Below are 121896 nucleotides of genomic sequence, written 5' to 3' on the forward strand. Positions count from 1 at the left end.
CCATATAGTATATAGTCACCAACATCATTTATGTCAAAAAAGTAGTTCATCAGGTTGTAATTGTATTTTTAAAATACTAAACATTTCATTCTCTCTACTCAAGAAAAAAAACACTCAAGATTTCGCACATTTTTTAATGTACAGAAATACAAACCCAATTCCAATGAAGTTGAGATGTTGTCCATCTATCCATTTTCAACACCGCTTATCCTGGTTAGGGTCGCGGAGCGCTGGAGCCTATCCCAGCTGACTTTGGGCAAAAGGCGGACTACACCCGGAACTGGTCGCCACTCAGTTGCAGGGCACGTTGAGATGTTGTCTTTAAATTTAAATAAAAACAGAATACAATGATTTGCAAATCATGTTCAACCTATATTTAATTGAATACAATACAAAGACAAGATATGTAATGTTCAAACTGATAAACATCATTCTTTTTAGCAAATAATCATTCACTTAGAATTTTATGGCTGCAACACGTTCCAAAAAAGCTGAGACAGGGTCATGTTTACCACTGTGTTACATCACCTTTTCTTTTAACAACATTCAATAAACGTTTGGGAACTGACGACACTAATTGTTGAAGCTTTGTAGGTGGAATTCTTTCCCATTCTTGCTTGATGTACAGCTTCAGCTGTTCAACAGTCCGGGGTCTCCGTTGTTGTATTTTACGCTTCATAATGCGCCACACATTTTCAATGGGAGACAGGTCTGGACTGCAGGCAGGCCAATCTCGTACCCTCACTCTTTTACTACGAAGCCACGCTGTTGTAACACGTGCAGAATGCATTCATGGAAAAGACGTTGCTTGGATGGCAGCATATGTTTCTCCCAAACCTGTATGTACCTTTCAGCATTAATGGTGCCTTCACAGATGTGCAAGTTACCCATGCCATTGGCACTAACACAGCCCCATACCATCACAGATGATGGCTTTTTAACTTTGCAGACCACAGAACACTTTGCATCAGTCCATCTTAGATGAGCTCGGGCCCAGAGAAGCCGGCGGCGTTTCTGGGTGTTGTTGGTAAATGGCTTTGCATAGTAGAGTTTCAAGTTGCACTTGCGGATGTGGCGCCGAACTGTATTTACTGACATTGGTTTCCTGACGTGTTCCTGAGCCCATGTGGTGATATCCTTTACACATTGATGTCGGTTTTTGATGCAGTGCCGCCTGAGGGATCGAAGGTCACGGGCATTCAATGTTGGTTTTCGGCCTTGCCGCTGACATGCAGTAATTTCTCCAGATTCTCTGAACCTTTTGATGATATTATGGACCGTAGATGATGAAATCCCTAAATTCCTTGCAATTGTACGTTGACGAACATTGTCCTTAAACTGTTCGACTATTTTCCCACGCAGTTGTTCACAAAGAGGTGAACCTCGCCCCATCTTTGCTTGCGAATGACTGAGCAATTCAGGGAAGCTCCTTTTCTACCCAATCATGGCACCCACCTGTTCCCAATTAGCCTGTACACCTGTGGGATGTTCTAAACAGATGTTTGATTAGCATTCCTAAACTTTCTCCGTCTTTTTGCCACCTGTCCCAGCTTTTTTGGAACATGTTGCAGCCATATAATTCTAAATTAATGATTATTTGCTTAAAGTAATAAACTTTATCAGTTTGAACATTAAATATATTGTCTTTGTAGTGTATTCAATTAAATATAGGTTGAACATGATTTGCAAATCATGGCATTCTGTTTGTATTTATGTTCAACACAACGTCCCAGCTTCATTGGAATTGGGGTTGTAATATAATAATTTATAACCACTACTGATGGATCTTGGTCTTGCATTTCTAATAATCACTCTATTAGCTATGTCTATATTTTTGGTATATTAAAGAGCTTTACGTTTTGGACATTGTCAAAGATATGTTGATTATTGTGATTGTAGTTGGCATTGCAAAGTAGAATTACTCAAAATATAATACCACATTATAAATACCTACAGTATGTGATGGTTAAACAACAAAATGCAAACTCCAACCACAATCAAGCATACTGGTATATTCCACCGGACCCCCACAAATCTGCGAATAATTGACGGCCATTATAATTGCATTGAATTTAAAAAAAAAAAATTTCAGCCCCCCAAAAATTTAATAAGCGAGGAGATACAGCCATAACAATTTCCCACGAAAAATAGGGCTTTGTTAAACAAATTTAAATAAAATAAAATAATACAACTAATCTGCAAATAGGAGAAGCCGAAATAAAAAAATATATATTCAAATAGGTGAATCCACAGGTTCCATACCGTGGGTATGTGTGGGTCCAGTGTAATATCTCCTTGCCACATTGTTGTCTTTGTATAGGCAAGACTATAAGGTGTTGAATTGGTCTCGGGTGTACCTAATGATTCTACATGATGTCAATACAACAATTTTTCTGCATAAAGAAGCAGACGCTCTGTTAATATGTCAAAACAAAATTGGAGGCTTACAACTTAAATCATGTTTTGCCAATGACACAATCATTTATTGTCTAAGTGTACTATGTGCATTTTAAAACATACGTTTACATTTATAAACATGATTAAGCATGACTAGTATCTGTGTAACATTTAGCTTATTTTATGACAAATAAGCCAATCATAGTGAAAAGAACAACTCTCCTTGGTACTTCCAGGTGTACTGTACAAAAAGAGTGTTTACGAGATGATTCACGATTAACACGTTGCCCAGCAGTCTTTTCACTTCAAATGTTATGTTTACACATGGCGGTCAAGTAAGTGAACACCAGATATGTAGCAGTGATATTTCATGTTAAAATAGCACAAAGCAAACAGGCCGAACTGGTACATATTTGCAAGCTTGTTTTTTTTTTGTTTTTTTGTTTTTTTTTTCACACAAAAAAATTCTGTGAACATTTCAATATTTTTAACAATGCGTACAACAGCGCTAGCCACAAGAAAATACAAAAATAGTTTTTTTTTTTCCCCCTCAATTTAAAATTCCAACAGGTAAGTGCAACTTTGTCCGAAGTACAATAATGGTTACAAACCTGACAAAAAGCCACAATTGAACAAGATTTTGCAGCGAAAGATGTTAGGTGCCAGTAGGAGATATAAATTGCGCTTGAGTGCAGGGGTGCCGCATGAATGTTTGAAAATGATGATTTATTGATTAATTGCGGCATGGTGGATAACTGGTTAGAGCGTCAGCCTCACAGTTCTGAGGACCCGGGTTCAATCCCCGGCCACGCCTGTGTGGAGTTTGCATGTTCTCCCTGTGCCTGCGTGGGTTTTCTCCGGGCACTCCGGTTTCCTCCCACATCCCAAAAACATGCATGAATTGGAGACTCTAAATTGCCCGTAGGTGTGAATGTGAGTGCGAATGGTTGTTTGTTTGTATGTGCCCTACGATTGGCTGGCAACCAGTTCAGGGTGTACCCCGCCTCCTGCCCGATGATAGCTGGGATAGGCTCCAGCACGCCCGCGACCCTAGTGAGGAGAAGCGGCTCATAAAATGGATGGATGGATTTATTAATTAGACTTTTTTTTAATCTATCTATCTATCTATGCCAGCTACATATAGTGACAGGCAGAACAATTGAATGTTCTTCCATTAGATGGCAGAAGGTACAATAAACCTGTTTCCATTCATACAACAGAATATGTCATTGCTTCATGCGAGTATATCACCTTTAAATTTGTCTGTCATTATTTCATACTTTTTGTGCCATTTTTGTTTCGTGGTGTGCCATGGGATTTTTCAAATGTAAACTGTGCCTTGGCTCAATAAAAGTTTGGAAATACTGCTGTGGTGATCTCACTGAAATAATGTTGACACACAATTTCTCCCTGCTCAGTGAAAAGCATGCACGTCCAAATTGTGTCCCCCCCCCCCCCCCTTTTTTTTAAATCCAAAACAGGTTATAGAATTTATTTTTGCACCATGTGCTTTTTCATTGAACACCAAGAAATTGGGGAAAGTATTGTCAAGGTAAAGGTTTTGATGGAAAATACTTTGAAATACTTCCTTGTGGTTTTGTTTTCCTTTGGTCATCTAATAAAAGCTGGAAAGTAGTGGTCGAAGGGCTGAGCTTTCTGCTCCCATAAACAACTGGGCATGTGATTGGAGACACTGAATGGTGGACTCCTGCTTGGCATCTTTGCGACTGACTGTAAAAATACAGTATGGCTCACTTTGTTATATTTTTTGGTTTATTCAAAATCATTCCACGATTAATAAGATCGGTGTTTTAACCAGGAAAATGTCTACTAACATAATCGAATGAGTAGTAATTTGTACCCATAAATTCCTACTTCAATTAATGAGGTCGCCCTCTGCTGGCCAATCCTACAGGTTTAAGGCACTTTTTCGTCTACTTCCTAAACTTGTCTAAAGTATTAGTTAAGGCTAATGCTAGGTTTATTCATTGTCCTTTTATTCCATTTATCTAAATAACAAGATTAAGGCACTATCTCCAGTTGACGTTTTCAATATAAAGGGGTTCTTTTAGTGTGTTCTTCAACAGTGAACACAAGAGAGCACAGCAACAGGAAAGCTCAATAACCAGGCTAACGACATGCTCAGAATAAAAGAATCTCCAAGATGGCACCAGCATGGATCAATTTGGGACACAAATGTTGGTTTAAGTAAACAGTATGTTGTTTTTGTCACAATGTTTGTCTAGCATGGTGTGTCTGCGTGTCATTACTGAAATTAGATTATCTTTTCAAAATAGAACTAGTGGCCATCAAGTAAGAACGAGTGGTACTTATGGGCCTTGATGTGGTAAGGCAAGAAATACAGTACTGCATGAGTTATGTTTAGGATGATGTGAAACATTTGTGCAAAGAAAATCATGAGCGTCTACATTCAAAAGACTGAATTAAAAAACACCTCATCACAGTCTTTTTTTTTTTTTTAGGCAAAGTGATACAAATCCTTACAAGTGAATGCGTTCGAAAGCCAAGAGGTGACTGGATGGCTACTGGGCATCACCTCAGTTGTCGGTAGTGCAGCTGTTAGAGGAGGTGCTACTGGAACCCTCCTGCTTGGCAGGAACCTCCTTCTGCTCCGAGGCCTCCTGTTGCAGACCCTTAGAGGGCAGCCGGGTGCTGTGCATGATGTGGGCATCCAACATCTCCAGCAGCAGGTCATACAAAGGCACCATGTTCTTCATTTTCATGCAGTGGAGATGGTCCATGCCCTTGTTGCTGCACATTGAAGAGGTAAGACACAAAATATTGTTGTTATGTACATGGTCTTCCTGCTATGCCATGGCTCATTGTTTGCACCACAGCTATATCGCTGATTAATAAGCCATCGTTTTTTTAATCTATTTTTTAACCAGGGATTATTCCGTCACCAGGCGAGCAGATTCATTTTGCGGAATATAATTTGCAGTCGGCTTCAATGTTGTCATCTGTGTTTCGCTTGAAGTCTAATCTCCACACGGCTGATAGTGCTCCCCCTATACCTGTCTGGAACGTATGTCCTATGTCGGGCTGGTGAAGTGGTATCTGTGCCGTAGTATCAGAACATTTTTACGATAACAAGTATGAGTACAGACAAGTGATGTTTCTACGATTGTCTCCCATTTCTTGACAGCAAGAGAATTAGAAAAGACACTAGGAAATACTTTTAAAAGGGTGGGGGGGTTTTTTTATCACAAATTTAAGTGTGTTTTAATAAGTTTAAAAGTGTATAAAGCGTGTGGGAGGTTTAAAAGTATTTAAAAAAAGTTTTAGATGGTCTATATCGCACATTTTCATCCATTCTAGGTGGGTTTATAGTTTAGTGACTATATCTCAGGTGTCTAATCGCTCACCTGACATGGCGGATATGTGAGAGCAGCATGAGTAGGTGTGCCAGGCGGGTGTACTGCTGGCGGAACGTGAGGCCGGTTTTGGCGATGGCCCACACGAGGGCGTCGGTCACTGTGTCGAGAAGACTCAGCAGCTTGGAGCGACTCTGCAGATCATCGCTGCCCTCAGGTGAGGCGAGGCACATGTCTGGAACAAAAAACTGCATGTGAGGGGAAAGATCTTTTTCAATGGATGCTTTCTCCATTTGCAAGATCATTCCTAAAGGTATGACACAGCTGCTGGCTACATCTCATGTTGGACCACAACAGGTGACTATGTAGACTCCCACTACAACATCACTGATAAGATGGGAGGAATGCTTGTTAAATATAGAGAACTGAAAACGGATATGGACAATTTGACCTTGATGACTTAAGCGCTGATAAGTAACAAGTACTGATAGGAAATTTAACAGCAACACCCACAGCCATCTTGTGGTGGTTGTGTAAAAAAAGCACAAAAAAGGTTGTTCCAAACAAATAAAGATCAGATGACAAATGTAACAAACAGAAGACTGAAAAGAAACCCATAACCTTGTTTTTGTCTTTTTTTTCCATTCACATGTTATTGCTTCAAAAGAGCGAGAAGGTAAGCTACAGAAGCCCTGAAAAAGAGCGTGTCCTAATTTGACCTTTAACCTAATGTCAATCAAATCTAACATGATTATTGGTGGGGAAAAAACCAGGCAAAAGCATCCAAAGCGAATATGCTGAAAATGACGACTGGGAGCGCTCTGAAAAACAACGTGTCCTGATAACGTTTAGCTCAGACAGATTGGTCATCTTGATGATGTTATGATTAACAAATAAATAATATTCTCACTCTTAAAAGGTCCCGGACTTTGAAAAGATAAAAATCCTAAGGTGTCTACAATGAGTTTGATAACGCTGTTTTAGATGCGAAATGACGAGTGTTATTGTTAAAAAGACAAAAATGTCTTTTTTATGTTTGGACTGGAGAAAAATAGAAAGAAAATAGAAATAGAAAATATTTGCACCTGATTTGAACCTGAAAAATGAAGGTTAAATGTTGTCTCTCGGCAGGTTCAAATCACAGTTTGTTTTTATGTGCACATGGAGATATTTTTTTTTTTTTTTTTGGAACATGTCCAGTCCAGCATCTGTTATTGGTCTCCATCAAGTCCCGAGGGAACACCCTCTGTTCTTTCAGCAGCTAAAAACATCACAGGGTCTTCCAGCCAGTGATTAGCTTTTTACACTGTCCACTGCTCCAAATATTAAAATCAAGTTGAAGAGACAGTGCAAAATTTCTAACACTTTTTATCAAAGAGTGTTCATGTCAAATAATCTTTATGATCATTCACAACCTGAGGGGAACTGGAGTTACAACCCCAATTCCAATGAAGTTGGGACGTTGTGTTAAAGATAAATAAAATATAAATAAAGTTTATCAGTTTGAACATTAAATATCTTGTCTTTTGGAGTGTATTCAATTAAATATAGGTTGAACGTGATTTGCAAATCATTGTTTTTATTTATGTTTAACACAACGTCCCGACTTCATTGGAATTGGGCTTGTACTTTTTTTTTTTCAAATACTGCAAACTAGCAGCACTGAAACACATTAAACAGTAACTGCAAAGTGAAAATGGCCCGTTTAATGACTTCTCTGGGCCTGTAAAATAAGATGTTGAAACCTCGACTCTAATAAAATGTGACATTTGATATATTGTTGTCCATAAAAAGTCTTCACTGAAAACTCCTTTTCATTCAGAAGTCCTATAAATGTCTGCCCTTCAAGAGCTGGATTTCAAATGATAGAAAATTGACTTTTTATTGTTTGTATACAAATAGTTGGGTCTCTGGTGTGCCTCCCAACCCATCAAGTAAAATTAAACAACCACATAAATCTTTTATGTGCCTATTTCTGAAGATTTGTCTCTGCGCGAGCTGTTCTGTACCTCTGTCCCACTGTGACAAAACGGGCTAATTCACAAAATTAATCCCCCCCCAGTTTCTTCGCCCCTGACATGATCAGCTAGGCTGGGCAAAGATCCAGGGCCACTTTCAAGCAACTGTCTGAAACATTATCGCACAAAGGGCGTTATTATGCAGAAACACTCACATACCCTAAGGGTGCGACACCCTTCCTATCATGTCAAAGCCAAGAGCTAAGCAGCCCTGCAGTGAGTTTTGTAGGATGCACAGATTGGTGTTAGCTAACAGCGTTAGCTTCGGATAAGCAGTAGTTAGGCCGGCTGGACGCACACTCGCAAGATGCGCGATGACGAGAGCCAGCCCGGTTATCAACGCGGAATAGGAGATGAGTGAAGGCTGGCTGGCACACACGCCAGCGAGATGGCGGAGATGCAGCTTGACGAGCCTCGAGTTGCGAAACCTCAGGCTCCGCCCACGGTCACCATGATCACAAAAGCTGGACTCGCCGGTGACCCAGCAGTATAGTGTATCGGGCGGAATAAGGACTCACTCGCATAAGACAAGCCCTCCCCCTAAAAACGGGCTGATTTAAGCAAGACGTGTAAAAATGCTATGTAAGTGTGTTATAATTGTCGATGTATTATATTAAACAATTTACATTATTTAGGTATTTTGACAAAAGCATGTCACAGCTATGTTATCAAGACACTTGGGGACTTTTTTAAATTGTGGGGGGAAATGCATAATATGTCCCCTTTAAAGTTTTCATTTAATGCATATTATTATTATCCTTCGATCCATTTCCGACACTGCCTATCCTTATTAAAGATGCAGGTGAGCTGGAGTCGATCCAGCTGACTCTGGGCGGAAACTGGGGTACTTAGACTCGCCATGCAGTCAATCGCAGGGCACACAGACCAAGAACTAATCAGATTCACACCTATGGGTGATATAGAGTTTTCACGGACGTGCTAACCAATCATCCAACATGCTTCCCTATTATTATTATTATAAGAAGCGGTAGTAGTGCAATGTTACTTTGAGATACGAGTGACTCGACTTTTTCAAGATATGAGCTGTCGTTTGGCCCATTTGTTGCCTTGACTTACAAGCGCAGACTTCAGATATGAGGGCTGCATGACGGCATTGAACTCAACTCAGCTCACTTCATAATAAGCAACACTTTGGCAAAGAGTGAACAATTCATCATCAAAAAAACAAACAAAAAAGAGGCTTCAAAAGCTGTTTATTGCCACTTCCAGTTGAAGTTTACTCTCAAACTAAACATAAAACAAAGAATTCAACCTTGTATAATTAAAACAACCATATAGCTTAGCCTTTCAGTCCGCTAGCTTAATGTTAATGCTGAATAGCATCTATGTTGCGACGCTATAACCCTTTAAGCAACGGAGTTAACATAATCAGCACCACATGCCAACAGACAATAGAACAATACTCAGTCATATATTCTTTATCCTCTACGAAGAACGACTAATATTAGTGCCATACTGATGAGCTGAGAGAGGAGTTATACATCTCAATTTAACAGTACGTTGTCCCCCCCCCCTATATCCAATTCACCTATTGCGGATTGGGTAAAATCATATTAATATTGCTGATAATACACCATATCACGTGGTTTCTTTCCATGTTTTTTTTAATTGTGGTGGTAAACTAAGAATATTCTAGCTAAATCATGTAAAAAAAACAATTGACAATTTATTGAAACACAGATTACAACAGATAAAATACCTGTATAGTACAGTACAAAAGCTCAGTTGTGCTAAGCGCTGCTATTTCCGAGTGTCTCTGAACGCATCCCTTCTCTGTGTCTGTGGGCAAGCCGAGAGAGCGTTTGTTGACGGTGTACGTTTCACAGTAACCGTGGTTCGTTACGTTATCAATAAATGTGAGATAAATAGAGTCACGTCTCGGTGTCTATCACTGGAGGACGTTACAATACTTTATGTCAAGCCCTACGATGCCGCCCAAACAAGGTACCTGTCGGCTGGCAGTTAGCGGCGGAGGAAGATGATAGCAGTAGCAGCTATGTCGCAGTAAAGATGGAACTTCTCGACCTGTTGAAGGAAGGCAGACCGCCACAAGGTTTGTGCCTATCTGTAGCCATTATTGCATAAATGAATCTTCGGTCCACTTCATAAAGAAGGATGAAAATAATATCAGGGAGACAGCTGACAGAATGCTCTTGCCTGCGGTACAATCGGCATCAACATTAATGGTGAGTACCCATCCATCCATTTTCCAAACCGCTTCTCCTCACTCGTACTTTCATTTTAAATGTTGTTAATATTATGTATGTTTAAGAGTATAAAAAGTGTTTAAGGGCAAAAGAAATGTTTATGAGTACAGTAGAGATTAATAATAGTATGGGAAATATTGATAAGTGTGGGACTGGGGAGATTCATACAGATTAAAAATCTGTAAAAGAAAAAAAACTACATCGCGAAATTCACTTATTACAATCTTGGTCCGGAACCTAACGCCCGCGATAAACGAGGGAGCACTGTATATCCATATGTATGTCTTATACTGCACCCAGGTGGCCAAGGTGGGCACACCAGAAAGAGCAGCACAATAGCTAACAACTGATGCAGTGTTTTTTAAAATTCTATTTAATTAGATCATATTTGCATGTTTTTATCAATTATAATAATACGGAGTGCTATTTTTCATCATTATTATTAGTAGTGGTATTTTTTTGTATAAAATGAAAAATTTGAGGGAAGGCCGGCATTTCCATTCATTTCAATAGGAAAATATGATTTTAGATGCAAGTGTTTTGATACGAGCATGGTAACGAAACGAATTAAACTCAAATCTCAAGGCATCGCTTTATTACCCCATCAACAACCACCATAAGCATGAACACTCCCAATGCAAGAAGCTCCCGGTGGGCCCTGCAATGGTCTTCAGGCCTTTCTTCTTTCTAACAGGGTTTCTTTTTTATCTCACTAGCTTATCTGTCCTCAGTGTGAACATTTTAAAAGCAATCTCTAAACTTTTCTTTTTTTTTTTTTTTTGTATCTGGTCCAAGAAGACCTACATTGTCTGCTAGGCTGATTTTCCAAGAGCTCTGTCAAAGGGCCACTGCAAAGAGCCATTAAAATTGGCCCAGGTATATTTATTAAATCCTGTTTTTTGGGGCATAGTGCTACATGTGCTCTGCAGAGCTCCGGTAACACGAATTCATTTTATTTTCTGACTCACAGCTATTATACAAATGATGAGACATGATGAAAGCTGTGCCGGAGAAGACAGCGCAAAAACACGAGCGTGGTGGGGCCAGCTCAAAGGTAGACAGCTCAGCAGCAATGCTCGAACCGTTTCCCCCCCTATAGCAGGTATCGCCTGATTGCCACAGACATGAGCATACACACTTGTGTGTTCTGTTGGAGCTGGACAACATCACACACAAAAACATTCACCAAGGGCATGGCTGGACACACATGGAGCAGCAGTGTGCATGTGTGTGTGTGTGTGTGTGTGTGTGTTTGTCTGTCTGTGTGTCGACTCACTGGAGTTAAGGAGGATCATGGCCTTGAGGCAGACATACTCCTCCCTCTGCAGCTTGAGTTCTCTCACCCGGGATGTGGCGGCTATGAGCATGTCAAAGATCTCCACAAAGCCCTGGACGCAGCTGCCCTCTTCTCTGCCGCACAAACACAACCATTATTATTTCCTCTCAATATGGATACAAAAGTAACACGGAAAGGAAAATAGTTGAGTGAATGCAAAGCAAGTCGTGCATTCATGTTATTCTGCAACTAAATGGTTAGCTCTGTTTTCAATAAGGCTCCAAAATATTGGTTAGTGATTTTTATGACTGAGCAATTACTGTATATACTAAAAGAAAGAGATGTAATAGGACAAATCCACACACGTGTACAGTGGAGTCCCGTATACTCGCGGCACCAATTCATCTATTCACAGATTTTTAAAAAAGTTTCCTTTTTTTCTTTTTTTTCTTCTTCTTTTTTTACTTTTTTTCCCCATTTTTTCCATTTTTTTCCCACTTTTTTTTCTTTTTGTTTTTTCTTTTTTGGGTGGGAACCAACTCCAAAAAACACATTGGTATTTTCACTACTGTACTTTCCCACATATGAGGCCAATACGGTAAGTATACTGCAAAAACGCTGAAAAAAAGATCGCTACAAACCACACTTTATATTTTCGTGCTAAATAGATTCGTTCCACAAAACAATGTGCGCTGTTTCAGGGCCACGGTTGGTGAAAACAACATATAGCGAGAGAACACTGTACTGAGTGCGATTTGGGCATCTGTGCATAAGGATTGTTTGTGTGAACAAAGCCATATTGGGTATGTGCTACTTAAATTGTAAATGGCAAAAAATAGATATAGGCATTAAATGGAATTTGGATTTCTGAGTGGAAATCCAGCCTAGAGGCATTATGCTGGTGTCATGTGCTCCTGTGGAAGTGTGAAATCCAGAGACAGGAGATGATGTAGTAATATGCTGAAAAAATCATGACAGTACACGTTATGCTGCTTACTGCAAGGAATTAGGAATCACGCTTGATTGTCTTGATTCATTTTGACCTAAAATGTACAAACATCTGCAGAGGAAAATTAAACCCATGCTCTATAATGGGCGAAAATATCTCTATATGGTGTTTTCAAATAGGAACTTTCCTGTTTTTACCTGTAAACAGCAATCTTACCTTATTTATATCATCTCTAATCTATAATCCGTGTTAACCAGCGTCATCAGCCTGCATCCCATACTTTCTTTGCCACTTGACTTGCTCCATTTCTAACAGAATTGCTATTTTTCTAATCTAGATTTCAACTCTTAAGACATCTTGAGACTGTGGAGGTTGCACAGTAAACTATCTTTCGAGCTACAAAATGACGTCAAAATCTGTGATGCCAAAAAGGATGTTATTGCTTCTGGAATGAGTTGAATCACAATCACAGCATCTCATATCAGTCCCCAGATAAACAACAACCCCTAGTGAACAGGGGACAGCATCAGAGCAATGTGTCAAGACATACTATATCTTCAACATTATTGGTATCCTATCCAAAAACCTTTCATTGATGAAGGTTGGAACCTGAACCAACTATTTTGTTCTTTTAATGAATCCCTTGAGAAATGACAATGTATAACATGATGTGTTCAAATCATGATAAGAAAAAAAATACCTGCTCAGACTGAGGTCAGGTGAGAAGATGAGTTTCCCTGGGTGGTTGACCGACCTCCACATCAGTCCTATCATTAGCACCTCCAGCCAGCAGCACTCCAACAGGTGCACCTGGTCCAGAAGACTGAGCTCCACAAAACCTGAAGAGGTCACAGTGTAGCATGTGTGTAATGCTGAGCACTGACAATGTCAAACATCTTATGCAGGCAACTTTTTTTTTCTTTTTCTTTTTCTTTTTAATTTTTTTAACCTGTCCTGTTTGCCTGCTTGGTCATGCAGTATGGTGGATCTGTCTGCCATTGTATTCCAGAACAGTTTTGGTGTCCAACAGGAGAGTTTGACATTCAGTACTTCCTCTGTGGTTATTTGTATTGTGCCGGACATTTATTGGAAATGCAGTTGGACAGACACGGTTTATAACATATATAGAGAAAAGCAAGAATAGAGCAAAAAAAAAACAACAGAACAATAACAGTATAACAGTATATGACATACTGTATGAGTGCGCCAATCGAAAGTTAATCATCGACGTGGAGGGGTGCGGGGTGCCCTGTCTCCCACGCTTTTTTTGTTTTTTTTCAAGCTTTCTGCGCGGCCTGGTACCAAATGGTGGTCCACGGCCTGGTGGTTAGGGACCACTGGTATAAGAGACTGATGTGGGTGCTTGAACTCGACCATTTAAAATACAGTGGAACCGCGACAGAACGGACAAATAGAGGCGAGGGGTCGTCCCATATTGCCGATTGTCCGTTACATTGAAGCACTTTTTTTTGAGCACCCATATTACTGTACCGTACAAAATTATTGTTTTGTAGTTTTTTTCGTGGCCTAAAACGCCAAGGACAATAAAGTTATTGTTAATAAATATTTTAAAAAGCTTGGAAATTTTTTAATGTTTTATATTTTATCTAAACTTACCACGATGGTGTTCTTGGTCAGTTTGACATTGTATATGTAAAGTACTTATCATTGGCGAGTCACTTTCATGAGTCGCGAGGAATTAGTGTGCTTCCTAGTTTAAAATCTGTTGCCAAAGGCTAACGGCTTGACAAAAAATATTTTACTGTAACGAAAATAGAATGTTCCAGACTCCAAAGACTTGTGTTTTGTATTCGTCAGCGTTAACACGCCACCACACTGCTCTCTCTCACCGCTGCACTCTACGGCACAAGAAACAATAGATATAACCATCATGATATGGCCGCCACGTCAATGGCCCATGGCCACTACGTAGGCACGTGAGGCACGTCTTTTGGAATTGGATCTAGTCATATCGTATATCTGTGATCTGTAAATACATCAGTCCCATTCTCTGCCTGCATTGTGCCACAGCACCAGTAAACAAAAGCGCCCAATTCTGGAACTAACAGACTTTGTCAACGGCAGTTTAAGTGACAAATGGAAACAATTTTTAGACATATTGTTCAGCCCCAACGGTCCGTTCATCTGATACCCGTTATATCGGGGTCCGTTTAATCAAGGTTCCACTGTACTTTTTTATTTACTGACAGATCCAAACACACCCACCTGGGATCTTTTTAGCCCAGCTGATCATGTGAACTAGCTCTTTATCAGCGAGGTTGGTCAGAGACATCATGACGTTCGCTTCGGTGAAGGGTCTCCTCATATCCTTCATCAGGTAGATCTCAGGCGGCTCCGCCTCCATTATTCGCTTTATCAGCTGCTCCGGGGTCAGCACAGGCGGGTGGAGCTCGGCAAACGCCACCGGTTCAGTTAACGCCTTCGCTCCGTGAGCCTTGCTATGTGAGGACAAACCGCTCACTCGCCTCCTCTGCTGGTTCCTGTAGCTTCCACGCTCCTTACGCATGCCTGCATCAGCGAACAAAAAATGAAAAAATAAATGAAAAAAACACGACATTGCACAATACAGGGAGTGAGTCCACGATTTTAGACGGAGTTACGTTACTAAGGAAGGGACATAATTTAAATCTGTACATAAGTCGGAACGCGCCATTGTCAATCACTAAGCTATGCTAAAGCAGTAGCAAACTCATAATTACACCATAGTGAACCCCCGCTATATTGCGGTTTGACGTTTTCTAGTTTATTGTGTGCCGTTTGAAATCTTGGAACTATAAAACATGGCTCACCACATTTGGTCATGCCAGCTTCATAGCACTTGCGAAGGCGGCACGCCTGACAACTCTTACGGCGGTTCTTGTCTATGGTGCACTGATTGGTTGCTGGGCAGATGTAGTCATTGTGGCCTGAATTAAAGATGACAGGACAGATGAAAGTCAGGATAAAGATAAGCAAGGGCAAAGTCAAACCAACACAATCCAATCAGAATCTGCATATATTTGCACTGCGAAAGATTAAAATCCCAGGGCAAATTCACAAAACTCCTTAGGTGACATTTACTGACAAATGTTTGTTTGCCTCACCTTGAATGCTCCTCTTGAAGAAAGCCTTACACCCTTCACAAGACCAGACACCATAATGGTAGCCAGAGGCGTAGTCCTGGCAAACAGCACAGAAGTGGAGGTCTGCTTTCCCACCCGATGACACCACAACTTCCTCGCTTTCCTGGGAACGCCTATGCTTGCTAACAAACACGTGTGTCAATAAAGGTTTATACCGGGCTACACTAGACATGCATGTGTTTGATCATTTGGTTGAAGTTGGAAACTAGTAATGTGCTGACAAAAAAAACATGTACTGATTTGAGTTTTGACCATACTGTAGCTCACTGGCGCTGTGGAGCATCTTGGATGGAACAACATTGAAAATCAATAAGGTCCTTGCTCAGATGCGATTTGAATTTGGACCCCAGCATCTTAGATCAGATCACTGTTTAAAATCAATATTCTTCATGGTCTGATATGGTGCAATAAACTTGAAGCGCACCGGATGAAACTGTGACCAATAAAGAGCTGATCATGAACATGTATTCATGGGTGCTTGTTTTGACATGGTGCAATTCACTTAAAGATTGGTAAGAAATTGTGAGAAGTAGCGAGATGAAGAGAAATCTGTTGACTTATAACCCCATCAAAAGGTTGAAAAACATAACCGGAAGTAGTGATAATGAACAATGATTTTTAGTTCAACATCAATAGGGATCCTACTCGGAAATGAAATAATCTTAATGATTGGGTGAGAATTATGACTTGTAGACAGGGAACTGGTACTGATTCGAACTATGACGTCAGGCATATAGGTAAGTGTGCTGTGAGAGATCATCAGGTGTGCCACAGAAAATGATCTCATTTCACTTCATTGTTGTGAAATCTTATTTATTTAAAACAAATGCATCTGTTCATCTACTGTATCTATGCCAGTAACATACAGTGAAAGGCACAATTCCACTAGAAGCTCCTCATTTAATTCCTCTTGCTGAACTATACTGGACTCTTTAGATCAATTAAAAACTGTAGTCCAAACTAAAACCTGAGTCCTGGTTCAGTGAGAGAACTCGCACAGCTAGACAGGAGTGCTGCAAAGCCGAATGCTGGTGGAGCTGCAGGTTTCCTACCAAATTCTAAAAGACTGTTAATGCAACTACCAATCCACTTTTAAAGAGGGTAAAAGAGAACACCTGTCAAACCTTATCCAGTCTAATTGTCACAATTTATGTGTGTTATTTTAAACCATTGACTGTTCTTAGTCCCCCTTAGCCTGTTTGCACAGTCAACCTCTGAAAGATGCAATAGATTCCTGTACTTTTTCATTGGTAAGGTTGCTACTGCTAGAGATGTCATTTCAAACACTACATTTGACCCAACTGACCCATTTTAATATTTTTAGACGATGTGGTTGGCCAGATTAAGCCATCAGGTTCCCCTTATGAATCTGTCACTCCTCATGTTTTTGAAGACTTTTTACCTGGATATAGGGCAGTCGGTTCTGGCCATTATTAACAGCAGTCTGGCTTCTGGTGTTAAACATGCTGTTGTGCAACCACTCCTGAAGACACCTTGCCAAGATCGTAGTGTGCTAGCCAATTTTAGACCCATTCATTCCAAAAATCCTGGACAACCTTAACCATGATTTCTTCTAATCTGGGTTTTAAAATGCTGCATAGCACAGAGTCATCTTTATTAAGTCCTCCTGGTAAAGGACTCTGAGGACTGTGTGTGTCTTGTCCTGCTGGACATAACTTGATGCTGTGGACCAAAATGTCTTCATGGTTCGGTTGCAGCACTTTGCAGGCATTAATGGTAGTGCTCTGGCTTGTATTAGATCCTATTTGTGCCTTGGTAGTTCTGAGTCACGCTCTGTTTTCTGGGGTTCCACAGGGTTCAATTGTAGGGCCCCTTGCCACACTATGCAAAGCCAACAGTCTCAAACATAGATTTTAAGTTGCACAGTGATTTTAAATGAGTAAGGAATGCCATCTCCAAATTGGTTGTGTTAACCCCAGCTTTATTTATTTCTTTATTTTAACCCTAGGCAGTTGGCAAAGGTTAAGCCCTTTCTTGCACAACAGCATTTTGAAACAGTAATCCATACCTTCATCACATCTCACCTGGACTAATGTAATGCACTTCACTTTGGAGTCAGCCAGTCCTCCCTCAAACATCTTCAGTTACTTCAAAATTCTGCTGCCTCTGAACTGGAACTCTCACATTGCTCCTATTCTGGCCTCCCTCCACTGGCTGCCTATGCACTTACAGTTCGTGTTAAGAATTTTTTATTTGTTTTTAAATCTCTACATGGTATCACCCCGCCTTACCTCTGTGAGCTGCTCAATCCCTACGCTCCTGCCCGTTGCCTCGGGTCAGCTGACCAGTGGCCTCTGGAGGTACCAAGGTCTAAGAGGAAACTCAGAGGGGATAGAGCTTTTTTCTGTTGCTGATCCCACACTTTGGAATGACCTCCCTGTGCATATCAGAAAGCCCCCTCACGATCCATTTTTAAGACCTGTCTTAAAACCCATTTTTATTGTTTGGCTTTCAACTCAGCATGAAACTGCTCTTGTTTTAGTGTTTTATTGTTTTAACTGTGTTACTGTTTTATTCTTTGTAATCAATATTCTATTGTTATATTTTTATGTACGGCACTTTGCTTCAACTTTGGCTGTTTTTTTAATGTGCTCAAAAAAGTTGAGTAGAAGGCAGGATATATATATATATATATATATATATATATATATATATATATATATATATACGTTGTGAGATTTTTCTTATATAAACAACGGCAGACAACAAGTGATGTAGTGTCCTACCCGGCAGTCAACTCACTGTCCCCAGGTGACAGCTCCACCCATGGACTCTGGACTGGCTGGCTCTGCTGTGGGCGTACCTGGGATGGGTGCAGTGGTCCGGGCGGGCCCATGTGGCCGTGGTTGGGCCAGAATAAGGAAGGTCTAAGGGACTGGTGCACAGGCGAGCAGTCTGAAAGTCCTGGCCCGGCGTAGAAAATGGTTGGACTGTAGAAAGGGATGGTGGTAAAGTCATGGCTGAGGTCGGTGTAAGGGGAGGGGATACAGATGGGCTGGCTGGTATCGATGGACAGACCCGGGGAGGAAGCGTTGAGGGTGGGGGAGAGGACACGACAGCCCACTCGACTGGAGTCTACCTCCTGGAGCTGAAGGAGGGGCTGACCCTGGTCTGTGGCCATCACAGCTACAAGGATGTCTCTCTATGGCTGGAATTCCTACATTATCCATGTAGGATAACACCGTCTGAGATATAATACCGATTCTTCACTCCACAAGTGCAAATACCCTTAATTGGTTACCAATGAATCTACTGACAGCTTCCAGTATATTACAACTGAGCTCGGATTGTCCTGTGACTTGGTTTGGCTTAACTACACTCACTGTGAATTTCCAGTGTTAGGATGCATTCTGTATCTCCATCAATGGAGAGGTAGAGAAGCTTGGGTTGATATTCCAAAATATCCCAAAATTAAGAGAAGATTGAGCCGGTCTAAACCAAGGACAGGACAATGTTCAGTCCTTCGGCCAGCCATGAGCATTAGGGGTCAACTGAGGCAGACAGGAGATCCCTGCAAAGCAAACAATTGGGCTTGTTAAAAAAGCCATGACAGTGTTGTGGCAGAACATGATGATGTCACACCAATGTTGACCTTTTAGATATGTCCCAAGAGACAACCTAACACATTTTAACCATGTGAATCATTGTTCTCTAAGCACCCTCATGGACTAAAAACAATATATGCACAATTTTCTCATTGCTTTATTGTAAACAATATTTACACATGCTGTCAAATATAAACTGCACATTTCTCAATGTCTTACCACTGCAAGCGTACATACAAAACTGCACCTTATTTGTTTAACTCCACTCCAACTTTTCTTTTATACATTGACTTTCTCCTTTTAAATCCTACAATTAGCTCTATGTGAGTGGAAACTGGAAAGTAAGAAAATTGATTCCTTGGTGTAACCACTTTGTTTCTTTACAGTGCATGATACAATAAACCACCATTCCAATGTCCATTAAATACACCCAACACATTGACCTTTCTCATTGAAAAAGGATATGCTCTCCAGACCAAATTTAATGGGATCCTCCTTAGCCTCCTTTACAACATTTTATGGAAATCAGTTGTTTTTCCAAACAGACTGTACATACAACCCAACGCCCAAAACTTCTTCTGCTGTACTTTGTGCAGAGAGAATACAGTCTTCAAAAGAAAAGCTTTTTAGTATTTTCTCCCATCCATTAATTTTCTATAGCACCTGTCGTCATTAGAGTCACGGGTGAGCTGGAGCCTATCCCAGCTGACTGTGGGCAGGAGTCTTTAGGCGGGCGACTTTAAAGTCTTCCATCCGTCCACTACACAATCAGTGACCTCAATTTAGAGTCATCAATGAGGCTATCATGTATGTTTTTGGAATGGGGGAGGAAGTCAGAATACCCAAAGAAAACCCACACAGAGCCAAGATTCAAACCCCAAACCTCAGAACTCTGAGGCAGAGATGCTAACTCCTAGTTTGCCGTGCTGCCCTAGTTTCTTCCATTACAATGTCAGACAAAAACAAAAAGAGGCAGCATGTGACCCATTCCGATTTGTAAAATTCACTTGTCAGACTTTTATATTTAAAACCCTTTTTCAATAGAACTCTTCTATGTGTATTCTAATCAGACAAATCAATTTCTTAACTACAGGCAAGCTTGGCAAAGTTACTGTTGTTAAAGGTCAAACATCAGTGAAGCCACCCTGCGTGGCATTACGTCACTGCAAAGCTTCAATTTGCCTGCTCTATTTTGGATATTTTACTAGCAGCATGTACAAGTTAGTGGGATCAGGCAATATGATTAATAATGTACTTTAAACAGGCACCTGTTAGATCAATACGCAACACACACACACACACACACACACCAGATCCCAGGAAAGTAAAGTTTGCTTTTACAACATCTGATACAGTACACCTAGCAGAGTTAATCATTCCTGGGTGGCAGCGGTCTCGTCTTCAATCCCAGTTGGAGAACCTTCTTTGCTCCTTTTTGGCATTGCGTTCATTTATTGTCAGCTTATTTCTACACGAGTGAAAATTAACCATGTACCAGGGAGTGATCTATCTGTTCGAACTTCACACTTAGTTGGGATCATAATTTGGTGAAATGTTCATATCTATTATACATTGACGATGGAATTAAACTAGAGAACGTTCCCAGATCACAATGACCGTGTGAGGCGATCACAGATTAGTAGTAAGGAACACTCATTCAAAGTTGCAATAACTAAAGAGAACAATGGGAAAAACATTTGACCTCACTCAGGTTTTCAAATTGTTGTTTTTGTTTAAATTTTGAACAAAAATCCCCAAGGTTTGGACAGAACAGCGCTTGAGAAGGACCTTATGTACCCGTTCTTTTCTACCTTTGACCTTTCTCTACAAAACTGATCTTCATCACCTTCGATAGCAATGTTCCTGCACAAATCCTGAAGGGTTTGGGGAAAAAAAATCAATCAATTAAGAAATAGGGGCTGGCAGTACCAAGCAGTGTAAACCCCGTCGCAAACCATGCAACACGGCAACTGAAGTGGACTATCATGAAAAAATTTCAGTTGGCAAGTGGCACCTTCGCCACACACAAAGCGATTGAGCACCACACGTGTACAGACTGCAACAGAAAAACTGCCACCAATACATATCACAATTAAAGCGCTATGATCTTTTATTAATTCAATAAAACAAAAATGTGTTTTGTTATTTTTGTTCATTTTTTTTGTCCGGGCACGTGTTGGTTGGGAAATCCCTGTTATATATTATTGATATCATTATCATAAGCACTGGTCAGGGGTTGATTGGTCTGGTAAGTGTATGCCAATGTTGGCATATTGCATCAGACAGCAGTCCAACTAAAAGAAAGAAAAGAAAAAGAAAAAAAACTTCATGGCAGGGGCAGTTTAAATACATTTGATAGCTTTCTCCAAGACTCTTTTACAATATTATTAGTACATGGGTCATATATTGTAATTGTATTAAAAATTTCAAGTCCAATAGGATGTTTCACCTCCCAGGCGTGCTTGACTTACTAAATAAAGCACCTGACTCACATAGGAGGAAAAGTGCCTAAGTCGATGGGAGAATACACGCAATACAAGGGAACGCCCACATTTTAGGGTTGCGCCACCCACAGCGCGTATCTGCCACCAAGGTGCGTAAATGACACACTTGATGAGAGAATCCGCCCAGCCACAAACGTGCACAACTGTGCGCCTTTACCCTCAACGCACTTGGGAAAATATGGCCCGAGATAAGTTTGGAAAAAATTGCAGACACTTCTTTTTTTTTATAACATACTAATATTTATTCATAACAGTCACACAACATTTTCTATTTTGGATTTTGATGTGTGATAGAATGTGCAGTATTCACAATACATTAATAGTGCGGATTATTTTCTTATGCAACACAATTGTTTGACTGTAACCTCAATAATTTTTCACCATCCTAAACTTCACTGTTGCATCAATATTTATTGAATATTATCAGTCTTTTCAGATATGAAATAAATAACTGAGAAAGCAAAGGAGAGCGTTTCGCAAACAACCATCAAGCTTCCATTGTATTTTGTATTGTATTAAAGTTATTTAGGTTTTTATTTTTCATGATTCTACGTCTAATGTATCTGTGTTGTCACTTCCATTTCTGAAATGGTGTGAAGTTGTTTCCCTGGGTTTTAGATGTGTGTACTGTATATACATGTCAACAGTGATATCTGATAAGGGTCACGTGAAAGTAAAAGTACAATGTAATATCATTATACAGTCCAATAAATGAGAGCCAACTAAGGTTACACGCAGTCACACAGCAGAGTCCTCCACAGGCCTGACAGTCCACACTACTGCATGTAACCTTATAACCATTGATTTTCCATTTCCTATTGAATCATTCGCTCGAAACGACAGTGAGCACAAAATCCCTCCAAATGCCTCCAAAAAAAGAAGGACAATGGTACAAACTAGTAGATTGTGAATGACTGTCTCTGAGATCCTACCCCCTTAGCATATATTATATTCAAAAATACAGTTAGAACAACTTTTTGGGGATGTTTCTCAAATGGTCTCACAATGAGTTGACCAGTGTTTGAAAGGGGACTCAACACTTTCCAAGATGTATTCCCCCAGCATTATTATTATTATTATTATTACTTTGCCTTTTGTCTTCTAAATTTGTGTCTCTAAGTTTTCCTCTGCAACGCGAGTAGAGAAGGCAGTTTGAGGTTGAGACAATAATGTTTGTCCTAGTGGAGTTGCCGTACAACTTCTTGTCCATCTTTAGCAGCACATTGGGTAACCACAAAGTCAATAAAATAGTAATGCTTAGACAGCCGTACGTTTTGGGCATATGGTTTACCAAATATAATTTGGGGAGAAAAACTGTCCAACATTGGATGCATATTAATTATTTTTAAATCTATTTTTGACTTTCTATTTGCGATCCATCAGTTGTGATTCACTGGTTAACATGAGACATTTTTTTCTAAAATAAAACAAATATAAAATGTGGCATTTCTTCACATCTCAATGTAATTTTGGAGTCTGAAAATGGAAACATTTGAAAACAACATTGGTTATTTATGTATAGTTTACGCTGTAGTCTGACATTTGTATGTGGAAACGGCGAACATGGGCCTGCATGTCAGCATGCACAAATCACAGCCAATACACCAACTATGGAACGCTATTGTATATCCATCCATCCATCCATTTTCTGAGCCGCTTCTCCTCACCAGGATCGCGGGCGTGCTGGAGCCTATCCCAGCTGTCATCGGGCAGGAGGCGGGGTACACCCTGAGCTGGTTGCCAGCCAATCGCAGGGCACATACAAACAAACAACCATTTGCACTCACATTCACACCTACGGGCAATTTAGAGTCTCCAATTCATGCATGTTTTTGGGATGTGGGAGGAAACCGGAGTACCCGGAGAAAACCCACGCAGGCACGGGGAGAACATGCAAACTCCACACAGGCGGGGCCGGGGATTGAACGCTGGTCCTCAGAACTGTGAGGCTGACGCTCTAACCAGTCGCCACCGTGCCGCCCGCTATTGTACAGTTTGTGATATTATAACACTTCTCCAGTAAAGTACTTTTGTTTTTTGTTTGTTTTTGTTTTTAACTTCACTACCACTGTGACCAGAAGGGTCGTATTACTGACTAACGTCAAATTCTGAAATGATAGCCCCACTGATAAATGGTGTTCACAAGATGATTTTGGGGGAGACGTGAGCAGCTGGTGCGCATAGGCAAAGTCTTTCTTGACAAATTGACTGTTGTTTTGACTATATCGTCGATACGTGAAATGTTTCAAAAGTGCAAAGAAAAAGCTTTTTCACTTGATCATTCAAATGCACCCTTCAAATGATCATTTGACATGACAGTGATTGACTGGTAGCGTTAGCCAGACATCTAAAGTCAAGAAACACCAGCAAGTTAAAGACTTTTAGAGATCTACGCGAGGTTTGAAGTTTAATGACGCCGACTGATAGCTCACTAGTTGAACCGGTGCGGGTATACTTCAACAGGGACTCCATCTCTGAAGCAATTCAAGTAATTCAAGACCAAGGCTTTTCACTTTGATTGACTACAGTATACTATGCACAAACAATACAATACAAAAACGACACTGTCTTCATCCGTTAAGCTTCCAATAAACTTGCGACTGTATCCAACCAAGTGACTACTAAATCAGATGAGTCACACTAGGGGAACAACAACTCCCCCCCCCCAAAAAAAAAACATGGCGAGAGTGTGCCTCTGAAATTGCCATTTGGGGGTAAACGCAGATGCAGAGGATTTGGAAGCGTTGACCTTGACTTTAAAGCTGCCTCCCCTCTTGTAATACATGTATCGTGTGTGTGTGTGTGTGTGTGTGTGTGTGAGGGAGGGGGGTACAGGCACTCCCCACTAATCATCCCGCTTCCAATAAACAATGTGAAAATCATAAAAAATTGTGCAGAGTTGAGCAGCATGACATTTGATGTACATCTAATGCATTGCTCTGTGGTACTACAGTAGTTAATACACGGGGAATGGGAAATATTGAAAAGCTAAAGTGGCTAAAATGGCAAGTTCAGTCCTCTATTGTTAACCATGCAAAGCGCTAACTACGCACTCGTATCAAAATGAGGTTCATACAAAAGTTTTGTTTTCATTAATATATAATTAATCAAGCTTGAACACTTGTTATGATACATTAGTTACATTTGCAAATATTTTACATACGCACACACTCCCACCACGCGCACAAAAGGTCAGAGCCAAATAAAGCCAAACTATAAATGACACAACTCTTTCCCAGCCATTAAAGACAAGTCCATGCTTTGAACACAAAAGCTCAAGGCCGACGCCGTTTCCCATCCATCCATTCCTCCCAAATAAAACCTCCCCGCCGCCTCCTTAATATCACGGATATGAAACGGCTGCGCACCAAGAAGCTGCAACCTTCCTCAGTTAAGGAGTGTGTGGTGGGCCGTGGCAGCCAGTGGGAGTCAATAGTGGGAATTTTAATGAAGAAAATAACTGCCCTGTTGATAACCGACGCAGAAAGTAAAGTAGAGCATGACTTTGATTCACCCAAAAGGCTACTAAAAAGGGGGGCAAATTTCATTTTTTTTAAATCCAAATTGTTTGATGTTTTTGAAATGTTTTCAAAAGTAAAAAAAAAAAGGGAGATGTGGGATTTCAACATTTTCATTTTACTGTACATTCTATCACGATGGTCCGCCTCCAATTCAGTTCTTGAGAAAAATGCACTTTAAATCTGTTGTGTTAAATCCGCAGCAGTAAATATGCATTTATGAACAACAAAAACCCATTTGAAAGTTACAAAGCTAAGATAATGAATACACTGTGTGTACTAACCAAACAAAAAAACTTGTTTTTATAAAGTGGGCCTACTGTATCTCTGCACATTAATGTTCACAAGATGTGTCCCGGCTGGTCCACCAATAACATAGAAGCAGTTAATCTGGGAGCCATGGCAATGGCAAAGATGCTTCTTTATTACCAGCGATCGACGTAATATTAGTTTGAGCTCTGATTATTAGAGATGGTTGCTCTCAAAATAAATTCATGACATTAATGATTTGTTGTACTCAGGTACACTAGTAATGCTAGAAAGGTTGATAATCATTTATAAAACTGCAGCGCACTCAAAGTTTAGAAGGTGCTTCGCAAATAATTGTAATCTTGCTAAACTTGTTAGAATTTATGATCAAACATTTGCATTTGCAAGGCATCACATTGCGCAGTGCGTGAGTGTGAGAGCCAAATCGGAATCAAATGAACCTTGCAATCAATCAGGAGGGAGCAGCGAGTTCACTCTCGCATAACATTCACTGATCAATACATTTTGCCAAAGCCAAAAGACAAAGGACCAATGAAGCAGCATACAGTTCCGAGCTGGGGGGGGGGAGAATAATTATCTCCTCCGGGCGCTTGAGTGATAGCAGACTGTTGTTTACACAGTGATAAGAGCTTGTTGAAATGTTCTCATAAGGCTTGTTTCAATTCATAGCGGTGGCCCCGTGCACACTCCTCCTCAATTGTCCTCACACTCAGATTCTGCTCACAGTACTCGTGATCTCTTGCAGGAATATTCTGTCACCTGTTTAACCGACCAGTGAATTCAGTGGCGTTCAAGTGTAATCGGATTAAGCACGCACACACAGAGCCGCGGGTCTTCCACTTGTTGCTTGAGCAGAAAATGATTTGACATCCAGCGGCTGTAGATCCCAACTTGAAGCGAACAATGCTGTTTATTAAAATAACAAAACAACAACGCTCACCTCCGCTGCCAGATGTGGCCGCACAAAGTTGTCACAGCTCTGCGCGGCCACGACAAATCACTCCGCGATGTCTCGACACACTCAAGTGTGGGATGAAGTCACCACTGGACGGAGTTCGCCCAAATGTTGCGTTCAAAACGCGCAACTGCCGAATCCGGCTCCGGACCAGGGGGACCAACTGGAACCTGGTCAAGTGCGCGATCGTGAATTGCGCAAGATCCGGTTCGTCCCTTCAAAATAAAGCGATCCCAGTGCTTTTGTTTTGTCGAGAGTCTGCACCGAAGTAGTCAGCTAGAAAACCCGTGTTAGAATTGCGTTCATTATGCACACACACCCCAAAAATAACGCACCAAATGACAGTGTGATTTGTTTTCTTAAATGTAAGTTTTCTCTATTGATTGCGCTTTCTATTACCAGAAAAACTGTCTTAGCAGCTGACCAGTGCAAGACAACGATTCTTTTTCATATCCACAAATTGAAATACAATTAAAAAGTCATTCGCTGGGGGGGGGGGGGGGGGGGGGGGAGGAAATATAATGATCCTGATGTACTTTGGTATACTTTTTGAATTGAATTTGTTAAAATACTGGTTAGAATAATTAACATTAAAAAAAAAACCCACAAAAAAACATGCATGTTAAGTAATTGAAGACTTGAAATAAGTGTGAATGTGTGTTAATGCTTATTTGTCAATATGTGCCCTGTGATTGGCCTCTTGCACAATGTCAGCTGCGATGGATATTTACATAATAATAAAATAGCATTTACTTGCCAGGTGCTGTGTGTTGCTGTAAACATATAAACTGGTGCAAAAGGTCAGCCTCGCTGCTGCGTATGATGACTGATGTGTAGAGAGTGCATGAAGACGGACTGTGAAATTGTTATTGCACAATGGAAGAAAAACATGCGGACTGAGGTAATGAGATACAGAAAAGTCGGGCACGGTGGCCCGGTGGCCCGGTGGCGAGCACATCTCCCTGACAGTTCTCAGGCTCAGAGTTCCTTTGTTGAGTTTGCATGTTCTCCCCGCCTTTGTGGTGCCCCTTTGCCCCTTTTATCGTGTGGGTTTTGGCAAACCCTTATTTATTGCGCTGGGTGGTGCCTACGCTGCCTATCAGTTGCATCATTTCATGTAGCAACCCCATCAAAGCGCATCATGAACAACAGTATGCATTTGAGCATGGCCGACCACATTGTTGGAGCTGCTGTGATTTATTAACCAGCGTTATAATCCTCCATTTCTTTCGAAGACATTTCAGACATGACATCATCTCTCCATTCACGTGTAATTTTGCAAGGAATTGCATCTTCTTATTAGTCGACTGAATGAACAAACCAACTGAGTGGAAGTGTGACTGCAAGAAAACAATATGTTATATCAAGAAGGAAGTTTGATGAGCAATAAGCATAAGCAGGCTAATAGTGGAACTTTATGTTGTCATATATGCATAACTTGTACAATCAAAAACAAACGCGCATCGAGTGCGCGTAATGTGATATTTCACATTTTCTCTGTTGCGGAAATAAACACCGACTGTTGTGCTGCAATTCATTGCAGCAATTTAGTTTTTCTGATTAGCCGCTGTTCTAATTATGCGGCTTCTCCTGTTGAAGTGGCAAGCTTTGATTCAGCCATTTCGTCAATCAGCAAGCTCATGTTTTTTTTTGGTTTTTTTTTTACAGAAGAAGAATAAAAAGCCCTAAGGAAAATGATAAGTTCAGAGGTCACACAGACAAAATGGATCATTTATAAGCCCTAGTAATACTTTCTTTCTCGCTTCAGTTCCCCTCTCCAGACTTGCTCACTTCCACAAGTCATGATGTGTGTCTAAATGAGCATTTTCATCCTTGTAATTTTCCCCCCCGAACATGGACCACCACCTCACCTGCGAAGATAATCTTTCCAAATTACGATGCACTCATTTCTCACCACTCCAAAGCCAATTTTGGTGATTACGTTTTGTGGTTGCACAATCTGCCGCTGCTTCAGAAGCTCATCTGACGTGGCAGGGTAATGGACTCCCGGCTTTACGTTTGGAGCCACTAACACAGCACGCAGCGAGGTGCAAATTGTGCTATAAGTCACTTCGGCGACGACTTTTTCATCCGTCATCTGGCTCACAGCGCTCTGATGGGTAATTTTCTACTAAAGTTGGGATTTTGACATTTGGCTTTGCGTTATGATACAAAATTAATTAACAGTTTGAGATTTTGTCCAATTTTTTCACATACTCTTTCGTTGTTTTATTCACAAATTCCATGACTCAGTCTTTCTTTAATTTGCTGACTGTGGTACAGCGGATGCAACATTTCATGGCAGTCATAAAACAGATTGTGTGTTATCTTCCTTTTCCATCATTATAAGGTAATTGCTATAGAATAATTGTAGGCCATAATTCTGCGTGTAGACTAATTGACACCTGCTGTCCACGATGGCCATAGTGGCTTTACGGGCTTTGAATTGTTAATATATATGATATGTTTTAAACCGGGAAACTTTATTTTTTTGATTTTTTTTTTAATTCTTAAGAGGCCTTCAATTGGTAAACAATAAGATTAGACTGCATATTCTTTGTTGTCTTTTCATCAGTTAATTCTTGCTGAAGACGTGATAGTGTGGGTTCAGTTCCCACTCAGTCAGTGATGGTGTAAAAGTCATTGTGAATTGTTTTTTGTTTGGCTGTGCCCTGTGATTGGCTCACAAAGTATGTCATAAAAGTTCCCGGACTGGTCTCACAAACGACATATGTTACTGTATTTCAATTCAAACTACAAAGTTGTCCTCTTCAAAGCAACCCCATAGACGCGAATACACTTTCCCAGGCTTTTCTGCTATACCGTCTTGCACTCCGAGAAGAATTCTTCCAGGATCCTCTGCAACGCCGTCTTCACGGCCGTCTTGATGTCGTCCATGTCTTCCAAACGGATCCCTTCATGAGCCCTTTGAGCTTGGGAAAGATGAAAACAAAAAAAAAATCACACACAGCCAGGTCAGGTGCGTAGAGTGTTTGCTGCAGCATTGCGATGTTCTTCTCGGCCAGGAAGTGTCGGATGCACAGGGCATTGTGAGCAGATGCGTTGTCATGGTGTTGCCTCATCTTGCGCACTGAACGAAGAAAATGCCGCAGGACGTCTTTGTAGAAATTGAAATGGAAAAAAACTCGCAGTTTAGGTCTGAAATATGTTTTTCGTGACACCGGTTCTGGGACTTTTCTGACACACCTTGGATTACAAAAATGAACAACTCTCATTGGCTCAGTTATTTACAATTTGTATATTTAAAAACACCATTGTCATCCTAGATAAATTTAAGTTTTAAAACAGACACTTAGGCCCCAAAAAAAGTTTATCTTTCATCGTTAAATATGTAAAAATGTGTTATTTTATTCATAAAATAATTACTTTTTAAAAGATTATTTTAATTACTATAAAGTAACCAAATTTTAATCAAGTACAAAATGCTTTGATGTAAAATTCAAAATTCTATGCATATTTTTGTGTTCATTTATTTAGACTGAATAAATTGACAAATTAATTAAACACAAATAAATAATGAATAAATTTAGTTTATTTTAACAATAAAATCATTTCGTTTTTTATGTTATTTATATTAACTTTATTATAATTATTCAAATAAATGTGTCGTAAAATAAAGCAGTTTATTTCACCTTTCAGTACCTTTTAATTTTATGATTTGCAAATCAATTAAGCACTTATTTCTGAGATCAATCACTGAAAAGGAATCTGTAAATGCTACCAGTTATCGGGACAAAAACATCCAAATGAATGCAAACCGAATGACACAACTGTCGATGCTCAGTGGGCCAAAATAACGAATTTGTCCGCCCTAAAAGATGGATGACGAAGGCAATATGACGGATACTTCCATCATAACTGAATCAATCTCAATAGTTTGTCCGATAAATGGTGGGACCTTATCAATTTTGTTACTCAGAGTAAAAAGATTGGTGGTATTTATAAAATAGAATATGATATTGGCTTTATTTAATAGATAGACATAATATACTGTATAGAGCGTTTCACATTCTGTCTTACTTTCTTTCTTTGGAGGCAAAATAAAATTTCTTCTATTGTAAGTCTGGACTCTCCCATGATTGCTATTATTATAATGCAATCATATCAACAGTGTTGTTGTGTGTGGTTGTTTATCACCATTTTTTTGTGTTTTTCTTTTCGAGCGGAAACAGCTGGCAGAGAGAAAGGAGAAGTCCTGTGTGCCCAGAGCGAGAGATGGAGCCATCAGTAAGAGGAAGACAGATGATTTCAAATTCATTATCCCAAAGAATTGTCCTCTGCTGCTCCTATCTTTGCAGCTCTGCGCTGTTTACAGCAAGATCTTACATAAACTTGCCTCGTAAACACTTTTGTTGAGCTGACTCACTGTTACGCTTCCAGTTCCACGATCCGCATTGTGAAGCTCGCATGTTCTAAAAGGATCATCGGAGTTGTCTCTTTCTAATAAAACGCAACTTTCCATGGACACGGGAGCGTTAAGATGTTTTCAAAAACTGTACGTTTCAAAAGTAGGAATCAAAACTGCTTGACCTCAAGGCTGGCAAGGTCAGGCTAAGGTCAGAGGTTCATGTTGACCTTTGAGGCTTGGGACAGGGCAGCATCACATGCTGCCAGCTTTGTAGAAGTGAGAGTGGGAAGTTATTGCTCATATTGCGGTGATGTGGCACACGAGGTGACGCCGAGGGCACAGCTTTGCTTTTTTGGGTAGCTGGCCTCACACACTGAGCGCTGGTGGGAAAACATTCATTTGCCACGCGCTAATCGAATGCAGTGATTCCCAACCAGGGTGGCCTGAGAGATCATCAGGTGTGCCGTAGGAAATGATCCAATTTCACTTCATTGGTCCAAAATATATTGATTTACAACAAATAAGATATCTTTGTTCACCTATCAAGATATATATATATATATAGTGACAGGAAGAGCAAATAAACCCTCTTCCTCTAGATTCCAGGAGGGTGACATTTTTGTTTTATGGTTTTTTTTGAAATTTGAAATATGTGCCTTGGCTCAATAAAAGTTGGCAAAGCCGGCTCTAAAGAATAACATTGATTTGGAATTGTATTTTTGTTGATGGAATGTTCCCAGGCGGATAGGAATGAAATGTGATATTTATACACGCGTGTTTGTATCGAACAACAAGTCTTCGGGAGCAAAAATATGAAGCTCTCAAATCACCTTTCGAAAATGAATGTTTTGGGGATCAGCTTATATGAGTTTTGATTGGCAGCCAGATGATGAAGTGCTCCACCTCAGAAAGTGTCATTATTATCTTTTGATCTCTTATAACCAAGCATGGGGACGAGAGGTATTGCTTTGAGAGCCCCTTTGTTGCTTTGTTTAATTGTTCGTTAGCAGAATGATCTAAAAAATATGCAACTGATTTTTATGACATTTTGCGGCAAGAACCCATTCAATGTTGCCGAAGAAGAGCATTAAGGTGTGGCCTCATCTTTTATTTATTTATTTATTTATTTATTTTTACAGTTCACTTGCATCGGGTCCAAGTGTTGTAGTGACCAACCAGATGCAGTAGATGAGTGGCACCTCGAGGTTTCCAACAGTATTGCGTTACATCACATGATTTTGCAAACAAACAAATCAGACGGACATGTTTAGAATCTCAGCAACAGGATTCTTAAAATTGTATTAGAGGGCCGTTGGTGGCAAGTATCAACATACAGATACTTTATTACTGCACTGAAGTAGATTTTTTTTTTTTTTTAGGTATCTGCTTTTTACTTGAATAATATTTTTCTGACGTTTTACTTTTACTCCGTGCATTTGGAAAATTAGATCTATACTTTCCACTCCTTACTTTGGCAAAATAGGCTTGTCGCTTTTTCAAGCTCCACAAATGACAACACCACGTGAAATAGAAATATAGACTAGAGAGAAGGAAAGTCAGCCGATTTTGATTGATTGAGATCTCGGGCTCTTATAATACTGAAAAATAGCCTTGACATGGAGAAACGTAAACCAGGGTGCATTAACGAGGATGGCAACAGACATGTTAGTCCCCATCAGTGACTTTATTGAAGTTTTTTTTTTTCATGTTGTCTGCTGCAAAAAGAACTACATTTCAGAGTTGGTACTTTTTACATTTACTTAAATAAAGTAGATGAACCAATAGGCTACTTATTCTTTTACCAGTCTTTTTTCTTTTGCAACTTCTGATGGAAGGTTTGGCACATGGACCAAGATATATCCAATAATTGTGGGGAAACTTGAATTGCTTTGCAGTTTGTTTTGCCTTAACAGCCCATTTGCATTGGATTCATAATTACTTTTCACAAAAGCTTTTTGTGACTGTAGGGCCAAGAACACAATGCCCTTAGGTGCAAAATTGTGTAAAAGTGCGTTTTCTTAATTTCTCAGTGAATAATGCTCATTGACACAATTAAGGCATACGGAGAAGTTGGGCTTCTTCTCGGGTTTTCTAAATTTAAATGTTTTCTTTTTTTGGCCCATTTGGGGTTTTATTGCCTTGCCACCTACTATGAGTCTCATCCTCTTCCTGTTATCCTCTTATCTTATCCTCCTGTTACTAATGTTCCGCCTGATAGATGCTGAGTGCTTCTTTGTGTGCACCAGCTCGATGCTCACTTTGCCTGCCGTGCGCAAGCATGAGTTTAAATGTCAGATGTGCCCAGTGAGTAATGGAAGACCAAGTTCTTGAGAGAAATCTGAAGCTTCACGAGAGCTGAGGACAAATGCAATTTATTATGTTACGGTCTACATTTCACTTTGCGTGCAGTTACAGGACTATCACAGGCAATAAAAATATGTAATTTATGCCCCACAGATTTGGCACTAAAAGGTTTTCTCAAGATTCAAGTCTCACTTTATTGGCATTGTGAAAGCTGAACAAAATTTCAATGTGGATCATTAAAACAAGAAGGAAAAAAAAAGAATGATTTGTTTTTTTCTTTTTAAATAAAGAAAATATTTTGAGTTGTAAGTAAAACAAACAATCTCCATAATGGAGTCCCTCCGTATTAGGTCCTTACTGAAAAGAGCAAAAAGTAACAATGTGAGAATGAGAGAGTCAAAATACTACAGATAGCATTTCCCACTACTTCAGGACACAGAGTAAAATATTGCTAAAGAATAAAGGTGGTAAAATAATTACACATGCCAAAGGTATCGCACCCAGACGAAACAAATGAAAAGTGCTGTTGTTCAGTGCAGTCGGTTTCAGTAAGTAGGCTACTGTGTTGCACTTGGCACGACCAACGTAGGTCGTCATACTGAAGAGCAGGGGAATGAGCACACATGCCCTGTGCGGTATCAGTCGCTAGAGTAGAGATGGGTTTTTTTCTTCTTCTTTTTCTGATAAGTCAGCAATAATTGGCACTGGGATATGGTTGATTGAGCAGTCTATTAAAAATGAAAATCGCATCATGCAGGTTTCTGAGGTTCAAAGGACATGCTTGAATGAGTCCAGTTACCGTTCTACTTATTAGTAGGTCAAATCTCAGAGCGCATCAGTCTGCTGAAGCTAAACTAAAAGAAACACCAAAGGGGGGAAGAATTCTTTTGATCACACGAGTCAAGGCCAGACCAGACTGCGATCTTGAGATTTATGTCTCGGCGCTTATAAGGCTGGCCCATGATTCATGGTCATCTTTTTTCTTTTTCTCGAAACCCGCCGTTTTGCACATCAGAAGAAACAAAGGATGTATTCATAAAATGTTGACGGTTTCAAATTCTATTTCTTCACAAAAGTCAAAACTCAATATTGACCGTGATATTTTATATTGTTTGGATTCAAATTGTGGAATTGATTTACATGACGGCTATCAATGACGGTTTTTACATTGAGGACTGAAAATATGATTGTGTCTCATTAATAAAGGACAAGATCTATCAATTTTACTTTATTAGTAAAACTGGGCAATGAAATTACACATTTGGTATTATTGGCATGTGAGTCTGCTTTGGAATATGTAATTTGCAGTTCTCATGATCCAGATGGCAGATAAGACCTGCAAGTGTTTCGTATAAACTCGTGAGGTTGAGTCGTACAGAAAATGGAAAAATCCATGGTTCAAAACCCCGGCCTCGACTGTGTGTTTGTGTTTGCATGTTCTCCCCGTTCCTGCGTGGATTTCCTCCGGGTACTCCGGTTTCCACCCACATCCCAAAAACATGCGTGGTAGGTTCATTGAAGACTCTAAATTGCCCGTAGGTGTGAATGTGAGTGCGAATGGTTGTTTGTTTGTTCCTATGCGCCCTGCGATTGGCTGGCAACCAGTTCAGGGTGTACCCCGCCTCCTGCCCACAGTTAATTGGGATCGGCTCCAGCATACCCGCGACCCTTGTGAGGATTAGCGGTGTAGAAAATGGATGGAATCAATATTCCAAATAACCAAATATTCTGCCAGCAAACTAATTCTTCTAACACTGATGTATGAAGATAAAGAAATGCATAAGTCTACTTTTTTCAAAATAATCACCAAACATTAAAATAACCCCAAAGTTGAATTGATTGATTGATTTGAACGCCGATTTTAACAGTTCACCTTTAACCCCAACTGACACTCTCTGTGAGGATTTTGCAGACCACTTCAGAGGAAAGATTGAGACTTTTTTTATTTTATCTAGCCACACATCTGAGTGTGTCTGTCTTTAACTGATTCAACTCGAGACAGTTTTGTCCTGGTTGATGCCGAGATGCTTGATAAAGGCATTCTATTGATTATTAAGAAACGTGCTCCTAAACATGATAAATTGTTCTCTCCAGAGGGACACTTTCCATTTCTGAAGAAGAGCCATTTCTATTTTTGTGATTTGAACAATTACTGACCAGTATCTAATTTACTATTTTAAAGCACCATTTCAGAATTGTTTGGGTTTTTTTCTTCAACTTAATGACTTTTTTAGCAAATTGCAATAGTCGTGAATTCTTAAAATCTTATATCAGTCTTCGTATCAGTCTGGTTTGCCCTCCTCAAGATTGACCTTGATAGTCATAAATTTACAGTGTTGGTTCTGCTGGACCGCACCATCCTATTCTTTGAAATAGACTAAAACACCTGGTCGGCCTCTCTGGTGCTGCGCACACGTGTTTTTTTATCCTTCCTCACTGACAGAACTTTTATGGTCAAGATGTGTCAGAAAACGTAGCACATGGATAAGTGGCTTGTGGCGGCCGAGCAGTCATAGCGACGTCGCTTTTTGATCCTTCGATGTCAGTTCTTGCTATCATTGTGAAGCAGAATTCCCCCAATGTTGTTCTCCCACTAATAGGCAACTTGGGTGAGGTTTTGTACCATCGATGAGATAAGTTAGTTTGACCCTACTTCGCTGTATATGCTCCTTGAAGTCTATGGAATAACATGTGGTGTGTCAGAGGGATATAGTACATTTTGGGCCCTGTACTGTTTCATTTGTATTTGCTCCCTCTTGGTCGTGTCTTTGGGAGGCATGGAATGGACCGCCACAGTTTTGCTGACGATACGCAGCTATATATCTCCATGTCTCCTGATGACACCAGTCCAATAGCTACTCTTTTAAACTGCATTTTAGATCTTCCTTGAGCTTAACCAGCTTAGGTTTTAGGAATTGTTCGGCCCAGAGAGAGAAACATTTCAGCAAAAGTCGCTTCTGAATTCTCTCAACTACCTGATGTCCCTTTGCTTTTCTGCTTCTGATTGGTAGTCTTTCCCAACTGTTAGCAAACATGGGATCGGCATTTTTTATTTTTTATTTTAGGTGGATATTCCAAAGTAGTTTCAGCAAAGCTCCTGAAGCTCAAGCTAACAAGCGAGCGCATGGCAAACGATTGACACCTCGTCGGCCACGCCTTCTCTCCGGTTGTGGTTTCAACAACCTACGAACTCTCCCTTTAAAGTAGCAGGAAAAAAATGACATTTCGTGAGGTTCTGCATAATCACCGCTGGTTCTTCTTTTTCTTTTTCTTTTTTTTTTTTTTGCTTCAACAACTGAAACCGAAAATGATTTTCATCATTCAAACCAAATTCAATATCTATGTAGTCCCTGATGTCACAAGTCCAGTTTGTGAAATTTGGGTTTAAGATGTCAGTGTCCAATTTTAATGTCCAAATCCATTAATAATTGGCCAGCAAAGAAGGATCTCAAAGAAGGAAAAGTTCACAGAGTGTGTGGGAGAGGTCCAATGTGTGTGTGTGTGTGTGTGTTTTGTGAGCGAGAGAGAGAGAGAGAGAGAGAGTGCAGAGAGATTTGCATGTCATTTTTGGGGATTTTTGCTGCTGGTTTCCTGCAATAAACTGAAGACATTATTTATTGCCGCAGAGCGGCGTGCCTCGCATTCTCGTTTGGTACACGTTGTGATGTGGGAGTCATGCAGCTCCACTGAAAAGCAATTAAAACCATGCAGACTATTTAAAAAAAAAAAAAAAAAAGTATATAACCGCTCAGCCCACACAATTATTCCACGTTTAATTTCTGAGAAATGATATTCAGCTTTTTGTATTTCACAGGTTGAAGGCTGTTATTTTAGTGGGTTACGAGTTTTTTGGCGCTTTCTTTAAATCAAGCCAATGAAAATAAATCAAAATCATCTATTCCACAGAAAACACAAGTTCCTCCGCATCTGTCATTCCTTCCAGATCTCCTCTTGGGAAATCATTTTCATTGGTCCTTTCAGGAGGTAGCTACCCTCTACATTTGAAAACATTCCATTTATATTACATTGCGTTTATATTTAAGCTTTGTTAAGAATTGTCTTGGACAAATCTCAAGCTTGCTTCAATAGGCCGAGACCTCGACCGTCGTTAACTCCAACTCAATGCCTTCACATACGAAAAGGATCAAACTTTAGTGCATCTTCTAAAGTCCAGTACCTCTGAAGCAGGGTATGCACATACGGATATTTTAACATCATGAGCATTTTTTTTAAATTTAAGAGACCCCACATATGACAAGGAAAAAATAGTAGTAGAAGACGAAGAAGAAGAAGAAGTGGCTAAGCTAACCGTTCGCTTTTCAGGTATCGACTGTACATTGCGTTTGTAAACTCTTCTCCTTGTCGTTTTTAATGTGGCGAATCAAAAACACTCAACGTGACCAGTTGCTCATCTACGTATTGGTGTCCGGCAACAGCACGAGCTTCAAGGCGCTTCCTAATTGGCTCTCGTTCGGTGTCACATCACAAAGGAGTCCGCCGCTCGTTAACCACACGCATAAAGATTTGTGATCAGAAACATTGAACGGGTTCAACAGCCGCAATTGTCAGCCCCGATCGTTTTCCGGTCTCTGTGGAACCAATATCAAAGGAATTACAAGTGCAGAGACCTCAGTACATCACTGACAAGCTCAGTAAAGCAAACTGCACATCATGGTTGTGTGAGTTTAGCATCCAAACCAAACCAGATACTATAGTAACACAACGTAAAGTAAAATTACAGCTGGGTTACATCAGCATGCATGTCGCTTGTCATCAAAGTTAAGGAAGAGTGTTATTTCTTTGTTTGCATAGTTGTTAACTGTTTTTTTTTGGGGGGGGGGGGGGGGGGGTTGTCATTTGCTTACTTGCTGATAGCAGTCCATCAATGTTGATGACAACGTTGTCTCTTTTGTTTTTTTTTGTTGGGCTGAGAGATTACGAGTCACCCCAGCGCATGAGAGAAACACGTTGGGACATAGATGGGAAGTTCCCCGGGTCGGTGCATGAAAAGTGCCGCCTGCCACGCTTCTCATCTAGGTACTCCGTTGCGTAAAACACAACACAACTTGCGGTCTTGAGCAAGATCCTCAAGATGTTGAGGAGGAATGTTACAGAAGATAAGGGCTTTCTTCAGGCGGTCACAGAGCCGCTTCTTAGATCCGCCTCGAGGGTGGACTCCAGTATCCAGTTCTCCAAAGAGAACAATCTTGGGCATGTGGTACCCCGGCAGGCCGGCATACAAATGACACGGCCTATCCAGCCCAGCAGTCGCCTAAAGATGATGGACTCCGCACGAGTGGTTCCCACTTGCTGTAGGGTTTTCGCACTGGGAATTTTGTCCTTCCAGCAGCGGCCGAGGATCAGTTGAAGGCAATGAATGTGAAAGGCCTCCAGCTTCTTGATATGACGCCGATACAGTGTCCAGCATCCACAGCGGTATAGAAGAGTGGAGATGACGATCACTCAGTATACCGCCATCTTGGTTCGCAAGTAAATGTTGGAGCTTCTTAAGCATCCAAAGTACGAAGCAGCAGCATCAATGCGGTTGCTGCCGTCATCTTCGATTTGCCCATCTGAACAAATGATGCTACCCAGGTAGGAGAAGGTGTCAGAATTCTTCAAAGGTTCATTGCCTGGGTGGAGTTGGGCGGATGGAGCATTGGTTAGGAATAATGTCTTCAGTACCTCTTTCTTCTTCAGATTGACAAGAAGACCTAAACAGTTACAGTATAGTTGTCGTTCATTATGTCAATCGTTGACTGGACTTGATGTTCAGCAGTCCATGGTAAAACACATTGTCCGGATCACAGGCGAGCTGGACCTTATCCAGAGGACTTTGGACAAAAGGTAGTTTACTCCTCGGACTGATCGCCAGTCAATTACAGCATTCATGCTGTCCCTGAAAGACAACAGAACTCACATTGATTCTACGGAAGTCAACCCTTTCATTGACTCTATGGAAAATATTCATGTATGTTTCTTTGACTCAGAGAGGAGAGGCACTAATGGTTTGAAGAAATGTTGAAAATGACAAAACTATGCACCCATAGGACCTTTGGCCACAGTTAACTCCAACAGCTTGATTGGAAATCACATGAAGTCCTAAAAGCTGGTAGAAGTTTACAACTCGGCCCTGAAGAGAGCGGACAAGAACATTGTGCAGATGCAGCAATTTGAAGCCAGATCGTACTTTTGCATTTCATCCCTTCTCAGAGATAGCAATGACTCTGTTGATGGATCAAGGCGGACTGCCACACAATGTCAGTTTTATGTAGTTTGCTCCAAAGAAGTTCTCCTCACCATTGCTGACCAAGGTAGGATTGTTTGTGGCAAGATGGACAGAGAAGAGCTCTAGATGGAAACTTCTGGAACAGTATACTGAAAAGAAGATTGAAATACAGTAGAATCAAAAAGCAAAACAACATATAATGTTCCTCAACTCCAAAATTCTCTGGATTTTCTCCATGAGGAATTCATAAAATCTAGTGATCGTGTTTCTTCCCGACCGAACTTAAAAGCCATTTAATGACTTGGCCGAGTGTCTTTTTGCAAATGAATCACGCCGTCGGCGAGGAGACGCAAGACGGGTTTACGGGGTTTTGTTTTGGACGCGATCTGACAGATTTAAAGTATACTGGTCACAGTTGAGTTTCAGACGCAGATTAACACGAGACTGTGAGTCACTAATAAACACACAACATTATGTGTGTCATGATGAATTACAATGATCCAGGAAAACACAGCCAGACATGCTTCCAGGCTGTGCACTTTCTATTGTTTTATTGCTCTCAACCTTGTGCGAATCATTTTGTGCCTAGAATGCTTTTATCAACTTTATTTGCAAATGTGTCTTCAATCAGAACTGGTGGGAACTTTTGAAGATTAAAGAAAGCCATTTCTTTATTTACCATACTTGGCAAATCAAGATGATTCTGATTCTGATTCTGATTACAATTCATTTTGAAATTATGATGCACGCCTGCCTCACAGTTTGGTGAGGTCCGGGGTTTGAAGACTATCAAATCCTGATGCCCCATCATGGTGCGTTACAATAAAAGTTCCACTTGGTGCTTATAATAATCAAGTGAAGCATTAAAACAGTTGCTTGTCAAAAAAAAAAAAAAAAAACTTGAATGATTTGGAAAAAGAAAGCACAATCAGTGTTAGATCGCCCTCCAGTGGTACATCTGTGGTACGTCACCTACAGGACGACACAGTAATGGTGACGTCAGGGGTCTGCTCGAGGCAGACTGGACTACTCGATCAATATGTTGTGTATGTATGTGGAAGTATGGACACATCCCGTTTTAAGTATTGGTGGCTGCTATCGGGAGCCTTCACAAGTACCCGATACCTTGAAATAAGGCTGGGATTGGCCTGACACTGGTACTCACCCATCCCTACTTACTGGATGGTACAACCGCAAGAAAATAATAACACCTAAATGTTGCCCACAAACCTACACCCACACATATGCCCTGAGTAGATGTTGATACAAAGGGAGGAGTTCAGTGAACTGTAAGACACTAATGGGATCTCTGACAATATAATTAACTAATGAGGCCGATGGAAACGACAGCACTCCATCGCCAGACAACCACCACACTCCCCTTCCCCAAATTGAGCCCCCCTCCCCACGAGTAGATGCACTGCTCTCCCATCTGCTGCTGTTTTCCTCTATTTGAGTCCTTATGTGCACCTTCATTATTTGATGGATCACTTACAGCCTCTGTGTTTTGTTTCCACACTCATTAGCTCCAATAAGTGGAAGTCAGACGCTTTCATTTGGAAGTTAAAGGGTTGCCATACTAGCTCATTGATTATTTTGATTATTTCTTTTGTGTATTTCCTACATTTACAGACTTAATTGTAATATTTGTTCCATGAAATTGTATTAGTTCTTCTCCTTACTGTCTATTCTCTTCATTTCGTCACATTTCTCTTGGCTGCACTGCTCCCAGTTCGCAATATGGGACTGTTTCTTCAACCAGTCAAATTTTTTATTCTACCCTCTGATTGGATGGTCAGAGCAAAACTTGCTCCAGTCACCTTTGACAAGGAAGCGACGTCTACAGCGATCTGGACAAATGAATACGCAACATTTCATTATTAGCATCCCTGTAGTTTATTAACATTTCTTATATTTTTTGTCACATTAGAGAAATTCTGAGCAGCTTCAGATGACAAAAACTTATGATATTTATAAAAGCTTTTTGACAGCTCATATTGGATATTATTACATTTTGCATCTGACCATCATGATGCTCTGTAAACCTTTTTGCTCAAGGGCCCTATTCGATTTATTTATTTAGATTATTTGTATTTTTATTTTTTTCCCCCCAAACAAACAGATGGTCGAGGGCAATTGTAGATGAGGTTTAAAACAAAATTACAATATGCATGTAAAACAGTTTGTTTTAATAATAACAAACTAATCCATTCTCATTTCAAAATGATAATGTTCACAATGGACTTCATTATAATTATTTAACCAATTATTTAATCAAATAAAACATTTTTCATGTGTCTATAATATTTGTAGTTTTACCAATACCTTTTATTTGATTATTTACAATCAACCATTTATTTAATGAGATAATATTGTATGAGTTACATGAATTTAAAAAAATAATAATAATAAAAATAAATGTATTTTAACCAACACATTTTAGGGTGAAAAGAAACAGCTAAATTAATTCAACAAATATTAGAGGACACTTGATAATGTAAATGCTCGGTGGGCTGGATGAAAGAACATGGGCCACACTTTGCCCACCCCTGTTGTAGCGAGTCGCTGCATTATTAATTAAAATAATTGAAAAGGATCTATTATTCAATGCATTTCTTTCATGAATTCTAACTTTGGCATGAGCCCCAATCTCTCGCAATCTGACGTTTGCGTCAGGAGGTTTTATCCAATATGATTTGCCTTTATTGAGTAAGCTGTGTGTGTTGCCTCCCAGTGTGAGCCTGACACCAGCTGGGCCCTAAATCCTCCTGTGTGATGTGTGTGAGTAGCTGCTTTTACCACCTGCCCGTTGTGATTACAACTTGCGCTCAGTGGGATGACACATTTGGCCCAAAGACAAGCCCGCTGTGAGCGCGTGCATGTGTGAGTTGATCACCTTCGGAGTCTTAACGGCAGGCGCGAGTTAATTGCATTCTGATTACATTTCACTTCTGTTCAGTTCAACTTGGAATCATTTAGGATGGCCTCACACGCTTGCAGCTGTGACATGAGTTATATCAATCAAGAATGCAAAAAGAAGCCTGCATGAGTGCTAGTTAACGGTTAACCTCTGTTCATGCTTAATTTGACAGTTAACGCAGTAGGGTAACCTAGAAGATTCGGCACTCGGGAGGTCACCGATGTGCGATGCTGAAGTCGCCGGCGCGGCTGTGGCTCGCAACACGATCGTCACTTACGTTAATTGTACTCCACTGTCACCGGCTTGACGGTGGTCGCTGATTTATAGCCGAGCCGCGAAAAAAAGGTTCCCTTTGTGTGCCGGAATAAAAGCCTGGAATGTTGAACACTCCATTGATCGGGTAGTGTGTTGTGCTTTAACATAGGAGCATGCTAATCATTAAGCCATCCTGCTGCTCCCATTACATGCAATCATTTTAATGAGTGTGTTTAAAGTTTGTGTTGAGGGTATATTACAGCACGCGCACACAGGCAGATTTCGAATTCAGAGCTCATTTAATTGTCCTCCACTTTGATGTTTCCATTTTTTGCTTCCTCCCCTAAAAAGCCAGTCCAAATGTTTTGACCTCTGACCCCGCCTCGGAACACGTTAGGGCTATATTCAAACAGTAGGGGGCAGTATTGTCTAGTGTAGCACAAAGCCACGCATGTGCTCTCAATCTGGTGCTAAAGAGGAGCCTACATACTCAAAATGCACTCATGGCAAACAATCTATTGTACATGCATTCGTGTATGATAAAGAGGAGGGAGCCTAGCAGGACGGACCACCGCCATTTTGTCAGTGTCTATTGAGTGAGTTCCAGGGCAGCAAGGTTACCTAGTGGTGAGCAGGTCTGCCTCACAGTTGTGAGGGTCCGTTTGAATCTTGGCTCTGACAGTCTTGTGTGCAGCGTTTGCATGTTCTCTCTGTGCTTGTGTGGACTTTGTCTGTGTACTCTGGCTTCCTCCCGCATCCAAACACACCTGCATGTTAGGTCCACGTGCTGTGGGGTTCGTCAATGGGGCAATTTGCAGTTTAAAAAAAAATTATAATAAAAAAAAAAAAAAAAGCTTTTTTGTCATATATATTTTAACTGTTTCTATGACCTGACAGTAGAATATTATTAAAATGTTCTTTTGAAAAATAACCCCTCTCTGGCCCCATCTAATGCCTCTAATTTAATTTGAAATATTACAACTGGGCACGGTGGGACAAGAATAGCCAACCAGAGAGTGTAGTGACAGAAGGCGTGACCGAATAGTCAGTCTTTTGCTCACGAGCCTCGCGGAGGGACACAGCAGCCTTGTGCAAAAGGAGACTATTGCAGTGTCTTGGCCTGATTATTTAAATCTAGTTAGCAACAAAAGTTATAAGAAGGAATTGGACAGCTCTACTTCAAATCAAGGGTCAAAATATGTAACGCTGGTGTGTGTCCGATATGCAGACGGCTGCATGGCTGTGAATGGAAAACCACCGCGTACGTCACGTCGCCGTTCTCACCGAGTCGTCGGGTAAATTGATCACCTCTCATGTTTTTAAGTGACTATACATTAAAAAAAAAAAAAAACAACAACATTAAACCGGTAACATTTTGTGTAACGTTGCGCGCTTGGGCAGCAGCAGGGGCGGGGACTGAAATTAGGCTACATGCAAATGTTGAAAATCTGCACATTTAACCCTTAAGAGTGATTATTTTTATTTATTTATTTTTTTCCCCCCCTCCCTGATCTGCTCAGAAACCAGTCATAGCCAACAATCATGTATGTTTTACTTGTTCAATATTTAGGATCGTAAAATGTGTGTGTGGTCAATACTCAGATTGGCCAAGCAATGGAGTCCTTGATTATGATGTGAAACGCACAGATCGTGACTTGAAGCTCGCACGACACAAATAGACGAACAACTACAGTAGTTGTGTTGGGTGTTTGTGTAACACGTTTCACGAGTATTTTACCAAAATAAAAACGACAAGAAGAGTTGGAAACGGAAATTAAGTTGCTAGAAAAGCTAACCATTTGCCTAGTTTCTTCTATTAGTACTACTCTTTCTATTTCTTTATATTTTTCAACCGTCTGGATGCGCTGTGGCACCGTGCTGACTCTCACAGGTGAGTCTTGGTACTACAGGAGACTTCTGCTTTGGGATGTAGACTCAAGATTGTTGCCAATGTCTCAGAAGCCTATAAAATGAGTCCCGAATGCACAAATGAGCAAAACCTGCCACAATGACCCATTGTATGCTTATATTAATATGGGGCAAATAAATGTTTGTCATTTTATTGTGTTGACATTAGCACAGTATGCAGTCATAGAGGTTACAAATGTCAACTCACTAATAATATAATGTTATAACGAAGATGCCTGTTCAGTCATAGTTGATACATGTGACAGGCACATGTGAAATCCAATTCATCTCAACACCAAAACTCCAAAACGCATGTCTATGAACATATTTGAAATGTCATCTGCTCTTTCTTCATGTCCCCTTGTCTCATGTCTGTAGTCGAAACCCTGCCCTCATTTGTCTGTAAACCTACTGACCCTCTTTGCTGCAGCACTCAAGCACATTGTTGTATTGACGCCTTCTGAGGAAAAAACAGGATATGTAAAACCACAAAACCTTTACAGAGAATGTATTACCTTAGCCAAGGGTGTTTGTTTGTTTGTTTGTTTGTTTGTGTGGCAGAGCAGGATGATGCTGAAAATATTTCCACATTTTCGCACAAAATTTTGTGAAGGGTGGGGCATGGGATGAAGAACACCCACTAAAATTTTGCTGCAGGACTGCATTAACACATGACAAAACAAGCATTTGCACGAGGTGGGACTTAATGGCGTACCATTTGGGTGCTGGTCCAAATTACGCTTGTTAGGCCATGGCGGAGGCCTGCATTCTACTGAGTCCTCTTCTAGTCAACCTCGCCAAGCGCAAAAAGGTGTTGTTTTGATCACAGTTTCTTAGTTGGATTAGTTGTGTGTTGATTTGGTAGTTTGCCATACTGGCCACAAACAACCCAGCTAATTTCTGATGTGTTGACAAAAAGGCAGTTGGGGGAAATCTCGATCGATCGATCGTTCTTTTTGCCACTGGCGTAATGAGGAAATGATTCAAATTGTAGGGTTTTGTCCTTCTATTCCAAAGGTGAAACATCATTCCTCATGTACTAGGAAGTACCCAGGTATTGCAGAACAACTCATGATCAGCACAATCCCCTGCCCCATAATAATAATAATAATAATAAGAAGAAGAATAAAAATACAAAATATTACAGTCTCGATCGTCATCCTTCGTCAGCCTACATAAAGTGAGCTGCTCAGCATACGGCTGGACAAAGTGCAGTTTGAGTCTCAGAAGCTCAGTGGACAACTGATTTGTACGTCCGCCTCACCGTTACGAGGTCAGGGGTTCGCATCGCTGGAGTTTGCATGTTCTCCTTCTTGCTTGCGTGGGTTTTCTTCAGGGACTCCGGCTTCCTCCCACATTCCAAACAAATGCATCTTAGGTTAGCTGGGATAGCCTAGCTGCAGCTTACAGCACCCACTGCCCTAATGAGGATAAATGCTACAGAAAATGCATAAATGGACAGTTTGAGAGTACAGTGGAACCTTAGCAAGGCCAACACTAATGCAAATGGTTGAGTCCCGTCTGTCTAGCTGTAACATCTTGGGTCTATCTCCATGAACCACAAAGTATAGTCTGGTAGCCACAATGGCGTCTCTTCAGTTAGAGGAATTTATTTTGTCTTCTTTGAGTCCCGATGGAACTGTTCCCCCCCATCACAGAATGAAAATGCCAATTCATCTTGTAGTAACATCTCATCTCATTCGCTCAGAAATAGCCTGCCAGTGATTATACACACCACATGACCAAAAGAGAGGAAAAATAAGAAAAGTGTTCCACAATTTGTTATTTTTTTTAGGAATTTATTTCATCTTTTTATCAGTCATAATTGAACCCCCAAAATCGAAATAGTACAGTGCCATCTTCTTCCCTTTTATAAGTGTTCTGCTAACAAACAGACGAACCACCTTGTCGTCAAATATCAGAATTGTATATAAACAAAAAAAGAACGCTTAGTCTATATATAGCCTAATTAACAGGTTTCCAGTTCGTTACTGTATGCATCCTGGAGAGCCAGGAAGTTGAGGGACACAGGACGTCTCTGATAGGCCTTGTTGGAAGATTCGAGTCGTTCTCCTTTCTACACATGCTTCCCACCTCTCAGCACGCTCAGCCCTCGCTGTGAATGTGCCGCCGTGGATTTATCTTTGGCTCCACGCCTGCTGGTGTCCGTGCTGCGCTCAAGCTCTTTATCAGGTGTCAGCTGCGGGTTCGGCGTCACCGAAGGCGTGTTTGCTTCCGTTCACACCTTGCTTTTGAAAGTGAGGCAGTAGGCAAATGGAAGCGTCCACAACACTTTCGAGTAAGCTCTGAAGAAGTGTGAAGAATAGTTTGTATACAATACACCACGTCTAACCAAATAAGAATTCGTTTTTGCCCAATTTCTATCCTTCAATTTGATTTCTATTTAGTCTATATAGCGACAGATTATTGCAGTATTTTTGATGCACATCAGTATTTCCAATAGCACTGTGTTACAACAATATTATTAGAAATATTAAATGTTCGGCACGGTGCACGACTGGTTAGCGCGTCTGCCTCACAGTTCTGAGGACCGGGGTTCAATCCCCGGCCCCGCCTGTGTGGAGTTTGCATGTTCTCCCCGTGCCTGCGTGGGTTTTCTCCGGCCACTCCGGTTTCCTCCCACATCCCAAAAACATGCGTGGTAGGTTAATTGACAACTCTAAATTGCCCGTAGGTGTGAATGTGAGTGCGGATGGTTGTTTCTATGTGCCCTGCGATTGGTTGGCGACCAGTTCAGGGTGTACCCCGCCTCTCGCCCCGAAAATAGCTGGGATAGGATCCGGCGCCCCCGCAACCCGCATGAGGAGAAGCGGAACGGAAGAGGAATGAATGAATATGAAATGTTTACAAGGCAGCACTTTGTTATCTGGGATAAGTTGCAGCCCACCCGCAACCCTATTGAGGACATTAATTATCGTCCCTTCTTTGATTTCGAATGTGTTATTATACTGCACGTTCGTTCTCTGTTGGTAGCGGAGGATAAGTGGTATAAGTAGAAGGATGTTCTGAAAAAAAATGCTACCTTCACAATGTTTTTTTTTTTTTCGTTTGTTTTTTTTAAGTCAAACATGACAAATGCTGGCTCCTGTACAACAGAGTTTCCGGTCATTGGTCTGCAGCGTAAATTCTCATTCTAAGGCTAAATGCTAGTGTATTTTAGTTAACAATGCACAAATCTGAACTGTCTCCAGGGTTAGGAAAGTCCCACGGCAGGCCGTGGGAATAAAGGAACATAAAAGGATAAGTGAATGGACGGTTGAAATGCAATGTCGTCTCATCCACGTTATTGCATTTAGCGGCTGATCAGGCAGCAGAGGGTGTGGGAATGTCACAACGGAGCTCAGACACCACAGTCGTCTCACAGCTTCCTAATATGCTGCGAGAGAAGCGGTAAAGTCATCCCAAACCAGTCAATCTGTGAAAGAGTCTTTGAAGATGCTTGTTGGCCTGATTAGTGGCTACAAAGGAAGCTACAGTTCTGAAGCGGAATTTACTTTAACCCACAGTACTTAATACGTGTCAATGTCAGTCACCTTGCATCTTTCAACAAATAGACAAAGATTGACCTAAGTACTGTATACCGGTATATTGACTATAGGACACAGATATTCCAGCCTACTGTATATAACTCAAATAAATGGCCTGTGACTTATTGGCTCTTACTGCCCAACAAGGGCACAGCCATTTCTATTTTCTATTACAGTGCTGTGGAAAAAGTATTGGTCCCCTTCTCCAATTCTTATTTTTTTTGCATAGTTTCCCTACTTTAATGTTTGAAATCATCAAACACGTTAAAATCAGACAAAGTAAACACAAATGTCAGTTTTTAAAGGGTGATTTTAATTCATTAAGGGAAAAAAACCCTATTCAAAACCACCACTCTGTGTGGTTGCCCCTTAAACCTAACAACTGGTTGGGCCAACCTCAGCAGCAACACCTGAAATCAAGCATTTTCTAGAACTGGCAGTGAGTCTTTCACATATCTGTGGAGATATTTTGGCCAACTCTTCCTTGCAGAATTGTTTGAATTCATCAACAATGGAGGGTTTTAGAGAAGAGAGATAGACAATGTTTTTAAGGTCATGCAACCGCATTTCAATCGGATTGTCCAGGCTTTGACTAGGCCACTCAAAAACCTTCATTCATCTTCCGTTCCGCTTATCCTCACTAGGGGCGCAGGCGTGCTGGAGTCTATCCCAGCTATCTCCGGGCGAGAGGCGGAGTAAACCCTGAACTGGTCGCCAGCCAATCGTAGGGCACATTCGCGCACACATTCACACCTTCGGACAGTTTAGAGTCTTCAATTAACCTCCCCTGCATGTTTTTGGGATGTGGGAGGAAACCGGAGTGCCCGTAAAAAACCCACGCAGGCACGGGGAGAACATGCAAACTCCACACAGGCGGGCCTGGGATTTGAACCCTGGTCCTCAGAACTGTGAGGTAGATGTGCAGAACCCAAGGACACTTCAGTTCTCTGTAATGAACTGATGGCCGAGCATTGTCCTTCAGGATTTTCTGGTAAAGAGCAGAATTTATTCAAATTGGGTTGTTGTTTGTTTGTTTTTTGCAAAGGTAATATGACCCTTTATGTTCTTTTTGTCAGCAGTGGTTTTTGCCTTGGAACTCTGTCATGGATGCCGTTTTTGCCGAGTCTCGTTCTTATTGTTGAGTCATGAACACTGACCTTAACTGGAGCAATGGAGGCCTGCAGTTCTTTAGATGTTGTCCTGTGTTCCTTTGTGACCTCCTGGATGAGTCGTTGCTGTGCTCTGTGGGTAATTTTTATAGGCCGGCCGCCCCTGGGAAGGTTCACCACTCTTCCACGTTTTCTCCATTTGAGGTTAATGGCTCTTACTGTGTTTCGCTGGAATCCTAAAGCTTTTGAGAAATGGCTTTCTAACCCTTTCGGGCTGATAGATGTCAATTACTTTATTTCTTGTTTGTTCTAGAATTTCTTTGGATCGTTGCATTTTGTTGCAGTTTTTTTTTAGACCTCTTGGTCAACTTCATTTTGTCAAACAGGTTCTATTTATTGATTTCTTGATTGAACAGGAGGTAATCAGGCTTGGGTGTGGTCAGTGAAAATGAACCAAAACATATTAGCCATTGTTAATGAATGATTTTGTGGGCCATGACTTTTTCACATATGACCAGCTTTGAATATTTTTTTCGCCCTGATAAATAAAAACACAATTTAAAAAAAAAATGTATTTGGGTTGTCTTTGTCTGATATTTACATTTGTTTGATGATCGTAAACATTAAAGTGGGGAACCTATTCCAAAATATAAGAATTTGAGAAGGGGCTCAGTACTTTTTCACCGGACTGTACATTGCTTCGTAGTTCACTTAAAAATTAACATTAGTTGAACATCCACTACAATATCTACAAAGCATCTCTGAACAATAAGATGATGCTAAAGTTAGAGTAGGTGGTCCATGGTCACCATTGAGTCAATAATGGAAATTGTTCTGAGGCCTGTTCTTTTAAGTTCACTATATTATGTACTGGGAAGTCACTGTTCAATAAAGCATAATCGATAATACTGTACTCAGTATTGTACAGTACAGTATAGAGCATATTACAGTTTGTTGGAGAGAAATATGTTGAACATAAATTGCATTTTGAACAACATGTTTGAAGTAAACAGTGCACATACATCAGCTTAATTCGGACTGGGAATTGGGCTGGAATTTTGTCCCTCCCTTTGATGTTTCTCCAAGGGTAACTATTTTTACAGTACAGTCACCACTTGTTGTCTGGAAAGTGCGAGCCTGTGTTGCTCTGTAGGCCCTCACTATACACTCGCCTATAAACACAGTCAGGCTCAGAATGCTGCCCTCTTATCAACAGGAACCCAAAGTTCCTCCAGTGGAAATGTCTTTGTTCCCCCTCGACTGCCACACAATGAGCGCGACTCTCTGGAGTCGTCTACAGGCCGAGCACCACAAGACTTCGCTCATTCCACACATAGCACAGTCAAGGCGCTGACCTTGGCGAGAAGCTATTAAGATTGTTTTCAACGGAACACAAACTTCTCGGTACACATAATAAGATTATTTGGAGTGATGAATCCATGATAATCTGTTATCAGAATGATGGCAAGAAAAAACTTATGAAGAGGGAAAGCAACAGCCCATCATCCAAAGCATATCACATCACGTGTCAAACAGAACAGAGGTAGTGTCATGGTGTGAGCATGTATGGCTACTATTAGAACGTGTTCACTTGTGTTTATTGAGCTCACTGCTGACATACGTAAGTAACCAGATGAGTAGTGAGGTGTATATCGTAGGACTGCTCACATTCAGCCGAATGCTACGATGACTGACCCTAAACATACAGTGATTAGACAATTTGAAGGCAAATAAATTGAATATTCTTCACTGGTCAAGTCAGTGGTCTGATCTCGACCCAATAGAGCAGGTTTTCTACTTATTGAAGACAACAGTAAAGGAAGCAAGACCCACAAACAAGCAGCTAATGAAGGTGACTCCAGTGACTGCATTGAAGCTCAGAATTTGGACAATTTGAATCCGTGGGCACCAAGTCATTTTGAGTCATCCAAGTATTTTGAACCCCTGAACATGGAACCCGTTAAAAATTCAAGCTGAAAGTCTACGTTCAAGTCCATTGTATTGGTGTAAAGGCAAAATCCTGGAAACTGAATACCTATGGACCTAACTACATTATCAGCAATGAGACATACAAATGTTGACACACATGAGACCCACATGCAAACATACAAGCATGGATTTCCCCATAATGACTGGCATCACGGAAGCAGTCAGTCGAAGCTCCATGGAGGACAAAATGCTGTTACAGCTGCTTTTATCATGATGTCTTTAACCGCATTACATTCCCCCTCTCAAGTCCAGATCCAATTTCCGCTATCCGACAAGTCTGCTCTGTGACGAGGCCGTGTTTTCTACTCTCTGAATCTTCAGCCACTGCACTCTCTTGGGTAGATGGGAACAGGAACTCAGTCAGACAGTTGAGTTTAGGAGGGGGTTGCCCTGGATCTAATCTTATCAACCTTTGTTTATTTAGTAGTTTTATGGGAAACGGTTTGGCAAGGTGAAACTGAACTATGACAAACAATGGTGAAAATAATAGGGGGGGGGGGGGGGGGGGAAATGACATTATACCAGAGGTAGGGTCATTTGAATAATTAATAAAACATGACTGATTGTGATGATCAGGACCAAAAACACCAAAGTCAACTATACTTTGTTTTATATTGTCACCCATAAGCTAAAATGTGATCAAGGATCTTAATGGCATTAATAATGCAAATTAGTAGTGCGATGTGCCTTAGTGGAAGCGTGTATAGATTGAATGGCAGAAGCTTTAGAATGGTGCCTTGGGGACTCCCACATGTGATAGGTGCTGCTTGAAAACAGAGTACAGTGCTGATGGAATTAGCAAGGTTAAAACACCAATGGGTGCAATTGACTTAACATTGCTCTTATAATGAATACCGATGTGAACTGACTGAACACATTATTACAACATCCCAATGAAACAGTTAAAGCAAAGATGCAATTCACAAACTTGTCATAAATTAACATATGTATCCAGCCAATGACATTGACTGCTTTTTATAACACCTCCTTGCCATAATAAAGACCTGATAAGATCATATTGGCATTAGTTATACATTATATTCCAGATCCACTTCTGTATTCAAGTTTAACTGGCATGGCAATAAAATACGGTGGGTCCAATCAAGTCTTTGCAACATTCCCTTTTTAATCCATGAAGCAGGTAGACGCTCCGCCAGGGCTGAAGGAAATTCACGACTGCAGGATGAAAAGCCGGCGGCACGGTGGACGACTGGTTAGAGCATCTGCCTCTCAGTTCTGAGGACTGGGGTTCAATCCCGGGCCCCGCCTGTGTGGAGTTTGCATGTTCTCCCACGTCCCAAAAACATGCATGGTAGGTTAATTGACAACACGAACGCCGCACTGCTAATGCTCGCTGAACAAGTCAACGAAATTGAAAAATAACACCCGGACTCAGCCGTCATTATTCTCGGGGACTTTAACAAAGCTAAACTCAACCACAAACTCTCTAAATACAAGCAGCACATCGACTGTCCTACCAGGGAAAATAACATTTTAGACCACTGCTATACTACGCTAAAAAACGCATACCGTGCCAAACTTCGTGCACCATTGGGCTCGTCTGATCACTGCTTAATTCACTTAATACCGACTGGAGTGTCTTTGAAAATTCAGCTGGCAGCCTGGATGAATATACGGACACTGTCACATGCTATATCAGTTTCAGAATCAGAATCATCTTTATTTGCCAAGTATGTCCAAAACACACAAGGAATTTGTCTCCGGTAGTTGGAGCCGCTCTAGTACAACAGACAGTCAATTTACAGAACACTTTGGAGACATAAAGACATTGACAAAAAACAACAACAAACAACAATTGTGCAAAAAGATGCAGAGTCCTCAGTTCGAATGGCTAATATCGCAATAGTCCGGTGCAATGACCATTGTGCAAAGGGCACTGAGACTTCAAGGAGTGTATGCGGTTTAAAGTGACGAGTAGTGCGATAATCTGGGACAATGGTTGTGCAAATGTTACAGATACTCCTCAATCAGTGTGCAAATGGAGCAGATGCTACTCTGGCATGGGTGGCCAGTATATGCAAATAGTGCAGCACGGCGAGACAACTACAGTGAGTGCACGAGTAATACATAATACAGAAATGTGACAACGAACTCAAGTCAAAAAATTGCCAGCTTGTTGTAATGGAATTGTAAGTTAGCTGTTTAAGAAGTTGATTGCAAGAGGGAAGAAGCTGTTGGAATGTCTACTAGTTCTAGTTTGCATTGATCGGTAGCGCCTACCTGAGTGAAGGAGCTGGAAGAGCTGGTGACCGGGGTGGGGAGGGTCCGAGAGGATTTTGCACGCCCTTGTCTTAGTTCTGGCAGCGTGCAAGTCCTCAAGGGTGGGTAGGGGGGTACCGACAATCCTTTCAGCAGTTTTGATTGTCTGTGAAGATGTGTGTGTACCAACAGTCATTTCGCACATTCAACACCAACAATCCGTGGTTCACCGCCGAACTTAAGCAGCTTCGCCAAGCTAAAGAGACGCATATCAAAGCGGGCACAGGGCCCTGTATAATTTAGCTAGAAACCTGCTTACTAAAGAAATTAACATTGCAAAGAGGAACTATGCAGCAAAGTTGGAAAAACAGTTTAGCGCTAACGACTCTAAATCAGTCTGACATGCATTCCAATCGCTGACAAATTACAAGCGACGATCCCCCCAAGATGAGAACAATAGCACACTAGCCAACGACTTGAATACCTTCTACTGCAGATTTGAAAAGGACACTTTCACACCCCACACCCACCGAGCCGCACCACCGACCACAATCACACCACCGACTTCTGCGTTAACCATCCACGAACAGGATGTGAGACCCATCTTCAAACAACAAAAGATTAACAAAGCGGCAGGCCCAGACCATGTGTCCCTATGTGTCTGCGGATGATGCAGTCAACATGGGACTGCACTTGGCAAATAAAGATGATTCTGATTCTGATTCTGATGTGATTGTGAATGGGTGTTTGTTTGTATGTGCCCTGCGATTGGCTGGCAACCAGTTCAGGGTGTACCCCGCCTCCTGCCCGATGACAGCTGGGATAGGCTCCAGCACGCCCGCGACCCTAGTGAGGAGAAGCGGCTCAGAAAATGGATGGAGGATGAAAAGCCATTTTAAAATATGTCAGCTGTCACATTTGGCTCTTTGCTAGGCAGAACAGCTCATCACAGTGTCATTAGCCTTCAGAACTAATGCTTTGTCCTATTATGACATCACACAGCATCTAGCGAGAACACTTGCATCACCCACAGGTAGGCCTTTTGTCAAAATCATGAATTAAATTAATGAATTAAAATAAATATGTTTACCACATGGCACAGGTAGCATTCAAGTACATGAGAGCCAGATTGAACTTTACTGGCCAACATCTAAAAAAAAAACCCTCCCATCTTCTGGAATGAGACTCTTTGGACAGATTAAACCACCGTCATGTGTATCACACAACTCTCATTTAAAGCTTCTACAATAAATAATCAAAATATGAATTTGATATATGACAGTGTGAAGACAAATAGTTGAGAATCTGCCTTTCGAGGTTATACATTTGCCCCAAAAAATGGTCAACATTGACAAATGGTATCACCTTAATGTTGCTCTATCTTGGTGTCTTTCCATTATCCTCTCATTTCATTTGTTGTAATTTGAATGGAGAGAGCACAGATGGTGCCCAATCACTTTTGGAAGGTCATTCCTGTCAAGTGTCAAATTGGGCCAATTGATTAAAGGATCAAATGGGATTCTGATTTATTGACGTATTCACTCCTCCCCCACTCTGTGTCACCACAGATAGGAGACATCTACAAAGTGTTGTACTCACTACTTGATGTGCAAAGTCATATTTGCTGCATTGTATTTTTGTCTCTTATTAATTTGGTAGAATGTTGAATTCAGTATGACAACCAGGTGATTGTCGTTTAATTAGTAGATCCACGCAAAATACAGTGGGTACGGAAAGTATTCAAACCGCCTGAAAATGTTCACTCTTTGTTATATTGCAGCCATTTGCTAAAATCATTTAAGTTCATGTTTTTCGTCATTAATGTACACACAGCACCCCGTATTGACAGAAAAAAAGAGAATTTTTGAAATTTTTGTCGATTTATTTAAAAAGAAAAACTGAAATAACACGGCCGGCACGGTGGACGACTGGTTAGTGCATCTGCCTCACAGTTCCCCGCCTGTGTGGAGTTTGCATCAGAATCAGAATCAGAATCATCGTTATTTGCATGTCCAGTATGTCCAAAAAACACACTGCGCAATAAAGGGTTGCTAGTTATCTGGTAATGCCGGTACATTTATTTATTTTTTTGACAATTCTTCAAAAAGATGCAGAGTCCTCTAGCACTTAGAGCAGTTCGAAAGATTAATATTGCAATAGTCCGGTGTAATGACCATTGTGCAAAGGGCGCCGAGACGTCAAGGAGTAGGTTAATTGAAGACTCTAAATTCCCCGTAGGTGTGTATGTGAGCGCGAATGGTTGTTTGTTTCTATGTGCCCTGCGATTGGCTGGCGACCAGTTCAGGGTGTACCCCCACCGTGCCACCTGCAATATAACAAAGAGTGACAACTTTAATGGGGTCTGAATAGTTTCCGTACTGCATATACTTTGTTATTAGTAGATTATATACCATGTTTTTGATAAGCTTGATAATTACGCTTTCCCATTATTGTACATTTTTATTTTGGACTGCAGCTGCGAATGTTACTTACAGTATATTATATCTCTAAGAGTATTTTAAGTACCTTGGGTTAAAATATCCAGTGTGTTTGAAATTAGTAGGCCAAGAGACAAATGATTTTACGTTGAGGTTTACTGGCTTTTTTTTTTTAAATTATTATTATTATGTGGCACAATGCTAAGCTATGAAATACAAATAAGTGCTGTAATTAAAATACCAAACTGAGTAATCCCTAATTCTTAAACTCTTGTGACAAAATTAATCTTTAAATTGAGGGTTGCCGTAGGACATGACTTTTTTTCGCCACACCCTTTTGTGCAAAAACAGTCTCAGTAAATCGGTGCTAAGCAATAGTGTGACTTATTTGGTGATTATGAGTTAAACATATTGTAATCCCTCACATAGCGCAATGTGACATGTCCCCACAAGCACAGGAATGTGTGATGTTGCAAAATCATTCCTCTACTATTTCATAATTCACAATGAATGCAGTGAGTCAAAGCTTTCTTTAACGCAGAGGTGTGGTGAGTGTGGTTGAGTGTTTTCTTATGACAGATGTTTATGGAAACGCATTTATTTATGAGCAGAAAAAAAGATATAGATGCATTCAGGGAAAGACTACTGCTGAGATGAAATTAACATTAAAGAAAAGCAAAGCAAATGTATTTATATAGCGCATTTCATACACAAGGTAACTCAATGTGCTTTACATGATTAAAAGCATTTAAAAACAAAGAAAACAAAAAGAGAAAAAGAAAACAAAGAGAAAAAAAGTAAAAAAATAGTTTTTAATCTGGATTTTAAAACATGCACACTTGGGGCTGATGTGACTTCTGTTGGCAACTTATTCCATTCGTCTGCAGCATAACAGCTAAATGCTGCTTCACCACGTTTGCTTTGGACTCTGTGCTCCACTATTTGACCTGATTCTGTCGATCTCAGTGCCCGACTGGGTTTATATTCCATAGGCATTTCTTTCATGTATTCAGGACCTAAACTGTTTAGTGATTTATAGACCAGTAGCAGAACGTTAAAATCTATTCTAAAGCTGACTGCAAGCCAGTGTAAAGACTTTAGAATTGGAGTAATATGGTCTGACCTCTTTGTTCTGGTCAGAACCCGAGCTGCAGCATTTTGAATGAGCTGCAGCTGGTTTAATGCTCTTTTTGGGGAGTCCAGTCCGAAGACCATTACAATAGTCAAGTCTAACTGAGATAAAAGCATGGATGAGCTTCTCCTGGTCTGCTTGACACATGCAAGCCTTCACTCTGGATATGTTCTTCAGATAGTAGAAGGCAGTTTTCGTAATTGATTTGATATGACTGTCGAAAGTCAGGTCGGCATCTATAAGAACACCAAGGTTTCGTACTTGGTCTTTGGTTTTTAAAGAGAGTGACTCCAGGTATTTATTAACAGCAATCCTCTTTTCTTTATTGCCAAAAACAATTGTCTCAGAAAATTTTGGCTCATCCAGTTATTTTTCTGTTTTAGACAGTGACACAACACCTCAATTGAAATGTAGTCTTCTGGGGTCACTGCTAGATATAACTGGGTGTCATCTGCATAGCTATGATAGTCAAAATTAACGTTCTGAAGAATTTCACCCAAGGGTAACTCATTATTTTAATGAAACTAATGAGAATAACGTGTCCACCACCAATGTTTTCACTTTCAAAACAATTTCGTGAAACTGACGAGTGGTTAATTAGTGGTCTGCCTCACAGGAACAGGAAAAAAAAAGGAACTCTGAAGACACTCAGATACATTTGTGTTAGTTTTCTTGGAAAAGGCATATTAAACAATAGGAGAAAAATCCTACATATCCAAAAATCTTGGGAAAACATTTTGGACATCTAACGGTAAAGACATTTAATGTAATTTAATTGCATTTTTTTTTTAAATTTCCACTCCTGATATATTAGTTTTTTATTCATGTCTTCTTTTATTCAGTTATTTATTTTAGGTCATGTCAAGAGGGAAATCGATTTTAATTGATTTGTATTTGAGTACCCTTGTGCTGCACTATCTAGCAATGCAGAAATTAGTCCCTTCGAATGTTGAGTCACGAATAAGCCGCGAACAGAATGAACAATACGCTGTAGCTGTCTTGCCTACGTTCAGTCGTCTTAAATGAATGCTCGTCTTGTAGAAGAGGCAACTTATCTCTTTTAAACTCCTGAGCGCATTTTATACTCTGTAATGTCAGTCAAGCTCAGGAGGTGCAAATTGACCTTGCATATCACTGTACAGGGGATTGAGTTGCACTGCACACTGACATTTGAGCAAGCACAAACAGACATGCAGAGTACATAGCAACAAACACTGTAAAGAGAAATGAGTGTGTGTGTGTGTGCATGCGTGCGTGCGTGCGTGTTTGTATTTATGACAAAAATAGATGATATGATCTGTAGCTCTGCTTTTTTTCCCCCAGACTAAATCCTCCCCAGTCATTATTCAACTGAACAACACAAGGACGCACGTGTGTGTGTGTGCGTGCACGTGCGTGCGTGCGGACATAGACTACAAGCAGAAGATAGAAAGTGGATGCAAATTCACAATTTCTTTATCCTCCTTTGCCCTTTGCCCTTTTGGCTGTCAGTGCAACAAAATCTGACATGTGAGTATGAAATGAATCCCATGGCTAACATGTACTGTAAAGTAGCCGTGTCACAGCAAACAGCAACAAGACCAAGTTATTAAATGTTCACACACTGGACACTTTATTAGGTACACTTGCACAATCTACATTTAAGGAGATCCGACACAAGAGCGGTATCGACATGTCGGCGTATTCGATCAACAGAATGGTAATTATTGTAGTTGACGTTTGCAGTGGTGTAGAACTTCACTGACTCATACTGAACGGTATTGCTACTTACCAGTCACGTGTATACATAGACCCCAAGTGGTGCTCGAGCACCTGCCCTTTTGCCTGGATGAAAAATTAGCCCATTTTTTCTGCAGGCCATTTTTTCCCCCTTGATTTATCAATATTTAAAAAATAAAAATTATCCTCTGTGTCATCAATTCACCCCAAAGTGTTTCGATATCTAAAGGAGTTTGTATGAGTCCTTGGGAGAATTATACATATGAATACATATGATATATGACATTAACGCTTTAGGGTTTTGTTATCTCAGTTGTTTATTTTTACTTCCCCTCTCTAAAATAGTGTATATTTTCAATTTAGTTGCAGAGGATATAGGTTAACTAATAGTGGAAAACGGGTTTCAAAATGATTCATCTTGGCCTCATTTTTTGTGTATCACAAAAACCTGCCATTTGCACAGGGGTGTGTCGACTTTTTATATCAACTGTAGCTTCCGTTCACTTCCTTTGTTAATAATTATATTATTGACTGTGTTGATTGTGTTAACAGAAATAAAAACATAATACATATACTCCTGTTTTTTTTCCTAATTGTATAAATAATTTTGGCAATGGGTGCACTTTATTTGGCTTGAGCACCTGCCTCCAAAACTGCCTGTACACGTGCCTGCTACTTAGCTAATTTCTTACATATACATGATGATGATGATGATGTGTGCGTCTGTGTTTTCTGCGTTGAAAAACCAAATGTTTGGTTGTTGTAGCTCTCCATGTGCATGCTCAGTGTACGACTACAGGTTTACTAGCGAGCGTACAGCATACAGTGAGTCCTTGGCTACCTCTCAAGTGTGGTGTCAGTTTACTGATGCAGTCTGGGATCAGTGCGGTGTATTGATGCACACAGGATGTACAGGAGTTAGAACTACTTTGTACCAGGAAATCACAGTAAATAAACATGATGTTATGTTTTTTTTTTTAAGATGTCAAGGGGCTAAGGTTATTACTGTGACAGTAATACTCCATCCACAGTAACAAACAATGTGAACAGTGTCAATAAAACCTGAAAGGATGCTTAAATAATTTTTTGTCATCTGCATACATACAGTATATTTCCATAAACATTATCCTCGTCTGTGTAAGTCGATCCGATCTTACCGACCAGGGAAGGTCTCATTAGCGTGGGCACCCATGGGAGTCGAGGAGGAAAAGTCTCCCAGCCCGCCCTGCTCGCCATCATAATATTACTCATGAAACATTCACATCTTCATGTGACCGGGAACATCACGCCAGCCTTCCCATTGGTGGAGACGGGATGAGCCCAGAACAGGAGATGAAGTTCTATTGGTTTACTAAAGAGCGCTGGAGAGGCTGCTGAGCAATTTCGGATCGATTGATTCAGCCCAGTCAGCCCACACGGACGTGGGCAAGGATAAATACAGAGAAGGGCAGCTCAACTTCTCTTCTTTTCATGGATGCCGTATCAAATAAAATGATAAAAAGCAGCACATTTGACTTGATATACGGTGAGAGAGATGAGAACAATGCATTAGAAGTGAGGGTTTAAAGCACAGGTGTCAAACTCAACGCCCAGGAGTTAGAGCCTGTCCACAGCATGTACTAATTTAGTTGCTTTTGAAAATATAGTTAAAGATTGCTGATGAAAATTAGGTCAAATGTGAAAGAGGCAAAAGGTTAGTTCCTATTAGTTTTCAATGTGTGAGCTGCTGCTACATGCTGCAGTTTTGACACTGAACTCATCGCTGTGGCTGAATAATCGCCTTTGCTCATTTTTAGTTGGTGCAGAAAAGCAAATATTACAAGTGTGATCAAAATGTGTCAAAACAGCTTGAATAACTGCCCATGAAACAGTCACTAAAAGAAAACCTTTTTAACAAAATGTGGGGGGAAAAACAAAATGTATGAAATAGGCATACAGTATTGAGTTTTTACACCAGCACGTGATGCCACTTTAATTCTTTATTTTTACTGTGTCCCATAACAGAAAGCATGATGGTCTTACATATGAAAAATGAGTTAAACTTTGATATGAGCCATTTTTGGACTGAGTTGGTAACTGAAACAAATACACTTGCAAGGTAGCATCTGCAAACATTGTTCCCTTCATTAAAGCCTTGAAACCAAACATGAAGATAATGAGTTTTGTCCATATTTGACCTACTGCTATCCACATTAATGACACTTAAACAATGTGGATAGTTTTTTTTTTCTTTGTTTCTCCTTCTTCCTTTTCAATTCTGTCATTATATTAGCCAGAAATCTCAATGAAAGCAAAGTGAGACAAGGAAAAGCACTTTATGAAGGCGAATAAAACACGCCACAATACAACACACGTTTCAAAGAGTTAACTTGTGAAAACAAAACAAAAACATAAAATGATGACAACTGATTGATTACACAAATAATGCATCACTCAATACATTAAGGCACCTGAAACAAAAAAGGTTTATGATGGGCTTAGAAATGGTTCGTGTTGCACTGGTAAAACACTTTAAGGCTGCTATGTTGGGCCAAATCCTGAGAGAACAAAAAAAAAATACATTTAAATGGTGATTTGACCAAGACAAATATAGCACAGAATTGGTCATACCGAGTGACAAACTGCAGTGAGTTGGCCTTATTCAACATTATTCTCTGTTCAATTTAGTAGCAAAGTATCACCGATTTGGTAAGTGAAGTAAAAATCAGGAAAAATTATTTAAAAAAGTAAACAGTCGCAGGTTCCCTGCAACAAACCATTTTTAAACCCTTCAAAAAGACCTTCATGGGTGGTACCTCATTGTAAAGGTTCTTTACTGTGTGACTCTGGATATTGGACATTTTATAAAACTTGCCGATTTTGACTGGCATAAATAAAAGGAATGGCATTGTAAAAAAAACAACAAAAAAAATTTAAAAATAATATTAATCATAACAATAATAATAATAATAAAAATGTGTGACTTGTCTTAAGTTACTTATTTCAAATATACACAGCGACTCCATTGTTTTGTATTTACACATATGTACAGAGTAATCACTTCTGTTTGGATCAAATACCTTGAATGGCGTTGCTGTGAAATGGAACTCTTTAAATGCACACGTTGACATTTGAGATTTGGAAACAAGGAGGTCAAACAGGGCAGCGCGACTCGGAGCCTCGAACGGGCTCGTAGAAAGGCACTTGCTACCAACTCAAATACTGCAAAAGAAATCCTCAAACAGAGCTTTCAGCCAAGGAAATTGAGAGACAGGACAAAAATCATTGAAGGCCACATAGTAGGCACTGGGGTTTCTCTCCCCCTTTTTCCCCCCAAGCAGAGTATTTTGGTAAGGCTGGCGTGTGAGGCCTCAGGCGGACTTGAGGGTAAAGCCGAGGGAGGGTTTTCAACAACCAAATAAAACCCTTCTTGGACCTTTAAATTTGGATGTGTCCCTGCCCCATCATAGACGCCTGCTGACTTCTCAAAGTCATAACAGTCTATAAAACAAACAAAAATTATACAGCCTTTTTGTTCTCCTTTCAAATGATTCATTGTTTCTTAAATGTTTTTTTTGGTTTTGTTTTTTGTTAAACGAACAAAAATTGCAGCGGGCTTCTTTTACTCCTGAAAATTGTTACATTTTGGTTTAATAGATCATTAAAGAAAAATACAAACGGAAGCAAAAAAATAATAAAAAAATGTTCACTGTGCTGCCTGAAATCAAAAGAAAATGTCAGGTGACAGTGAGAAATATGACGATCACAAAGCAAATAATGGCTTATTGAAACACAAAGCCTCTTTTTTCCAAAAGGTAGTCAGTCCAAAACAAAGAAAGGCTGCCTCGCAGCTTCGCTTCCACTTTGCGAGTCTATACTTCAAATGTCTTATACACAATGGTCTCTGACGTCTTTCTGGCCAGTCATGACGGCGCTGACATTTTTCCAGCGGTTGTCTTTGGGGCTGTAGCCTGGGGTCCGGTGGGGCGAACTAGAACTGCGCGTAGTGCAGATCAGCCCCCCGCTCGACGGCACCGCAGTCTTTGAGTACTTATAAACTGGCTGCTTTCCCGCCTCCGCTCCGCACATCTCTTCCTCCAGCTCTAGCTCCCCTTCCGTCTCCTCCTCCTCCTCCTCCTCCTCCTCATCATCATCACACGTCCGATAGGAGGGCTCCATGAGCTTTTTGCGCTCTTGCTCGGCCTCCCTGTTGCTCTCTTTCAGCAGCTGCTGTTGCTGCTGCTGACGTCCCACCACTAGCGGAACTGGCTCCCAGTGGTTGTTGACGCTGTCGTCGGCCGGTAAGCGCACGTTCCTTTCGCGCTCTTTTCTCCGTTTGCGAGTCCACCAAACGCAAACGACGATGCAGAAGAGGCAAAGCAAACCGAAGATGACGCACAGCAGAGGCACCAGGTAGTCTGTGGACATATGACAGAGGGGTCAGTCAAGTTACATAGCAGAGTCACTATGAGTTTAATGAAGGCCCACTTGTCCACCAAGCAGTTCAGTTTTCACTTTGGTGAGCAGTGTTGTTGTAACGATGTACACGGCACCAAAACGATAAATGGATGGTCGTAGTTGACCACAATGGAACACACTGGGGAACTGTTTATGACACTGTTCACATTCAATTACAGCCTGTAAATGGCATATACAGTAAATAAAAACATCATTTAACCTGATAATGTAGAGGTAAGACATCCCAAGACCTGGTATAAACTCACTAAATTTGAACTTGATTCATGCCAAACCACTGTGGCTCAGCACACTGAGAGGAAGTGACCAATTTCACTTAAATGTTCAGAATATTATTTATTTACTACTACTTATTAGGGCTTCAGCTATTAAATATTTATAGAATCGATTAGTCTATCGATTAGTTGAATAATCAGATATAAATTTATTTTGCACTACAGTTTATTGCAAAATATTTTTCCCGATTACTGTTTATAAACCGATGAATGATTCATGAAAACCAAATAACTATGAAACGAGCGGGAGAGATGCTGTACGTACTCACCAACCTTTTTAAAACCGAGCTACTAGTTTGATATAGACTTTTGAGACTGTCAATTACAGATTATTCCTACTACAGCTGCCAATAATTATTTCCGTAATAGATTCAACTGACCGATTATGATTCATTTACTGGTTTGGTCCATGACATGTCAGAAAAATAGAGGAAGATGTGGATTATTGTTTGCCAAAGTAAAAGCGGAAGTTGCCAAATGTCTCATTTTAATCAGATGCAAAGATAATCGGTCTCCTTGCTTGGGAAATACTGGAAATTACTAATTAGTGTAGTCATGGATTTATCATGGAGATCATGTGCTTCCATTCCAGACTGTATCATTGCAAACCCAACTAACCTGAACCCTTCTGTGGAAAAGTGTCTGAATGCACTGATGTGGTTCAAAAGCTCATTAACACCGACCGGCGCTGTTCAGTACTGACCCACTGAACGGGATGTGACCTGCGTTTCCACTTTGACCTCAATGACCGCCAACATGATGCTGCTGTTGTGCCTCTTTGACAAGGTCCCCACTATGGTGTTGGCTGTCTCCTGTATCAGGCTGTGGTCTGCGAGATCTTCGGGCTGGAAAGACTGGCAACCAAGTCAGAGAAGATGCAGCAGCTGTGAGTCCAAAAATCGGCACTAGTAACAACTAACCCTTTGTCGCCATCGTTACTTCAATGAAATACTTAATACAACTAAACAGAGTTACATTACAGCGTTATATAAATGTAATCATTTGGCAATACACCTTTTTGTTATCCTTTAAGCTAGGGAATTTGCTATGGAATATAATCAAGGAAAGGAAAGGAAACGGTCGAGGAAGCATGCTGAAAATTAGATTTTTATGATATAGCAGAGTGAGATAAAGATGATGAAAAGTAGATATATTTATATATATTTTTTAAAAACACGCATGGTAAGCAGTATTTCGGGTTCATGGACTTACTATGGCCACTTCGACAGTGTCCTGACTGGAATGAGAAAGGTCACACAGCAGGAGGAGAGTGTGGTCTTTTGCCAAAGTTCTGGTGTCAGGGAGATATCTCAGCTCAAAGCAGATGTTCTCCACTGTTGTACCCTGAGAGAAAACAATAAATCATAGTAATTAGCAATAACATGAAGAGCCTCCCCGGACATTTTATATCAACAAATCACAGAGCATGAGAAGATGGGCCTCACCAGTGGGACTTTGTCTTTGTTGAAAACCAGTGTGATGCGGCCACAGTTGTTGTCCAGGTGCCCACTGTTTGGCTGACACTTGGTGGTCGTTTGCGTGAGCGCTTGAGAGCAAACCCCCCACTGATGACAAGGCGGCGAAAAACATGTGAGGTATCTGTGTGGTTCACACTCGCGTCCAGCAGGGCACGACTGAACGGTCTGCTCCGGGTCCGAGGACTGGAGGCGGCAGGGTCGGCGACCGCACTGGACCTGCGGTCGAATGGGCCAATCAACGTTTTGGTAAAGTAATTCTGCATGTTGTCATCACGTACTCCATCCATTTTCTACCACTTATCAGAGGTCGGGTCATGGGGGCAGTAGCTTTAGCAGCGATGCCCAGACTTCCCTCTCCCCAGCCACTTCATCCAGCTCTTCCGGGGAGATCCCGAGGTGTTCCCAGGCCAGCCGAAAGACGTAGTCTCTCCAGCGTGTCCTGGGTCGTCCCCGGGGTCTCCTCCCGGTGGGACATGCCCGGAACACCTCACCAGGGAGGAGTCCGAATCAGATGCTCCAGCCACCTCATCTGGCTCCTCTCGATGTGGAGGAGCAGCGGCTCTACTCTGAGATGCTCCCGGATGACCGAGCTTCTCACCCTATCTCTAAGGGAGAGCCCGGACACCCTGTGGAGGAAACTCATTTCGGCCGCTTGTATCCGGGATCTTGTTCTTTCGGACCCACAGCTCGTGACCATAGGTGAGGGTAGGAACGTAGATCGACCGGTAAATTAAGAGCTTCACCTTTCGGCTTAGCTCCTTCTTCACCACAACGTACCGATACAAAGTCCGCATCACTGCAGACGCTGCACCGATCTGCCTGGGCAGGAACTCATCCCAACCTGGAGAGGGCACGCCACCCTTTTCCAACTGAGGACCATGGTCTCAGATTTGGAGGTGCTGATTCTCATCCCAGCCGCTTCACACTCGGTTGCGAACTGCTCCAGTGAGAGTTGGAGATCACGGCTTGATGAAGCCAACAGAACCACATCATCTGCAAAAAGCAGAGATGCAATACTGAGGCCACCAAACCGGACCCCCTCTACGCTTCGGCTGCACCTTGAAATTGGTGACAAAGGGCAGCCTTAGCAGAGTCCTCACCAGAAACGAGTCCGACTTACTGCCGGATATGCGGACCAAACTCTGACTCCGGTCGTACACGGACTGAACAGCCCATATCAGAGGATTCGGTACCCCATACTCCCGAAGCACCCCCCACAGGGACACAGTCAGACGCCTTCTCCAAGTCCACAAAACACATGAAGACTGGTTGGGCGAACTCCCATGCACCCTCGAGGACCCTGCCAAGGGTGTAGAGCTGGTCCACTGTTCCACGGCCAGGACGAAAACCACGCTGCTCCACCTGGATCTGAGATCCCGACGGACCCTCCTCTCCAGCACCCCTGAAAAGACCTTACCAGGGAGGCTGAGGAGTGTGATCCCCTGTAGTTGGAACACACCTTCCGGTCCCCCTTCTTAAAAAGGGGGACCACCACCCCAGTCTGCCAATCCAGAGGCACTGTCTACGATGTCCACGCGATGTTTAGGAGTGTCAACAGGACAGCCCCACAACATCCAGAGCCTTTAGGAACTCCGGGCAAATCTCATCCACCCATGGGGCCTTGCCACCGAGGAGCTTTTTAACCACATCAGTGACCTCAACCCCAGAGATAGAAGAGCCCGCCTCAGAGAATCCAGACTCTGCTTCCTCATGGGAAGGTGTGTCGGTGGAATTGAGGAGGTCTTCGAAATATTCTCCCGACCGACTCACAACGTCCCGAGTCGAGGTCAGCAGCGACAAGATATTTAATGTTCAAACTGTTGACACCGCCGGCTTCTCTGGGCCAGAGCTCATCTAAGATGGACTGATGCAAACTGGAAAAGTGTTCTGTGGTCCGACGAGTCCACATTTCTAATTGTTTTTGGAAATTTTGCACGTCGTGTCCTCCGGGCCAAAGAGGAAAAGAACCACGCAGACTGTTATGGATGCAAAGTTCAAAAGCCAGCATCTGTGATGGTGTGGGGCTGTGTTAGTGCCAATGGTATGGGTAACTTCCATATATGTGAAGGCACCAATTAATGCTGAAAGGTACATACAGGTTTTGGAGAAACATATGCTGCCATCCAAGCAACGTCTTTCTCATGGACACCCCAGCTTATTTCAGCAAGACAATGCCAAACCACATTCTGCACGTGTTACAACAGCGTGGCTTCGTAGCAAAAGAGTGTGGGTACAAGACTGGCCTGCCTGCAGTCACGACCTGTCTCCCATTGAAAATGTGTGGCGCATTATGAAGCGTAAAATACGACACCGGAGACCCCGGACCGTTGAACAGCTGAAGCTGTACATAAAGCAAGAATGGGAAAGAATTCCACCTACAAAGCTTCAACAATTAGTGTCTTCAGTTCCCAAACGTTTATTGAATGTTGTTAAAAGAAAAGGTGATGTAACACAGTGGTAAGCATGACCCTGTCCCAGCTTTTTTGGAACGTGTTGCAGCCATAAAATTCTAAGTTAATGATTATTTGCTAAAACAATAAAGTTTATCAGTTTGAACATTAAATATCTTGTCTTTGTATTCAATTAAATATAGGTTGAACATGATTTTGCAAATCACTGTATTATACATATATATATATATATATACTGTTTCATATATATATATATATATATATATATATATATATATATATGAAACAGTTACATCAGAATAAAGGCTACCTTTGTGCAGTCCACTTTTCCGTTGCCACAGTAGCAGCTGTTGCACTCCTCCTCCCAGCGGCTGCCGTGAGGAAACTGCAGTCCGGCGTAGTGACATGACTTCCCAATACCTATGACTTTACACACATAAGACATGTTGAACATCCTGTCTGTATGAATGAGGAATAACATGTCACCATAGATGCCATTATGTCCCAAATAATAGAAAAAGTGTTTACATTCTTGACATCGGACTCCTGTTCTACCGAGCGGACAAATGCAGCGGAAACCATTGATCTCGTCCACGCAGGTGGCGCCGTAGGCACAGGGTGAAGACTGGCACTCATTGATGTCTGAGGAACAAAGAGGGGCACCAATTAGGCAAAATGATCTGGGCACAACAGGGGTTTTGCCTATGACACAAAGCAAGATGACCTGTGGACACTTCTTGTTCAAAAACAACATATTGCAAATACTAGCATCTATAGTCTAGACTAGTCATTCTCAAAGTGTGGTACAAGTACCACTAGTGCTACACGAAAGAATCAATGCCCAAATACAGTACGGTAGCATTTACCTTTTTAGTACAATACATTTGCATTTCATCAGTTCTTATTTGTTGTTGTATTTTCTTACATTTAAAGGCAGTGTTAATGTTCAAACTGTGCGCAATGTTACAGTGGCTTACAATGATAAATGTACGCCTATGGAATAAACCCTTTCTTCATTTTTGATGTACACTTAAGCTTACTACGCTATTGTATGCTAATGTAGGTCATGATGGTGGAGGGAGGGCTAAGATTTTTTTTAAGTGGTCCTTGGTGTCAGAAGTTTTAGAACCACAGGTCTAGAAATATTAATAGCTAAACAGAGGTAAAAGGCTCATCAAGATCCAAAATGTCTTCTGAACAAGAGAACCAAAATTTACATCCTACAAACAGTCTACACAAACAGATTTTGCACACTCTTATAAATGAGGAATGTGGCTGTGTTCAGAATTAACCAATCAAATTCAAACTAATGTTAACTCATGGCAACACACCTGGCACAAAGGGGTTATTTTTACCGTTTCTAAAAGTTTTTTTTTTTTTTTTTTTTGTATTTAGGTCACATTAATGGTGGAAAAAGGTTAAACGATTAATGTTCATCTCATTTTGTTTATATCACAAATACCTGGCATTTGAACAGGGGTGTATCGACTTTTTATATCCACTGTAGGCACAACAAATTAAAACCTAGTTTGATGAAATAAGTGTCTGAACATGTTAAATGGGATTTTTCCAGTTCAATTCCTTTCTGCCAAATGCGCAATCTGGATCAGACCCAGATGAAAATGATCTGACACTTGACACTGCAAATGAGATACGATTGGGCAGAAATGTGAGTCATGCGCATTTTTGTCCATTATATAAAAGATAGTATGGATTAATGGACAAAATGTAATGGGAAAATCTTTCTTGGCAGGGGTAGAATAAAGCCGCAATATAAGTGTGTGAAATAACATCTTATTCGCTGTTTTCCCGCAGTGACTCCCATGATCACTAAGAACTTCGGCCATTGTCATTTGCGATTCACACAAACAGTCGGAATAAGAAAGCTTAAATTCAGGCTGGACAGAAAAGGTGGACACTTTCTGGCCATAACAAAGGAGAAAAGAAGAAGAATTTCAGGGTCACTGGTTAATTTCTCTTATGTGGGCAATTGTGTGACTGCGAGTAAAGAGGAGGGGTGACCTCTGACCCCTGGAGGGACAAAGAAAAAGCCGAGAGGGCGCCGTCCGGGGCTTGGATTTTGCTGTTGATGTGACCCACAATAGACGAAGGATTTTTTTTTTTTTTTTTTAAACTGCACCTCATAATTAGATAAACCTCATGTTGGTACTCACTGATTCTGCAGTCAGGACCGGCAAACCCAGGGGCGCACTCGCATCTAAACCAGTTGACTCCGTCCACACAGATACCACCATTGTAACTGAGAGAGGGCAGACATAAATGATTCTTAGATGAGGGTGTGTGTACAAGATCTACATCCTTTCCACTTGCAACAAAGCACATCGTGTGTGTGTGTGTGTGGTGTTGGGGGGGGGGTTACAAAGCTCAATTCAACTCATCAATACAAGCTTCCACCTTTCAGATGCTAATAGGCGTGTCCAGTCCCTCCCCTCCTCTCCTCTCATCATGCCACTCTTCCATTCCTCCTCAAAGCCCAGCCCAGCATCCCCTCCTCCAGGTCGCACAGAAAGAAAAGGGACATGTGCACTACCTCCTCCTCTGCCTCTCCACCCCCCACCTGCATTCACCATGGGGTGGTTGGTATTACTCCACCTCTCCCTGTCCTATTCATTTCCCAAAGCTCTATGCTCGGTGAGACGGCCCTTTGAGGCTTGATTTAAGGACAACTTCCACTGATTTTAGGGAGTCCCTGCACCCCTTACTGCCTTGCGAGGCCTGTGTGAAGTGCAGAGAAGAGGGAGGCTGGGATAAATGGAGGGGAGGATGGGTGGAGTAGCTTTGACGACAGCACTGGAGTGTGTGAGGCAGGAAACGATACATACCATGGATGAGGGTTGCAGTCGTTTATATCTGTTGAAGGAGCACAAAAGACATTTAGTGGCAAGCTTGTGAGCGGTCTAAGGCAGCAAATTGGATTTTATTACGATTTTTTTATAACAATGGCAAAGGCAGTGAGACTTCACACATTTTTTTAAAGGCACAAATAGAAGAAGAAGAAAAAGCCTACTTTGGCTGCAGGTGGGTCCTTCCCAGCCCTCTTTGCAGATGCAAGTAAAGGTGTCTACTCCTCCCACGCAGGTTCCACCATTCAAGCAAGGACTGGAGGCGCATGTGCTGTTCTTGGCTGTCAAAATATTCAAAGACCAAAGATTGTTAATGAAAAAAGGAAAGCGTGGATGCATTTGTTAAACCACATTTGAGCTGAGTTCAGTAATTGTTGTTTCATTAATAACCATTAGCCCTAAAACTATTTGGGACCATGTCTTCAGTGCACATTTATAATACACAAAGTTGCAACTTGGTTTAGAGGAAACATTCAAAAAGAAGTTGGGTCTTTACTTAAAGAGGAAGTTAAAGTATATTAGCTACCAGTGTTAAAAGTTATTTTTCTGTCACCAGACCACAGAACTAGAGCTAAAGGTACTTTAAATTTGGGTAAGCAGCATTAATTAAAAAAAAAACAAATGTAGACCCATGTTGACAAAAACTTCTTCAGTGTTTACTGCTAAAAGCCTTTCACCAACAGGCAATGTGTGCCCAACTTAAACAGAAGCTCAGTCTACTTATTAGGCAGGGTTAATTAGCAAGAGATGTCAAACTGAAATATACGCAGTCAACACTGGTGGCGTTTAGTTAAAACATACACTACCAGTCAAAAGGTTGGACACGCTTTTTCATTCAATAGCTCTAGAAAATGGGTCCAAACTTTAGAATGTATGTTTTAACAAAAAGTTAATTTGTTCCCAAGGGGAAGCCTTTATTTTCTTATTATCGCAAGAGGAAAAACAATTTGTTATTATTTCTGTGAAAGCTCATGCAAGTTAATGCTAGAGGGGAAAAATTGCTGGGGAAAAAAAATAAAAATAATTCAAAGACTGTTTAGTATCAGGAGTAATAAAGAAAACCCCAAGAGGGGAAAAAACAAACAGGAAATCTTATTGTTATTTGCTTTTTCTGTAAATGAAGGATAAAAATCTATTACAATTGTAAATCTCATTTATGTGGAGAAAAAGTCATTAAAAATTGGAAATCTGATTTTGGTGAAAAAAATCTATTTAAGTCCATATTGCCCACCCAGCCTGACTGGAAAATTTAAGCATTGCAAGGGAAGTCGGATCATTCCAAAGGCCTCACCTGTGTTGCATGTGTTTCCTCCCCAACCAGGTGGGCAGGCACAGCGGAAGGTGTCCCCGTGATCATAGCAGGTGCCTCCATTACTGCACGTGGTCGCGTCACACTGACTCTCACCTGTCCCAGATCACAAACACACACTTACTGTATGTCACACATCCACACCAACAAACGGATATAAACTATCAAGATGTACAACATGGTGGACTTGAGGCCACTGCAAAGTGCGAAAGACTCATTACTCACGCGAATGGCAGGTCTTTCCCTTCCAGTTGTCGGCACACTCGCAGTAGAAGTCGTTGACGAGGTCGACGCAGCGGCCGCCGTTCTTACACGGGTTGTGTCTGCACTCGTTGACATCTGAGGAAGGCAGCGAAAAGGACTTTTACACCGTTTGGACTTAAATAAACCACTGAAGGCCTGATTTACTTAAGGTTTGCGGGTGCAAAAACGGGCGCAAACTTGATTGCTCAAGCAAACAGATGTGGAAAGCGAGCACATGCATTCTGGGATGATTATATACAAATAGATTAATTTAGCATGCGCAATGTGATTGATCAAACCCGAGACGAATTGCGATAGCTGATTTAGCATCTTTAAATACAGCATTCGAAAGGCAGGTGCCAATAGCACTACTGTGCATAACCGCGACAAGGTAGGCGCAGGTCAAATGAGGCAACGAGGAAAAGAGACCTTTCCAGCTCGTGTAAACATTTTTGAAATGCCAGAAACAAAACTCATCACGGCATATCACAGAGGTGCCAAACTCATTGTGGTTATGGCTTCCCTCGGAGGGCCGTTATGACTGTGAACCCATATAAAATATTGTCTCATATAATGACATACACAACAAATTGATGGATAACTAGTTTTAAAATCAGAAGCCAATAAAAAATGTTCAACTATTATTACATTTATCTAAAAAAGGTGATTGGTAACAAAATGCTTGCAATATCTCAACATTATACAAGACACCAATTTTCGTATTTTCACAAGAAACATGAAGTGGACACACATGATTTGCTTTCGCGGGCCACATAAAATGATGTTGTAGGCCGGACCTGGCCCCCGGGGCCACCAGTTTGACACCTGTGGCATATCCAGAAATGCAATTTTGGAGCTTCTGAATGATCTAGCCTAAGGGCTGACTTGGAGGCAGTCACAAGAAGGAGTCATGCCGTCCCGCCTACGACAAAATTGAATCAACTCAGCATTTCCTCACATCTGCAACATTTCATACCTTCATGCATCCATTTTCTGAGCCGCTTGTCGCGGGAGTGCTGGAGCCTATCCCAGCTATCTTCGGGCAGGAGGCGGGGCACACCCTGAACTGGTTGCCAGCCAATCGCAGGGCACATATAAACAAACGGCCATTCGCACTCACATTCACACCTACGGGCCATTTAGAGTCTTCAATAAACCTACCATGCATGTTTTTGGGATGTGGGAGGAAACCGGAGTGCCCGTAGAAAACCCACGCAGGTACATCCAATTTCCACACACTCGGGGGCAAGCAAAATAAAAAAAAACATGGCTTTTGTGGAGTTGCTGGCGTCCCCAAAATTATCGGTGCGATACATTTCTTTTCTGTAACTCAGTATCATTCACTATTTTTTTGCCTCTTCTAATTCCATTATTTAAAACTTAAATGTTGTACTTGTGGTGCTCTCCTAAACATTCCATGGCGAATACTATCAGAGCTAAGGGGCAAAACCCTCTTTTAAATATGTCAATCTCCACTACTTTTACACACGTTGCCAACAGCGCATGCAATGTTAGCGTGAGTAAACCAACAATTTAGTAAAAGATCGCAATCACAGTAAAAGACCCATCAACAGTGTGCGCAATCTGTTAGAGTGAACACTGAATTCACCACCTGCTATTTGGGATCCTAGAAAATGAGCCCCCAAGTGTTTGAGTGACAGTGGATTTGTTAGAAGTAGGAAATATGGGTGCATGTCGGGAACTCACTGAGGTCGCAGAGTTCACTTTCCCAACCGTCAGGACAGAAGCACTGAAACGAATTGATGCCATCAATGCAGGTTCCCCCATTTCTACATGGACTATTGAGGCAGTCATTAACGTCTGAAACATGAAGAAGAGTCTGAGGTTAGATTTTCGTAGCTAGTCTCTCTGTTTGTGATCAGGATGAAACAAAAACTACAGTATATAAAACCGCTATCCTTCAAATGTTGTGGGAGGTTGGGCCATGGGCCCAGTAAGAACTTTTCATTTTGGTGTTGATCAAGGATTTTATTTTTTTAACATTCACATTTACTAACATTCCACAGCTTTTTCCAAAATTGTCCTTAATTTTGAGGTGACTGTAACTCACATTTGACAAAATTCAGACATACAAGAGACTAGAATTGTTTTTTTGTACATTTTGTGGTTGATCCATCTTGCTGGTGGTAGTCTGATCTGGACGGCGCTATTTTATAGCTCATTCCTTAATTAAAAGCTACAAAAGTTGATTTCAATTAAACAGAATAACCCTTAAATGTTTGCGCTAATCTGCATCACGATATATTTTTCCCCACTTATGACAATCTTGTGAAACATCCAATCAATTTGGTGCGCATACAAATCAGCATTGTGGGTCTGTCTGCACTGTACCGAGTGCTCTTCTAGTGTATGGCTATAATTCCCCTCTACGTACTCTCATGACAATAGATGCCGCTGAACCCTGGATCACAGATGCAGGTGAAGTTGCCAGTCAGCCCGCTCACACAGCGCCCTCGAGGTCCGCAGACGTTGGAGGAGATGTGCCGCACTTCTGTGGAGTCGTTAGTCGCTATGGCAACAGTGCAGCTGTCGATAACTGCAAGCAAATAAAGAAATAAACGGCACGGTTACTTCCTCTATTCGGCCTTTTTGATGCAGCCCAGATTAGAGAAGATAGTAAAATGGGCTTTTGTCACACGGCGTCTGATTTCAATGTAAGATTACCTTGACAAGGTGTGGTTTTGCAGTCCTCCTTGGGTTGCTCGCAGGTCTTTCCTTCAAAGCCCTCAGGACATGCGCAGTAGAAGTCCTGGACCATACTGTGGCACTTGGCTTGGTTCTCACACGGGTTTGGATCGCAAGCATCCGAAGGGGACGAGATCCGGATCTTGGTGGATAAAAGAGATTGGAGACATATTGTAATCAAGTCAAAATAAAGCCTAGATTTGTGTGCATCAATCCCAAGAAACCAAAGAGTTGTAACTGGACAAAAGCACGACGAATGACTGAACTGGTTGTTTGGCCCACCAGCTGCCTAGCTTTGCTTATGCCAGCCTCCCTTATGAAGATAAACGTTTACGAGTCAGCCTTGGAAACCTTCCCTAAGCTCAGCTCCTCAAGAAGATTCACACTTTTGTTTTAACATCACTGACATGCTCAATTAGCCTAGAGCAAAAGTTGGAAAAGGAAAAGATAAAGACATTGCTAGCAGACACATTTGGTAAAACTGTATATTGACACGATTGGTGAACGAAGTCAAGATAAACTAGCAAAAGAACCACCCTGCTCATGACCATGGCTGCATGTTTGGCCTTTTTTTTTTCACTTCAATACAGAGGTTGGAGGGAAAATCTCCAGGTTTTTGTAAACATCACTACTGTGCGTAAACGCTGGGCTGCACCCGTTGCCATTTAAGGTGCTGAACAGGAGAGTTTGAGCGGGTCAGCGGAGTGGGTGAAGTCTGTGGTCACACGTAGTTTATTTTAACCCAAGTGTCATGCACACATACCAATTTTCTTTACTATTTGGATGTGTGTGGTCAGAGCATGGAAGACTAAATCATCATATTTGAGTGGTTTTCCTTGCATTGCCTTACGTTGAGGACGTCATTTTAGAATTCTTCATTTTTTGCCTTTTAAATCATAACAGGTGTTGGTATTACAACATCTTCATCATGACCATGCAAAAAATGTTTATTCAGCTATAACCTTTATGCACAACAATGTTTTCTAATTGACCACTAGCAAACTACGGAAGGAACCTATATCATTATTAACTTTTTAAAAAATGTATTACATCCATTTTATTCGACGAAGAAAATTACATTTGGTGTTGCATACTTTACAACAAACATAAACCTGTAGATTTGTTACTGGCATAAGAGAAACTTGCAGAACCTTTGCTACTATAGCCATCCAATAGTCATGAAAGGATTATCGTTCTTTGTTTGTACACAAATACAAAAGTAAAAATCAAAATTAGAAAATAAAATTATTACAGTCCATGTACTGTCGTTATATTGTTTGAATTTACTCAATGTTGGAATTAAAATATTAGTCGTATTATTATAGTAGTAGTATTTTCATGATCATCATCATGTATCAAATAAGTAAGTAAATAGGTTGCTTATGAAAGCAGATTTTTAACAAGCATGTAGACAGCGCCATGGCAGACATGAGCGTTTTGTAGTAAGCGGGCAGCAACCCAGCGTAACCTCATTCAGCGAGGCTGGTGTATATAGTGGAGAAGCTAAATCAGGACTGGCTCCTGACCAGCAATGTCCTCCATTCAGGCCCCAAGAGAAGCAGAACAGAATCAGTTTCCTCACAGCTAACCTACATTGGCTTCAAACACACTAAATATAACAGATTACAGCGAGGCGACAGAGACATCATGTGATAGCCAGTACAACCAGGACAGGTGGCTTACTGAAGATGACTCTCGTTTTGGACTCTATGTGCAGTGATTCTGGAAACTAATCTTGCCTACCCTTGTTTATTTAAGAGTTTCTCACCTTTTTAGCCTTTGATACAAGTAAAAAGAAATAGCTGTACAATTTATTGCACTAATATCATTGAATGGAGGTAACTAAAATATTGCAGTCGTGCACCACTGCAAACTACAATAATAAAATCTAGTTAAATATCACAAAGAATATCTCGGTTAAGCTAGAATTCATAATACAGCTCTTTTATTGATTCTTATTTGTGCATGTTTAATGTTGTGGATGGTGGATTTATAATAGAGTATATTAACTCTAAGTGAGAGAAATTCAACATTTTTCACTGCAGCCTTTTTAACAGAATCTTTTATATTCCCCAATTACGGGCATCATTTTTACAACAAACTGGAGGTGGTCTTCAGGTTCAAACTCCAGCAATTTCTAGAGAGCTTGCACAGTAAAAACACAACAGTACAGTATCTGACACTTGTATGCCTGTTAGAATGTTAAAGTACTACTGCCCACACATTGTAGATGATGTAGTGCAAGTTTGACCCTATTTGACTAATTAATTCAATGTCCATCATTTCCTATGGGAAGAGTCCTTTTGAAATCTAATAAAAACTAATTTGAGGTTGACCTACATTCCAGATCACCTCCTGTGCAATTTCTTACTAAATTTGAGCAACGATACAATTCTTGATAAAGTCTGGTCATCAGTTTGGTTTGGTCTGTGTGCCTTAATCGGAATGTAAATTCAATTGATGAGCTACCAGCCACAACTCAAAAGGTAATGCGTACCTCACACAGTCGTCCCGCAAACTCCAATGGACACTGGCACACAAAGCCACCTAACACAGCGTGGCATTGGCCTCCATTCTGACAGGGTCTGCTGTCACACTTATTCCTTTGGATTTCACAGTGAGAACCCACAAAGCCTGGTGGGCACTGGCAGCGGTAACCGCGTGGGCCCTCCTAATAAAGACAAAAGGAAGAAGAAGAAAAAAAAAAAAAGGATTGCACCATTTAACCGAGTCAAAGATACCATTAAGTCGCATGAGGTTGGTTTTGAATGGAAAATGACAAACCTTGCAGGTTGCTCCATTCTGGCATTGACCGTGGCAGCTATTCATGTCTGATGAGCAATCAAATAAAGGATATTAGCACATATTTTAAAGTCATGTCGTACGTTTACAGACAAGGTAAAAGTTGCAAAAAGGCAGATATGAGTAAAGCTGAGGATCTGTTCATGCACTGAAGCCACAGTGGGCATGCAACTGGTTTCGTGAGGGCAGAACAGGAGCATTGATTTGCCAAGACAAGAAAGGAACAAGCTACCGCATGTGAATGAATAAGACTAAACTACACCTAGGTTGTGAGTCCAGAAGGTGAGTGAAGGAGTTTAAAAATGTAAAAAAAAAAAATATATATATATATTTTTTAAGACCAGCAGCTCAAAGAAGAGACTGCTGGTTGAGAGATTGGAGAAACAAACATTTAAGAGGAAGTGACTAAGATGTAAGAAAATACTGACTGATGTCACAGTTTTGTCCGGACCATCCCCAAAAACAGTCGCAGTGATATCCACCAATCAAATTTTTGCAAGAATTAGCGTTCACACACGGCTTTCTTGCACACTCATTAGCATCTGTGAAAGCAGGAAGTAAAAGGACACTGCGTCCATAAATGGGGACAAAGCAAGGTACAAGTACAAGGAAAAGCGTTAGGAACCATAAAACCACTGCTTGGAATGATAAGGTTTTAATCGATTCAATTCAAAACACATCCTAGTCCATGGATGAAAATGGATAAAGGAAAAATTTAGTTGCAGGTCCCAGAGATCAAATCGCCGTTGAGCATGATGCTGCAAGAATTCAGCAAATGTCATAAGACTTCAGCATATCTCCTAAGACATCAGTTCAGTGAGCATCTTAAGGATTAACTCCACAAGAGCCTTTCTGCTTTTCTGTTCTTTCTTTCGTGTGATACAAACAGGAAAAATGCCAAGATGACAGGACTGGAAATGAAACTTGTTGTAATGTGGAAAAGCAATCTGAATAGGTCTGTCCTAGCTGTGCAGAATAATATTGCTAACGCGATAAAAATTCAACAGTACATGGGGTGTTCAGTTTACAACAGAGTTCTGTTACTACAGAAGCGACGTAACCTAAATTAGTGTGCAGTAGTCTTTATAAAGAACAGCCAGTAGAGGTGTGCAATATGGATGGAAATGTACATCAGATACAGGTAATTTTATATCCCGATAACTATATATATATATATATATATAGTATTTTTCCTTAAAATTACACGAAATTTATAGCAATTTTCTGTTACCTTTTCTCTGCTTATTTATAAAGTACATAATTTATATTGACCAGACAAAACGCGGAAAACTAAACAAAACACTTATGCCATATTATAGTCTTGTGATTAATTCTTTCTCCATTACTTCCTACTGTAAAATGTATTTGAAATTTGACTGGAGGTTGAGCAGACTAAGAAATTTGTTGTTTATGTTATAAATATTTGTCATCTTTAATTACTGCATTATTACGCATCCATTGGTTGAGTACTGAAATGGAGTAAACCTAAGTTATCTTTATTTGGCCTTTAAAAGCACAAAACAAGGACATCCTTTTAGCCTTGTCGACAATACAGCGATCGACAATATATTTCTAGAAGAAATGCGGTATCATAGTGTCCTCAAAACGCAAAACAAACAAAAAAAACAAAACATAAAACAGTCGTTGAAAAAAAAGGTTAAAATGAGATGCAAATAATGGACGTTCACCACCTCCACAGACATCTAAAGTGTTACAACAAAGCACTGCTGCTCAAATATCTAAAGGCATGGTGAAGTGGGGGTGGGCAGTCCGCAGGGGGTACTGCTGTACTCATGCACACACACACACCACGCACGCACGCGCACACTCGCGCGCGCACACACACACACGCGCGCGCATACACTCCCACACCTGTCTTCTCTCTGAAACCCTACACTTAACACACATGCACACACACTCAACGCCAGGTAACACTGGAAGCTGATTGCTGCTTGTAAGCTGAGATCTAAGCTGGTAAAATGAGACGGGCTCCTGGGATCGTTTTTCTGGCCTTCACCTCCCCCCTTCTAACACACATACACACCCGACTTTATTTACCAGTTGTAAATTTCCTGGCTTCGCGCCTGTCATGTCCGCTTTTGACAGGAGCCATACAGAAACGGATATAGACCCACTGGTAGCTCATAAAAATGTGGGGAAAAAAAGTGGGCAGTAGGCAGCTGCCATTTTACCAGAATATTGACAATAGAGTTGTGGTTGCATACTATATGTTTCCCCCATCAGAAAATACAATTATCCAGAACAGTGAGTAATTCTGCTGGCATCTCATAGGATTTGTATTTTTGGTTTCTTGAAGTGGTACAAACAGGAAGTGGCATGTAAAAAAAAATTCTCAAGGGGAGAACAAATATGGCACGCAACAAGAAACGCATTCTGATTCTTAGATGGAATTATGATACTCACCAATCTGGCAGGTCTTTCCTTCCCACTCAGGTGGGCACACGCACTCGAAACCATCCTCCCGGTCGATGCAGGTTCCTCCCCAGGCACATGGATTGGAAGCACAGTCGTCTAAATCTGAGTACATACAACATTAAATACCAGTTTTGACTGACAGTAGCACAGAGGTATTCATTTAACAATATTCAAAATTGCGGTTATAGTTTGCAATGGTGTAGAAGTCACAGTCGTTGGATTTAAATCATGATTATCTTTAAAAAAAAAAAAAAAAAAATGTCAATTTGAAAAAAAAGAGTTTGCATCAACTTTGGTAGAAGTGCATTATATCATACTGAGATGTTCCCGTTATATTCTATTCACTATTGTAGTATTTTGACCCTCACACACTTTATATGGGTTACGGTACCTGAATATTAGAAATAACACTAAATATGGTGACAGCTTCTCTCAAATTGCTTCACAAGCAATTTTTAGTTTTTGATACTTTGTATTTCACCTCATTGGCGAGTGCAGGTGTACCTAATGTGAATGTACAGTAATGTACATTGTGCATTTGTGCAGGTGACATATTTGCTCATTTCTGTCTATGTCTAATGCTATGCTAATTTCCATCTTGCCCGTCTATGATGTTTCGCATTATATGTTAGCAATTTGCTCGCCGACTTTAGATAAAATTAGATTGTTTGTTTGAACATTTCAGTAAATAAATATACAATGTTTATTTCTCCTTTGTTTTATCGTAACGTTTTACTACACTGGGAGGGAAAAGTGTTTCATATTTCTATAGCGTGGATTTTCACCTAAGGCGGGTGGGTCTTGATCTTATCCCCTACGATAAACTGGGGTTCACTGTACATTTAAACACAATGAACACTTAAAATATAACAATATTCAGTTTATTTAAAAAAAAGAAGAAAAAAAAACGGAAAGATGGTCAACAGGTAGACAAAGGTGCAAAGAGATATGAGACGTGTGTGGAACAACTCACTATTTGCACAGGTCGGACCTTCCCAGCCTGGCAGACACTGGCACTCAAAGCCTGAGGGACCCTCATGGCATGTACCACCGTTTGCACAAGGACTTGAAACACACGAGTGCTCAGCTGATGGAAGCATCCAATAAATGGAACGTTACTCAGGTTGAGACGGTGCAAAATCTCTTAAAAATCGAAAAATCATGTTTCGTATACTACCACTACTTTCCTCCAACTATCACCATAAATACTCTTGTGGCCATCCTTATTGAAAATAAACACTCACCTATCTGACACATCTTGCCCGAGTAGCCGTGAGGACACGCGCAGTAGTATTCATCTGGCTCAGTGTTCATGCACGTGCCTCCGTTGCTGCACGGCTGGCGGCGGCCACAGTAATTCAGATCTGGAAACGTACGAAGACGACGACCATGAGACACATTTTGAATTATGTTTACCATCTTGCCTCCACGATACACAACATTACTAAAGCACTCTTAACTTAACTTACACTGCTTGTATAATTCATGCAATACTGTAAATATTGGTTTTACACTAAATTGCTAGTTCTTTGAAAGTAGCGCAAGAAGCATCAATACGGCAAAAAGACAATTTCATGTGCATTAATGAAGTTCACAAAATTAAGAATTTACTGACGAAGCCAAGCATATACAAACATTCAATTCTAACTTACTGCCATGAGACCGCAGATGTGAATTAGCAACAGAGAACTGAGAATTTCTGCTCATGTTTGCTGTACATGGTCCCTGACAAATAATTTGAAAAAGCAAATTAGGACAAGGTGATTAAGGTAATTAAGAAAAATACACCATTACTATTTTAAAAACAAGTTTTGGAATGATGAAATTCATACGCCTCCCTTCATCACGCTGAAAAAACTACTATGTAATAATGTCACCTTAAACTAACAAATTTAGGACCTTTCGATGGTACAATAGCTTTTAATAAGGAGTCTGTGTCATTGCCAAGGCAACCCCAGATAACCTACCACCTTAGCACTTTAGTGGTCTGTAACACTGGATATATATATATATAATATATATATATTATATTATATAATATATATAATATAATATATATATATATATTATATTATATAATATATATATATATTATATTATATAATATATATATATATATATTATATAATATATATATATATATATATAATATAATATATATATATAATATAATATATATATATATATATATTATATATATATATATATATTATATTATATAATATATATATTATATTATATAATATATAATATATTATATATATATATATATATTATATAATATATATATTATATTATATAATATATATATATATATATTATATTATATAATATATATATATATTATATTATATAATATATATATATATATATATATATATATATAATATATATAATATATATAATATATATATATATATTGGACTGGCCAAGGCTACGGTGGCCTGGAAGTGCAAAACAATAACAAATTGTGAAACACTAACATTTCAGAAAACACACAAACAAAACATGAAACACTAACATTTCAGGGAACACATAAAAAAAAAAAAAAAGCAGCAACATTTTTACAAAAAAGACTAAACAAATTACAATTGCGGAACCCCGGAATGGGAGGGGCCCATTTCACAGACATTCTTGGAAATCCCACGGCCTTTCTTGGCAAGACCCGCCCCGCTTCAACATGATTGGCTCCTGCATCGCGGGAAGGGTAGGCTCCACAGATGGAACGTGATGTCCATCCCAAATAGCGATTGTCTATACGGACGGCCTGAAAAGCGAGCCTGTATAGGCCTTTGATGCTGTATATACAATATTTTGTACTTGATCACATTTCTTAAACCATAAAAAGATAGATTAAGAGTTGAGGAAGAAGCAAGTTGCTAAAGAGAGAAGATGCTGGCGAGAATGAAAGGGAAAGTGTGGATATTTGCAAGGAAGTTGCCAGCTCCATTCATTTTTGAACGTACCGAGCGAGGGATCTGCCTTGCATACATCCAAATCTAATTTCTGTTATTTTAATGAGCAAAATGCCTTTTGGAGGGATACAAGTGTGTAGGGAGGACATATGTAAAGAAAGACTTCTCCATGAACTTGAAGCAATATCAGTTACCACCGCATCCTCAACTTTGCTAATTGGCTGCCAACATTCATCCGCTTGGTGCCAGGAGTTCCCGGGAAGCTTGTCGGAGTGTTCGCTTAGTATAGAGCACCAGCTGTCAGTTTGACGGGAAGCACTGAGTGTTTCCTCAACCACTCTGCATCATGAGAGTGGGCTTACAGTATTTACAGTATGTGCTCAAGGAGTTAGAAACTGGTCTCTCTTTTAATTATTAATCAGCCACAGAATCCCAATTATTTAAGAAAATAGATACTGTAAGCTAAGCTTGTTTCTTTGTGCTTTTTCCACATACAAAACACTTCAACTCAACCCAATTGATCCTTGAGAACCAGTCTTAGCCTAAGGACAGGACACACTAAAGGTTGCTAAATAAATGAAAAGGGATGAGTCTCCACTGGGGATCTTAGGACCCACTCTCATCCCCCAAAGTGCACTCAAGTGACCAAGAGGATGTGTGGGGATCAAGTGTCCCTGCTGGTGCTCAAATCACACGAGCAGTAAAACTATACAGCTGCTGTTTTCCAGTCAGAGAATGGGGAAAGACGGCAAAGACCTGATAAAGGTAGCTTGACATCCATACTGCACATCCAATTACGGGACATACGCTAGTGTATATACGTTATATAGGTGGGAAATGGGAGAATATATGAAGTTGGTCCTGTCTTATCAGCTATAATAACCTCTCTCTCATTCTTCTGGAGAGACACTCTACAACATGTTGGATCTGAGAGAGGGTCAGGGGTCACAATTGGTGTTCTAGTTCACGAAGGGGTATGACGAGGTCCAGTTCCAGACTGTCACTTTTTTTTTTTTTTGCCCCACACCAAACTCAATCAATACTACTACTTATATGGACTTTGTTTTGTGCAGTGGGACAAACCCACAACACTGAAGTATAGAATTGTCAAAAAAGTTCTCTAAAAATCAAGAATTAGGATTCAAGGAACTGTGGTGCTAGATCAACATATTTCGCCAGTACAATTCAACATGACACAATAAGATTTCATTCCGTTTCAAGTTGATTTTTAACTGCTGAATATTGTTCCAGACAAGTTGCATGTCTCAAAGCCACCCGCCCCTGCCCAAAAAAAGAAAGCTAATGGCAGAGTACGATCATTGCACAAATACTCTGTACTGATATATTGCTTCTTTAAAAGAAAAAATAGCTTGAGGGTACCTGCAGGATGACAGTGTGCCAATTTTGTAAGCGTGGGAGGTGATGAGAGAAAAACCTTCGCATACCTTTATCGCACAACAGGCCACCCCAGTTCCTCTCGCAGTTGCACTGCCATGGGATGTTGCAAGTGCCGTGGACGCATCCAGGGAACACTACACATTCATCACAGAACTGACCCTGCCAGCCGTAGTTACACCTATGCGCACACAGAGAGAGAGAGAAAACAAAAATAAAAAAAGACTGTCACAACATTCATCCCACAAAATTCCCACATTTCCTCAATTAAGTGAATTGTCCAGAAAGGGAAGAGTCAATTATGAGTTTATTCTTTTCTTTAAATGTTACATTATACTGTATAAATATTCTAGATTTTCCAGAACCAGAAAACATTAGCAAACTCAGTTTCTCATCCCATTTTTATTCAAAGAAGAAATGACATTCCAACTTTTTAACATTTAAACAAATCCTTGTTCAGACAAAAGAAAAAGAAGCTCAACCTGCATCCTGTTCAAATGTGTAAGTCAAGCATGACAAAATAAACTCCAGCTTAGATATTTGTGTTGAGAAATTCGAGCGTGCCAGCACTTGAAAAGAGCTTTGTGGCAGTCAGATGAAAACACCTTTTCTTTAAGCTACCCAAAGTTCAGGGAGATGCAGACATAAGATGTGCCCACTTCACCAGTCTGGGGAACACTGCGCCATTATTTAGCACAAGCATTTGCATAAGATGATATTCACTTCCTTTTTCATTTATTGTGAAACCATTGAGTAAACTAGCTAGGGCTGAATTACATATGCCCTCTGCTGGTTGCTACCAAGTAGGGTAATCAATTCACATCCCCATTGCTTCAAGATGGTGCAACTACAACGCAACTTCATTCATGCATTTGAACAGCCATTGACCAATTGATGTTTGGGACACAAAACGTGTCTTGTGTCAGTTTTTATTGGGCTATCACTTAAAAAGTTAGCTATTTTGTTGACATTTTCATTCACACAATGGACAGCCATTCTTCTGTGGTTCTCCTTATTTATATATGGTCTTTATAGACTGTCCTTTGACCTTTGTGGGGTTTTCTTGTACCCCAAGATGAAAAATGTTTTTCATTTATTTTTCACTGATTAAAAAACTAATAATAATAAAAACTAGTACAGTGTAGTCTCCCTATTCAAAACGGATAGTGACTGAGCCTGACTGTGAATAGCGAATTTCCTCGAATAATTGACACCCCTACCTAAAAGTGATAATAATTGCCTACACTAATGGTTTAAACCATAAATATACAACAAACTATGATCTCGAAACAATGTAATAGCATTTTAAAAGCTTACAAATGTGTTACTGTATCACAGCTTGGATCAACCCATCTCAAGGACCCCTACCAACTAATCTTAGCCGTGGGTGACATTCCAGGGCAGTAGAGGTTAAGAATACATCCAGCAGGCTCCCGTCTGGACTGGGCTGGAGGAGGTGGGGTGGTGTGTCTGAAGGCCTATGATGATGGCGGTGCGGCGTGTTCTGAGTGTCTGGGGACGGCCTTGTGTTTACAGAGGCTGCGCACGCGCCTGCCGCTTCATGACAACACCCGGCTATTCCGAGGCTGTGGTGTCGTCGAGCCAGCTGTCTTGTCAATTGGTTCCTATTTTGAGCCAGCACTCCTTCAGACGGCACCGCTGCCAACCCCAGAGACAAGGTCTTTGAGCGTCTTTTAGTTGGGGGGGTGCTAAGTATACTTGACATGCTTTACTCCACTCTATTTGATCAGCTTCATGGGGTCTGACAGCAATGTGTCAATAACTTCGACAAGGACACGCAGTTATGGCTTTTTAACCCTCTTTTAAACAGATCCTACAAACATGGTGTACTTTCACACTGCAGCATTGCAACCAAATACAGTGGTAGCTTGACTTACAAGTGCCCCGAATTCTGGGTTTTTCACGTTACAAGCGGTTGATTTTCTGCTTGGTGCCAAAATTTTACAAGCGAGCTTCAGTTATGCCACCACTCGAGTGAAGTGGTTAAAAAAAAGGGGGGAGAGGGAGAGAGAGACAGTCACCGAGGCACTTTTAGTCTTTTCTTAAATGACAAACAGTCCCGTAAAAAGTATTTTTCTAAATTGTATTTTGTTTTAGAGCAAACAAAAATATCAGTATAAATATCAGAAAGATCACCCAAATAAACAATGTTTTTAAATGGTTATTTTATTAAGAAAAAAAAATATTCAAAGCTACCTGTGTGAAAAAAATAAAATAATAATTGGATGGGCCACCCTCAGCAGCAACTGAAATAAAGTGTTTTCTATAACTGGCAAGGAGTCTCTCCCATTTCTGTGGAGATATTTTGGCCCACTCTTCCTTGCAGAATTGTTTTAATACAGCAACACTGGAGGGTGTTTGAGTATGAACTGCCTTTTTAAGGTCATGCCACAGCATTTAAAAACAGATTCAAGTCCGGATTTAACTAGGTCACTCCAAAGCCTTCATGAATTTATTTATTTATGATTATTAAGTCATTTAGAAGTTGACTTGTTTGCTGGTGTATTTTTTTTTTTTCCTGCAGCAGAACCAAAATGCGCTTAAGCTTGAGGTCACAAACTGATGGGCGAACATTCTCCTTCAGATTTTCTGGCAAAGAGCAGAATTCATGGTTTCATCAATCACAGCAAGTCGTCCAGGTCCTCAAATGGAAAAGCAGCCCCAAACCATCAACACTACCACCGTCATGTCTGAGTGTTGGTATGATGTTTTTTTTTCTGAAATGCTGTTACATTTATGCCAGATGTATTGACACACACGCCTTCCAAAAAGTCGAAGTCCAACTTCCATTTCATCAGTCCATAGAATAGACTTCCAAAAGTCTTTGGAATCATTCATATTGTATATATATAAAGTACTAGTTATTTTACTAGTTTAAGTATGATGAGCCTTGATGTTCTTTTTGGTCAGCAGTGGTTTTTGCCTGGGAACTCTGCCATGGATATAATTTTTGCCCAGTCTCTTCCTTCCTTAGTTGAGTCATGAACACTGACCTTAACTGAGGCCTGCGGTTTTTAGATGTTGTCCTGTGTTCCTTTGTGACATCCTGCAAGAGTTGTTGCTGTGCTCTTGGGGTAATTTCTTTCGGCCAGCCATTCCTGGGAAGGTTCACCACTATTTCATGTTTTCTCCATTTGTGAATAATGGGTCTCACTGTGGTTCGCTGGAGTCTTAAAGCTTTAGAAATGTTTTTGCAACCCTTTCCATACTGATGTCAATTACTTGATTAGTCATCTGTTCTTGAATTTCTTTGGATCGTGGCAATTTGTTGCAGCTTTTTTAGATCTTTTGGACGACCTCACGTCAGACATGTTCTGTTGAAGTGACTTCTTGATTAAACAGGTCTGAAGGTAATCAGGCTTCGACGTGGTCAGTGAAAATAAATACATTCATTCATGATTTAACAAAAGGGGCACTTACGTTTTCCACACAGGGCCAGGTCACTTTGAATAGTTTTTTTCCTTTAATAAATCACCAAAACTGCATTTTATGTTTTTACCTTTTTCTGATATTTACATTTGTTTGATTATCCTAAACATTAAAGTGGGGAAACTATGAAAACACATTGAATTTGGGAAGCGGGCAAATACTTTTTCACAGCGATGTGTGTGTGTGATGCACCATCATCTTGCGTGATGTACAAATACTTTTCAGACAGCAACAATTGTTACGGCTTTGAAACTTCCTCCAGAGGTGGATAATTGCAAGATCGACTTCGTCTGCCATTCTACACCGGTGTTGATTATACAGAACAGCGACACTAAATAAGGCATATGAAGGCCAGCTTTTACAGGCAGTGCTTATGGTTGTAGGTCTCAACAGGTTTCTGTGGATCAAGTCTTGGCCATTCTAGTACAGTTAATCATCTCCAAATAGGCGTTGACCGGATTCCGACATCATGGCACTGGCACATGTCAAAGGTAGCCAGAGTGGGGAAATGGAGGCAACACCATTTCACCATTTATTCTCAAGACACAACAAGCCCTTAACAAATATGTCAGAACAAGCCTAATCTGTGCCGATCTAAAATCCTCAATATCACAGCCCCACATGGCGCACGCACAAAAGCCTCGGGCAAAATGGGACTGTGTAAAGCCCACAAAATTGATGAAATAAAGGGAATGAAAGGGCACCAGGAGATCACAAAGGATTTATTGCTTGGTTTCTGTGACCTGAGGCTTCATTAAATTCATGCCAGAGCAGGAAGAATCTTTACTGCTGCTCCACCACTCGTATCACTTTTCCTGTCTTCTGGGACCTGACATTTCAGGAGAAGAAGATGCCTCACCCCCTCCTCTGCCTGATAACTGGAGTGAGGATAAAGTCAGGTCAAGCCTCTTCCTCATAATCATTTAATCTAATAATAACGCAAAGCCTGTGTTGATTTCTATGCACAAGATGCAAGGGACAGTAAGTTACATTTGGGTATTTTTTGAGGAAACCTCTTGAACCATTTTGAATCTTTTCATTTTGTATTTTTTATTCATTTGTCTACTACCCCTTTCTCAAAAAGAAAAGCGCATTGCAGAAGAAGAGGAGATATGGCAATTCCCGGCACGTTTACAGTGCTCACATTGACAACACCCGTCTTGGTGTCTCGAGTGGTAAACAAAATGACGAGATGCTTGGTATTCTGCGTGGGATTTGCGCTGCCTAAAAATATAATATGTCTGGCAAGGCATTGCCTGTGCTGAACGTAAATGATATTGAAATGCCTGCATTGGAGAAAAGGAAAAAGGAAGAAAAAGGCAAGACTGAGGGTAACCGTTTGGAATTATCACTTTAGGATTTTTTTTTTTTTTTTTAACAGTACCTTTGGCAATACATGTTATGTTTTTGTTTTCATGTTTGTTTTACTGCAGCTCAACTTCATAAGCTGAGCAGTTGTGGATCATGTACGACTTTGGTAAGACTAAAAAAAAAAAAAAATTGGTTTCAGAGAATCTACAAAACCGATGCTAATCTCCATGGTCTATGCTCTGCTGACCGCCATTCTAATTTCATTATGGAGTAATACAAGATGAATTCTATACTATATACAGTGATGTAATATTAAAGACAATGTATCAGCACAAAATGTACCTGCTTGGACAAAATTAAAATCTGAAGGTTATCATTAGCATAAGTAAATCCGCTCGTCTTACCTGCATTCCCCTGGAATGGCGCAACCACCATGTAGCAGATTACAACCTTGCTTACAGATTGCTAGGAGAGGGCGAAAAAGGCAAAACCAACAAAAATTAAAAGGTTGTAAATATGCATAAGAATATTATTTGGAAAGGCAAAGTAAGAGGACACGAACTAACAAGCCTGTGCCCACCCATTCACAAGGGCAGGTGGGTGGGCACAGGCTTGTTAGTTTGTAAGTGCAACAAGGACATCATGATTAACGGTTCGCTGTGCACAGTTGGGGGTTAAGGGGGCACAACTTTATAGCCTGTGTGTACAACAATAACTCAGCTGAAAAACAAACCAAGCCATCTCCGTTAACACACACGTCGTTAATTTCAAGGTGACACTGCCAATAATTTCCAATTGTACAATTCTTTATTTATAAATCAGTAATTTACTTGCAATCTGTGGTAAAACATTATTTTTTTTTTTTTGTTTTTTTTAAAAACGTTTTTCAAAATGTAAACGAGTAGCTAGTTTATAATAAGAATTTAAATAACTAACCAACCATTCCCCTGTCGATTAGAAAAAAATGTAAACTAAATCAAACCAATTTAAGGTGAAGTTTTATCATGTTTACCACAACTTCACATACATTGATGCAACAAACTGGCTTGAGAAATTATAGTATGTACAGTAAACCGCTGCTAGAATCGCAGCTCATCTCTTGCGTCACAACTATCGCAGATTTTTATAGAATAGAATATATTCATGTGAGTAATGTTATACTGTATGTTTGGTTGAACAGTTTGGTGTTTAAATATATATATATTGGACCCCCACATATTCACATTCAGTATTCGCAGCTAACCTCTGTTATTCGACGAAAAGCCTAGCTGCAATTTTCTGTTGTAAAAAATAAAATAAATAAATTACATTGTTTTTAATTTTCAAGACAAAATATTGTGCACAGTCGGTATAATATTTACTGTATTGTAATATCAAACATCAAACTGGTTGTACACAATCAATCAGGTGAATATGGTGGACGGCCACCTGGTTTGGCTCCCTCAAATTATTATCTACTGTATTACCCAAGATGAAACAAAGAACTCAGTGGTCACTATTTCGCCACAGATGACGTCATTGATGCCGGAGAGCAGTACTTGGGGGGCCAAAAGACTTAAGCTTCTGTGAAGAGGGGACCCTTAAACTCCACAACCACTGGAATAAGTGTGTCAACCTACAAGGGGACTACGTTGAAAACCAAATGTTTCAATTTGTCATGAAAAAAAAAAAGTTGTACCAGAGGCCACAAACCTTTCAATCATCCCTCGTATATCCATTGTTTTACTCCAGACTGGACTGCTACAGTAATTCATCTTAATTGTTGACATGTAGGTACAGGTACTATATATCGGCGTGCTTAGTTGTAAGCCGTTTACTGTACTGTATTTTTAAGGGTACTGCAATGTTTGAAGATGTCTGTAAACATTTGAAATGCTATTCGAGTGTTTTGGGATCATAGTTTGCAGCATATTTATGGTTTAAACTATTAATAAAGCAATTATATTTACTTTTAGTGAAGCGTCAATTATTTGCGGAAATTCAATAGTCGCTGTCAGGAGCTGTGTGGGTCTACAGTACAATGTTTAATTCTCTTTTGTTGCATTTGATGCTGGGTCGTGTGTATTTAAATAGCAGTCGTTGGAAAGTTAAATTACTGTAACATCTATGCTAATTTCTGTTGTGTATATATGCTACGTTAAATTTTCTTTTGTTTTATGTGTCAGTTTCATAGTAAACCAACTGGGAACGACAAACAGCTTGAAGCAAGCATGCTTTGCCTATTATTTATTTACCTGTGCGAGCAACAGATTTTACACTCCTGTTACATTAACAGCAATACTAAGGAATACCCCCCAAAAGTGGTTTTTTTTTTTAAAATGCATTTTTATATGGTCTCTATATATTGCAATTTTTCACTGCGGGTTGTTCTGAAACATATCCCCCTGATAAATGGCAGTTTGCTATTTTGTAATTCGTTAGAGGATTCAATCAGATATGGAATGTGTGCCAGGGACAAGATGATACCACATAACCATTAAAGCTCAGGGTCCGTGGTTTACGACTGGAGTTCCGCTCCTACGACGGCAACGTAATTCAAATTTGTACGCAAGTCAATTCTCCATAGTCTATCACTAACCTATGCTAACGCAAAAGTAAAAATTACAGTAAATATTTGTATGAAAAACAGTATGGCAGTAGAGCCTTGTGCAGTGTGATTTATCTTACTCCACTGTGCAAACTAGTTAATTACGTGCCATTTGTAACCGCGATACGTCGTATGCCAACATCGCCACAAACCGAGGACCGCCCGTAGTCATGCTTGCTGGCTGTGTAGCTCACCTGTCTTACAGTCGGGACCCATCCAACCAGGCAGGCAAACCTGGGTGCCTGACGGTTCACAGTGATAGTGGCCAAAGTAGTCATCACGAGGAACGCACAGTTTATTGCACTTGTTGCCGTAGTAATTTTCGTCACAGCGCACCCAGACACGGTAGATGATGCGAGCCACAGGCCCATCATGGTGGACGGTCTTCCAGGGGTCACCAGGGTTCACCATTCCAGTCTGAGCGCTGCGCTCGATCAGGTGCTCGTCGTCATCTAAAATGAAAAATAAAGTTATTAACTACAATCGGAATTTGGTCAAAAGAAAATCCACTCCATAAAAATAATGTTTAACTAAAAGGTTTTTAGGCTGACCAAGTTTCGCTTAGCCAAGTACAAAAATGCGAAAGAGGGGGTTATGTTTCTGCTAGTGTTTGTATGCAGACTAGGTATGTACAGGTACAGTGGGTACGGAAAGTATTCAGACCCCCTTAAATTAGTCACTCTTTGTTACAATTCACCCATTTGCTAAAATCATTTAAGTTCATTTTTTTCCTCAATGTACACACAGCACCCCATATTTACAGAAATAAACAGAATTGTTGAAATGTTTGCAGATTTATTAAAAAGGAAAAACTGAAACATCACACGGCCTTAAGTATTCAGACCCTTTGCTGTGACACTCATATTTAACTCGGGTGCTGTCTATTTCTTCTGATCATCCTTGAGATGGTTCTACAACTTCATTGGAGTCCAGCTGTGTTTGATTATACTGATTGGACTTGATTAGGAAAGCCACACACCTGTCTATATAAGACCTTACAGCTCACAGTCCATGTCGGAGCAAATGAGAATCACGAGGTCAAAGGAACTGCCTGAGGAACTCAGAGACAGAATTGTGGCGAAGCACAGATCTGGCCAAGGTTACAAAAAAATTCTGCTGCACTTAAGGCTCCTAAGAGCACAGTGGCCTCCATAATCCTTAAATGGAAGACGTTTGGGACGACCAGAACCCTTCCTAGAGCTGGCCGTCCAGCCAAACTGACCATCGGGGGAGAAGCGCCTTGTGAGAGTGGTAAAGAAGAACCCAAAGATCACTGTGGCTGAGCTCCAAAGATGCAGTTGGGAGAAGGGGGAAAGTTCTAGAAAGTCAACCATCACTGCAGCCCTCCACCAGTCGGGGCTTTATGGCAGAGTGGCCCGACGGAAGCCTCTCCTCAGTGCAAGACACATGAAAGCCCACATGGAGTTTGCTAAAAAACACTGGAAGGACTCCAAGATGGTGCGAAATAAGATTCTTTGGTCTGATGAGACCAAGATAGAACTTTTTGGCCTTAATTCTAAGCGGTATGGGTGGAAAGAAATCAGGCACTGTTCATCACCTGTCCAAGACAGTCCCAACAGTGAAGCATGGTGGTGGCAGCAACATGCTGTGGGGGTGTTTTCCAGCTGCAGGGACAGGGAGAGTGGTTGCAATCAAAGGAAAGATGAATGTGGCAAAGCACAGGGATATCCCGGACGAAAACCTTCTCCAGAGTGCTCAGAACCTCAGACTGGGCTGAAGGTTCACCTTCAAAAAAGACAATGATCCTAAGCACACAGCTAAAATAACGAAGGAGTGCCTTCAGAACAACTCGGTGACTGTTTTTGAATGGTCCAGGCTAGAGTCCTGACTTAAACCCAATTGAGCATCTCTGGAAAGACCTGATAATGGCTGCCCACCAACGTTCACCATCCAACCTGACAGAACTGGAGAGGATCTGCAAGGAGGAAGGGCAGATGATCCCCAAATCCAGGTGTGAAAAACTTGGTGCATCATTCCCAAAGAGTCAAAAGGGTGCATCTACTAAATAATGAGGAAAGGGTCTAAATATGTGTGATATGTCAGTTTGTCTTTTTGAATAAAACATTAAAAAACATTTTCTGTCAATATGGGGTGCTGTGTGTACATTAATGAGGGTAAAAAAAAAGAACTTGAATGATTTTAGCTAATGGCTGTAATATAAAGAGTGAAAAATTTAAGGGGGTCTGAATACTTTCAGTACCCACTGTATATTTTGTTCCAGTGGAACTACTAAACCGATTTACACAAAACTCTTTTTCCATCTTTAATTGTGTTTCCTGTCTGACAATGGCACAGAAGTCATCTCAGCAGCGGTATAAAGTACAGAAAATACTACCTATTAACTATGGGAAAGTTCGTCTCACCGTGGGTTCCACTATAGCACACAAAGTCAATTAATCAGAGTGGGATCGTAGCTGGTCAACAATCACTATGGAAGTGGTCCGTGATTTCCTTTCCTGCATAGCTTTGACTTGCACGGCACTATAGTCACTTCTGAAGTGAGCAAGCACTAACATGCACTTACACACAAACATGTACACATAGACACAAATTTTCCTCGGCCGGGGTCTGACACAATGTCAGACAGAATTAAGCAACAATAACAAATATAAACCCCGGCAGTTGCCAGATAGAGAACAATGGGCTCCGGGCCCAAGCGGGCTCAGCTCCTTCGGTGTCTAAACACCGAGCCCAGCCGCCCAGTCCGCTCCACTTCCTGCTCGATAAACACAAGGAAAACAGCCAACTGCCTTTCCTGAGGACGCAGGAGGTGTGGGGGGTTGTTATGGAAGACAGGCAAGCGGGAGGGAGGATGTGATGCTGGAAGAGAGGAATCTCACTGACATACTGGCGGGCTCTTACATAGGACAAGACATGAGGCGGATGCTGACTCAGGCCAGGATTCTACTCAGATGTCTCACAGATTGAGAATATCTCCACGCATGCATGATATAAAACTACTTTCTGTCACTATCGAATCAAATTAGGATTGTTCTAAACCTGTGACATTCCTTTAAAAAAAATTGAGTACGATGCAAATCAACAGGTGGCACTATAACCCAAAGGCAAGAAGAAAAAGGGGATTATTCACAAGGACTGATAGTGGAGTTCAAGTAAAATATGTCAGAGACACCGCTGAAGTCAAAATAGAGCATACAGCCTACCTGTTTCCTACTTTTTGTGGCATCATCAGTAGCATTTGGTTTTATGAGATTAGATGGGTTTTATAAAAACAATTTAAACTTTCTCTGAACTCACATTCTAGCAACAGTAAGTAATATCTGGCTAGGATGCTCCAACGATTAAGTGTAATTTACCTTCAAGTCAAAAATCAAGCATGGGAAATGTGGATTGATCTGTCTGTAACGTCATTGCAAAGAGTAGTTTTCAAAGAGGCTGTGATAGTACAACTCCATTAAGTGATGTATTGACTCCTCAAGTAGAACGCCTTTAAAGATATGTACGGAAGGAAGAGACATTTGTTGTAGACATCTATTTCTTGAACCCGTGACATTAGGATTGAAGTCATCTGATGTGTGTGACGCGAGGCACACCAACAGTCAGTACTATCACTTGACGAGAATGAAGGCTCTTGGGGTTATATTTCTTCCATCTTGAGACAGAAATACTGGATGGTCATAATTAATTGTGTACAGTTTGTGTACATCACGTACAGTTTGTTGTACTGCTTTTATTTTGCCTTGTTTTACTCTGCTGTCTGCAGCCAGGTCAGTATTGGAAAATAATCTGTTTTTGCTTTACCTGGAAAAGTCAAAGGTTAACTAAATATACAGTATATGTATAGGTTTTAGGAAAAAAAATTTTTTGGGGGGGGGGGTGGTTGTTTTAGGGTATTTTTGGACATAAAACGAGTCAAATGTAATATTCACCCCAGGCCAGTAGTTGGCGATAAAGGCTTTCACACCGCACTTGTTTTACCCAGCGTTCATCATGGGATAGGGCACAGGGTGGATGCCGGCCCGCTCAAGCTTGCCATATTTGTTGAGAGTTGCTAAGAAACCAAACAGGAAGTGGCCTGGTGCTTTTTCCTGTTTGGACCCAACGTAGGGTGCAGCTCTACGTTGACATTTTTACAATGAAAAGCCATGGCTTTACTTTTACTGAGGAGGAAGGAAGAGGAGATGATGAGTGGCAGCAAGAAAATGGAATGCATTCATCCAGTTAAAAAGGCACGGTGGGATCTTAAGGATTTCAGGCTCCTCCGTGAGCGACATCTAATTGATGACTGAGAAGCTTCTCTATGCTTTTTTTCCACTAGAGCCTAGAACAACACCAAAATATCTTGCTCTTTCACTCTGAAATCACTCCGTCACTCACTCTCTCATTGGAATCATGGTCTGACGTCACTGCGGCACAACGCCCAAATTGAAAATTTTTCAATCCGGCACAAAATCCCCGCTGCGGTTAAAGCCCGCCCCCCACGCAGCCAGGCGGCGCAACACGGCATTCTGTTGGTGCGTTGGAGCAGCACACAACCGATCAACGGGTTCATCGACAGCGCACTGCGCTTTGCTATGTGCGGTGTGAAAAGGCCTTAAAAAACACACGATACTAATTAACTGCTTTTCCTCTGGTTATATTTAAAAACATATTTCCACATAATAGCCATAATAGCCAATTACTCATTTCAACTGACAGGTGACTTTTAGGGTCAAGGCATACTTGGGTAGGGTGGGCCTGTATCTTTATAAAAGGCATTAATACAACTATATACACACACACACACACGTTTAATCATTTCCACAATAATATCATTTTATCATAGAAAAAAATACATAGAAACGCAAAGAACCTACAGCTTGCCCGAGTCACACTAGGCAGAAGAAATCTGAAGACAAAGTATAGTAGCTCCCTGGAACATAAAAAAATGGATGCACACAACAATCTGGAGTGAGCAGACATGATACCGGAACGCTACTAGCCTTTGCCAAACAAAGATTTTTTTCATTCAAATGTTTGCGTTTTGATTCTCCAAATGGATTTACTATTACTGCTTCCATCCTATCTGTGTGTTTTTAATCAGGCAGAAAAAAAACCAGACAGCATTTGCTGGGTTCTCAGGACCTCTTCATACTCTCAGTTCCAAAATTTCAAACATAAATTGGGAGAAGGGCTTTTGCTGCACCTACAGCCTAGAATTTGCTGCAGAACGACTTAAAGATCAAGTAACCGGTGCCCTTAAATGTTTTTAAATCTATGATGTAAGAAATGGAAGCAGTTTCTATATAATGTCGATGTTTTAGCTCTGCTGCTTGAAGAACTGATTTGTAGGAATTACTCAGAGATGATTGAATCCAAAATGTCTTCATTTGTACTGTGTCTTTCCTTGTATGTCTAACTTCAGTTTTTTTTTTTTTTTTTTTTTTTTTTGCTCGTCTCGGCCAGGTCTCTATTGAAAAAGAGGTTTTGAATCTCAATGAGACCAACTTCGTTAAATAAAATATGTTAAATGAATGAGACCAAATTCATTATTTTTTTATTAAAAAAATGGTGTTGTATAAACAGACCCTGAATCACTGCCATTTCCGTGCGCATTACTAGCGAAACCGGAGACTACACGGACACCAAGCTAATCGGAGCTATGATGTCAAATTCTATTTCTTCTCCATTGTCTGGATTCATGAGTGTGTTTGATGTCATGGACTAAACAGGATGTGCTGGCAAAATATGGCAGACAAGTGGACAAAAGAGGACAGTGTGGTATGGAAATGCATCCATACACACACGCTTTCACGCACACACTAGTGTATTTGAGACTGTTAAAAAATGCCAAGGGATCAAGGGTGCGCACAACATTTATAGTCCTCAAACGATTCCTCCCAGACCTGCTAGGACGGGGAAAAGGGGATGTACAGGAGTCGAGCCAACGGACATTTCCGAATGAAAACAGGATACAGCTGGTCAAGCACTGACCATCGACATAGCCTCTTGTATTGTACACAGGGTGTCTTGGGAGGCCAATATATTCAACGCAACATATTTTCTACTGAAAAATGTGTCAAACACAATAAGAATTGAAGAAAATAAAAACTAAATGTTATCTTGCCAAAACACCTGTTGACCTCTTGTTGACTAATCAAGAAGGCATTTGCACTGAGATATGTCTTTGGTTCACTTACTGTTCCGGGTGGTGTTATCCCAGTCCCTGGCCTCAACGATTAACGTGTACGTCCGCTGAAAAAAAAAAGAAGACAAAAGAAGTAAGTTGATACTGCCGTTTTGAGGGTCATATAATTATAGCGCTGTGATGCATACATTTGCATTTTCTAATTTCAGAATGACAATGAATTTCCCAATAATAGACTTTAATATCTTGATCACAACCACAGACTTTTATCGCTCTCTCACATCCTGTGACAATCTTGAAGAGATTTCCCAACAATACGTATGGCGGTCATATGACGGCATACAGTACATCTCGTGTCTTCCTTTGTGTATAAAGAGGAAGCATTCCCCCCCGCCACCCAGTGAAGCTCAGAATCAGAATCATCTTTATTTGCCAAGTATGCCCAAAAAACACACAAGGAATTTGTCTCCGGTAGTTGGAGCCGCTCTAGTACGACAACAGACAGTCAATTGACAGAGAACACTTTGGAGACATAAAGACATTGACAAAAACAGTCACTGAGCAATACAGGGTTGCTAGTTATCTGGTAATGCCGGTACTTTTTTTTTTTTGACAATAGTCCTCTAGCACTTAGAGCAGTTCGAAGACTAATATTGCAATATGACCATTGTGCAAAGGGCGCCGAGACTTCAGGCGAGTAGTGCGATAATCTGCGACCATGTTGATTGTGAAAATGTTGCAGATACTCCTCAATCAGTGTGCAAATGGAGCAGATGCTACTCTGGCATGAGTGGCCAGTGTTGGTCAACAACAGATATGCAAATAGTGCAGCGTGGCGAGACTACTACAGTGAGTGCACGAGTTATATATAATATAATTGGCCCGACAGAAATGTGACAACAAACTCAAGTCAAAAAATTGCCAGCATGTTGTAATGGAATTGTAGGTTAGGTGTTTAAGAAGTTGATGGCAAGAGGGAAGAAGCTGTTGGAATGTCTGCTAGTTCTAGTTTGCATTGATCGGTAGCGCCTACCTGAGGGAAGGAGCGGAGGGTCCGAGAGGATTTTGCACGCTCTTGTCTTAGTTTTGGCAGCGGGCAAGTCCTCAAGGGTGGGTAGGGGGATACCGACAATCCTTTCAGCAGGTTCCCAATAATCATACAATGTATTACCAGTGGGGATGGCCATTTGACTAAATTCCCTTCAATGATGAGTGGGAATGATTAATGATCAATGCATCGATTGCTTTTTTTGTTGTCAGTTTCTTGGTTAATTTCTCCCTATTTTTAAATTGGACAGGACAATCTCTCTCTCTGAATATATAAACGCCTGTTTCCATGTCAATGTTTATATTGAGCAAAATCAGGAGTTACAGCATAGGCCTAATGGATGTACAGTAACTCATCTTCTCATAGGTTTTTTTGTTTTCATTAAAATGGCAAGCTCATTGAGACTGAATTGATGGTGCCTTTGCTGGTTGCAGGAATACATTTAACTTCATTTGACCGCAATCATCAGTTTTAATCCAAACCATCATCAAGTAATTAAACTAGAGGTGCAACAAACGATTAATCGACAACTAATAAAAATTTTAAATAAACAAAAAAAAGACTATGAGCTGCGAAGTTTGTCGAAATATGTATTAAGTTAATATTTGTGTTTCCTATAAAGGGATCTTCATTTTCATTTTAGTTGTGTTAGTCTGGTCTAAGCTCTGAAATGCAGCCACAAACCTCCTGTGTTATGTTGTCACATCCTAAAAATGCTAGCTCCTCAAGTGGAGTTGCACAATATGCTCATTATGCCTTTTTTTTTTTTTTTTTTTAAACGAATAACTCAATATGCGTTTTTTATACTTACAAGAAAGGCTAAGAAGAAAAAAAATACTAAGTTTAAACTGAAATTTGTTTTATTTTTTGTTTGTTTGAAATTGCCTCACTGAAAATATTTCTAGACAAGAAAATACAGTTTGGGGCGGGACGGTGGGCGACTGGTTAGCACATCTGCCTCACAGTTCTGAGGACCGGGGTTCAAATCCCGGCCCCACCTGTGTGGAGTTTGCATGTTCTCCCCGTGCCTGCGTGGGTTTCCTCCAGGCACTCCGGTGTCCTCCCTCATCCCAAAAACATGCGTGGTAGGTTGACTGAAGACTCTAAATTTCCCGTAGGTGTTAATGTGAGTGCAAATAGTTGTTTGTTTATTTTTGCCCTGCGATTGGCTGGCGACAAGTTCAGGGTGTACCCTGCCTCGCGCTCGAAGATAGCTGGGATAGGCTCCAGCACGCCCGCGACCCTAGTGAGGATAAGTGGTAGAGAAAATGGATGGAAAATACAGTTTGCTGCTTGATGTGAATTTAAGAAATAAAAAAGTGGATTATCTCAAAAAAGAAAAGCAATTGGTCATTAATTTTTAAGTGAAATGGCTTATTTTTTTTCGTGTATTCATAATTGCTCTTTAACCAAGCAAAAATGTAATTAATTCGAATACCCGATTATTCGATACAAATTTTGGTAGGATACTCGAATACTAAAATATTCAATAGCTGCAGCCCTAATAAGAACTACGTCACCTATACAAATGATCCATATGTAGACTTATTTCTTATGAAGTTATTTCAACTGACTTTGTTGCAATATCGAATGTTTCAACAACAAAGACCCGAACCATGTATGCTTCAAGGGTAAATGAACTCTCACCAAATATGAAGTCCATTAAGAAGGTGACTTTGCCAATATTAGCTTCAGTATGAGAGCTGAATTCAGACTGGCTTTGTCCTTGCTTGTCAGACACTGAGGTACAGTAAATAAGCAGCTAATGGGATTATCTCGTTTCAGTTATGCTTTGCTCCGAACACATCATGCAATGGATTAATATAAACACTCCCTGCATATTTGTAATGTAATGTAATATGCAGTTAAACAGATGAAGGGGAGTGTAAGCTCAGTGAAGTCATTGTAATACAAAAAATATTACTTTCTTCCACAGAGGCTTCAGAAGTTTGAACAAGTGTCCTTGATGGCTTGTGACAATATAATACAAAATACAATTTTTTAAAAGTTGATTATTCAACTTTTTTTTTTCCTCTATAAGGACAAAATCTTTCAACAAAACTAAAACTGTATTTTACAATGAAGTCATTAAAATGGTATTTCACAGACAAAATAAATAAATAAAAAACGTCTGCTTCAAAGCCTCCAAGCAGAACCTCTTCAGATTCAAATGAACAAACCAACTGTACCAAAATAGATTAATTTTAGCTGTCTGATTCTTGTTGAGAAATGCAGCATAACAATGCCAACATAGTCAACAGAACACAAAGGGGTGGGGGAGGAAATATGCATGCACTTGAGCATTAAGGGTCAGTAGTCTGAGCATACAATGGGTGAAAAAGCACAATTGACCTTGGTTGGCAAGCTTGTTCGGTGATTGGTGGTTGGCGGCAGTGCATTAAACAGCATGTGAATACATTTGCAAATGTTACCTAGGGTGTGTTCACACATGGCACATTTTGTGCCGTTAAAACAAACCGGTGTGTACCAAACAAGCAGACCTTGTTTATTCCCAGAATTAAATGTCAGGAGGAAGCATAATAAAAATCAAGAACCATCCAACCATCTTCGATACCACTGATCCTCATAATGGTTGCGGGTCAGCTGGAGCCTATCCCAGTTGACTTTGGGCGAGAGGCAGGGTGCAACCAAGACTGGAAATCCCAAAACATGAATGTGTAGCTCTAACTGCATAACTTTATTTTTTCAGTTGGCAGAGTGATAAATATACCTGGTTCTTTTTTTTTTTGGTGAAGCAGCAGCAATGTTGCTCACAACAGATTCCAGCATATTTCCATCTGTGCGCAACAGAGAAACCTCTGGTGTGTTTCTTTTGGAGTCGTTGGGTTGCACCATATACTTTTTACTGGTCAACTTTTGGTCCAATTTTAACAATGCCAGAATGAATTTAAGTGAACCAGGACCAAATGTGTGATGCAAAACGCACCATGTATCATTTTCTGCTTTGGTCTGGACCAGGAAACCAAATCATATTATGTGACCACACCCTTAGATGTTGGTAAACTCTGGTCTGGTGTGGACATCTCAACACTGAAAAACATTCCACTTGCATTGAAGCTGATTAAGCTATTAAGCTACTATTTTTTCCCATATAAGCAGAGCAATAACCTTAATACATTTGAAGAGGATATCGTATCGTTTTCAGAATAGTTGCTTATGGTGTTACTTTCAGTACAATGTTGACATTAGGCGGTTTCTAAGCAACTATGATGTTTGTGGTGACAGAGCAAAAATCCAGAAAATTCTGCCTGCTGTCAATGATGCGTGCTCGCACGGGCACATTCACACTCCATAGGAGTAATCAAGCCGGTGTGCTGCAGGGCACACTGCTAGGCAACCAGCTGACCTAAATAGCACTCATTACGTCACCATCAGAGACAGTTGTAGTAGCCACAATGTGACCTCTACTGTAGTGTCTCTGGTGGGATATTAGACCCAAGAGGAGTTTGGCGGTGGGCCATATTACCAGAATTAGAACTTGGGGTTACTCAAATGAAGCGGGAAAGAGAAATTCCGGGTTAGGAGGTGGGTGGATCTGTCACATGTTGTGCGTGTGTTGTTGATCTGGGGGACCAACAAGCTGGTAGGCTGGTGGCTGCTGGGCTGCAGGATTAAGTTGGCTTGTCTGGCAATGGGTGGTGGCGGGAGGAAGGGGAGGGGAGTGTTATTGTAGAGACACTAATGTGAATGGAAGAGAAGTAGATGGAAGAGAATGGAAGATGGTGGATTGAAGGTTTGCTAGAATTGAAGACCGACCAGGCTTTGGTAAGGAGAAGAGTTGGGGGTTTTGGCGAATAGTCTCTCAACGAACACCAGTCCAGAATCAACCAGTCCTAGCGCAGACGAACGACAGATGCAGCCTCAATGACGGATTATTTGACATGAACGTGGATCATCCCACGACATGTAGCTCGGCTTCTGACCTTTCCACCCCCCAACTCCCTCCCCCACCTCAATAGAGTGGGCTAGTCTGAGCATGTGGGTGGGTGGGTGTGTACGTATGCCAATACACTGAAGCGGTACGATGAGTGGCAAAGCGTGCATTAGCGACTCACTGGGCGGGAAACCCTTAAATCCTTCAAATGACTCAGAATCAATGACTGATAAACAGGTGTCCAAACTATACCCACGCACCTTCTGGAACCCAGACTTCCTTACATGCCTGCTGCATGTTGTAAATGCCTGGATAAACAGTAGGCACAGTCCGTGTGTGTTGGGCTTGAGCAAAGCCACGGACTTGTCTGGTTTCCCACAGACCATCCCAGTCTGTGATTAGCTGGATTAAGTGACAGCTGCCCAAATGGTCGGAACAAGATAGATGATGGGCAGGGAGGTGGGGGAGAAGAGGCGCTACTGAACAAAGACCCTTGTCCCAACACCGTAACTCACCCCCATCCCAATCAAAACCATTGTCCAGGATGAGAGACAGTCATCTTGAGGGACAATTAGCAATCAGCATTTGCACCAGCGATCTGGGCCAGATTAGTAGATGGAGTCAAAAAGACAACACAATTGCTTGTGGTTTAGGCACACACAGTGATCATCTGTCCAACAGATTGCAAAATAAAAGTCTAATTTTATTATCCTCTAAAGGCCATTTTCCCTCTTTGAATCTTCAAGCAGCTGCATAAAATACTTTGTCTGAGAGTATGAAGAAGCTGCCGTCAATCAAAGCTCCAACCCCCCCTGCCCGACCCCTAATGGATGAAAGGATTTACAAGGAGAAATCCTACTTTTCAAAGTGAAGAACGGGCATATTTTGATTAAAAATGCAATAGGTGTTTCTGTCTCATGTAATAGGTGACTCTGCTTGCAAGGATTTAAAACTTTCAATGTATGCACTACAATGGAATAACCTGCAACATTCTTGTTAGGGATGAGCGATGATGGTAAAAATAATAATCATGATTATGTTGACTGATATTGGAATCGCGATTAGTAAACAATTATTCACCGATTTCAAAGCTTGGTATTTATTCTTATACCAAAACACAACTTTAAATATAACTTAAAAGAACAATCAGAAAATAAATTAGTAACAAGTAAAATAACAACATATTAGAATAACAACAACAAATAAAAGCATAACTGCTGTTCCTGCTGTGCGTGCCTAAGCCTCTTAGGGGCAGTGTGGTGCACCCATGGAGATACATTATGATGAAAAGAGTAGAAGAAGTCACGATTTAACTATAACTCGTTTTTGACAGATAAGAATCAATGTCTGCGAGTCTTCTTATATCACCTGTCTTTATTGTGTTATTACAGTGTTTTGTGTGAATATTTGTTATTTGAAGGTAAAACCCCTCCCGTAATTTCTAATGCTAATTTTTGCTAGTCCGTTCATAGGGTTTTTGACTGAGTATTAGCATTAAGCCTGCGATGTTTCTAGAATGAACTCTATGTTGCATTTACATATACAGTGTGTGTGGAAACTTTTGTTGTGTTTTTTGTTTTACAGTATACTCAAACATCTTAAAACACACACAGGGAGGGCAGAATAACATACGACACATGCATGCTGCAAGCAACAGCGGTGCATTCAGTGTGCTTTTACAACACAGGATCCCGCATGCACACCCTGTGCTGTTCGGCACATTAACCGTTTTTCTTCGATTATAATGTTTTTATGATCGTGGAAAGCCAGAATCCAAATCACGATTAAATGTTGATTCATCGCCCAGCCCGAGTTCTTGCTATACTCGGGTGGTTATTACAAATGGTCCTACACCTGTGGAAGCAACTCATATAACAAATACGTCTACAGAAAGCCACAGGTGTAGATTTCCTCACCAGGTGAGTAGTGGATGGGTTGGTGGGTGGGAACCTTCACTGCTGCTGCTCCAGAGGCATTTTGTGGTCTAAATAAAAAAGGCCGGGAAATAGTGGGAGGCAGCAGTGGGAAGTGGAAGCTGGGGCAGGTTGGGGTCACTAAGCATGGGGATCTGCACACTTCTTTTTCTAAAGAGGGGTCAGCGCTCTGCATGTGGGGCGATGTGCGTGTTTGCATTCGAAGAATACTAAGAATGTGAGATCCAGGCCTGGTGTGTAATCCCATGCAAAATCCCAGTCGGCCAACAGTCCGCTATCAGTGGGAGCGTCTGCGATGAGGATCAGCAGAATGATTGACTCATTTGTGCCTCCCGGGGAAATTTTGAATCTCAGATTTTGCTTTCGGGATCACACTATGCCATCTCTTACAATTTCCATATTCAGTGAAGATAGAAACCAAAATAAAAGCCTGAAAAACTTATTTAATACGCCATGTTGCATTGCAAGGTGACACGAACGGCCGATGTTCCTGCTCCTCCACATAAAGTGTCATAACGTCTCCTGATTTATTGCCTTCTGATGGGACATGAGGTCATCACGATTCATCCCGTGGCCAGTAATCGCTGCGTGTAATCTTCATTAATCTGTGATGTCAATCCCAGCTTTTAGTTTTACTAGGGCTGAGTCTACACTATCCCAGCGAGGGCAACGCGCCACGCCGTCTCTGCTGGATCGAAAGACCAACGGGTTTCTTTTTGCGATACCCCTTTCATCACATCTCTGGCGAGCACTCCAAATGGGTATAAATAAAGGCAATTCTCATATATAAATGAAACAAATAAAAAATAAATGGGGAATAATAGTCTCAAAGTTATGTTACTGGGTTCTGGTGCCTCTTTATTTTCTAATTAGTCATTAACTGGGGTAACTATTTTGTATTATTAACTTGTAATGATACAGATGGCTGAGGGCTGAAGATGAGGATACAAAAAAAAAAAAAAAAAAAAGAAGCAACTTGGTGCCAGGAGGGTGTACCCGATCATAAATCTCTACTTGTCTAGCCCCTCAATCTGTTCAGAGGCAAGGATGAAAGACCTCCAGTGGCTAAATCCTTGCAAATGGGAAAAGAATGTTGGCAGTACAATATTTAGTATTTGTTATTTTGGCTGTTTTGGGCACTTGCTAACATTTTAACTCAGCTTGTCATTTTTGGGGTTCACTTTGCAAATGAGTTTCCTTAAGTCACCCCCTTTCTATGTAAAAGGAATGTGACGTGTTGGTAATGGTCTATGTGTCACTTGACTAGTTGTTAAAGCCTTTTCAACAAACCATTACCGTTCAGGCCCTTTGGGAAAATGAATAATCAATTAATGATTTGTTATTTTAAATATAATTTCTAAAGAAAATGGTAAAATGTTCTGAATGCCTGTTTCTATGCCACTGTATTGAACTGAAGCAAAATGTAAAGGTGAAAATATGGCATACGGTGCTTCATGTTTCAGCTCTAACTTTAATTATGTGGCTCTAAAATGGTATAAAAGAGAATCATTGAGAAAATAAAGATGGCAACTTTGCTAATGTGATAACCTGCACTGGCACAACTGAGCATATATCAGAAAAAAAGGCAGCAAAAGGCCACTAAATAAAACAAAAAAATGGGAGCGGTAACAGTTCAGAATTCCCTCCCTTTACATAATGGTAAAAAATGAATGGTATTTGTAGTCACAGGTTGTTTGCAAGAGTGCCAAGAGAGGTTACAGCAAAGACAAGGCATTTGGCTGACGAGTGCACACCGGCTGTGCGTGCACGTGCACACACACACACGCACTAAAGCACAGGGATGCACGGCCCATTGAGCAAGTTGCTATGATGCCAACAGGGTCATTAGCCATGCAATTCCAATTCAACACACTCTAGTGCTAATTAACCAGCATGATCCAGGACTATGCAAAATGCATGTTTGCAGGGAGAACAACTACATGGCTTGACATGCACGCTTTCTTTTACGATGACGGCCTAAAACTTTAAAACATGAGTTTATAGTCTGTGGAAAACTAAATCTTAAGAAATCATCGATTCTAAGGTCAAACTAAAGTATCGAGAAAAAAAAAAGTGTGCAGTTTTAACTGGAATTTTACTGTCATACATTTACATAAGTGTAAAACAACCCGACATGGTACTTTATTAATACTTGTAACTTGTAAAGCAAAGCAAAACAAAACTAAAATGTTTACCTTTAAAAAAATTTTTTGCCCCCTTCAGCCATAATTTTCCTGAAAACTGCAAATTATATGACTTTGTTGTAAAATATGATCACGTTAGCTCTCAAAGCATCATATGTGCTCTTTGCTATTGGTCCCTTAATCCCCAAAGGTGGCTGGCTCATTTGCCTAAAAATATTGAAGAGTTGCCATAGCAAGGGAATTGCTCCGCAAACATTAGAAGGCTAATTTCTGAGCCAAAGTAACGGGGGGCCTGAGCGCAATGCAGCACCACCTCCACTCGAAGCCCATTATCATTTCAAACAGGTTCAACGGTACAGTGACGAGTTAACTGCCCATGTAATCACATGCGTAAATTACCTCGACAAGCCTCTGGCACCTGCACACCAGTTAAAAGGAAGGGGCTACTCGTGCCACGGTAACACATATGGCACGTTTAAACAAATTAACCACAGTGATAGTGAAATGCACAAAACTGATTTACAGACGGGTCAGCGCAACGCTGACATTCAGATGCCCGCGTTGGACCGAAGCTGGAGCTAACATAGCACAGCGCCGACTGTCACAAACCTTGCGGCATCTTTACCCAGTGTAGTCACAATATCGCTTTAATAGCTCTACAAAGGCAGCCTGGGGCCTCACAAAAAGCATACGGTAGACTTGCCCTGGCCGGTAAACCCCGCCCGCCCAGCTTAGGAAGTTTATTTCTGTTGTACAAGTTTCCATGACAGCTCATAACCACTTTGAATGGTGGTTTACTCATTCAAAACAAGGCCGACTCGAGTGGCACTCGGGCACCGACCTGGGCAGGTTGGATTTCCATACGACGATATTTCACAACTGTTTTATTTTTGAATGGCTGCTTGATCGCATGCAGATACAGGGAGGGCACTTCCATGAATTGATTTATAATTAGATGCTGACATTTAATGAATAGCCTCAGCTGGTGATTGATGGGATAGCCACAATTGGTATTAGTGTCCACAATAGCAATTGAAATCAATGTCCACAATTAAGGGAAATGTGAACTGTTTCAATTTTTATTTTAATTCAATTTACTTGTACAATGGACCCCTCTGTTCGCGGGGGTTAGGGACTGGTCAGGACCGTGAATAGCAAAAATCAGCATCTGATGTCCATTATAATTACATTGGCAAATTGTATTTATTCATTCATTCATTCATTCATTTATATATTAATAAACCCCCTTAAAACTCTTGAATAAACAGGGATAATCCGCCAATAAGCGTTTTTGGAATTCAACTGCTGTTAGTGCCTCGACAACTTTAGTGCTTTCTCTGCGTGAAGCTAGAGTGTTTATAAATGTCACTTTTGGCCAATACCCTGTCAACAAATGGACAGTCAACCATACTGGAATACTTTAACTGGAAACTCGTGAAAGTTTGCAGAAAACCAAGACCTTTACAATGTAAACGCAGAAAAATGTCTTTAGTACCAAACTTCTTCTTGGCCAATAATCATTCTCACCCGCATCGACACACTACACACACCTATAACTACAGTATGCGCACATGGCAAACACAATTTTAACACGCTACAATCAAAAATGTGATCTTCACAAAATAAATTCTGCGGCAGACCATAAATCTAATGTATTTGGAGGATCAGCAAGTGTGACAGGATAAGGTGGTCAGATGGTGCTGAGAGGTTTTGGTCCACACGAGTCTCAATAAAGCAGCTGTTCTTCTGACAGTCTAATACTACACTGCAGCTTTGTTGATGAGTGAGGCGGCAACATACATTAGATGTCTGTCTGAGTGGTAAGCTGTGACAACGAGGGCCAATACACAACATATGTGCAGTGTCTCCCTGATTATTCTATGGATTTACTTTCTTTAGGACTGTTTCTCAACCAGTGTTGCCGTGAGATCAACAGGTGTGTTGTGGGAAATTATCCAATTTGACTTAATCGGTGTGAAAACTACGTATTTTCACGAATATAAGGCGAACTTAAAAGTCTTAAATTTTCTCCAAAATGGATGGGGTGCCTTATAATGCGGGGCGCCTTCTGTGTGCACAGTTCCAAAATCTGTAAATATTGTCGTGTGACTTCGATGAGCGCTCCGCTTGACTGACTGGGAGCATTTCCTGCCGACACGCTGCTTATATAGAGGAAAGGCGGACGTGACTGAGGACAGCATGCGGATGTTAAAGGGGGAAGGGTGCGCGTGAAAGAGGCACGCCCCCAGTAGGTATATAGTTCCGGGACGTGCATTGTGCAAAACAAGATCGGTTTGGCTAAGGACCCCCGAAAATGATACCTACGAAGAGACACGCTTACGAAGCACAGTTTAAACTGCAAGCTATCAGTTACGCGGAGGAACATGGCAATCGAGCAGCCGCGAGATAACTCAAGATCAACGAATCCATGGTTGGCAAGTGGAGGAAGAAAGAAAACGTCAAGAAGACGAAGCTGAGTTTCCATGGAAACAAGGTGAGGTGGCCAGAGTTGGAAGACCAACTCGAGCAATGGCTTAATGATCAAAGAACAGCCGGGAGTAGCGTCTTTACAGGCACCATTCGACTGAGTGCAATAACTCGGAGCTTGCCATCATTCCGGGAGGCTTGACGAAGGAACTCCAACCGCTGGACATCGGTGTAAACAGGGCGTTCAAAGGGAAGTTGCGAGCGGCGTGGGAGCCATGGATGACAGATGGCGAACACAGCTTTACTAAGACCAACCGCTGGACATCGGTGTAAACAGGGCGTTCAAATTGAAGTTGCGAGCGGCGTGGGAGCCATGGATGACAGATGGCGAACACAGCTTTACTAAGACTAGGGGGCAGCGCCGGGCGAGTTACGCCACAATTTGTGAGTGGATTGTGGATGCTTGGGCTAACGTGTCTGCTTGCACTGTTGTACAAGCTTTCGTAAAAGCCGGCATCATTTCTGAGGAGCCGCACGGCAACAAGACTGACTCCGACGAGTACAAGAGGGAATCTGGCGTGTTTGATGGAGAACTTGCCCAGCTGTTGATTTCGGATGCAGAAGATGAGGACTTTGATGGAGTTGTGGATGAGGACTGATCAAAAAATAACATGAGCACATTGTTAAATACTTCAATAAAGTACAACGGAACTGTGTTAAATACAGAAATAGACCCCGTAACTGAGACTGTGCCTTTTAATACGGTGCGCCTTATGGTCGTGAAAACACGGTATTTATTACAAGTAATTAATATTTTTTCAACAGTCTATGCCAGTGATACATAGTTACAGGCAAAACAATGAAATGGTCTTCCATCAGATAGCAAATAATACTAAACTAACCAGTGTATCCACGTTTTGGACATTTTTGTTTGGCGGTGTGCCGTGAGATTTTTTTCTAATGTAAACTATGTACCTTGGCTCAATAAAGGTTGAGAAAGACTGTTCTAAGACCGGACATGAACATGAGCATTAGCTGGAAGAATATCCCTTAAATATGGTGCTAGACTAGATTATTTCCATATTCAAATGATACTGTGGCAATGCTGTAACTTGAAAGGAGAGGTAAACACAAGCTCTCGGCTGCAATACAAATACCCTGAAGGTGTCACATTTTACGCTGCTTTAAGCACATAGCCTTGGGACTTCTGGCCGACTAGGCAATTACAGGATCGATTCAAAGCTGGGCTAAAACACAGGTGAGTGGCTTTGCACAGGGCAGTCCTCGGACCAAAAAGAGGAAGAATTGGGGGGAAGGAGGCATTGCAGCGAGCAAAGATAATTGTTTACCACAGGGCTATGTAGCCGTCTCCTAGCAACAGCTTTTGACAAGCTCCGTATCAGGTGTGGCTGAACCATGGTATCCTCTGCGCAGCCTCAGACAGCGTGTTCATCTATGCACTTAACAGGCCAGTGCGGATGAAAGCCCCCCGCCACCCCCAGAATTTTTTTCTTTGCAAAATTACACGATTTACGCAAAAGATTTCTCTACGAGGAAAATCCACGGAATTCCACAGATCCGCACACTTTTCAGTCCTGATTATTCACACTGAGAATGGGTTTGATAATCAATGATTAAATTCATTAATCATTAGGGATTCTGTCATTGTGTGGAATTTATTATTGTTGAATCAAGCACTTAAAACAAACAAGTTCAATTCTTGTCTGCTACCAGCAGAGGCGCTGTAGATTTTGTATCAACTAGTTTGGGATTTAAAGGCAAAGGCCATGACGTCAGCTATAGAATGTTGAGCGACATCTAAACAAACCTATGCTATGGCACAACTCCTGTACATAGCATTAATTTGCTGAATTACATATGGTTATCTACATGGGAGTTAAGAACATTCAGAGGGAGATTCATCCATCCAATTGAAAATAAAATTCCACAAATCAAGTCATCTACACTACGTTGTGTTGAAAATGTTACCTGAATGTTATCTCTATGCACATTTTTTTAAAAAAGACTTCCTTCAATTAAGAATTCAATGAGTGACTTGCAGGCACCCTGTGTTCAGTCTCCACCCAGTGATGGTGTAAAATGTGTGTGAATGATTGTCTCTCAGTAATTGTGCGCTGTGTTTGGCTAGCGACCTCCCCTGTCTGTAGTCTGCCTTTTGCTGGAAGTCAGCTGGGATAGGCTCCAGCTCCCTGGCTGCAACCCTGAACAGGATAAGTGGCATAGAAAAAACAATGAATGGCGGGATGAATGGATGAAACGGATTACAACTGAGGGTCAGTATGTTCATAATTCAGAACACCCAAATGCTAAGAAATACTATCATTTGTGGGAAATGGTGTTGGGTTCATTCGTGCTGAAGTTTGAAATTGTTTTAGTTTCTTCAAATTGAACACACAACACTTGAATGGCGTGTTAAGGATCTTTGCAAGAAACTGCACAACTTAATTATGCTCACCCTATGAAAAAAGTTCTATGATGGCAGCATGTACAGTGTTTCCTCGTTATATCCCGGTTCACCTGTTGCAGATTGAGTGCATTGTGGATGTTTTTTCATATTCATACTGTGCATAATTTGCCATGTTGCAGGATTTTAAGTGTAAGCATAATTCGTTTGTGGTAAAAAACTATTCCTGGCCTAAGACATTAAAAATAAGAAAAATAAATAAATAAATCATGTATAAACATATTGCAAGGGGAAAAAAATGACCATGGTGTCCAGTACTACCTTGCATTACTGTAGAGATAGAATGTGTTTATAAGAGTATGGTAGAGATTAATAGGAGCGTGAGTATGGGGAGGTTCATACAACTTTAAAACGTGTATAAATTAAAAAAATAAATGTGGGCTTGGGCTGGGGAAAAGAATGAAATAACCCTGCTTAGTCTACTTAAAAAAAATAGGTCGATGCAGAATTTCTTCCTCAAAGCTGCGCTAGGAGTAAAAAAAAAAAAAATTAAAAATGTTTTTAAAAAAAATAAACATGGTTCCGACTCGAACCATGTTTGCGTCGCCGGAACCAATGCTTCACACGGGTATTTATTGCAGATGGACGCTGTGTTGTGCCACTGATAAACAGCCAAAAACGACAGAAAAGCATCTGTAAGTGATTTTTAAGACACTATTTGGTGTGTGGGTGTGTATATATCCATCCATTTTCTGTACCGCTTATCCTAGGTATATATATATATATATATATATATATATATATATATATATAAACATGATGTATGAGTGAGCTGAATGGTAGTTGCAGTTTTGTTTTGTTTACCTAAAATGGTAATCGCTAGCACGCTAATGCTAATCGTGAATACACTCAGCACTAACATATGCAGTTTAAGGACAGACGTCAAGCCCTCATAAATGTAAATAAAATGCATGTTTGTAGTTTAAAAAAAATAATTTGGGGGGGGGGGGGGGGGTGGCTGGCTGGCAAGATTCGATCATGACAACGCTAGTCGCTATTTCACAGATTTCACCTGTTGCAGGAGTGGTCCGGAACCTAACCCCCGCGATAAACGAGGGATCATTGTACAGTCTATATCTGAATCTGATATATGGGATGGGATGGGATGGCTTCAATGAGACAGATTGGTCAATCACTGTTTGAATGATAGGTCCATCGCTTGGCCCGGTAGGCCTGAGTTTTCCATGACAAAACAATTTTATCATCTCTTTGTGAACATGAGCATTTGTGTACACAAAGGTGGGCTTCTTGCAACAATGTTGACATTATCTTGAAAATTGATTAAATGGATATGAAACTATGATGACTGGTGGTTTTCTTTGGTATAGACAGCTTTATGAGAATTTGGCACATTGGTTGTTCGCAGAATTGATTTGAAGAAATCAAAAACCACAAATTCGGACACAGAGTCAAATCAATGGTGACTGCAGATATGGATCTGTGTCGGTGAAAGGGCAGACTATTCTTTTTGTGTGTGTCTAAAACAAAACAGGAGAACTTTGACATCTGAATTTCAGTAGTCAAAAGTTTAGTCTGTGTGTTCCACAGATCCCACTTTAAAAAGCACGCTCATGGCTGGCTGCACTTGACTGCATCTGCTTGAAAGTGCACGCCGCTTGCATTTGACGGACACGTGGCTCGAGGAGGCAGCCAAACCCATTCAAATAGTTTGGGTTCTCTCCAGTAAAGGCAGTCTCACACAGGTCTGTGCAGATTAGCACATGGTTTTAATTCAAGTCAGGGCTTCCTCTTTTGATACGGTCACGTTCGTGAATCAAAGTGTTTATCAATGATCAAATGTAAGATCTAGCTCACCCTCAATCTCTTCACATCCAGCTTCTAGAAACTGAAGATACAGACAGCTCAATTGAGTGCTTAAAGTCCTGCTTGTTTGACATTCATCTACACAGAGGTGCAAAATCCATACCATGTCTAATAGCTTTAATAGAGTTTCTCTGTGTACTTCTTTCCAATAGTACATTGAATAATAAGTCAATGTGATGGAAAGCCGTAAGTGACTTTGGAAGTCTTTTAATGGTGCAATAATTAGCAGTACTTCTCTTAGTCATTACATAATTCGTCAGTAGAGCAGCCAAAGTGACCCAGAAAATGGACACTTGACATACAGCATAGTGTTTTGAATTAATTAAAATAACTCAAGCTACCTTTGTGGAAAATGTAAAATTGCTCCATTTCTTCTAACATAAAGGGGGGCGATATATGACTTGTACTGCAAGCAGCCACTAGAGGCCTTCAAATTTGTGGCTTTACTTTCATACAGCTTGAATTAATCCCTCTTTATAAGCACTACATATTACAAACCTGTTGAATGTCTATTTAAGGAAGGAAAACTGAACATGGGTCCTCTGTGTTTTTTCCCCCAAAATTTTAACAACTCTCTGAAATAGCACACTAAGCAAAAAAAATAAGGTATTCTCATATGCATTACCCTTGTCCTTGTTGATATATTCATAGTTTTGCTAAAATAACATCACTATAAAAAACCCGTAAGTGTCCTCGTCAGAATAACACAGTCAAGTCATCATGGAAATGTAGCAGAATAATGAAACTCTGAGGTCTTATAAGTGGTCAACCATTTGCACACATACCAGTACAATAAGTCATGTTTTTTTTTTTTTTTTTTTTAAGTCAAAACAAGTCATTTTGTTTATGTTTATTCTATTTTCATAATCATGTAGAACAACACACGTGTCCCTGAAATTGCTGTCTTTTTATGTGGCGACTCTCTCTTAAGAAACCTTCTGATGTTTTCAGTGAAATTATGACCAGCATTTTGTCTTTCTTCAATGGACGCTTAAACAGTGGATAGTTGAAGAATAAACATTTACACTTACGTTTCATAATTTCTATCATATTACCAGTATGTGTAGTTGTACGTTGTCAAACGTCACGCATTTACTCTGTCATGTTAAACTATTGACTGATATAAAACCTTTCAAGAATTTGAAATGTATGTTTTAACAGTACACATTCAGCTTGCTAAGTGAAGCATGCTGCTGTTAAGTACAGGGCCATCATGTGCTCATTAAATGCTAACAGTCTAAAATGTCCACCCTATTACTGTCCACCCCGTCAGCAAGCTCACATTTTGTTGTTTGCCCCATGCCTTACGCAAAGTCAGTTGGCACATGCCATGTCATCTGCAACCTTAAGTGGGCAAGTGACATGAAAAATGAATGGATGCAATATATTTTAGCAGGCTAACATCCTGGTCAGACATTTGGCTGACGACTTGTAGCTAGGCAGAATTGAGAAGACTCAATCATGCATGCCCCAAAGGATCATGAGTATAAGCCACACCCATTAGGCTAATTGAATGGCAAACTAGGGAAGAAGACAAATTACAGAAATTGCTTTAAAAAATAAATCAATAAAATTGCACTAGGGTTATGAGACAACGATTGGCTGTCGACCAGTTCGGAGTGTAACCCGCCACTCGCCCGAAGATAGCTGGGATAGGCTCCAGCATGCCCACGACCCTAGTGAGGATAAAGCGGTACGGACAATGGATGGATTATGAGACAAACTGTACAAAAATGTCCCAAATTAACCAGTGCTCTGTATTAAATATAAAACCACATTTGAAAGAAACCTGTTTTTACAATAAATTCCATAGCACAAGCTCAGAGGGCCTCAGTCACGTCTCTTTACTGGCAATAAAAAAGCAGAACTGGAGAAGTGCTGGAGGACAAAACATTACGCAATCAGAGTCCAATCAGAAAATGAGCGAAAGCGTCATGCTGGTCACGACTCCGAAACACAGCTATGATGTCTCGTCACGGAACGAGCAGCTCTTACCAGAAATGCAAGATGAGACGCACTACTGCAAGCTGACGTTGGCAGATATTTACTTATGTCAGCAACGTGTTGTTCTAGGCTCTGTAAGGTAGGGTTAGTTAATTATTTACTTTGCCACCTTTAAAATGGGCAAACTGAAGAATAACTACTTTTTAAATCTGTACACAAATAATTGGTTCTCTGGAATGCCTGCCCACCCATCTAGTGTGACATTAAACAACCAAATCTAAAGTTATCGGAATGTCTGAAAATATGTATTTGAACAAGATGTTCTGAATTTGGCTGAACTGTGATGTCACAATACAGCTATCTTAACAAATAATCGCCCCCCATATTAAGTTTCTACACCCATGACTTAGCAGCTAGGTTGCCACTTTAAAGCCGTTGTCATTTGAGTTCAAATATACATGTTATTGTTTTTATATTTTACTCATCAACAGTGTTTAACTAACGTGTACACTTTTTTTGACGGTTAAGAATTGTTATACAGAAGACGTGACGCACTTCTGCAGCTTGGTGATGTCAGAGGGGAGAAGCCTCGTGTCAAATGTGTCAAATGGGCCGCTAGCCAGATGACACAGCCAATGGTACACAGCATCTTTGTTTCCTCAGTGTGCAAAGTGACAACGCCACACAGCAAGTGACCCCACAGGCTTGTTGTGACATCGGCCACTGGAATACTGCAGCGCTATCGGCCAGGGCCATTTGACAGATCACACCAAGAATAAATCTCTTCACCTCTGACTTGAAGTGTCAGACACTCAAATGACGGAACCTTTGGAGTTTATCGTTTGTCAACTGTAAAATACAATCACTTGGCACCATATACGCACGCTCTGTTGCCATTTTTAGGGAGTTCATTTTTTCAATATTCTGTCAAGATCTGCATAAGCTGATTGCTTGATTAAGCTTCACAAAAAATCTTGATTGATTTACACTGCAGACAGTCTGTCAATTTAATATATTTCCAAGAAACCTAGTGTGCAAAAAAAGGTTGTACTAAGAAAGACTGACCTTGCCAATGTTCTCTTGTGCTTGAAATATTATAGAAGTTAAAATACTTCTAAAGTCATTAGTTGAATAATGACTTTTAAAGTCATATCAGATATCACATTGTATTGCATTTCCTTTGGTGCGCCATTAAACCACAAACGAATATACAAATCACCATCAAAAGCTAAATAAAAGTCATATGTAGCCAAAGCCATGTAGATAAATAGATGTGTGCGGCCTCCCATAGTAGCTACAAAAAGTGGGCAGGTCTGCTAGAACAATTAAAGCATGCACACCTAATTCGCCCTCCCAAATCATCATCTATCAACCTTCTACAGTGGGACAAGCCTAATTGCCCTGGAGGGACCACCTGGCACCCACAGCAGGGGAGGAAGCAGTGGGATGCAGAAGGGGACACTCCAATCCAAGGCCCACTCACAACACATTACCATCCAGATTCAAATTAAAGCATCGACGACAGAAGACAGCGCAAGACTCCAGCAAGAAGTTGACCGAGACACCAACTAGTAGTCAGATGACTACAATGTGTGACAGCGGCTATCCTCCAATTGTTTGTGAAATAGTACATTAGATCAATCTTTAAAGTTGTTCTACAAAAAAACAATGATGTTTTACGTCATCTCAAATGAAAGGGTCTTTAGAATGACATTGAAAACATTTGTAATAAATGTCACCAAAGAATATAGCCATTCAGCACACAATCGTCTCAGAGTAGAAAAAGCAAAACAGGTCCACTTCAGGGTCTGCGTATTAAAGCATGTCCGCCTGTCCAATTAGCATGTGGTGGCCTTGGCAGGTGCTTAGTGGTGCACTGGAACAAAGCCAAACCTCATATATCATGGCCACTCTCAAAGAGACGACCCAGGTGACATTACCAAGCACTGTGCCTGCAACAGGATCCTGGGAAGGCATGCAATCTTTTAGCAACGCCCAAGTAATTGTCCATGTTAAAGAGAGGACGCCGCATTTGAAGGTCACTCAAAAAACAGCAATTTAGAGCAGGTTACACACAAAGATAATGGGGCCTACTTTGAACATGTTTACTCTTTTCCGATCAAAGGCAGCAGAGGCCCGATTATTTGATGCCTCTAAAATATTACCCTGAGCAATTATACTGTGTTGTTTGGGGTGTCCCCCATCTGCTACGAAACAGTAGGGCCAACAATCGTAAATGTTAAACCATGTTCAAATCGCAAATCCTGATGTGTGTGGTCAGGACGTTAACGACTTGAAGCTCGCGCTGTTGCCAGACCCAAATAGAGGAGCAACTAGTTGTAGAGAGTCTTTGGACAACTTGTCTCTCCAGTCATTCACTACAATAAAAATGACCAGATAAGCTAACAGTTAACTAAGCTTCAAGTATTTTTTCATTCTGCTACTGCTACTAACGAATCAGTGGTGATTCAGATTGACTTGCAAATCCCTATGAAAAAATGAATTCTGAATCTGAATTTTCACATTCGGATCAAAGGGACTCGAAGAACAACATACGTCATACTTTATTCAGGCAAGCACTACAATGCTGCCACTTTCGTTGTTTTATGGCCGCCGCCATTTAGACTTGGTGTGCATCGTTTACGTGGATGGACGCACAATGTATAGCTTCACCGAGAGCTCCATAAAGTTTGTTTAAAAATAAATCAATATATAAATAAATAAAAACGACCCCTCTGCTGAAAGAGGCTTGCATTTAACCTAGATTTTCAATGAACTGCACAGATAACATGGAAGCGCCACATCATAAGTCGAAAAGGAGTCATCGGTAGGGATGGTGACTGTGGCCGATTGAATGGGAAAAGGTTTACCCAACACAGCGTGAAAAATAACTAGGGCGGCTAGGCAGCCAGCAGGCTCGCTGGAAAGGCGGCTGCTCGGTCCAGTCCGCAAAAATGTATACCACCGACAATCGCAAAACAGACCTGGGTTTCTACCTGTGGCCAAGGTAAGGCGAGGGATCCTGGTTAAAGTAAGCCCTTTTAAACTAAAAAGAAAAACTCTCTTTAAGGAGATGTGGCAGCTCAAACAGATCGGTCAAAACGTGCCAGCGTACTCTCTTAACGGTTCAATAGTTTTCTAATAATTGAATTAGACTTCTATTTCATAACTGTAAAAGGAATAACGATTCGATTGTGATTCGCTAGTCATTCGTTACTGTCAATACGTAGAGTGAATGGGGTTTTAGGGTACGAGTCCGAGAACTAAATACTACTACTACTACTTTTTTCTTCTTTGTATTTTCCAGCAGTGTGCATGGATTGAGGCACCATGCTGCCTCTGACAGGTTAATCTTGGTACTTGACAGACCGAGTTTAAAGGAGGAGACTAAAATGTCGGTGGAGATATCGTAATGTGCTGGTCATATCGAGTACACCACACATGATAAGTTCAGTAAGCACACACTTCATGATTTTTTTTACCTCGACACGTGGTTTAGTAGGTAAATATGACTGTGATATGCAAGATTGATTAAATAATTGTTTTAATCCCATCTTGTTTTTGTCGAAGTATGAAGTATGCCATGGCAAAGCCAGTTTTCGTCAATGACACAAACTATTAACTTTCATCTTCATAATTGCCGCTGTAGCGGTGTGCAAGAAAGCTGGCATGTATACATATTTAAGGACATGAACTTGAAACATTCCAAATTTCGAATCATCTTTACAGACAGGAAGTAGACATCTTAACTTGCAGGCTAAATTGGAGCAAAAATCAATCACTTACCGGCCATGCAAATTGGAAGGGGATCACAATCTTGCCAGCGACATTGATTTTGTTCTTTGCTTTATGAAAATTCAACATATTTCCACCAAGAACTTGCGTAGATCCAGCTCCGTACGTGCAGGGTACCCCAGTGGTGATGTCCACCTGATACTCCTTGAGGCACACCTTGAAGTAAGTGTCACACTCGTCCTCCAAGCAGCGCAGATCCTCCTCGGAGCTCCTGGTGCCATCGCAGCACTCCCCACTCGCCAACTCGCCGTTCACATTCTCAACGGAGATCAGCTGCAGCTCGAAATAGCCTGTTGACTGGGACGCCTGGAAACAACATTTTAGAAATGCCCACAATTACATGAGCGCTGACACTAGATCATCTGTCTTTCAAATATACAATAACGTTGTTTTGACTGACGCTGTCAATTTACCATTTGGTTTATTGCGTTTATAGTTTGCAGTGGCGTAGAACTCTTATTTTACTGCAAGTTTTTTTCCAGTATTTATTACTTTAAGATGGCTTTACACTGCATGGTTCAAGTGACAATTCCGTTTTTTTGGGGGGGGGGCTCTCAGGTGGCACAATTCAGATTTGCGCCAAGGCAGTATAAAGAGAAAAAAAAAAATTTAAACCCTACAGGCCTATTCCAAATGTGGATACAAAGCAGATATGATTCAGATATATGCCAATATTAGTGCAGCGTAAACGTGCAGATCAGATTGAGCCTGTCAATGCAAGCCTGACGTCATCGAAATACACCAATCAGTGACATAGACACACTCAATGAAAAACACTGGCTACAAATATATAAATACACTACAGTAACTGCTGACAATTAAATGTGGTCTAAATATGGTACACTAGGTATGTTTATCATTAAATAAGCTAAATAAACACAGATGAGGTCCAGTAGCGGAATGCTAAAGTTACCCGTATTCACCTGAATGGGGGAAAGATAAGATCATTTCATTGTTTACTAACCTATTGTCAGTGCCTGGTATTGACGTTTTAGTAGTTATTTACGTGCAATTTGGGCATCTGCATGCAGTGTGCTTAATGCGTTTTATCAGTATAAAGGCAGCCAAATCAGACGTGTCGCTTGAAATGTACTGTACAGAGAAAGACAAAATATAGATATAAATTCGTAAATAGACATTAAGTCAGAATGGGGCACTTGGACCTGCAATGTTGGCTCTTAGTATGATAAAGTCCCATTACACAACACCGCAAATTCCAAACACAAAAACAAACAAATTCCAGTTGCAATCAAAATGGAGCAATAATTTTATTTTTTTTGTAAAGACAACATTTTAATAGAGCTTGTGCACTGGGTCATGCAGGTGTACATGTTGTTAAGCCTGGTCAAAGCAAGACCCAACAGATCCAATACAGACGTTGTATGAATCATTTTGTATAATTCTCAGTTTTGATTGACACTGCCTCTCAAAAAGGGAAGTAATCCAATATAATCTGTTCAAGGAGTGTGATGCAGAACAGTTGGCCACCACTGCAAACTACAACAAATATAACCAACATTGATAAACCGACATTGTGTAGTCATATTCATAAATACTGTATACTTTTTCTAAAATAACATTGTGCCTCTGATGCGACAATCTATCATAGCTGAAAAATTTGTTTTAAATCAATGTACAAGAGCTAGACATCTATGCATCAAAAATGCAACGTGCAAATTCTGCGTATAAATAGTGTCCATTTTCCTCGGCATCAAAAGAGTACTCATCCATGTAGCTATATTGTCAATATTTGTAAAGCCTGCAACTGCAACATCATGACCACAGATCATTGGCGTGATCTTGTGCAAGCGGCCGTAATGTTGCATCCTCCTTAAGGAGGCACGGCAAAAAAAAAATCAAAGTGTCGGATCACGACTGGAGCGTGTGAGGCTGCACGGTTCGGAGTCTCTGCGTGGTGCAAATTGGCTCGCTGCAGAGAGCCAATTAATTGGCGCAACTCGCGTGGGCCCCAAAATATGAACACGCGAACCCCGGGTGTTAATTGATAGCAATAGAGGGGTCGGGGAGGGGTTAAGAAGAACAGTCGTGAACAATCCCTCTGATGTGAGTCTTGTCAAGGCGGCGTGATCGCATGCACCGCTGACGTCTACGTAACGGAATTATCGATTAATGTGATGCAAAGAAGGTGCAAATCTGCCCACGCCCACCAACTTTTAGACACGGGTGATTTGATGCGATTATTTGATGTGCGCGTCCGCGCGCGCGTGCGGCGATGCTGAATTGATGTCTTATTGTTCAAAAGGAAGCAAAGAAGCGTCTTACCTTGGCCCATAACGTCAACAGCAGGCACACTATTAGGAAGCGATGTCTAATCCTGGTGTGAGTCCACATGCCTCCGATTAATTAGAGTCCCATAGGAGGAGGGAGGGGGCACGGTGTGCGCAGAAAAACAGCCGCAGAGCCGGCGGACAGCAGCTCCGAGCCTCCTGACATGCAACAACACTAACAAAAACAACCCCCTGTAAAAAAAAAAAAAAATAATAATAATACAAATTTTAAATGTAAAAATGCAAATAAAAAAAACAAAGAAATCACACGCGTGTCTCAGTCACACCGCGTCGGGCGGAAGACGCGTGCGCATGGGGCGGGCAGGCTGCGGCGCGCTGGTGGTGATCCACGCACAACATTCACACGAGTGGGCTCCGTTCCCCTCCGTCCGAGCTGTCTCCACACGGCGAACTGACTGAGACGTCTCTCAGAGCCACAAGCCCGACGAGAGGACGTCGCCCTTGATTGACAGCTGCGCCAACCTCTCAGCGCTCGGCCACGGGGGAGGGCGACAGCCAACCAGATTAAGGGGCGGACATTACTGGGGAACATGATGGAACGGCCTTCCTGTGTAGAGTCGTTTCTGTATGATTTCTGTTCCTAATGTTTAGTATGTATAATCATACTTATGCTGTTTTACTTTATCACTGATTCAACAGGTGCATGTTTCTGCAGGAACGTGTGTAATTGTGATAGAAACACAGCTCTCAGGGCTGTTTCATGCGCCTCATGAAGACTGCGTACACTGCGCGATAAAATGTACGATTTCCCAGTTTTAATACTCCATTTTAGTTTACACAGATCAGGAACAGCCTCTGTATACACAAACATTGTAGCACCTGTACAAAAGAATGTCATTTCTAAATATTTTCATTTTTGTGCATTTTGTGTCACAAAAAAAATGCCATTTTGGGTATTTTTATTGCTGTCAAATTTGACTAGAACTGTATGCAAGGGCTTTAAAAATAATAATGATTATATTAATTAAGGTTTCTAAATAGTCGCGACTGCCATCAAAAGGATAATAAAAAAAAATAATGTTAAAAGATAGCACACTTTTTTTAGA

General features: G+C 40.8%; 3 protein-coding genes and 1 long non-coding RNA gene across 22 annotated transcripts in view; 2 read left to right on the forward strand and 2 right to left on the reverse strand.

The window, feature by feature from the left end:
* The window catches only part of LOC133468554 (nesprin-2), a 71149-nt gene extending 69285 nt beyond the window's left edge, over window positions 1-1864 (forward strand). For all 11 annotated transcript variants that reach the window (XM_061754608.1, XM_061754606.1, XM_061754601.1 and 8 more), the window contains one exon: window positions 1-1864. This exon is cut by the window's left edge and continues 648 nt beyond it. The gene's annotated coding sequence lies outside the window, so the exon portion shown is untranslated.
* Window positions 1865-2456: 592 nt separating this feature from the next.
* esr2a (estrogen receptor 2a) lies at window positions 2457-26330 on the reverse strand. Of its 6 annotated transcripts, XM_061754620.1 has the most exons (11): window positions 26145-26330; window positions 18691-18878; window positions 18386-18552; window positions 18094-18297; window positions 15308-15468; window positions 15014-15130; window positions 14430-14732; window positions 12904-13042; window positions 11255-11388; window positions 5784-5967; window positions 2457-5169 (listed from the first exon to the last, which is right to left on the reverse strand). In XM_061754620.1, the coding sequence occupies exons 3-11, from the start codon at window positions 18535-18537 to the stop codon at window positions 4956-4958; spliced, it is 1608 nt and encodes a 535-aa protein (XP_061610604.1). In that variant the 5' UTR covers window positions 18538-18552; window positions 18691-18878; window positions 26145-26330; the 3' UTR covers window positions 2457-4955. The 6 variants fall into 6 exon arrangements, with proteins under 6 accessions (XP_061610604.1, XP_061610601.1, XP_061610605.1 ...); XM_061754617.1 differs by having other exon boundaries at window positions 18094-18552; XM_061754621.1 differs by having other exon boundaries at window positions 18171-18297; window positions 18386-18878.
* Window positions 26331-60239: 33909 nt separating this feature from the next.
* Window positions 60240-121264, reverse strand: jag2b (jagged canonical Notch ligand 2b). Of its 4 annotated transcripts, none has more exons than XM_061753275.1 (27): window positions 121117-121260; window positions 120825-121004; window positions 118533-118847; window positions 97098-97152; window positions 91131-91388; window positions 88754-88814; window positions 83639-83769; window positions 80523-80642; window positions 80252-80365; window positions 79267-79380; window positions 77271-77384; window positions 76825-76871; window positions 76538-76711; window positions 74020-74182; window positions 73730-73891; window positions 73042-73155; window positions 71317-71430; window positions 71074-71187; window positions 69947-70063; window positions 69762-69789; window positions 69093-69178; window positions 67447-67560; window positions 67229-67344; window positions 64475-64723; window positions 64242-64373; window positions 63733-63883; window positions 60240-62696 (listed from the first exon to the last, which is right to left on the reverse strand). In XM_061753275.1, exons 2-27 carry the CDS (start codon window positions 120891-120893, stop codon window positions 62167-62169), a joined length of 3762 nt encoding a protein of 1253 aa, XP_061609259.1. In that variant the 5' UTR covers window positions 120894-121004; window positions 121117-121260; the 3' UTR covers window positions 60240-62166. The 4 variants fall into 4 exon arrangements, with proteins under 4 accessions (XP_061609259.1, XP_061609257.1, XP_061609258.1 ...); XM_061753273.1 differs by having other exon boundaries at window positions 120825-121021; window positions 121117-121256; XM_061753274.1 differs by having other exon boundaries at window positions 121100-121254.
* On the forward strand, window positions 87771-90185 carry LOC133467987 (uncharacterized). The gene is made up of 3 exons (XR_009785346.1): window positions 87771-88369; window positions 88472-88515; window positions 89859-90185. It is a non-coding gene; the product is annotated as an uncharacterized LOC133467987 (long non-coding RNA).
* Window positions 121265-121896: the final 632 nt, after the last annotated feature.

This window comes from Phyllopteryx taeniolatus, chromosome 18, assembly GCF_024500385.1.
Source record: "Phyllopteryx taeniolatus isolate TA_2022b chromosome 18, UOR_Ptae_1.2, whole genome shotgun sequence".
NCBI lineage: Eukaryota > Metazoa > Chordata > Actinopteri > Syngnathiformes > Syngnathidae > Phyllopteryx > Phyllopteryx taeniolatus.

Coding starts and splice junctions, on each gene's coding strand:
- esr2a (XM_061754617.1), bottom strand. CDS start 18,488: ATGGCCACAGACCAGGGTCAGCCCCTCCTTCAGCTCCAGGAGGTAGAC. Junction 15,469..18,093: donor GACAGTGAGTTGACTGCCGG/GTAGGACACTAC, acceptor CGTGTTTGTTAG/CAAGCATAGGCGTTCCCAGG. Junction 5,968..11,254: donor CATGATCCTCCTTAACTCCA/GTGAGTCGACAC, acceptor TTTTTGTTCCAG/ACATGTGCCTCGCCTCACCT.
- jag2b (XM_061753275.1), bottom strand. CDS start 120,893: ATGTGGACTCACACCAGGATTAGACATCGCTTCCTAATAGTGTGCCTG. Junction 76,872..77,270: donor CGGACAAAACTGTGACATCA/GTCAGTATTTTC, acceptor ATTGCTCATCAG/ACATGAATAGCTGCCACGGT. Junction 64,374..64,474: donor ACAAAGACAAAGTCCCACTG/GTGAGGCCCATC, acceptor GTTTTCTCTCAG/GGTACAACAGTGGAGAACAT.